This window comes from Ictidomys tridecemlineatus, unplaced genomic scaffold (genome assembly GCF_052094955.1).
Source record: "Ictidomys tridecemlineatus isolate mIctTri1 unplaced genomic scaffold, mIctTri1.hap1 Scaffold_50, whole genome shotgun sequence".
In the NCBI taxonomy this organism is placed as follows: Eukaryota; Metazoa; Chordata; class Mammalia; order Rodentia; family Sciuridae; genus Ictidomys; species Ictidomys tridecemlineatus.
In genome coordinates, this window is record NW_027523264.1 from 1,476,787 (window position 1) to 1,585,778 (window position 108,992).

The following is a 108,992-nucleotide window of genomic DNA, read 5'->3' on the forward strand; positions in this document are numbered from 1 at the left end:
TAAATTGTAGTTGGAAGTGTTTATTAAAATGAGCCTATTGCAAATAATAATATAGTAATTTATAAGCAATTTAACAAAATTCAACATTATTGCACCCATTCTTTTTTCCATCAAGTGCAGAATTATATTGCAGCTGGAAATGTTTGAAGTGAATTAACCAAAAGAAATCAAGAAAGTATGAAATGGCAGATTCTAGTGTTGCATTGGAATTTAGAGAAGGGGCTAGCAGGCCCTTTTTGATTCTTCCTCGTAGAAGGGCTGGAACAAGGGCTTATGCATTGACAGGTCATGTTCAGGGGGAACAGTTCCTGTAGGTCTGGATGAGATGGGTCTCTGGAAAGTCATTTAATGCCAGACAGCAGCATCCTTTCATAAGCATACCTGACTAATATGTCCAGCAGCTCCTTGTAGCCGACACAGTCTGTAAATCACAGTTGGCAAACAGGACCGACTTTGTAGGAAGAAAGATGTCAGTTACAAGGTCCAAATTCAAATGCAGTCATGCGGTGACTTTGGAGAGAGTAAGGAAACTTGACTTTTCATCTCTAAACTTTGAAGAATGCTGGCTGATATTAAGATAAACCTTTGCTGACCACTAATGAGCTAATAGTGTTCCTTTTTCTTTTCTTTCCCCCCCCTGGTTTTGGGGATTGAACCCAGGGGCACTTCACCACTGAGCCACATCCCCAGTCTTTTATTTTTTTTTTCAGATAGAATCTCACTAAGTTGTTTAGGGTCTCGTTAAGTTGCTGAGGCTGGCCTCAAACTTGTGATCCTCCTGCCTCTGTCTCTGAGCTACTGGGATTACAAATGTGTACCACCACACCACATCTGATGCTTTTTTATTTTTTAAGCACAGAGGATAATAGTAATAGTAATAATGCTAAAGTAACACTGTTGTTTTCACAATGCCACTACCATAAAAACTTGTAGGAGTTTTCCTCATGCTTTATTAGCTTGTGAATTCAGTATGAATCTGCTGATAAAGGTGTCAGTGATGAAAAGGTGGGATTAAAAACCTCCAATGCAGCATCCAGAACATCAATGACCTAAATCACTGTTTCTAGTCAACTTTACAGCCTGAAATAATTTATAAGAATTAAGAATTAAGCCTGGCTTGATGGCACATGCCTGTAATCCCAGAAGGTCAGGAGGCTGAGGCAGGAGGATGGCAATTTAGCAAGGCCCTAAGCAACTTAGTGAGACTCTGTCTCAAAATAAAAAAAAAATAAAAAAAATAGGCTGAGGATGTGGCTCAATGATTAAGCATCCCTGGGTTCAATCCCTGGTACGATAGATAGATAGATAGATAGATAGATAGATAGATAGATAGATAGATAGATAGATAGATAGATAAGATAGGAAAATTATGGTGGGTAGGTAAGAAGAAAGAAATTGCCACAGCAGAGTGACAATGCTGTTCTGGCTTAAAGCCCACGTTTGTGGTGTGCAATGGCGGAACTAACTGTAACTTTAGGAAGTACAAGGAAACAACAGGTGGCAATTCTTACTTCTTTCGCCATGTCTTCAAAAGAATGCATCAGCCTGAATAGTCTGAGTTTGTTGGCAGAGGGAAGAAAGGCTTAGAGAGATACCATCCAATTTTTAATTAAGAATAATGTTCAATTGTTTTCTAGTCTATTTTTACTCTTTGGGCCTTTTGTCATGCTTCCTATTTTTAGAAGTTGAGTCGACCTGTTTATCTAGACTATTTTAGTTGTGGCCCAACCTTGAAATCTCTTTCCAGAATTTTGACCTCACCATCACAAAGAGGAGACATCACTTTGAGAGATTTTCAGGATTTCCAAAAGGAAATTCTTTCACTCATAAGATAGGACACACAGGATGAAGGCTGGGCGGACACACATGTGCTAACCAACCAGGGAATCTTCTGAGACATACCTTCATTCTAAGTTACATCTGCTATGTTGTTTTGATTGTCTTCTGAGAGTTTCCCAAGTTGTTTCTCAGACTAATAATTATCAAATGGTTGCCTTTTTTTGCAACCAGTTATTTAAAATGCTGTACTATGCTTCATTCTGTGTGACTAATTCTTAGACTAACTATAGATAAATTTTATATACACATTTATTTGTATATTTACCCATAATGTCTCTTGCCTGTAATATCTGTGAAACAGAGTTGTCCACAAGTACAGGTTTTTTACCTGTGCAAGCTCTAAAAACAAATAAATATGAACCTATTCTTATTTATATTCTAATCCCTATTAAGAAAAGGTAGGTATGTGTTCAAAGCAATCTGTACAGTTTTCTGGATAACTCAATATATCTTTCATAAACTCCTTTTTTTTAAAAAAATAAATGGCTCTCTATTTGGTGTGGAATTTTATAATTAAAGACAACATAATTAACCTTTAATAATTCAGTGCTTAATTTTTTTCTTGCACATTTAACAAACAAGTAAAACTATTTGTATTGTTCCCTTCCAAAATTGCAGGGAGACAAGCTCAGTGACCATTATTTTTTTAAATGTATTTTTCTTTTTTAGTTGTAGATGGACACAATACCTTTATTTTATTTATTTTTATGTAGTGTTTAGGATAGAGCCCAGTGCCTCACACTTGCTAAGCGAGTGCTCTACTACTGAGCCACCCCAGCCCTCAGTGACCATTCTTGACTAGCACACCAAAGATCATTCTGACTCCCAGGTACAGTCCACTAACAGTTGTTTTTTGTTTTGTTTTGTTTTTGTTTTAATTAGTTATATATGACAGAATACACTTTGATATATCATATATAATAGAGTATAATTTCTCATTCTTCTGATTGTATGTAATGTAGAATCACACCGGTCATATAGTTATATATGTGCATAGGGTAATAATGTCTGATTCATTCTACTACCCTTCCTACCCTCAAACCCCCTCCCCTCCTTTCACTCCCCTCTACCTAATCTAAAGTAACTTTATTCTTCCCTAGGCCCCCCATGACCATTGTGAATTAGCATCTGCATATCAGAGAAAACACTTGCCTTTTGGGTTTTTTTTTTTTTGGAATTGGTTTATTTTTTCCCAACGTGATAGTCTACAGCTCCATCCATTTACCTGCAAATGCCATAATTTCATTCTTCTTTAAGGCTAAGTAATATTCCATTGTGTATATATACCACATATTTTTTATCCATTCATCTGTTGAAGGGCACCTAGGTTGGTTTCATAGTTTAGATATTGTGAATTAAGCTCCTATAAACAGTGAAGTAAGTGGCTGCATTGCTGTAGTATGCTGATTTTAGGTCCTTTGGGTATAAACAGAAAAGTGGATAGCTGGGTCAATGGTGGTTCCATTCCAAGTTTTCTAAGGAATCTCCATCCTGCTTTCCATAGTGGCTGCAACAATTTGCAGTCCCACCAGCATTGTATGAGTGTACCTTTTCCCTCAAATTCTTGCCAACATTTATTGTTGTTTGTATGCTTGGTAATTGCCATTATAACTGGGATGAGATGAAATCTTAGATAGTTCCATCATAGCCTTTGAGGGACAAGTGTTTGCCTTGACTTTAATGTTAGAGAAAAGTTGAAAACAATTCTGGAGAAGTCAGTCGCTTTTCTTAGGTATCTTATTTCCTTTTCTTCCTTAGTGGTTGAGAAAGTCTAAAAGGTCTTAGAATGCCAGTACCAAAATCCTGAGGAGCCTCTGATATATTCCTTGCAGACAACAAAAATTTTAGTCTTGTAGTTTTTAGCCTTGATTCTACCCCATCCTCAACTCATTTTTATCCTACTGAACTGTTCTTTGAGAAGATAAGCTTTGAAAAGCTTATAAATCATTAGCATAGTTTTATCAGGTGTGTTTTGAAAACCAGAAATTATTTTGTTTTGTGAGAATGGCTGCTACCCATCATATGGCAGAAAACCACTAGTTACAAGTTAACCATTTTCACTGTTTTACATTTCTGTCATACTATGTTCTCATCATTGAAATAATTTATAATATATTTGATAATAACTAATTTTGATGAAAACAGTGGCAGATACTATTCTACCATTTAACCATCTGTTGTTATCTCTCTGCCAGATGAAGCTTCACCCCACGACACATGCCATTTTTATTTGGGGGCATAGATAAAAACTTTGCTTTGTGTCAACAAAGCAAAGTTGCTAAAGGTTCTTCATTGTTAGGGAACTCTAGAATACAACGTTAGAAAGCCATTCTCTGTATATATATTTTTGCTCAGTATGAAATTACTTTTCAGTCTTGTAACCTTTTGTTTTAGTAGTCATTTACAATTATTCCATAATATTGAAAAAGGAAATGGGTTTTGAGGAGTTACAGGAAGAAAGGACTATCTGGAGATCTATTAAATACTTTGGATCTGTTCAGAAAGTTAATGTGGAGATTTACAACTTCACCCTTCATCTTATGTTTTTAGGCAGAAAAGTCAAACAGAATTGAAATGGAGACAGCTCTTCATATCACCATTACAGTGGTGACTACTCCTGCTGTAACTCTATGCTGGTCTGTGGTATTACTTCCACTTTGGAGCCGTGTCCTTCTAATAAAAAGTGTCAGGGAAGAATGCAAAGTTTGAGTCCGGATATCTACCCAGAATTTTGTATAGTAATGTGACCATAACTCTAGATTTTTAAAATATGTCAAATAAAATGGCATGTGCTGACATGATTGTAGTTTGAGAAACTGTCACAACTTATATGAGCTTTTTTTTTTTTTTCAGTGTAGAGACTAACATCCTGGATTATACTGGGGGAAAAGAGTTCAATGTCTCTATTTTTCCTTGTTATTGGAATGTTTGCACTGTTTTGTGCAATCTTCTCTCTGTATTTTGAGTTAATAATACTCAAGGGAACAGATTAGAGGCTGCAAAACTGGTTGCCTATGGACCAGGTTCCAGTAGTAGATAAATCTTATTGATTTTCCTAAATTAGTTGCAAACATTTTGATATTGGATAATTTATATTAAAATCTTAAAAATTTCTCTTGGAAAATGGGCAGATCTGGCACTCTTGGGTCCAGCTTTTTGTTATACTTTGAGCTGGCAGAAACTGAATGGAGCTCCTTTGCTATAAGTGGGGTGCAAATTCTGCTTACGTACAGGGACACCCAGCCTGCTTTGTTTATTGACATTCAGGTGTGATCCCTGCTGGTAATGGACTTTTTTCAATATTAAGTTTATTCTACTTCTGATATTATGATACTATGAACCTTTCCATCTTAACATGCAGTCAGGTGGGTCACAGAACAGTTGATACTAAATCATTTATTCCCTGGGAAAATATAATATTATGGCCTTTAACATGATTTACATACCATTTGGTTTAAAATTACATGGAATTCTTACACAGGTGACTGTCCACTGGTACTACTGGAGAATTTGTTTTATTAGTATACCAAGTCTGGTCAAAGTTTAAAATTAGTATTAGTTCAAACTTGGTAGTTTTATATCAATATTCCAATATAATATATATTTTCTTTAAGAATTTTTTGTCTAAAATATAAATTATAGAACAACAAATTTTCAGAAGTTACCTGTCATATATAGAATAGACTAACAAGTAAATAATGTTTTAATGATAAGTTTTAATCCCTTGATAATATGTTTAAAATTAGAAACATCACAGACTTTGAAGGATAACCCTAGAGTCACTCCTTTGAGGAAAATGCCATAAATTTAAAAATTTATGCCAGATTTTTTCCCTTTATGCTAGCTGATTACTTAAGGCAGTTTAGTTTAGATACCTGTACAGGGCACAGCTCAAGTTCATGGATATTTAAAATCATGTTATAAAGTTGTTGTGTGGCTTTCTTTAAAATCAAATGATTTCTTTTACAAATAGTATTCAGCACGTGTTTAGAAACAATTATTTTTTAACACACTGCACGTGTTTCCTGGGTTTTTATAGGTGGATTAATGGAAACATCTTCCCTTATAAAAATTATAAAAATTATTAAATATTATAACAAAATTGCCTTATTGAGGCATCAATAAAAAAACAAGGGCATGGATTGTTTGGAATTGTCTCCAATAGTTGTACTGACAAATCTTCAGAGGGAGAACTCATTTCAGTGCATATTGTTTGATTATTTTTTTCTGAGTCCTCCTTATTATAAAACTGATTTGAAGCCAGGTGCGGTGGTGCCGGCTTGTAATCCCAGCAGCTCCAGAGACTGAAGCAGGAGAGTTGCAAGTTCAAAGCCAGCCTCAGCAAAAGTGAGGTGCTAAGGAACTCAGTGAGACCCTGTCTCTACATAAAATACAAAATAGGGCTGGGGATGTGGCTCAGTAGTCAGGTGCCCTTGAGTTTAATCCATGGTATTCCCTCTCCAAAAAAAAATAAATAAATAAATAAAAAGAATTGAAACCTGATTTCTCTGAGTGCAACAAAGAATTTGAAAGGGTGGTCCAAAGTGTTCAAAAAAAAGATGATATAAAAAATATATATAATTTTGATTATATTTCCATTTATGCAAAAGAGTTATGTACATCTACAGATTTTTTTCCTACTGTGTTTTTAACTACCAATAATGTAGGAATTGCAAGCTAGCTTTTATTAGAATTAAAAAACTCTTTTGACAATGCCATAAAGAGTTTCCAGACAAATATCATGTTCTATTTTAAGAGAGTGGCAAGGAGGAAGATAATAGGGTTAGGAGAAATTCACTTTCTGCTCTATCAAACGTTCTCCCATAACTACAAAATTCTACAGCCAGACAATTGCCTAAACCTCCTCAGGGGTATCCAAATTTATGGTTCCAAATACTATTCAGGTACCTCCAATGACAAGGAGCTCACTCTCTTACAAGCAGACTTCTGATTCTAGGCAGTCCTAAATATTACAAACAATTCATTTACTGAGCAAATATTATTGCTCCTGCCTTTGAATCAGTGTCAACTTTTCTCTATTTCCTGTATGTTTAGTTTTAGTCCTGTATTCTGAACTAATTACTCTTCCATAGGACAATCCTTAAGTGAGTTTATAAAAATCCTGCAGCCCAAGGTTAGAATGAGCTCCAAGGTCCTGCTTGTCCAAACTATTATTGGCTATATCCCTCAACAACAGGTGACCTAGTGAAACTGAATACACTTCCGGTGGTAGGGGTTATGCACTGTGCTTTATACTCAGTGTTAACTCTATTTAAAGTACTTCTCATGCCAGGTGTGATGGTGCATGTCTGTTACCCCAGTGACTTAGGAGGCAGAGGCAGGAGGATTACAAGTTCCAGGTCAGCCTGGCCAACTTAGTGAAAACCTGTCTCAAAAAATAAAAAGGTCTTGAGAGGTAGCTCAGTGGAAGAGCACTCTAGATTCAATCTCCAGTACATACTTACCTACAAAAATAAAGAAATAAATACCTCTTATATCCCAATTCCTCTTCTCCTGATCCAACCACATCTCCTTTATGTATTAGTCATGTGCCAGTTTTGTTACTGCTTGTTCTCTGAACATGTTCCTGTTTGTGTCTTTGTGAAAGAGTAAATAAATGCCCAGAAATGAAGCCCATAATCCAGGTATGGTCCAGCCCAAGTAAAGTGAAATAGAAGCAACTGTTAAGTTTATGTTAATACAGCCTGGAATTAGATTAGCTTTTGGACTACATTGGCATAGGTTTATTATCACCTTAAATTTTAAAGGCTTTTACTATTATGAATGCCCAGCTCCTAGATTGTACATTTATGTGGTGTGGCTTGTTTATTTAATCCACATTCTTTTCCTTACTTCTTTCTATCCCCACAGTATTATAATATATTCATCATTTCATTCTGCAGACGTTCCTCTCTTTACTGCTCCTGCAGTCCAACAAGTATCATTTCCCTTCTTTCCCCCCATTTTCTGGAGTTCTGAGATAGAGAAACAGATATATAAGTATAGACAAAAATTATTCCCAGATCACAAGTCTGAGAATCTGATTGGTTGATACAAATGTTGAATGGATCAGGACCAAGGACATGAATTATGTGATCAATTAAGCCCTATTTTCTAGGTAGATTGTGCAGCCAGTTATAAATTCACTGATTTTAACAGATTTTAGTTCAGGTCTCTCAGGTTAGTATCCAAAGGCAGGCCGTACAAGAATCTGAGAGACCTCTTGCTGTAATTCAGTTACGTGTGTACCTCCATCTACTAGTTACCCTTTTTAAAAAGGGAAATAAATAAAACATTTTAAAACTGTACTGCTTCTGTAAATGTTCACCAACATTCTTTTTAGTCACCTGTTATAGCTTTGATTTACATCAACACAAATTTTACCAATCTGTCTATTTCTTATTCTGTTTCTTCTTCCACTTTCCACAAAAGTAGAAACTGTACAATTGGATCATGTTTTGAGGGGAAAAATGCTCATTATTTTGAAAGTAATTTCCTGAAGCCAAGACATATTTAGATCCCCAAGGTTTTTGGTTTTATAGTTTCTTTATTTTTCTTGGTATTGAATAGTTCTGATATTTATGGCAATTTTTAATGCAAATAGCTATTTTCTGTTTGACAGAGAAATAGAAAAGAAAATGAAATTGGTTCCTATTGCTTTCTTCTTTCAACTCATAACTTTTTACTGTAGGCCTATTTCTTCATCTTTGTGCTCTTTCTGATTCTATTTGAAAAAGAAATACTCTTCCTGATTCTCTTAGAATTTCACCTCATGCCCTGAGGGCTCCACGTACTCCTGACAGGGATCATGGTGTGCCATCCCCTCTGCTACATTAATCCTTCATTTGACTTTCACTTCCTCTTTCTTCCTCTCCTTTTATCCAGTTAGACAGTCATAATGAAGGAAACCCTACAAAGAATAAGAGAGTAGAAGGAAGTCCACTCTACTTCTTAATTATTAAGAGCTTATAATCCACAAATTGGATAATGATACTTTGTACAAAAATTGATTCAGGCATGTCCTTTGCACATATATTTTTTTTCTCAATCGCATTTGTTTTATGTCACTTTTCAACTTTCCTGGTGTTTCACAATTTCAAGAAACAGGACAATTGTACAATTGATGTTAATGAATCTTCACCTCATCTGGATGTAATGTTATGGAGCTTTGTTCCATCGCCGTGAAATGATACATTACTCTTTCTCTCTTTTCGTTTCATTATTGTTAAAAGCCCATGTCAACCAAGGAGAACGGTTGACAGTGCCTTATGAAAAAATAAGCAATGCAGTTTCAGTAATGACATGACAGGCTTTCATCTTGTAATTTTTTAGCCACATATGGGAATCATAAAAGTTGTAGCTGATGAGGTGATAGAACTGGTACCTTATCTAAGTATCCCAGATGCCACCTGGTTTTTAACACATAAACTTTGTTCCTTATGGGTACTGAAATTGGAGACCCCAGTCAAGAAAAAAAGGATCTATGAGGCACATCTGTATTTTGTAAATTGGGCTATTACTTTTATATCTTTTAAGACATCAGAGAAAGTTTTTCCTTGGTCTTAATTATGTATTTATTCAAACATAGAACACTGTCAGTCTTCTATTTGTTGTCAAATAAAGAAAATACATACATCATTTAACATTTACTAAATTGGAAGATCATGTTATGCTTTGAATTAGTTCATGAAATCATGGGAAGAAAAAAAAATCTAGCTTCTGTTGTATATGGATGAATTCCTTTGACAAATGGAATATTAAGTACCTTTAAATTGGGAATTGATCCCATTAAAAATTGCATATAAAGCTTATTTTGGGACCTCAATTTCAGTTGCTTTGGAAAACAATAAAATCTTTATTCTTGACTTTTTGACTGGCCTGTGATCTCATAAGTATTTGAAATTTGAAAGTATAAAAAGAAATTTGAGGGATAAAATATCAAATATCATCAGCAGTATTATTTCAAGTAAACCATATGTGCAAATATACATATCACTTTTAAAAATTAAATATAATAAACATTCTAGTACGTGATATACAGCTTAATATAAAAATGTACTGCATTTCCTCATCAACCACAACTAGGAAATTAAAACCAAAAAAGTAGGATTTCATATTACAATTTCTAATATCCATATAATTATAAACTTTAGATTTAGTTTCCCAGAAGTCAGGAAATTCTTTTGCGAGATTCCCGGAGAAACCATAATTCTCATGTAGATTACACAGCCCTTTTCATTGAGAGCTCAAATCATGGGCCTCCTTCCCAAAGGATGCATCACTGTGGAATCCAATTCTCCCTTTTAAAAAGGAATCACACCTTGTTCTGTGCTTCTTGTAGAGATACTATATAGTAATAATATTTTGAAACTTTTATGACTTAACAGTGCTCTGAATTATAGCCTGAGATTGATACGGTGAGAACTTGTAGGCTTTTCTTCTATGCTAAGGCACCAAAATAAAGTACTCGTCAGTGGGGTAAGTATTTCCGTTATGTGACACAGCCCTTCTACAGTAGTTCTGATTCTAACTCAACATTCAAAAGTATCATATCACTTATCTTTAACTGGTGGTCTTTGCCCAAATCTTACCCTCATATACATTTTGGTTTGGATTACAAAATGCATTAAACTAAACTGGAATTGGTAACTTGGATTTCTGGTTTCTCCTGAAGCAAGGGCAGACTTAGAAGCATTAGGTCTGCTTTCCCCTGTGGCAAAAATCAGTTGAGTGGTGATGGCTTCCTGGTAGCCCCAATTGTACTCTCTTCTTCAGCCAAGTCCCCCCACTTCCTTTGTGTTAAACCTGCTTCTTTATGTCATCTGCTTCATCTTTATTGTTGTTTTGTGTTTATTCCGTGTATACAAGAGATATCAAATCTAATTAATTACAGGGTTACTTAACCAATCACATGTTCTAACTCACAGTCTGTAAATGGAAACATGAAAATTTCAAGAGTATCTTCAAGCTGCAGCCTCTATTTTAGTTTTTGTAATTTAATCCTGGGAAACACTAAAAATTGGAATGTAGACTAAAGGGGAATTTCACAGAACAGAACCAGATTGGCCAGATTGGCAAGTGAAGAAAGTACCTGGAGTAGTACCACCATGAGTAACAGTACTCTCTGGTGACTCTACTAAGTACTCCATTATCTTTGTTTCTAAGATCACTTTTGGAAAGTTCTGGTATCCCAAGGGGTATCAGGCATTTACTGTGGGCTGAATTTTATTTATGGGTAGTGGTAAACTTCACAGGTTGAATAAGAAGTACAAAGATAGCTGTCTGCCCAGTGTAGCTAAGGCCCATGGGACTCTCAACAGCTTTTTTATGAAGTGGCTGCCAGGCATCTGTCTGCTCTCTTGGAACAAGAAAAGAGGCTACCATACACAGTGCATGCCCAAGGAATTTTAGAGTCAACTCAATCTAATCACATATACAAAAGAAGTTTAGCCAATACTCATTAAGTCAGAACACTAAATTGAGTTTCTAGGGAAGGTTAGACACATTGGATTTTTCTCTCAGCATGAAAAATGCTAAAAAATTGAACTTTTCTCACAGGCCACTGGACAAATTTCCCTTCAGTATCAGGTGCCCCATCCCCTATTTGCTTGACCCTCTTCTTTCGTGAACCATGCTGTGCCTCCTCTGCCAGATGTAAACTCTTTTTTTTCAGAGAATGGATAGGGCACATTCAAGCTGAGGTGAATCTTTGGCTTGGCAACCACAGCTGCAGAACTCTCTAGATTTAATAGAAATGTGGGTAAATCGAGTACAATGTTGCTCGCTATAATCCCAGCTACTCGTGAGGCTGAGTCAGGATTGCAAGTCTAAACCCAGCTTGGGCAATTTAGGGAGACCCTGTCTCAAAAAATACATAAACAAGTAAAGATTGAAGATACCTACTACATCAATACCCCTGGATTCAACCCCAAATACTACAAAAGAAAAGAATAAAGTGTGAGTGCAAAATATTATTGTTTTGTTCACTATTGTGATTTTCTGCTACCTTATAAGGAGGATTTCTTGAGAATTAAAAATTATTAGTAGGAGGTCTACAATTCATCAATTTGCATTTCAAATGCATAGTGAATGAAATTCAGATACAGCTGAGTTAGAGCTTAGTTTTACATTTTTAAAGGATATTTAAACAAATTATGCAGTATTTGGTAAGTTGATTTTCTAAAAAGACTTTAAGAGAATTTTTTATTAATAAAAGTTCAAAATTTTTACAATTTTTTTTCATTTACTTGCAATACCTATGAGTTTATTTTTTATGAAATATGTGGGTTTTTTTCATGAAAGCAAGTAATTAAAGATATATACCAGATGTAAAAGATATATACTAGATAATAATTGATCAGCCTAGTTTTAATTCATACATAAACATTTAAAAATTTTTTTTAATTGCTACAAACTTGCACAAATTATATAATTCATATCATCTATTTAGGCTGTGCATTTCCCAGATTAGCCTAAATAGTCTGGGGAATTTTATAGTCAAATTTATCATTTGAAATCAAATTCATTGCCTTAAGTGTAAAGTGTCCTACTTTTCTATAATTGTTCATTCTGGTAAATGGATTTGTCATGAATTTTGAACTAGACTCACCATCCCTTCTTGAAACCCTCAGCATAAGATGTGCTTCAGAACTTCAGGGATTAGGGAGTGTCTGTGGCTCATGTGCTACATATTGTCTGACACCCTTAGGAAGGCCTGAGATACCCCATAATCAAAACATCAAATTCTATAGTGCAACATATGCATAGTTACACTAAGCAAGATTATTAGGAACCATAAATAGCCTCACATCTGCTCAACTAAGTGTTTGGCATCACACAAGTTTGCTGAAACTTTAGAAAAAACTTTAAACTTGTGAAAAAAATATGTTATCTCCTGGGACTTTGGATTTGGGGAATCATGGACTATATCTTGGTTTTAATCTGTTCTTCCTAACTTTGCCAGTGTTGTTTTCTTTAAACCCACATATAGTAGGGTATCTTCACTGGGAAAAAAATCTTGTGGTAGCCCCCTTTAAACATTTTTTAAGACTTCCAACATCTATATAGTATAAACTTTTCCATACTTTCCTGTAAGAAATGTATGCTTTAGTCCCAACCAAATTCACCTTCCTGGCATTCGTATATGCCTTCACCTCTTTGTTCAGACTGGGATGGCTTCTTCCAGTGGATCCTAGTCTGCACTCCACTTCATATACCAACTTATGCATCCTTCCTCACCCACCTCAAATTTTATCTTTAGGGTGCCTTACTCCTTCCCCAGACAGAATGTGCTTAGGTACCACTGTGTTTTCTAATCTGTTTCCTCATGCCTCACCTGAAGCAGTAAGTGGAGGGCAACTAAGAGCTTGGTCAATGGAGGTGGGGAGGTAAAGGAAATAGAAAATGCAAGAGGAAAAGAATCACGAATAATAACGACATGGAAAGAAATCCTGGGCACATCTGAAATTGCTTGTTCAATGGCTACCTCTTTGGGTTGTGCTCTAAGCTCCATTATACCTGAATAAACCTATCTTTTTCACCTCTCTAAGCTCAATGTTCAAAACATTCCCTTACTTATAGTAGGATATTACTAAACTTTTCTTGATTAAGTGAATGAGTGGAAATGAAGTTCAGAGACCATACTCTGGAGCAATGGCTAGTATGTTCGTCTTGGTCCAGATACTTAGAGTTAGGCAGACAAAACTCTTAACCTCTTTCTACCTCAAATTCCTCATCAATGTGATGAGTAGAAGAATTAATATTTATAAAGCTCTCCAAATCTTACCTGGAATAAGTATCATATGCATACTAGCCATAGTTATTATCATCATCCTCATCATTATTGTTATTATTTGTAATTTTATTATTAGTTTGAAAACCTAAGATAGAACTATTCTCTGGATGTGCATTTAGAAAGACTACCTCTGATCCAATAATAACAAAGTTTATATTAATAAAATTTGTAGAAATTTTATTTTCTCTTTTCATGGAGTTCATCTTTTATTGGTCTTTCTTAGCTGTATGTCATTAGAGACTCCTTTTCAACAACCTTGGAATCCCTTAAAAGGTCATATATACATAAAGCCTTTTAACCTGCAAGTATAGTTTGGGCAATTTTTTCACTTTGTATTTGCATTTGGAATTTATCTGCCACACTTGTGATTGTGTGCCAGTATTTTGTAGTTTGTCTTTACTTACTTAACATTTTAGTAGGTATAGCATTTACTAACATTTGTCAATATACAGATTGCATTGTTCTTTCTCTTTTAAATACTTTGTGAAATTCAGATTTATCAAAAAGGTAATTACTGAAATGTCTAGGATTAACATTTATGCTTGAACATAATAGAATGGGACTTAAAGTATCAATAAAGAAAACTAATTTTGTGAACCAGATGAAATTTTATATTCAATAGTAGAAGCCTAACTCTTTCCAAAATTAATACTTCCATAAGTCAGTCTTTGTCACTGATAAGCTGATTTTCACAGTCTCCAATTCTCATGTTATTTGGTTGTTCATAGGATTCTTTTGGCCACTTAGCTTTGTATAGTTGATTTTTCTTTTCAGACAGAGAGATGATACCATTTATTGCAATATGGAATGATTTAGCAGCACATTTCTTTCTCCTAATGTCGTCTTTCTTTATTTAGTCTCCTAACAGTTCCTGCTGTTAAAGTTATTCTTTTACCTAAAAAATTTTTGCATTCTATTATAATATTTCCCCATCTGGTATCTCTTAGCTAGAAATCATTTTATCAGTTTCTAGGAATATTTATCTTTATTTATGCAGCACACATGCCCACTTAATGGTTATGTTGTAATATATGATATATTTTCAGCAAACAGGGTCATGATAGTGTACGTTATGGAGAAATTCAGAGATTTCCACTTCTCAATATAACAGATAACACATATTGTTTTATTCTAATATGAGTTGCTGTTGAGTTTTGTTGGCCTTTGTAATTAATTTATTCTCTATACCCCTGCAATCTCAGGTGCACTTTCTTATACTTATCAAAGAGTATTCATTTCAATGACATTGGCCATCCATAGCCTAGTCGCACTATTGGATATTTATATGCATGTATAGAACATAATTAATTATGTACTAAACAAGAATGTATGTCTCTCATTTTCAGTTATTTGCCTATCTAGAATTTTTGTGAAGGGAGTTAACCTTTCTCCTGCTTCCATAACAACCTACCTACTTCCTATGGATTCTCTTTGTAGTTGCCTCTTTCTCTACTCATGCCATAAATTCAAGTCTTTCTGAGAAGTCTGTCTTAGGTCTGTTCTCTTTGCAGCCCCCTTAGATGACTTCATATGGCAGTTTGACTCCTGATTCTCAACTCTCTTCTTTTATGTGCAAATCCAACTGTCACCCTTGACTGGTCTTGGCTCAAATTCAGCAGATTTCCTAACTGAATACATCGCCTGTCTCAAAAATCCACTCTGTTTTAGAATTTTCTCTACAACCTTTCTTGCTCAGACTAGAAACCTAGGACCATTTTGAGAGACCTGCTCTCAAAATTCTCCCATATATTTTTAAAAAGTTACAATTCCTGCAGATTCTGTTTCTTTAATAACTATTGATTCATCCCTCCTCTAGTTCTGGGATACAGTTATCACTACTTTTGGAGCATCTTCCTGAAGTCTGTCTTCAGTTTTACTTTCGCTTTACCAACCTCCTGCAGCTCATTCACCTGGCTTAGGAAGTCCCCTATGGCTCCCCAGAGGCGGTGTTAGGTGCACATTTTGTTTTCTTTGTAACTACTCCATTTCGTCAAGCACAGTCATCAAAATACTTACCATCCAATGTGGATTCTGCTTGTTTATTTCCTCCCTAGCTGTTAACTGTGAGCTTGAGATCCTGCTTGCATTTCAATCCCTAATGCCTCGCATAGTGAATGCTGCACAGAAGGCACTTTGCAAATACTTCTTCAATATTGTTGAGTGTTAGTCAATTTTTAAGCTTTCTAACATTTAAACTCTAAAACAAGTAGAAAGAAATTATCATAAACACATAAATTGTGCAAAGACAAAATCTGGAATTAGAAGTCTGGGATTACCTTTCTGGCTCTATCGTTGCCTTGTGGAATACTTTTGACAGAACACAAAATTTTCTCACCATAATGCAATCATATAACACTCATCATTATTGAGTATACCATAAAAGTGACAATCACATCTTTAATTTAAGACCTCCAAATAGTTAGAAGCATTTCTTATAGATGATATATTTGTTCAACCTCTCTTTGGGGTACACATTCCTCTTTCCTTCTAGAGGGTAATGAAGGGGGACAAAGCCCCTCCTGTGTTGATGACAAAATATTGGTCCAGAGATGGTTACTGCTACATAGAATGTCATAAAGATTCATGAACATGTCTTGAATTTTTATGTTCCCATTAGAGAATGTGAGTTGTATAAGGTATTATGTATTATGCTCTTGTACATCTAGTTTCTTAAAAATTAAAAATATTTTGGGGATGAAAATATGTACAAATTATTTCAGTATTTCAGCTTATTCCTGGATGCTTCATATTTTTCTGGAGACATGTTTTTCCCCCACACCCACTCAAGCCATCTGTGTACCAGGCAAGCTTTCTGAGATGTAAAACCAAGTGAAATATGTCCGTTCCATTTATTTAGAAAAGACTATGACTAATGATACTGTGGGAAAAAAATGGCATAGTTAATGAAAAGTGTATTTCCTGTATGAATAGCTAGGAAGCCTGGCAGTTATGACCACAAGGTAAGTAGGTCCTTAAGATTCAGCACCAGAGCTTTTCAAACCAGTGCCTGTGGGAAGCAGAGAATTGGTGTCTACCCAGCATCTAGAGATAACTTCTTTGAAATGGAATTTATCACCACCATTAAATGGTAAAAATACTTTAAAATCCACACAGTATTGCATTATTCCCCCCAGAATATACTATTGTTTGTTTCACACTAAAAAGATGTTTAAATGATCACCATTAATTAAAAATGACTTTCTAAAAAATATACCATATTTATTCTTGTCTTTAAATACCAGGGCACTGGCTCACCTGGAGGTTACTTTTATCATGTTTGAAAAGCCCAGGGTCTTAGAATATTGCATCCCAGAACAAGGTTTTTATGTTGGAATTTAAGAAACTCTTCTTCTGCTCTCTTTTTACTTTGCTACCTAATTGCTAGCATGTTCACAGTTAAGATGATTGGGGAATAGAAGATCAGCTTCCTCAAGTAGAGATTTCCTGTTAGAGAAAAAGGAGCTATCTGAAGTGAGAATTACCTGTCCCCTTTCCTCTTTAGATCTCCAAAACTAGAACTCAAACCAAGAAGTTCTAAAACTTAGTAATATTTTGTTGAGCATTTTGAAAATATGATCACACTGAAAGCTGGTCATGCTCAAATATAAGTACAAGAGGTGACTTATTTATACATTCAAATTTCAAAACATTTTTAAGCCTGCCATGTGTGCTGTTAAAAGGTTTTTAATTTAAAATTATTCTGTTAGATAATCCTGTTTCAAGTGACATTATGATTTAACACCACTAATCAAGATTCTGATCCCTCATAGACTTCTTGTTTGTATCTGTTTTTGTTCTTTGTTACATAAATATGAGGTTTATATATAAAATTTTGACTGTGTAATATCGGGCTAATGAGTCACAGATGGAAAGATGCTGCTGGCACATTACCATCTAATAACATTTTAAACTCGTGTTCCATAGTAAAACAAAAGCAAATTGTACACATCTGTTTTCCAACTTGTAGCATTTCTGAGTTTGTGCAGAGACTATGTTTAAAGGACTTTTACTTGGAGAGAATAAAAGAGGACACAGGTCATCTCAAAACCAGCCAGCCACTTAATAGCCTTATCAGGATGGATTTGGCAACAGGGATGAGGTTTCCTCTGCTTTGCTTCCTGAGAAGTCATAGTGCTAAAGAATGAAACCAAAGATATTAGGGCTGAAGAAATGTCTTCATACTACAAACCTGATTTTATTGGGTCTCTTAAAAAGAAAAACATATCCCTAACATGGGCAAAATAGGAAAATGTCCATAAAAGTAATCAAATTATAAACGTAGAAACTTTCTGGTCGTTCCTAAAAGTATCCTCAAACTAGAATTGGGTGGGAAGAAGGAAATCTCACTGAAGCTTGAGGCCATGTGTCACTGTGGTGCTTGTTTATTTGTATGAGAAACATGTTCTGTTGTTTTTTATATTTTTAAATTGGAATAAAAGACTCCAGTTTCGCATGTTGTCAGAAAAGAAATGGAGCAAAGGCAAAATTTCTCTCTTCAACTTAACCAACGGATAATGCCTTTGTGGAAGAATTGGTACATATTATTGAAGTCAGTCCGTGTCTCTGTAAAACATCTCTCCCTCATTCTCCTTGGTGAAGGAATTTCAAGCCACTTTTCTGCTTTAAGGGGTTGTGTGAACTGTCAAGTTCTTTTGGAAAAGTTACGTGACAGAAGTGATTACTGCAGAGTGTGACCATAAATCCCCCTGACATGAAATGCACATGTTATAAGAGACAGATTTCCATCTCCCACCTCTGTGAAAATTTCTAAAACAGGAGGCCTGAGATTCATCATATGATTGGAGAGAGAAACTTTGATATGTGGGTGGCAAGACTGTATTTTATGTGATGCCCTATGTTTATTCTTAGGAATACCCCTGTTCTGACAGCAAAATTCTGTTCACTGTTCTTGTCCAAAAGAAGAATTAATACATGTATTGTATGTCTGAAGTTGTAAACAGAGTATCAATAGAGGAGATTTACAGTGTTGTTTTCATAACAGTGTCTATAGTTATTTCCATTTTGTACTAACATTTCATGAGGAATATTCCAGAAATGTTAAGAACAGGAAACTACACAGGCGTAGAGGCAGATCCCATTGTGCCTGCCCCAAGAGGCCCTTAGAGTTCTCAGTCCCACACACCATGCTTTAAGGAATGGCTGGTCACTTGGGAACTGATGTGTCTAATTCTGTTGATGGTGTTCGTAAGACCTGAGCCAAGGAGTTAGTTAGACATTAGGTACGTGCTTGTTTTGTTTGTCCACTGGTGAAATGTCTGTGTGACGTACAGTGTCATGTTGTTTTGGTGCTGTGCTGTGTCCATAGGGCCCACCAGGCTTCCCCACAGTTTCTGCCCTGCACAATAATCAGATCCTCACCGTCAAGGTTTGTGGTTGATACTTATGTCTGCTCAGAACTGCAATCAGCATAAGAGTCAGCAAGAACCATTTGATTGGCCTGCCCAGCCCAGGTGCTCCCTCTCATCCTAACTGCAAGTGACTAGTGTTGGGCATCTGGAAGGTCACCTGCCTCAGTGAGGTCAGGTGTATATTAAGGGGCTGTATCCTGAGCAAACTCAGAGAAGGATGTTTTATCAAACAGATCAGTGTAGAGAGAAGGGCATCATTAGCTAGGACCATGCCACACCTGCCTGGTTTGAGTTGCATGTATCCTAATGCTCTATGATATTTCCGAGCTACTTAAGTAATTCTAAGTACTTTAGACTTTGAGCATCAAAGAAATTTCTATCAGGTTCCTGCTGCCTTACGCTGGTTGACAAGTCTGATGAAAATGGAACTGGTGCTTCATCTGTAGACTTTCTGCTCAGAATTCAGCTCTCCCCCCAATGCAGCTCACCTCCATCTCAGAATGGGCTACACTAAAAAAGACCCAACATTAATACAAAAAGGATTCACTTCTAACTAAAAATATGGCCTCACCATTCCCACTTCAGGGTTATATGTTTTTTAAGATGAGCCAGAAGGTCTGGTGGCAGACACAAGTGCCAGTTCTGTTTTGTTCCATGGTCATTAAATATCTAATGTGTATATCTTTATTTCTTTCTTGGGGCCTTCTGATGCCTATTCTTCAACTCTCTCATCTCTGAACTTCAAACTTTGACCTCACCTGACTGATCAGCTGGTGTTTCCTAAAATCAATCATGGGTTTCTCTCTGCTGATCAGCAGCTCATTAAAGGCCTCCTGATTAAGGTAGTGCTGCTTCTCGCTGGAGTCTCATTTCTTCTTTACATTCATATATTGCTCTGTGTTTTGCTTTACCATTTATCTCTTGTGGTTGGGGCATGATTGGAGGGTGGCCTTTACCCTAGAACAAAATTATGTTTAGTGAGCTCCATTTGAATTGTATATACAAGTACCAAAATAAAAAGACATAGCCTGCCTAATTTTTGATTAATTAAAAAAAATAACAACTTAAATTGTAACCAGTAAGAGACGCAGTTTCTAAAGTTCTCTACCTTTGGTAATTTATAAAGTATTACATAGTATACAAGAACCTCATATGCTTAATTTTGTAGATTATGAAAAAATATTTGTCAAACTATAAATGAAGCCATGTATAGTGAATATAACTGATATAGCGTTGCCATAGATAGAGTTATATAAGCTCTGAATATAGTGATTGTGTATATACTCTTAGAGTTGGGCTGCTGGTTTCTGAGCTACTTTGATTTTAATATTATCTACTCCGCTCATCCAGTGTGATATTTATTTGCTCCCTGCTGGCAGGTAAATTGCCTACAGGCTCCGTGTTTCTGGTTCTTTTCATTGTGTAAATGTGGATGATACAAATTGTTTAAAAGTGTACAAAGTGTTGAAAAGAAGGCTTGGGTGTTCAAATTTGATGGTTATTGTTGGTCTGTTCCCTTCTCCTTTCCAGGGTGACCAAGGTCAGGCAGGGCCTCCAGGACCCCCAGGCCCTCCAGGCCCACGAGGGCCACCTGGGGACACCGGGAAAGATGGCCCCCATGGAATGCCAGGCGTACCTGTGAGTTGCCTTCTGGATCAGTGTTCTCACAGGTTTTGTTTTGTGTTAAGGGCTGAGAACTACAAAGGAGCAGGGTGGGGCTATGGGACCAGGGAGTGAAGTGTGGGGAGGGGTTTGAGGAAAGTGGGATGACACGAGGGTTCCCGGGGTTTGAAGGGCCCTCCCAGCCACAGTCCACTTTACTACCCAATCCACCTGCAATCCATGAACACCACAGAGACTTGGAGACAGCAGCTAAACTGGTTTTCAGGTAAGCCTCAAGATGTTCATGACCAGAGATGCCCCATCTTACAAGTATCCTGCCTACCATAGGGTACGTCAACCCATGCCTTGGCTTAGGCGGGAGCTTAGTTGAAAAACTGTAAGTGCTGGATTAATAACATTTCCCAAAAGGCTCAATTGCATACACAATAAAGTCCCATACAATGTATGGAAAATAAAGGATGTAAATTAATACTTAATCTCTTATAAATAAATTGATAAAAAATAATGCCAAAAAGAATAGCACGATTTATGGTTCAAACATCAGTGTTTAATGTTCTTAATACCCTAGTTCTCCTTTGTATGTAAAGTTTATTAATAGAAATCATTTAAAAGTGATTTCAATACTTAGTAAGATTAAGCAAGTTTCAATAATGTCAAAGTACAGGCTAGATCAATGATATGGTTTGATAGAGGCAACCCAGCCATGTAAGGAAATATATGGAAAACATTAAAAATGTGAAATTAATATTATGGCTTTAGAACTAGAAATTAAGATTTATTGCCAAATTAAATTTTATTTAATGCATTGCTTTAACTTCAACCATCATTAATTCAAGAGGACCAAAATTTAAAATCAATCTCTAAACATTTTGTGGTTTAATTCCTGCACTAAGAGCAACTGTGTGTGTATATATATATATATATATATTTATATATTGTGTAAAATATATATATATGTAAAATATATATATATTTTACACAAACACACACATGTTCAGATTCTCAAAAAGAAGAAACCATATTATCAATTTTATGTCATCATAAGAGGTCATGATGATCCAGACTAAATTTTTAATTTCAAAGATGTCCATAAAATTATTTTGAAAAAAATATCAGTTCTTTTAAGTCTGCTATGTTTAGATTCCTCTATTTAATCTGAAAAATGTACTTGACATTCATGTGCCCAGAAAGTATTGGGGAAAAGAAAGAAAAATGATTGAAATTGTTTTTTAATGTTTACATATTACTAAAATTATCACTTTTTTTGGAAGGGTGAACCAGGAAAACCAGGAGAACAAGGCTTGATGGCAAGTATCTCGATTTATTTTATTCTACGTAAAAATAATGGAAATCCAGGTTATTTAAATCTATGGCCAAGTTTATATGACAAATACATCCGTTAAATGAGCAGAAAGTGAAAATTTATAAAAGTTAAAAGCTATATGGTCTATCTGCTGCATGCTAAGGGTCTCAACACATCTACAGAAATGATGCTGGAGAAAAAGAAGATTGCAGGTGAAGAAAGTGGTAGAAAAATGCTGCAGAAGATCAAGGGAGAAGGCAATTGAAGCAGCTCTGTTGTAAGGGAGATAAATTCAAGAGTATGCTGTTTAGTTTAAATAGAAACATGTTTTCAAAGGGATCAGGTGTAACGGTGAATTAGGGTAGCAAACCTTGACAGTACTTCAAGGGGTGTTTCTGTTGCTGAAAAGCTCTACACAGAGAGAAACATTTTAAGACATTTTTTTAAATCTCTCATTTTAAGACAGGTCATGCAATGATCTCACATGGACTTGTATAGACATGTGGAACCCAGTTCCTCATGAGTTGTTTATTCTTTGCCAGTAGAAAAGTCAGGTCAGCATGCTGATCCTTGAAGAGTGAAATGCCTTCAGCCACCTCTCCCTGACTCTGTCTTTCAAGCTGCTTTTCTAGCCCACTTTACATGGGGAAATGTGGTTGATGCTCTAGTTACTCCAATGTCAAAGGACAATGGGTACCCATTCCAGATGCAGAATGGGTAGACATAAAAACCACACCAGGAGCTGGCAGGTGATCATAATAAGCTTGATAGGGTCCAAGCTATATGATGGGTGGCTCATAGTGTACAGTTAATCAGAGTATAAAATTTATTTTAAGGGGGCTGGGGATGTGGCTCAAGCGGTAGCGCGCTCGCCTAGCATGCGTGCTGCCCGGGTTCGATCCTCAGCAGCACCACATACCAACAAAGATGTTGTGTTCACCAAGAACTAAGAAAAACTAAATAAATGTTAAAAAAAATTCTCTCTCTCTCTCTCTGTCCCCCTCTGTCTCTCACTCTCTCTTTAAAAAAAAAATATTTTAAAAAATCCTTATCTAGGCCCTCGTAAAACTAATGCACTGGAGAACAACAGTGTGTGGGGAATGGAAGCCATCATGGGAATGTGGAAGGTCAAAGGCTTCCCCCTCAGAGCTTTCAACAGCACTCTCCCCAGGGAGCAGCACACCCACTCAGCTGCCTTTGTGAGCAAGAGCTCTGATGAAATGAAAGCACCCTAGGATCAAATCGCACCCACTGCCTGGAAATTCCATTCTTGACCTAAAATATCAAGATAGATATTTGATACAGATTATTTTTGGTGCCATTATGTATTTTTTTAAAAAGCAAATAAAATGAAAGAAAAAGAAATGAAAATCACATCTGTCACCAGTGATAACTACATAGAAGTGTAGCATTAACACCTGTGTTATGGAATCAGAGAGTGTGAAAGATTTTTGCAAGACTATATGATATAAAATTTGGAATTGCTTTAAACAATTGAATCTATGATTTTTTATTCTGGTAAAATGGTCAAAACATATTTCTCCCTTCCATTCTTATGACACAACCTCAAGACTTCGGATTGTTTCCAGCCTACCCAGAAATTATCATTGGCATTGACTGGCTTTCCTGATGCCCAGCCCTGCATCACAATATGCAATATCCTAGAATAAAATGGATATTTCTTAAAAACAATATTCTTATCTTTCTTGAATTATATATGCTCTCAAGGATATACTACTATATGACTAACAACATAATCTCATTTTTCTACAGTTCCTTGTTTCTTGGATTTTTGGTGCTAGGGATTAAACCCAGGTTCCTGTATGCTGAACATGAATCCTACCACTGAAATACACTCAATTCTCAGACAGATATCATTAAATATAAATGTTTAACCCAGCCGTAAATGAACTGTGTTAATATCTTAGTGTACTCAGATTTCCTATTTCAGATAAAAACTTTCTCATTGCAGATACTACTGGTTATTTTTTTTTATAAACTTTTTCTTCTCTTTAAATTTTTCAGATTCAGTTCATGTTATTATTTTTTAAATGACTCTAAGAAACTGAAGTCAAAATATCCCAAGGAAAGGTGTATGCAGTAATCTTCTAAAGTGCATTTAAAAATTACTGCATTTAAAGATAGAAAATCCTTTTTCTTAAGTGAAAGTTTCTATAATAGGAAAAGTAGACACATCATAGTGTCCATCTCAATATGTTTTCAAAAGTACATGAAACTATGTACAAACCAGATCAATTACTAGAATATCATCGTAAGTCCTGCTCTACCTCCCAGTCCCCATCCCAAAGGTAACCACCGTTCTGATTTCTGTCACCATAGATTAGTCTTGTCTGCATTTGAATTATATATTAATTGCATCATACAGTATGTACACAGTTGTGTCTGGCTTCTTTCATTCAACATTATGTTTGTGAGATCATCCACCTCTTTTAATAGCCTTCACAGCTGGTTAAAAAGGGAGGAGGAGGAACCTTTCTGCCTTGACTACCCCGTTAAAACTCCATCACTCAGAGCAGTAGATGAATGAACGTCTGCCTGACCTTGGGCAAGTTACTTAACCTCTCAATTTCTCATCTGTAAAGAAAGGATAATATTCTTTCTGCCTGCTATAAAAGACAAATGCAATAAATTAGAGGAAAGCACTTTAAAATATATAATGAAGAACTATGTGAGCATGTTATTATTATTATCACTCAGTTGTTCTCTCTAGAGTAAATTACAGGTGAACATGCATGGATTTATATAACATATGTATCCCTGTAAAGTTTCATATGAATCAGATTTTCAAAAATCACCATATTTTAAATGTGCTGGGAAATTTTACTATTTAAAGCTACCCTATTCAAAGTCTTTTTGTAAAGTAGTATAACCCCCTTATTCCACTTCCCAGCAAATTTAATTTTTATAGTTTATATTTGTTTAACATAAAATGGTTCTCTGATTTAAAATCTCTCATTTTTTTTTTAAAAAAATCACAATTCTCCTTGTTAACTTGAATAGTACCTGTATATTTTAATTCATCTCATAGAGAAGAGAATACTAGAAATATAATTGTAATTTTCATGAGGAGAAAAATTCCTTCAGAAATTTCCTTTCCAATATTTTGAAGTCTGGGTGTGTATACATATATGTGTGTGCACATGTGTTTTAACTAGCAGTCTGATATGGTGAAAAGTATATCTTACCTGTAATTCTGGACTTGGAACCACTTAGAGATATAGTATGGTCTATTATCTTTTTTACTGATCTATAAAGTGTAGGCAATAATTCCTAATCTATTTATCTCACTAGATTATGGTAAGAAGCAAGTGAAATACTTATATGAAATGTTTTATGAACTACAGAAAATCCATTAAAAAGAAGTATTAATGCTAAAACAAAGGTCCAGTGATAGAACTCAGCCTGCAGAAAGACTGCTACATGAAATGTAAGGGCTGAGAACGACTCAATAGCCATCAACTTAGTTATAGCATATCACAAAGTGTAATTGATAGAGCAGTTTTTTTTTGTAGTTTTTTTTTGTCCTGTTTATTCTTGGTGGTGATGGTGGTGGTTGTGTTTTGGCCATCTTCTCCCATATATCACATCTTTAATTTTTTATAACATTTCTCACCCATGAGTTAAAACAAGACAGCATGGTAAATACCACTGCTCTCATCTTGCCCTCATTATGTAAAACCTGCTACACTTGTTGCTTTGTGTCCTAGAGGAATACTTGCTTCCATGAGGGTCTTAAGAGGCACTGGAGGATATTTATAAATTTAAAATATCTCCAATGATAAAATGAGGAAGCTAGAAATAGCCTAAAATTGGGTCTTACAAAACTGTTTATGAGTGTGGCAGGTAGGGAATTAGTTTTCATAATCCAGGATATATAGTTTATATTGCAAAAATAATCATCTGAAGATTAACGGCATCTATGATACAATAAAAAAGAAAATCTGCAGCTCAAGCAGTTTCACATTTATTTAATCCTGCTGTGCATCTACTCTGTAAATGTGACCTTTGGGTTTTCTGAGAAGTTCAGGATGAGATTTTAAAAAACAGAATCTTGAGCTTAAATAAATTTGACTCCATCTAAATAAGAACAGACTCACACTATCTTATAAAACCAGACACAAGAATAAAACCAACAGCTGTCCAGAGTTGAAAGTGCTCAAATGTGTTATAGCAAGAGTGATCTTTATCTTCCAGTTCTTCTGGAATGTCAATAATGGTTAAAATCGTATTTTTGAAGGTATTCTTCCTTTAGATATTCTTACTGTTTCTTTATTTGACAAATGCAGAAGTTCTCAGAAACATGAAATATAAATGGCATTTTTAAAAATATACCCTCTAGGGCTAGGGTTGTGGCTCAGTGGTAGAGCACTTGCCTAGCATGTATGAGGCACTGGGTTCAATCCTCAGCACCACATTAATATATATATATATATATATATATATATATATATTATTTTTTTTCATATTATATGTATTATATATATTATATACATATATTTTATAAATATTATATATGTATATATTTATACACAGTCACACACACCAACCAGTCCCAGTTTGCTGAATATTGTTTTTTAGTTCAAAATATCTATATCCAAGGCTTCATAGATTATATCATTTTCTGAAACTCTTTATTCTTTCCATCTCCCCTTCCACAAATATATGTAATCTACAAAACATATCTGTCATCTCTTTTTGAACTATAAAAATACTCAAATTGTTACTTATTGGACCTTGATGGTATCTGTGAATTCAGAACTCAGAAAAAAAATTGTTAATTAAAGTGAAATTTGGATTTGTGTCTGAAGAACTTATATTCTTTAGTTTCTTTTAGTTTTACCTGTAAACACATTTAATACATTGTTGCCCAAGTGACAACATGCTTTTTAAAAATGTTAGTTAATAGCATAAGCATAAATAATTATTTCTGTTTGATTTAAAACAAAAGTCAAATAACCAACACTTGCTTTAAATATTCAGTTATATACATCACTGTGCACAGATTTGATAAAATTCATCATTTTACTCAGTTGAACTTTGATCTGCCTGCTGTCTTGATCAGCAGATGTCAGACATTGGAGACAACAGTAGACTCTTTCTGATTTGGATCTGGCAGAGAAAGCACAATCTGAAACCATCAAAGCACAAATAACAAAAATGAAGAAAATCATCTTTGCATAGGCATTAGCCTAGATTTTAACAATGAAATGCGGTTTGGCAAAACGGGGTGTTCAGTTGTGCACCCTGCCTGCTGGGATGTCTTAGGAACCGTCCTAATACTTTATTTATCCTCACTTAATCTGATTGTCCATGAAGTGCATATAAATGCCACACTGACAGTGCCCTTCCCGCCTCCGTGGTGCTTTTGTCCCAAGCCTGCAATGCTTTGTTTCCCAAATGAACCGAGAGAAAGTAGATAAGTGATGGCTCCTCATTCCTGTGCCAGCCCAGAGTCTCTCGCAGTTGCATGGCACAAGGGAGCTCTGTGTCCATTTCTGTGGGCCATAGATATTTCCAGAGGTGCCCAAGGTCATGATAGTGAAGGAACAGAGGGGAACATTTGCTTTCTTTTGAGGATGGTTCTGTCTTCTAGAAACAAAATCTCAGCTTTGGGGAAGGATGTTCAACCATCATTTAGAAGCATAATCAAATGGCAGAAGTTAAAAAAAAGCCCAAAAGTCAAAGTAAATAACACTGTATTCTTTCCTCATTGTATCTTTATACTTAATGATCTCTGGGCTGTAAATTTGCTCTATGGTCAACTGTCTTTGCACTGTTCTGTATTAGAACCTATGTTTTATTGAACAAATTAAGAAATTTAGACCTTCGATTTCTCATCTAAAGAAAGTGGTGAGACTAAGTGACATGAGTATCCTCCCAGTTCTAAAGTCCTGTTATCCTTCTGTGTTTTATTATAAACTACAGATATATGTCCTGTGTGTGTGTGTGTGTGTGTGTGTGTATGTGTGTCCTGCAGACAGTTAAGTGCAACAGTTATGTTAAATTTCAAAGGAATAAAAATTTTTTAATCCGTTTCTTCAAAAACTGTAATCAATTTCTCCAGTTATCATTTCTTTTAACTTTAGATTCCAACCTATTGTAGAAATACTGAAGCAAAATATGTGACTTTTTGAGTGAGCATATAATAACATTATCTAAAGTCTTTGCATTATATTTGCAAATTTAGGACAAATATACACATTTTAGGGCAAGGACAAATGGAAGTCCTCCCACAAAAATGTGTAAATATCACAAAGTTACAAACCAAGCTAATAAACTGTTAAGTGATATATGTTCTATCTTTTAACCTGTACAAACATATTTTCATAATGACATGGAAAATTCATGGAATGACATGGAAAGTTTGCCCTCCTTAAAATTCAAAGCCAGAGTGTGATGACTTGGGAAGAGCTGTGTGACAAGCTCCTAGTCTCTGGCCTGCTTCCTTTCTCTCCTACCCCTTTCACAACTATAAGACTCAGACTCTTGGATGCTCACAGGACCAAATTTCATGCACACCCCTCAAAATACCCACCTCTTTGCCCCCTCTTTCAATTAATTGTTGTGCACACCAAAGGTGTGGCTCACCTTCAGAATAATGGACCTAGGAAAGAGGCAACTCACTGTGTTTGAAGTCATTGGAGCAGAAAATTCCAGGGTCTTTAATACCCAAAGCATCATTTAAGGTTGAGGTGGTAAGGAATACAGGTGGGAATGCCCCCACCAACTCACAGATTCCTAACCTCACGAGAAACACAACCAGAGAAGAACTCTCTAAATCACAGTTCCCAAAATAGGAGCTTTCTTAATTGGGTCTAAGGGGAGTTCAAGAGTCCCTTATCTGAATGGAGCTTTAAAAAACTAGATCTGCTGTCATCACCTCCTTTGAGAAAACTTCACATGTACACATGTACATGCATCCTTTTCCAAACGAAGTAAGAAATTGTCATCTTCCCTCATGCCCAGCATCTCACAACATTTGTCACATCTTATTGTAGGTGTGGGTACTTCGAATGTTGGGTAAACTGAATGTATAACAAACCAATAAATCATATACTAATATAAATGAATCAGATTCTTATTTTTCTCCCAAATGATGTCATTTCACCCCAGAGGTGGGGCTAAGCAGGATAAATATAACAGAATTACTATAAATTGTCTTTTTTCTTCTGCACCTTCTTACAGTTTTTTAAGTGTCATAGATTGGAATATATTTGGAATATATACATGGGCTCATGAATATGGATAGTGAAACCAAAAGACTGATTTTCATGAGGACAGTGGAAAAGTAATTGCACTAATTTCTAGTCACACTAGGTAGCTAGTTTCAAATGGGGCACAGCAGCAGATTTAGAGGAGATCTTAGAAATCACCTAAAACATAGCACATAAGTAACTTGGCTGGGGTCACAAGGTGAATAGTGGCAGAAGTATGCTAGAATCCAGCTGATTGCAGTTTTATGTGTTTTAGTCTAAATCCACACTGTCCAATATAGTATCTACTAGTGTATGTAACAGTTTTAATTTCAACTAATTTATATTAAGATTAAAATTTCACTTTCTAAAAATTGCAAGTAACCACATTTCAAGTGTTCAATAGCCTTGAGGCGAGTGGCTTCCCTATTAGGTTGAGCAGTATAGACTGTTTCCATAATTGCAAAACTTTCTATTAGACAACACTGATCTATCTAGATAGAAAATAGATCTTAGTAACATATGACTATTTATTATAGTCTTAAATTTAAGACCTTCTGTGGATCATGGAATATTTAAATTCTAGGAACCAGTGTTTCTCAACGTTGCTGATTTAAAATAGGAAAAGCACTTAATACTTTACCCAATAGAAATATTTTTTGCTGAGTGTAGTATGGGGTGATAGGCCTTTATGAACCATAAATCTCTTTCCTTTATGATATGCAAGGGAAGTGTGTGTAATTGTGGAGGGCAGAGGAGCCTGTTAATTTTTCTTTCTTTTTGGGTCATTTCCATTTGGGGGTTCAGCACTAAGAAACAATTTATTAAATATGTAGAAGGAATGAGTGAGCTAATTTCAACTGTGGATATCTGGTGAAAGGTCATATAGAGTCTCTTGTTTTGGAACCTGATCAGAACATACATTCTCAAATATTTAGATCTGTCTTTCATCGGCTAGTGGTATTTAATACTGAATATTTAGTCTTGGATTCTGGTTTTGTCAAGCAGTGAGAAAAATGTATTACCTCTTTAATTTCCTGAGTTTTAAGAGACCTCCCTTAAAAAGGCCATAGCCTCATGATTTTGAGAAATACCAATAAATGAATCATCCCTGTTTAGTATTTTTTCCCCCAGGAGAATGAGCCCGTCAGATACAGAGTCAGAAAAAAATTTGCTACTTTTGAAAAATAATTAGTCCATTAGAAATTTTTTCATCAAGTGTTCATGAATAGATGTAGTGCCATGGAACACCATCTTACTAATGAGCTCCAGGTTTTAGGCAAATTTTTTTCAAAGAAATTATGGAGCCACCTTATTGAAATAAAAGTCTCAGATTCTTAAACAGAAACAATTGCCTCAAAACCAGGAGCTCTTTCCAGTGTCATACCAGGTAGAAGGATGACAGTTTGGTAAAATAATTGTGGACATCTAAAACAGGATTTTATAATTTTTACATTCATTCATGCATTGTTTTAGTTTTGCCAACAACAATTTTGTTGAGTGCTAACCTACATTCTGAAGATGTAAAATCTACTAGCCTTGGGTGAACTGAAGAAGGCTCACAAGGTGTGTGAGCTATGACCATGATCCCTGGAAGAATGAGTAACAACTTCAAATGAAGACTAACAGGGGGAGGATATGGGCTACTTGGGAAAATATAAATGATAAGTATAAATGGAGATATGGTCCATGAGGAATTGATCCAAGAGGTGTAGCTACCCCATCTCAGCACTGCCTTCACTCTTGTTTATGCTGTGTTCCTCCACAGACTGTTCAATTAAATCATTGGCCTTCACAATGAAAACATTTCAGCACAGTCTCTTATATTCTAAACATTCCCAATAGTTTCTGGTTTGGCATCTCCACACACTTAAGCTATGAAATCCAATCTTGTAAAACATCTCTTGAATTCCACTCCAGACAGACATATAATAGTGGCTAGAGTTTATGTTTCTTAACCTTCCCACATCAAACATCTAAGTAGAATATAGAATTTTATGTAAGTACATCTTAAATGGTTGCTTCTTAAATCAGACAAGTTTCCATTATTTGTTTCAAATTTCCTCTTAACTTTTTATAAACCAAGTTTATGTATTTTGTGATCTTATGAGGCATTTGACCAGGTTAATATCTTCAAAAAGTTGTGATTAAAATCTGTTACACAAAATCCTTAAGAAAATCTGGTACTGATGTTTTATGGCTCTGTAAGTTAGATTATACATGTTATCATTATTCCCAATGGAACCAGACTTTTAAAAAGCATTTTCTTCATTATGTCTCACTGTTATTACATCATGGAAAAATTCTTAACTCAAAAAGGAATTAATTTTAAATGGCTTAATAGTGTAGGCTATTTAAATTCTCCCCAGTACCAATGGACCACCTCTTTTTTGTTCCCTGTGTTTTTTATTACAGAAGCTAATTGTATATTCTTATATACAGCAATGACCAACAGCTTTCAGAGCTTTAGATTTTACTGTTAGCCATCAGGGACAGAACAGGAACTGTGTCTGCCCCCTACATCATTTCCTAATAGCAGGCAACCAGAACTTGCCTTAAAACATCTCCCAAGAGCCTTCCTAAAGCACATCATTTAGAAACTTTGCATCCTGTTTAAGTAATTAATATCTCAATCAAATCTATGCTAACTTCACTAGTGTCAGAAAAAATCATTATTTTTTTCCATTCCATGACCTATCAAGCAAAAGACTTTTAAAAAATATATGTGAACTGGAAAGTACAGCCGATGCATAATGGTTGTAGAATCATCAATTTCTTAACAGCCTGCTTTGAAGATTAACTTGGATTGCTAATTCCAGATACTGTTTGCATAATGACTCTCAGAGGTTCATTAGAGACCATAGACTGATGTACACAACACTCTCAGTGTTTATGATGCCATGCAATGAGAATGATCTTTGCTTTACTGTTTGATTGTAGAAGCCAGAATTGAGTTTTTCCACCCACTCTTACACTGAGAAGTAAATCTGGAGGCTATTGTAATAAACCACTAGCATTAGAATAATTGAGGTAAACAAAAGAGTAAGAAGCCTTGCCATTCATATCTTGAGACACTATTGTCTTTATAAGAAAAAATATTGAAAAATAAAAAGAAAAAAAGAAAAAATCTTGACTGACTTTATTCCTTATTCTATCATTTTTATCTCCCTCCAAGTAAATCCTATTGTGCTCAGAAGCCCCTACAAGGCCATGCAAATACAATCTCCCTTCCCTCTCCATATCTAATTTACTCGTAATCTCCAGGATGTTCATTGAACCCACTTCTCATGTTCCCAGCTCTTGGCCCTTGCATTTGCTGTCCCCTTGCCTGGAGCATCCTTCCCCTTCTACATTCATGTGGCCTGCCTTACCTCTCTCAGAGCTGTCTGTTCAGGAGTCACTTTGTCACTGTGATCTTCACCAACCCTCCATTTAAAATACTTCCCATTCCCTTCCCTGTCTTTAGCACTTAACCCCCTGATTCAATTTGTTTTCATCTATCATTGTCTTTCTCCCTTCACTAGAACATGAAGTCCAGGAAGGCACGAGTTTTGTCTTATTAGTCAACATTGGCTTTCCAGTGCCTAGAGCCTTGCCTGGCAGTCAGTAGGTACTCACAAACTGTAAAGTGAATGAATAAATGAATGAGCACAATAGGATTCACTGAGCAATTAATATATGCCACTTACTATGCATAATAAAAGATGTTTGTGGTAAAGAAAGAAGTAACCAAACAATTACAATAATGTTGTTAAATTCTATGAAAAGGCCCTAACATAGGGATGCTTTGGAGAACAAAAGAAGGGAACTGAACCCCACAGGCAAGGACATTGGGCTCTGATTTATAGATTGATGCAGGAGAGAGTATCAGATAGAAGCCCCTTATTGCAACAGGCAGCCAGAGGTGTTGGAAGCATGGCTTATGGGATGATGTACAAGTATTACCAAAGCTTCAACTCTGAGAAGCCATCAAAGGATGTTTAAGCAGAAGTATGGAACCATTAGCATTCTAGAAAGCTCACTCAGACAGCAGTGTGCAGAAAGACTGAAGGAAGCTAAAAGCAGAGTGGCCATTAGATGGCTGTCACATTAGCTAGGTGAAAGAGAGATGAGGGCTCCAACAAGAGTACAGCAGTGCAGCTGGAGAAGAGGACTGGACCAGAGAGAGAGTCTTATGTATCCAAGGGGCTCAGAGCAGGAGTAAAGAATCACTCTCAGGCCAGAGTTAACTGATATTGGGGAAGATGATCACCAACATGGGGACTATCATATTTCTTTAACTTACTTGCTCACCATGTGCTGAAAATTGTACATAATCTTTCAGAAATGGAATCTAGCAAGGGAAGGGGAAACAGGAAGGAAAATTAAGTGCACTGTATAATTCCTTACTAGTTTACAAGTTTCTATCTGAACTTTGTTTGGCCCGTTTCTCTGTGGCCTTTTATGGAAGATTGTGGAAACTCTGGTGTAAAGGTCTACATGGTGTTGGTAATTCACACTTAGAATTTTTCAGTATCTCATTTGATTTTCATCTTTTGAGTAGAATTATGTTCATAATTATGTGCATAATTCTTCAATGCAAAGTTTAAGCATTTTATATCAACCTGAAACTATAGTGAGATGAGTATATTTTAAGATTCAAATTATAGTGGGAATTTTTGGAGTTAAAGAAATATAGCTTAATATGTTAAGATTCTATGTGTTGCATAATTTCTAAACTTGAAATGTAGAAACTATCTAGAAAAATAAAAATTTTATTTTGAGTATTTCCACCTTATTTGGTTGTGTGCAAAGTATATGCAAATTTCAAATTTGCCTGTCAAGAAAATGTCTAAGAAAGGAGCACTTCATTGATTAATAAAAATGGACCAAGAAGATTATAGTCCTACTTTGGAAAACTACTTAATCCAAACTTGTTGAATTATGGGAATAATAATAATGGACTTATTTTAGAAATCTTAAACCACTAAAATTTTAATTTTAAGAATAATAAGAAGCATTAGTTTCATTAGTAAATAATGAATTGATGACTTACTTCATTCAGCTATTGTGCAGGCTGAAATATAAATAAGTTCAGAAAGATTAGGTCAATTAATGAATGACTCTATGGTATTTGTCCATTGCTTTATTTGTACCAGAAGCCACAAGACTAATCAAACGTAGACATCTTAACCAACTGGCAATATACTCTAATTTCAAAATAAATGTTAAGCAGGGAAATCTTATTTTGTAAGTTTAAATTTAATTATCACAACATTAGAGGTCCATAGTAGTAGTATTCATCCAAGGATACTAAAAATGCATGTAAAATCTTGCTCATTAAAATAACTGGGGTGTGTATGTTTGTGTGTATACTTACAAATGTATATCTTTGCCTTACATCCAACTCTATTTCCAGTTTCCTCTTGGAAATGGATTATATTCTCCTTGGCTTGATAGCATTTTTTCTACTAGTGAGTTCAAAACTGTATACACAGTTTTGATAGCTGAGAATGTATTCTTGGCAGCAGAATTATGACTATAAGACATGTATTCACAATTCAAAATTAATGTTAAATATTAAAAACTGTTTTTATTTTCCTAGTTTACCAAAAATAACACTAGTTTCCTAAAAGTGAATGGAACAATTATGCTTTTTTTACAATTATCCATTAATACTGCATTAAAATATAGAACTAATATAATTTTATGGATTTCAGAGCTATGATCAGTTTTTCTAAATCTCTGATTTGATGTGACCATAAGCATAAACCAAAATAGAAAATACCAGATATGCTGGCCTCTAGTTAAAATATTTGATGTAAAATTTGCTCTTATTTTCATTTTAAATAGTCCGTTCCAGGGTTATATATCCATGTAATAAAATATCGAGTTTTAGGGAATAATATTTTTTCAAGTGGCAAAGTTAGGTTTACAATGGGAAAGAAACCTTTGTGAATTGAACCTACACATTCTCAGTCTAAACATTGCATTAATGTGCTCCTTGTTATATGATTTCCTTTCTAACATCAACATTTTAAGACATGAAATGCTCTAGAGACACTTGAGAAAATGGAATCCTAGACAATGATAAGACCCACGGCTTGTCTTCATTCTCAGATCTCCTATCACCACAACCTCTAAACTCTGTCTTTTACTCAGCATTAACATTTACTTTCCAAACAATTTACCCAAGTGAGGAAATGATTACACATGTTTATGTGCTAAGGAGAAGGAACTGGTGGAGAAGGGGAGGCTCTGATACGGGTGTAGGGGTAATTGATGGAAACAGATCCCTGAGGACAGAGGCCAAGGATGTATTCCAGAGCCTACCAAATGAATTGGCCTTGCATGGGAGGCGGGAATCTTCTTTCTCTGATACCGGAGAAGGGTCCATGTGGATTGGGGTTGATGAGTGACATGATGTCAAGGAAATTTACACCTGAATTCTCTTATTTTCTCTGCAAACCTGAAACAGAGAATTTTAAATAGAAGAATTAGAATGGGTAGGGAGAGTGACCACGGGTATGTAGATAGCAAGCTCATTAAAATTTTGGTGGGTTGGTTGAGGATATCAATAGGAATATATAAAAATGGTAGTAAATGGTGAACTTTCAATAACCTAAAGCTGATTATAGGAGGAAATTATTAATCTTACTTGTAGGATTACAAAAGATCCATGAGGAACAGTTTCACTAATGTTCCTGAACATTGTGTATTTTTAATTTTAAATAATGATGCATGACTAGTTCTTCCTCTAATGACCACCCTAGTGTTTTATTTAATGTAACTGAGTATGAATATAAGATCCTAATTAATGGAAATGTCACACATTGAAAATAAGATTGCCATTAATTAAAGTGTATTGAGCAAAAGAGCTTTTACATTAAATGATAATGTCTATAAATTCACTAAACCATACAAAAAAGTAAATATATTATTGAAAGGACTGGAAGTATTTAATATTTTAATTTTAAAATAGTCACAAAAAGTCAGAAATGTAGCTATATCTCCTTGTGTTCCTTTCCACTCTCCCAAAGCCATGCCTTGCTCTAAATAAAGCCAACAGAATCCCAACACTGACTTTGCGATTTTTAAACTGCTAAATCTCAAAACTGTCACATTTACATTTTCTGTGTAAATGTTCTCATTCATCTCACTAAACATTTTATCCCTCAACTCCCATTATAGACTAAGCAACAGTTGGCAGCATCTTTTTTTCACTTTTCAGGTACAAACTGCGTACCACAGTTGACCTTGGCCTCCCCTAGTTTGTAAACAAGTTTTTGTGCAGGTCAATTGACCACATTTCCTCTGAGAAAGAATAGAACAAAGTATGTTTCTTTGTAAGCTATTTAATTATTTTCTTTGCAAATCTGCTTACTGAAGTTTTGCAGATGCAGAATTCACATAATGTCCATTAGTTGGGGAAATGCATTGCATTTTAACAGCTTCTAGCAACAATACCTGCAGCCCTCTAAATGAGATTGATATGATAGATCTGCAAGTATTTGAAGAAACAGAGTCACTGGAACAGCAAATGTTCTTTTTTTTCTTTCCCTGGAGAAACAATCAGAGCCCTATTGCATATGCTGAATGTTCTTCAAAAAAGAATAAAATGGGAAAAAATACCCATCTGTACTTCCAACTGAAAATTTTCCTTGAGCATCACTGCATTTCAGTAGAGCAAAGAGAACCTACAGAATAGGACAGATTTAATTAGTCATCTAAGCTTGAATGGCTATAGTGTTATGTTGATTAAATTATATTTCTTTTTCAGGGTCCTCTGAGGCCTACAGGACAAAAAGTAGAGTATACAACAATGCTGTGGAAGTAATTATATTACCATTGCCTAATGGCCTGCAAGAGACATGGACAGAATTAGCTACTGTAAAGCCATGCTGAAGCAGTCTGGTTTGTACATTCTGTTTTCTAAAAATAATTCATACAGAGTAGCATTAGATTTCTAATCAACTCTATTGTAGAAAATTCTGAAAATCCACAGCAGACCATTGTTAAGCTGTCTGCTGAAAGTGTCAGTTATTAAATTTTTAATTCAAATACTGTTTAAACAATGTGACAAAATTTAAAATGCAAAAGATCGAATGACATTGCAAATTGAATGCATGGTCTTGCTCTAATATGTAATAGCCAAAGAGCCACAGAACTGCCCAGGACGAAAAATGTGTTTGTTGCTGCATTTCAGGGGTCCACTAAGTATCCCCCTTTGCCAGGGTAACTGAAAAAGTGACTTCCTGATTGTCATTTCAGTGTCATCCACAGTCATCCAAATTGACCATAACATTCTCCTGGGGGAAAATCTAGGGTTTCTAAAATTACACCAGTACCACAGAGGTAAATATGTCACTAGCAGGAAGAAGGCTCTTTGCAAACAAAATAGAAGGAAGTCTCCCATTCCCCACTAACCTCCCCTCCTGCAGAGGGGAAAAAGGGATAGTTAACCTGCAGAAAACTAAAGAAAACCATTTTATTATAACAGGTGGAAAAGTGATTATTCTTTATCTTTGGAATCCATCAAAGATAGAGACTTTTTATCCCTCAAGCACTGTGCATGTGGCATCTGTTGAAACATAATCCTACAAACCAAGTAAAAGCCAATGAGTGGTGAGACAACTTGAGTATAGGAACACTTTGTCTCTCTCAATAATGTCTCTGTTAAGCATGGTGTGAAATTGTAAAGCTACCCTAATCCACATTCAACCAGGATAAAATTACTGCTTCAGCCTTCTGGAAGTACTTTAATGACCCACCCCATATAATCATTGAATGAACCAAGGAATTTACCATCTAAATTTGTTTTGCATATAATAACTTTTCTGAGGGGGAAAGGGTAGGCTGATTTTTAGAACAGGTTTTGGTGGGTCATTACTATTAAAAAAAATTCCCATTATTATTAAAGAAATTTAATATACATCTACAAAGAAGAAAATTTGTTTTCTAATTCTAGACAAAGAATAAGCACATTGTATTTTAAAATGATTTCTCCAGAGCCTAAAAGGGAGGTGTAAGGGAGGGAAATGACATCACTGTTTGCTAATGCTTCTGTGTCCACTTAAATGACTTAGATTTTCTTGAGTCAAATTAGCTTTCCTACTCTCAGTGCACCCCATCTATGCCCAACCATCCATACTCACCCAAGTATGAATGTGTGCACTTGCATGCACACACATCTTAAAATGTTTTGTGCAGAAGTTATTTTTTTTCCTGATCAGTGTATAACATTTATGATATTTTTTGAGTCCACTCAAAATTTGGGTGGCATAAACATACTACCTGAGTTCAACGGGAAAATACTCCAAATACAAAAATCTTGAGTTTACAACATGGGTCCTTTATTTAGGAGTAGAACAAACAGTTGTTATTTTAATATATTTTTGTGTTATTTACACTCTTGAAATTCAAGAATTACTGCTAGTGTAATGCTTTTTCCAGATGGAACAAAGGCTATTTATTTCTTAACAACAAAATTTAAAGCCATATAACTTTCTGATGGATATGGATCTCAATTTATGACATGAAATTCTTTAAAATCATATTAGGGTTAAGTGGATATTTGGAAACAAGTTTAAATTTTAACTTGAGTTTTTGAGAAAGCTTGAAGACTACCTATGTTATATATTTTCAGACAGTAAATACAATCTGAAAAAAACATAATCTTATAATTTTTTGCACATAACTTCTGTGCTGTTTTACCAAGGTAAAGTTATGACTGACATAACTAACACAATATAAATTTAGAATTGAAATATTGTGTGATTATAAAACTTAATTTAATCATGAATCTTCTTAGGGTTCCATTGGCGCACCTGGAATCCCAGGAATGAATGGACAAAAGGTGAGTTCCCTTGAATATATAATTTCTTTTATAAGTTTGAGAGCATTCAAATCACAAAATTATTCTAGTGAATGAGTTAACAATAAGTTTTTGGGCTTATAAAAGGACTACATATACTTCTGAAGTATGGGGAAAGTATGGTACAAATGATCAAATCTGTGTCATTTTAAAAAATGCACTAGTTAGAAACTGAAAAATTTCCATTGTAAGTATTTTGAATGCCAGTTTGATCAGTTATATGTATGATACAGCTGTATCTTTTTCATAAATATAAATGGCTTAGGGAAATGCCAAATTTAACATTTTTCTTGAAGAACAAAATATGCTTTAGTTTATTCTAGTCATGGTTAAACTAGGTACTGTTTCTGGGTTAACAAAAGTTATTTTTACAGAGGGAACCTATAAAACCTTCTGAATCCAGAAGCAAGCTTTTTAAATTGTTGAACAGAATTAGGGTTAAATACACTTGCCATTCTCATATTAACACTTTTGTGGTACTGTTAATAGTGAGGGAGAATAATAAAGTAAAACCAGAACTTCACAACTCCACATACCCATATTTCCATGCCTCAGTGTATTTATTCCTTCCACATATTTACTGGTGGTCAGAGCATCTAGCATTATCCCATGGATAAGTCTGATATTCTGTGCTCCCCAGCAGTCCTGACTGGCTCTGCAATCTGGAAGCTCTACAGAGACCAGGAAAGCCACTGTGAGAGCTGACAAAGCCCATGGCTGGGCTCGTCTACCAGAAGGCAGGATGCAGAGTTAAGGACTTTCCTGTCCCCCTCAGAGATCTGAGACTGGGCTTTAGAAATCCTGTGACTCATCTGCTTGTATTTCCAGAATATTTTAAATCCATGGGCCCTGGAGCAAACTCTGAAAGTATAAGGAGGCCAGCCTTTGCAGAGAGACTAAGATGCCTCATAATCCTTTCCATCTTTTCTCCATCTTGGCTTCTCTATCAGAACCTGCAAAGTGGCTAAAAGCATGATTGTGCTACTTAGAGGTGATGTGAATTTGACTAAGTCCTTAAAGTTTCTGGCCTCAGTTTCTCTTCTGGAAGAGAGAAACAGTAGCAGTTCCTTCCCAATAAGGTCAATGTAAGGAATAGACATGAAGCCCTTACATTACTGTTTGCTATTACTAGTAAAATTTCCCTTCATTTTATTTTAGTGAAATTCTGGAAATTTGATGAATCTGTGTTTAGTAAAGACTCTCCTTCGGAATTACTCGCCTCTCGAGTGAAATTAATGTTCTTGACCAAGGCTTATGACACCCTTAGGCCATAAACCAAGCATGCAGCACTCATTCACGGCTAGCTAACTATGCCGCAGCTCCATTTTCTACTTCGTAAAATGCACATCCCTTTGCTTTACAAATTCTGGTAAGGACAGAAGATTAACTTTCTGGGTGGAGCATTGCAGGTCATGGAGGGAAACAAACACAATTTGTAAGTTTGTCCTTTTTAGGATCAATTTGAAAAATTATATAACTCGAAATGTTTTTTAACATTGGTGAAACCCAAAACTTGTGTGCCTAAGGTTAATGTTTTGCTTTGTCTTCTTTGTTTCTTTTTCTTTTCCAACAATCATGAAAATTTATAGAAACCTTTAACCTGAAACAAAACAACTTTAAAGCTGTCACATGGACTCTTTTGAAGGCGGCATATTCTTTATTTTTGCAAGGAAATATGCAATTTCCTTAGCAAGAGAAGGGAATGTGACATTTTCTTGTCCTAGTCACCAAGTTTAAATTATATTTCAAGGAACGAGACAGTTAATATTTGCAGTTTTATGTTTTGTTATACATCCTTGTGGCATTCGCAATGTGTTTTCTCTAAAACCTAGAGAAACCAAATGTTTTCACACTTTTATGAAGGTCTCAGCAAAATGTAGTTTGAGTTTGTTTTTTCTGCTTCATCAATCTAGACAGAAAACTCTGTATATGGAACTTCTGTTCATCCTACTTATTATTTAACAATGGAATAGCTGTTATGTTGTCTTTAGGAAAAGAAGGTGCAAACATGAGTCTCCTTCACTGAGATGGCTGGTCATTTAGACAGTGAAGACAAGGTTGGCAGTTCTATAATAATTCTATAGCTTGGACTCACAGAAGGAATCTTGAACTTCTAAAAGTGCTTTTCTAAAAGAGAGAGCTTATAATGACATAATAATTTTTAAAAAGCACTCCATGTCCTTAAACTGTCTTGAGAGAACATTTTCTTCCACATTATAGATTCACTTTTTCTGAAGAAATAATTTTGATGCCCAGAAAATCATTTTCAAACAATCCTTAAAAGAGGGTTATCATTTCTAAGCCATGAAATATGGCAAACAACAACCAGGAAATTAAAAAAAATGTTTTCTCTTGTGTTTGAAAAACAAAGGAAAAGTAAATTATTCTAATATAATATTTTGTTTTCTACAAGGCATTTTTTTATTTGTCATTCAGATTGACAAAATTGGTAATTAGCCTTGGTCACTAATTTGATGGTGATTTTTTTTACACTTATTTTCCTCTATTAGTCACCTTACTTGCTAATCAGAATGTTAGTTCTTTGTAATGGTTTTCTAATTCTTTAGATTGTGCTAGGGAAAAAAAGACTTGCAGTAACCCAGCACTAAATTCTAATCTAGTTCCTTCTAGCATCCCAACCTACACTAGTTACTAAGCATCCTTCGGTGAAAATCAGGAGGCTGGTGAGGTGTAGAGGAAAGAACATGGCCTCCCAGTCAAAGACAGGGTGCTTGTGTTTAAAAAAGTCCTTGCCTAGGCAAGATACAGACCTGTTTTAGTCTCCAGTATAAAATGTAGAGATGGACCTTGGTTTGCTAGACTAAGTGTCTAAAGTGAACCTTATATAAGAGATGCTCAGTAAATTTTGAAAAGCATTGATAGTAGAACCATCATGCTTTAAAAATCTCTGCAGCCAGGTATGGTGGCCCTGTCTATAACACAGCTACTCAGGAGGCTGAGGCAGGAGGATCACAAATTTGAGGCCAGGCTGGGCAACTTAATGAGACCCTGTCTCAAAATAAAATTTTAGAAAGTGGGTAGGGATGTAGTTCAGTGGCACAGTGCCCCTGGGTTCAGTCCCCAGTACAATGAGGAGGGGGTGGGGCAGAGGGGAGAAAGGTAAAGCTACATTCCCAGCCCATTTTATTATTTTTTTATAATTCTCACAGTTAAAGGTATATCAACATTTTATTTATGTTCACATACACAAATGTACACGTGGCAAGATGTGTTTATGTGTATGCGTATGTCAGAATATTATTTTTTATTAGCTACACATGACATTACAATGATCTTGGCAATTCATACATTTGAATCAATTGGGGTATAATTTCTCATTTTTCTGTCAGAATATTTTAAATCCTTCAGATAACACGGAGAAGCATGGACTGTTTAAATGATGTTATGATAAACCATTTTTTTAATTAATTTTTTATTTTAAATGACAATAGAATGCATTACAGTTCTTATTACACATATAGAGCACAATTTTTCATATCTCTATAAAGTATATTCATACCATGTTGTGTCTTCATCATGTACTTTGGACAATAATATCTATCACATTCCACCAACATTTCTAACCCCATGCCCTCTCCTTTACCCTCCCACCCCTCTGCCCTATCTAAAGTTTGTCTATTCCTCCCATGATCCACCTCCCTACCCCACTATGAATCAGCCTCCTTATATCAGAGAAAACATTCAGCATTTGTTTTAGGGGGGATTAGCTAACTTCATTTAGCATTATCTTCTCCAACTCCATTCATTTACCTGCAAATACCATGATTTTATTCTCTTTTACTGCGAGCAATATTCCATTGTGTATATATGTCACATTTTTTAAATCCATTCATCTACTGAAGGGCATCTAGTTTGGTTCCACAGTTTAGCTAGTGTGAATTGTGCTGCTGTAAACATTGATGTGACTGTGTCCCTGTAGTATGCTGTTTTTAATTCCTTTGGGTATATACCAAGGAGGGGGATAGCTGGGTCAAATGGTGGTTCTATTCCCTGTTTTCCAAGGAATCTCCATACTGCTTTCCATATTGGCTAGACCAATTTGCAGTCCCCCCATCAATGTATGAGTGTGCCTTTGTGCCCAAATTCTTGCCAACATTTATTGTTGTTTGTCTTTAATAGCTACCATTCTGACTGGAGTGAAATGAAATCTTATAGTGGTTTTGATTTGCATTTCTCTAATTGCTAGTGATGATGAACAGTTTTTAATATATTTTTATATCGATTGGTTGTATATCATCTTGTGAGAAATGTCTGTTCATGTCCTTCACCCATTTATTGATTGGGTTATTTGTTTTTTTTTTTTTTTTTTTTGGTGTTTAGCTTTTTGAGTTCTTTATATACCCTAGAGATTAGTGCTCTATCTGATGTGTGAGTGGTAAAAATTTGCTCCCAGGATGTAGGCTCTCTTTTCACCTCAGAGATTGTTTCTTTTGCTGAGAAGAAACTTTTTAGTTGGAGTCCATCCCATTTATTAATCCTTGATTTTAATTCTTGCATCAAAGGAGTCTTATTAAGGAAGTTGAGGCCTAATCCCACGTGATGGAGATTAGGGCCTACTTTTTCTTCTGTTAGACACAAGGTCTCCTAGTTCCTTGATCCATTTTGAGTTGAGTTTTATGCATGGTGAGAAATAGGGGTTTAATTTCATTTTGTTGCGTATCGATTTCCAGTTTTCCCAGCACCATTTGTTGAAGAGGCTCTTTTCTCCAATGCATGTTTTTTGGTGACTTTATCTAATATAAGATCATTGTAATTATGTGGGTTAGTCTTTGTGTCCTCTATTCTGTACCATTGCTCTACCAGTCTGTTTTGGTGCCAATACCATGCTTTTTTGTTACTATTCCTCTGTAGTATAGTTTAAGGTCTAGTATAGTGATGCCCCCTGCTTCACCCTTCTTGCTGGGGATTGCTTTAGCTATTCTGGGTCTCTTATTTTTCCAGATGAATTTCATGACTGATTTTTCTATTTCTATGAGGAATGTCATTGGGATTTTGATCAAAATTGCATTAAATCTATATAGTACTTTTGGAAGTATGGTCATTTTGATAATATTAATTTTGCCTATTCAAGAGCTAGGGATAGATCTTCTTTCCCTTCTAAGGACTTCTTTTATTCCTTTCTTTAGGGCTCTGTAATTTTCATTATATAGATCCATCACCTATTTTAAGTTGATTCCCCAGTATTTTTTTTTTTTTGGCTATTGTAAATGGGATAGTTTTTCTTTTATCCCTTTCTGAGGATTTGTCACTGATAGACAAAAATGCCTTTGATTTATGGATGTTGATCTTATATCCTGCTACTTTGCTGAATTTATTTACTAGTTCTAGAAATTTTCTGGTAGAACTTTTAGGGTCTTCTAGGTATAGAATCATATCATCAGCAAATAGTGCCAAATTGAGGGGTTTTTTTGCCTCTGTGTATCCCTTTAATTTCTTTCATCTGTCTAATTGCTCTGGTCAGTGTTTCAAGAACTATGCTACATAGAAGTGGTGAAAGAGGGCATCCTTATCTTGTTCCAGTTTTTACCTTCAATTTTTCTCCATTTAGAATGAAATTGGCCTGGGAATTAGCATAGGTAGCCTTTATGATGTTGATATATGTTCCTATTATCCCTAATTTTTCTAGTTTTTTGAACATGAAGGGGTGCTACATTTTGTCAGATGCTTTTTTCTATGTCTGTTGAGATGATTATATGATTCTTATCTTTAAGTCTATTAATGTGATGAATTACATCTATTGATTTTCATGTGTTTAACCAACCTTGCATCCCTAGGATGAATCCCACTTGATCATGGTGCACAATCTTTTTGATATGTTTTTATATTCAATTTGCCAGAATTTTATTGAGAATTTTTGCATTTATGTTCATTAGAGGTACTGGTCTGAAGTTTTCGGGTTTTTTGATGTGTCTTTGCCTGGTTTTGGAATCAGGGTGATATTGGCCTCATAGAATGAGTTTGAAAGTGCTGCCTCTTTTTTTATTTCCTGAAATAAATTGAAGAGTATTGGTATTAGTTCTTCTTTAAAAGTCTTGTAGGACTCGGCTGTGTATCCATCTGATACTGGGCTTTTCTTGGTTGGTAGACTTCTGATGGTATCTTCTATTTCGTCACTTGTTTAAATTATGTATATCATCCTGATTCAAATTGTTTTACTCTAGAAATTTGTTGATGCCTTCAATATTTTCTACTTTATTGGAGTACAAGTTTTCAAAATAATTTCTAATTATCTTCTGTATTTCTGTAGTGTCTGTCGTGATATTTTCTTTTTCATCACATATGTTAGTAATTTGAATTTCCTCTCTTCTTCTCTTCATTAGCATGGCTAAGAGGCTATCAATTTTATTTATTTTTTCAAAGAACCAACTTTTTGTTCTGTCAGTTTTTTCAATTGTTTCTTTTGTTTCAATTTCATTGATTTCAGCTCTGATTTTAATTATTTCTTGTCTTATTTTTGTGTTGATTTGTTCTTCTTTTTTTAGGGCTTTGAGATGTAAGTCATTTATTTGTTGACTTTTTCTTCTTTTAAGGAATTAACTCCATGCAATAAACTTTCCTCTTTGAACTGCTTTAATACTGCCCGAGAGATTTCGATATGTTGTATCTGTGTTCTGAGTCACCTCTAAAAATTTTTTAATCTCCCCCTTGATGTCTTCTGTAACCCATTGTCCATTCAGTAGCATATTATTTAGTCTCCAGGTGTTGGAGTGTATTTTATTTCTTATTTTATCATTGATTTTTAATTTCATTTCATTATGATCTGATAGAATTAAGGGTAGTATCTCTACTTTTTTATATTTGCTAAAAGTTTCTTTGTGGCATAGTATATGGTTTATTTTAGAGAAGGATCCATGTGCTGCTGAGAAGAAAGTGTATTCTCTCATTGGAGGTTGAAATATTCTATATATGTCAGTTAAGTCTAAGTTATTGATTGTATTATTGAGTTCTATAGTTTCTTTGTTCAGCTTTTGTTTGGAAGATCTATATAGTGATAAAAGAGGTGTGTTAAAGTCACCCAAAATTATTGGGTTCTAGTCTATTTGACTCTTAAACTTGAGAAGAGTTTATTTGATGAACATAGATGCTCCATTGTTTGGGGAGTATATATTTATAATTGTTAAGTCTTATTGATGTATGTTTCCCTTGAGCAGTATGTAGTGTCCTTCTTTCTCCTTTTTTATTGACTTTAGCTTGAAGTCTACTTTATTTGATGTGAAGATGGAAATCCTTGCTTGCCTCTACCGTCTATGTGAGTGGTTTGATTTTTCCCAACCCTTCACCTTCATTCTTTGGATGTCTTTTCCTATGAGATAAGTCTCTTGGAGGCAGCATATTGTTGGGTCTTTTTTTGGGGGGGGGTGGGGGATCCATTCTGCTTGTCTATGTCTATTGATTGGTGAGTTTAGGTCATTAACATTCAAGGTTGTTAATTGAGACATGATTTGTATTCCCAGCTATTTTTGTTTATTTTTGGTATTTAATGTGTGTTGGTTTCTCCTCTGATGAGATTTTCCTTAGTTTAATACCTCCTTCTGCTGATTTTCATTATTGTTTTTCATTTACTCTCTGTGGAATATTTTGCTGAGGATGTTGTATGGTGCAGGCTTCCTAGTTGTAAATTCTTTTAACTTTTCTTTATCATGGAAAGTTTTTATTTCATCATCAAATCTAAAGCTTAGTTTTTCTAGATATAAGAATCTTGGTTGGCATCCATTTTCTTTCAGAGCTTGGTATATGTTGTTGCATGATCTCTTGGCTTTGAGGGTCTGGGTTGAAAAATCTGCTGAAATACAAATTGGCCTCCCCCATATATGTTCTGATTCCTCTTTCTTGCGTCTTTAAGATTCTATCCTTATTCTGTATGCTAGGCATTTTCATTATAATGTGCCTTGGTGTAGATCTTTGGTAATTTTGTACATTTGGTGTCCTGTTTTTGGTTTTCCAATTCATTCTTCATGCTTGGGGAATTTTTTGATATTATCTCATTGAAGAGATTGTGCATTCCTTTGGTTTGAAACTCTGTGCCTTCCTCTATCCCAGTAACTCTTAGATTTGGTCTTTTGATGCTGTCCCATAATTCTTGGATGTTCTGTTCATGGTTTCTTACTATGTTCACGTGTGATCAACTTTATTTTCCAGATTGTATACTTTGTCTTCATTATCTGACATTCCGTCTTCCAAGTGATCTAGTCTGTTGGTTATGCTTTCTATTGAGTTTTTTTCTTTGATTTATTGTATCCTTCATATCAATGATTTTTTACTATTTTTTTCAGAGTCTCCAGCTCCCTCTTGAAGTAATCTTTTGCTACCTGTATTTGCTCTCTTATCTCTTTGTTGGAGTGATCATTTTTGCTTGTATTTGCTCATTTAGGTCATTCTTTAATTCACAGATCATTTTAATTATGAACCATCTGAACTCCTTCTCTGACATTTCATCAACTTCACTGTCTGTAGGTTCAGTTATTATTGTATCCTGTTTGTTTGGGAGCACTTTCCTCTCTTGTTTTTTCATGTTGTCCATGTGTCTTCCTTTCTTGTGGCATGGATCTGAGATAATACAGTTTCTTCCCTATATTCTTGTAATACTTGTGCAGATTGTCAGTACCTCACCTTGATATTAGGCTTCCAGACTCTGCTGGTGTTCCTCAATGTATGCTACTGCAACTAAAGGTGGTGGCTGCAATAGCCAAGGTAACTCTAGATAATAGTTAAAGTGCCCCAAGATGGAAACAATGGCTTACAGAGATGGGGCTGAAAGGATGAGCCTCATACTCTCTTTGGGATGCCTGCTCTAAGATTCAGCTGCTTCTAGGCCCTGTTTGTTGTCAAAAAGTTAGTGGCTACTGCATAGGGAAGGCTATGGTAGTGACTGCAGAGTCCCAAGATGGAAGTGGGTTAGGCTTAGGCTCCCAGGTAGGGAGTGTAGTGAACTCAGATCTATCCTGGACCTGGGTCCTGCACAAGTGGTTGTGGACGGACCTGGGCTGGGCCTAGGCTCCCGTGCTGGTCAGAAGAGGTGGTCCTGTGATAGAACCACTTTCAAACTGAAGAATCCTTTGGCGGAATTTAAAGAATTTTCTACAATTTTTTTGGTATATTTATATATCAATTCTTTATAAAAAATCTAATCTCTGAATGGGTGTTATTTACAACCTTTAATTTTTCGACTCTTTTCTCATCTTAATCATTTTTTCATCTTAATCATCATAATGACAATTTATTTCAATAGCAATCAGTGGCCAGCCTTGGTGCACGTGCCATGCAAGAAAAGAGGTAGAGACAGATAAACAGCCCATAAAAAGTCGAGCCCATGCTCCTCTGAGTTCATATCCTCATCTCCTTTTAAAGAGAAAAAATAATGAAGATAACATCAAAGATCTTCAGGATTAAAAATGTATATATTTTTTGCCTAAGCACACTAGAATTTTTTGAGGCCTGGGTCATAAGGGATATTTTTTTTCCAAAGCAAAATGATAAGTATTTCATAATCCTGTTTCAGAATTTATTATTGTCTTTAAAACTTCAAAATTCATTTAAATTAAAAATTGATATTAGTGTGTCACCTATGACTCTATCCTAGCTAGCTATGTGATTTTTAAGGAGCATTAAATTTTAATTAGCTTGTAGTTGTGGTATTTGGAATTCCTTCCATCTCTTACACATGAGTATCACAGTTCTTCCCTGACATTAATCTTCACAGCATACTTCTAATGGCACTTTTATTGTAAGTATATTTAGAGAGCTGATAAATTGAGCCTCTAAGACTTCCAAAGGTCAAACCATTGATTCAAGGTGCACAGTGAGATATACAGTGAACCCGATATCTTTTATTCCTGGTTCATTTGCTGTAACCACTAAACATATGGTTTTTTTCCTTTGCTACCTTGACTCCATCATTTTAAGAGTCTGAATTAAATTCCTGAAGGTTTTCAATGTGTTGTGGTCTGTTTGTCTTCTGGCTAGTTCACCTAAAATTTTCCTGTAGCACAATTTACACATATTACCCCGTATATTTATGACTTTCTGATGCTAAATCTTAAGAAAAGATATTAAGAGCAAAATAAGTGACTGATTTCTGATTACAGATTAGTTAATGGTTCAGGGAAAGAATCTTACAATAATTCAGTTCTTCTATGGGTTAGAGGTGGGAATTAGATTATATTTATTAAATTTCCTGCTGCCTAAAATCAGCAATTATTTAGATTAAAATTCTGAGAATATGGGACTGCTCTTCTGCTAGTAGCTATAGTCATAGGACACCTCCTTTTTTCTTAAAGAACACCATCATTTTCCTTTTACAGAGCATTTTATAAAGTCAAATCACTTTAACCCTGAGTGTGGACCGGGTATTCTAAGGCTCGCCCTGCTCTCGAAGTGACTTTGCACTCCATTTCACTTGTTTCAATGGAATAAAAGATAGTTCTGTTCTTTAAGTAATAAATTTTAAGTTCCTTTAGAAGGGAATAAAAAGTTAATTGAAAGAAGCTTTTTAATGCTGGCTGGAAATAAATCGATTATGGTCATATATTCTTCAAACCACTTCCCCCTTGGTTCACTTCAGCATATTTCAATGAAACTCAGAACTAGTTATCATTATAGTAAATGAAAATATTGGGAGAGAGGAGAATAAAAATCAAAGGAATTGGGGTTGGGAAAAAGGAGTGTAAGAAGTGAAGCTTTTCACAAGCCATTGCAGGACAAAGAAGCCACCAAGTGGAAGTATTTGAATGAATCACATCATGAAGTTTATTTATTTGCCATTTTAATTTAAAAGCCACTATATTTTAATAGAAGAGCATACAGAAATATTCACTTATTAGTTCTTAGTAAATTACATCTGTAATTTGGAAAAGCTTGTGCCCCTAGATTCCCTTACATATGTCCATTGGTTCACATATTGATGCTTCAGTCATTCATTCAACAGTGATTTATTCAAACTTTACAAAGTGCCAGGCACCGACTGAGTACCAAAGTTAAAGCTGTGTCCACTGTCATGGAATTTCCAGGCTAAGGGGAATAAGAACATTTATTAAACAATATGCTGAAAGTATGTTAAGTTGCAATGCTGTTAAGTAGTATGCAAGAGGAGCATAGGGCAGTCTGGCCTCTGAAAGACAAAGAGAGCTTCCTGGAATAGATGACTTTAAGTGAGAATTAAAATCTGACAAATGTTGTCAAGGGAAAGAATAACCATGACTATGTTGTAATACACACAAATTACAGAGAACCTTGGTCTTAGAATTCTGTTCTAAAACACCATAATACTAATCACTATGGGGTTTTAAAATTTATCATGGATAACCAATACTCCAAATTTTATACCACTAAACTGTTAAATAATATAAGCCACAAAACCAGTTTTTGTATCATTAGATCTAATTTCTAATATCAATTTAGAATTTGAAATTTTATTAAAAATAAAACTGCATTGAGATAGTTTATTTTTATAATCATAACATAGTAACATCTACCAGGTTTCATTTATTTGACCTCTGGTCACAGTGCCAAGGGGCCAACCATTATCTAACTGTAAAACAGCATGGATGCTAAACATGGTGGTTCTCACGTGTAACCCCAGCAATTTAGGAGGCTGATGTAGGATGTTCATAAGTTTGAGACCAGCTTGGCAAATTAGCAAAATCCTGTCTCTAAATAAAAAATAAAAAGGACTAGCATGTAGTCCAGTGGTAAAACTACTCTGGGTGCAATCCCCAGTGCCCCAAAGAAAACAAATAAAACAACACAGCATTGTTGAGGTTAATTTATAAGAAATTAATTTTTTTTCAGGATTATTTTCTGTTCCTTGCTAGTGAAGAGAACAGAAGTTGTATAAAATAATTACTAGTGGGACACAGTTACACACCTATTATCCCAGAGGATCAGGAGCCTAGAGCAGAAGGATGACAAGTTCAAAGCCAGCCTCAGCAACTTAGGGACACCTAAATAAAAAATAAAAAGGAATGCAGGGGTGGCAAGGGGAGGTATGTGGCTTAGTGGTTAAGCACCCCCGGGGTTCAATCCCTTGTACCAAAAAATAAAATAATTACTAAAATTCACTCAGCACTTACTAGCTGCCAGATTCTATTCTAAGGATTCTGTGCACACTAACTCACACAGTTCATAGCAATCCTATGGAGTAAATGCTGTGATTATTTCCATTTTATTAATGAGAAAATAGAGCTACAAAAGCACAAATTTTCTCCCCAGAGTCACCCAGGTGTTATGACTGAATAGCCTTCAAAGCCAGAAATTCTGCTTGTAATGCATAATAGTAGTTAAGAATGTAGATTTGTAAAATCACATTGATTGGTACAACTATAATATTTTTATTTTACATTATTGACACAACTATTATGTTACATAATTGATATATTATGTTATTTAATAGTTTTAGACATTTGTGATTCTTAAATATTGGTAGTTTTTAACAAAGCATGATGAAAGTCTGGTTACTAGGTTTAATGTGAATGTGAAAATCTGAGCACTGCATACCCAATGCCTGATTAGCATTGCTCCTAGGTATTTGTATGACCTTGGACAAATTGCCTTCTCTAAACCTTAGTTTCCTCATTTGTCAAATAGAGATTATAATATTTACCTCAGAGTTTAATCAGAAAAAATAATGGAAGTAAGTATAATTGTAAATATAATAAATATAATTTTCTATTAAAAGATGAAAACTTTCCTCTCTGCATTAGAGGCCTTAATACCTCCACTACACAAATCTCCTGGGTACCCAAGTGAGTATTAGTAAAGTATGATCTCATTCTACTCTCCACTGACCTTTAGAATTTTTCCAGTTGAACAAAGCCGGTTAAAACTTCCATTATAAATTAAGCACATTCTCTTTGTAAAAGAAAAAAACATATATCATTCAAACTATTCATGGCAGGGATGAGGGGCCAGGTAGGGAGTTCATCAGTGGGATCCATGTGTACCACTACCTGGCCATCAAATGTTACAAGTGTGCTCAAAACAAATAGTTCCTGTTATTTATGTTAATTTCATCCAGATAAACTCAATTGGTCTATCTTCTGAGACCCCTAAATTCTTAGCTATCTCCCTGAATTTCATTTCCATTCTTCGACTTCTCTGTCTATATTAGCAATATAGAAAATTAAAATTAAATATTAGCCAGAAGACCTCTTTATTACATAGCTTATACTTCTTTACTAAATAGCTTTAATATATAGCTTATAATTGATACAACAATGTTTTCTTATTTTACATTTTTAGACATTTGTAATTCTTAAACATGGATTTTTTTAAAAGAGCATAATGAAGATTTGGTTACTAAATTTTATTTAGATATTACTTTGATCAATTTAAGACCCATTTCAGCAAATTACCTGATATAGCATGTTTGCATTAAGTTTCTGGTTGATCTGTCTGTCTACTTTTCTACTCATTAAGATCGTATTACCAATGTGGACAGAGATTCTAATTTGGGGAAGGGAGTTTGCTGATTATATAAACAAGACCAAACTTCCCTACAGGAATGGCAGTTCTCTGATGAATAACCAACTCTGTCTGTCTTTTCTTTCACCATGTTACAAAGCCTCCTTTACCTCCAGGAAAGGAAAAACAGAGAATCGGGCATGGGGCGGGCAAGTTGGAGCTAAAAACTGCTGGCTGCTCCTCACAGAGAGAAGTTGAATTGCCAGTATGGTCTGAGAGGGAGGATGGGGGAGAAAGGAGAAGCTAGGGACATGAAGACAAACTGTGTGCTCGGTGATGTGATGTCATCCCAAGAGCGCCACATAGTCAGTCTTGAATTCACAAGGAGCTGGGGCAGGATGAGCCCTTTGAGGCAATGGGTAAAGAACTGACTGACCCACCTGAATCCATCTGGGGCAAACCAGAGTTGACTCAGTTCATGAAGACAAGAACTTGAGCCGTGGTAATGGGAAAGCAGGTCTCGGGCATCTGAGGCCTGTGAAAGTGGGTCTGAAGCCAAATTTATTCAGATTTCTGAGGAATAAGGAACCACTCTTCCCTTCACAGAGTATGCAGGGTTTAGGTAACCAGGTAACGTCTTTAATCCAACAACAACAAATAATGTTAACTGTTATTATACATCTTACTCCATTAGGGCTAACATTGAATCAGAGCCCTGCATACTTTACAGAAGACACATGGAGCCCATAGAAGTGCAAACCATGGGCCCTGCACCACTGGAAGCAGAAATATTGGGATGCTTCCTAGAGCTACTTTGCTATTTCATGCTAAAATTAAGCAGAAAGGAAACATGATGAAATTGAATGAGTTTTTTTTTAGACAGAAGCTGCTCAGAAGAATGAGACAACCTGAGTTCTAATGTCATCCCTATCTCTTTGCTGCTTTTGTTCCTGGAAGACTTACTTGCCCCGTCTGAATGTGTTTGTCTATTAAAAGTCATTGAACCTGATCCCCTTCTACTAAACTATTTCATTGTAATCTAAGTGTTTTGTCTTAGGGAAAAGCAGATGATAGAGTGAGTTCATGAGGTAAGTGGTAATGCTTGGGGACTTTAGGTGACATGATAAAGCGTCAGCTACTGCTTGACCTTCATCTCAGGGAAGAAGCAGAGGGAATGAGGGATAAAACCACATCTATATAAATGTTGTTAGGCCAAATGAATGGAGTCTTTTGAGGGGGATATACTGGGGACTTAGCCCGGGGACAATCCACCACTGAGCTATATTTCTAGTCCTTTTTGTTTGTGTATTTGTTTTAGGTACCGGGAATTGAACTCAGGGCCACTCGACCACTGAACCACATCCCCAGCCCTATTTTGTATTTTATTTAGAGACAGGGACTCAGTGAGTTTCCTAGCACCTTGCTTTTACTGGGGCTGGCTTTGAACTTGCGATCCTCCTGCCTCAACCTTCCAAGCTGCTGGTATTTCAGGCATGTGTCCCCGTGCCCTGCTTTTTGTTTTGTTTTGTTTTTCTACTTTGAGATAGGGTATCACTATTTTGAGATAGGTATATGCTTAGGTGTTGGAGTCTTTAATCCTCTAAGGTAACCACTCTTCCCCTCGCAGAGTCTGCAGGGCTTAGGGTCTTTCTTGGAAGCTACAGAAGTTCTCATTCCTGGCTGTCCTTCACACACAACCCCAGCCCTGCTTCTCCCCTTTGTCACTCTTACCTTCTGTCTTCAGTCCTCACATCACAGGTTGACCTGGACTTGGAGGGGACAACTGCTGGTTAACATCTCTCCTACCTTTTCCTGGGTCCCCTCTCTGCCCACCAAAGACAGCTTTGCTGGAGCTGAGACCAAAAGCCATTTCTGGCCATGAGATTTATTTTCCAGTCTCCCAGTAGGGCAGCCTGGCCATCTTAGTGTCTCAACCAGCCTACATTGCGCTCACATCCTCGAATGTACTTAACTCATTTGTGAAGAAATTAGTGTGAAAGTGTAGAGAAGAAGTATAATCAAGGATGAACAGTGCACAAATAAAATTTCAATGATTACTTATGCATGCATGTGCGCATCCACACTCACACACATACACACACACACACACACACACACACACACACACACAAAACACGATGAATAGTGCACTTGGCCAGCCCACACAGACTTAATAAAGGGTAGTGGAGCTGCTACACAGGGTCATTAGTGTAAACTGAATCTCCCTTCTGTCAAAGTTCTTAAGCTGAGGTGCATGTATCCTTGGGAGTTTACAGAAGTGTGCAGGGGTACAAAATCACAGAGGATCTAGGGCAGTAATAACACTTAGAATTTAGGCATAGGATTCCTATTTTATATTTTATTTGTCTGCTACATTTAGGTAGAGTTTGAGGTTAAGTATTTTGACCACTTTATACCTCCTATCTTCACCCAAGTTCATGTTTGCACCCATCTGCCATTAGAGAACTAGAATGGAAAACTAAACTCAAATAAAATATATATAGTGTGTGTATAGTTATAAGGAGAGAGAGAATGTGGATAAATATGAATGGAGAGCTAGACACCATTTTTCTGACTCTGCCCTGAAAAATATTTCTGGATGTTGCTGGTTGGTGCCTCATTGCATTCAAAGAACAATCCTGTATTGGTTGATATTTATCTAATTGTTGCCAAAGGCTCTGAGGCTCTGAAACCTATAAAGCATGTCTCCTCCTCACCGATGGCTGCTGCAGAAGAAAAATGGCTGTAGGCTGGTCTTGCTCACTGGTGAAGCCAGGGAGACCCTTCTGTGTGCTGAGTCACTGTCAGGAAGAAAGGCCCAGTGCACCCAGAGTTTCAGGGAGGTATCAGTGACCAACACTGGATATTTTTAGTCTTTATTTCATTCTACATACTCACCCCACGATCACCAGCTCCAGGGGGAGAGCATCCTAACCTCTGATGCCGCATTGTGTTCTATGTCACCCTTTTCATCTAGTGCCAAGCCTGTGCTTGGCATGAATAACATGAAGTTATTTTCATCTTCTGTTTGGATGATTTTTTCTGAAAATGCACTGCTGAATAGAAATCATTCTATTTTTAAATTACATTATGCTAAAAATGTAAAGCTCAATTCATTTTAAATTTCCAATGACAGAATGGAAAGCTATTGTGATTGAAGTGATGGTGAGTGATATTACTGCTGAATGACTTGTTTCCCTTTAGCACTCAGTCTGTGTGAGAAAACCACATTTCTTTCTGTCATTAAGTGCTCTTTTCAAGTGGACCTTGAGTAGTAGTACCTGAAATAATTGCAAAAGCCTTAAGCGATGTTTTATGTTTTGTTAGAGTTCCAAAGAGTATTTGGTGTACATAAATGTATATAAAATAAAAACAGCCAACTATCTTTCTTAAAAGTCACTCCAACTTACTTTCAGCTTAAATTTGGAAAAGGTCATTTTGGAGTAATGTACTGGGAGTGGCCTTAAAATTTAAACTATGCTAGAGAAAACCCCATCAATCTACCTGTCGTTAAGATGTTACCTGCTTTGTTACCATCGATTAAATGTCCTCGGTGTTTATAAATGTGGAAGGCATTCAGAAGTAGATGGATAGGTTGTCCAACAAACATGAGACTAGCTGTACACACACACACTGCTACACACACACACACACACACACATACACACACACACAAAGCCTAGTTCCTGTTTTTGTATCTTTCTGATATGTGTATGTTTCTGTTATATCTACATGTTTTACTATTATATAATAGTATAATATCATTAGAACTTTATTTGAAGGGGACTCATGATAATTTTGTCTTCATATATTGGAACAAATTAATACACTACAGGACATAGTTCATTCCTCATTAAGACTATGCTTTGATTTCTATTTATTATGCCTCTTCATTAGCTGAAAGAAAACTTTGCTCAAGAAAAGAAAAACAAAACAAAACAAGAACAAATAACCACAAACTCAATTAGATGTCTCCTTCAGTTATTATGTATATATCTTTTTTTCTCACTCAAAAATAAGCTTTGAGTATAGGCACCTGTCATGTCTCATCTTTTATAGTCCATGAAACTCTGAGACCACAGTAGAACATACAGTGAATTTTCTCTAGCTCTTAGATAAATGAATTCATGCCTTTCAGGATAGCATAGCTTAGCTTTGGTCCTTAGAGTTGAACAGGACTTCAGCTAGAACATTTCTTTCACACTTCCTAGGAGACATAGAATGCTCTAAGGCCCCCTCATATGACTTGGGATGTATTTTTCTTGATGCTCTTTATTAAAGGTAAAATGCTATGGGTCACTTTTTCTTCTTATCATCTCCCTTTGATTCATTCAAGTAACAGTATTCTTCAGTGTCCAGATTTAAAGTCCTATGAATCTATTTATAGTATAAACTCAGGAGAAAATATTTAACTTGAAAGTGAAAAAGAAATGTCAAATTGAACAGCAGTGTTCTCTTATTTAGGCTTATTAAGCAGCCACAAAGAGAATTAAAATTGTGATATCCAATGTTAATGAAGTTATGAAAAACTAATACAGAATGGATGCCTATCAAAGCAAATAAAACTCAGAATGCTCTTAGAAGGCAATTTAGAAACATGCAGTTAGGGCCATAATGTTTCCAGTGACTAAAACATAAATCCAGGGCATTTATCATAATTAAAAATTTGACAGAAAAATATGAGCATGTTTACAAAGGTATTTACTTTAGTTTGACAATAAAAATTTGGATAGAATATTCAACCTGAGTATTCAACAATGTGGGACTGATGAAACAAATGATCACACTTGGCTTTGATAGAGGATAATCAACCTATTCACAAGACAATAATGAATATCATGTGAAAACACATGTGTGATGAACAAAAATCATAACATTAAACTATGTAATATACTTTCAATTGGTTGGAAATATGTAAGTTAAAAAAAAGACTACAGAAACAGGACAAAATGAAAATAGTCATAAAGGTGATGAGATTATTGGTGCAATTTTTTATTTCATCTTAGGTTAAAGGTTATTTTAGAAATATGTAAAATCAAAGAGAAAAGGGGATCAAATTTTAGTCCCTTGATGTTCATATATTAAGGAGAATGTTAGGCAGATAACATTCTCCTTAATATATGAATATTATAAGCAACATTTCTCATCCTTGCTTGAAATCTCAGCATGAATTTTGTCTGGTTCCAAGGGGCTTAACCCTTTTTTTAAAGTAACTCTGGCTACCATGGTTATTCTTTGAAAGTCTAAACAAAGTTTTCATTGTTCTCTGGCAGCATCTCTTATTTGCATTAAAACATGAGTTATGATATTAGTGCATCCTGTTGTGGATTCTTTGAAGAAAGCAGACTCAATAGCTCTTTTTCTAGTTCCACAGTAAATGATAGTCCTCTTTCAGGGTGTATTCTGTTTCCAAGTTCTTATCCTTTTGTTGCATACAAATGGCATATCAAAATTTTCCCATAATGGCCATCATTATTCTAAGTCAACAATTTTGTCCTTTTACCAAGGAAAGTGCAAGAGTTGCCATCACAGTGTGATTTTAGAGAGGAAGTCGAATTTCTTCCAGAAGGTTAAGACCTCAGCATTTATAATAATCCAGCACAATAGTAAGATATTTTTCACTCTTCCTGAAAGAGACCACAAGCTTCACATGGCTTAGATTAATCTGGTAGGAATGCCTGAATTATCTTTAGGTAAATTATATTTAATTTAGGTTTGTGTACATTCTAGAAAGTCATTTGTAAATGGGACATATAAACCAAATACAATGAAGATAGAAATATTCATTATCCTCTCTCTCTCAGTTTCTAGATACTTTCATTCATCAGTGTTAAAAGCCCCACCTTTTAAGCCAGATCATGAGTTCAAATCCTGATTGTATTTATGTAAATCTGGACAAATTACTTTTTAATTCCTTAGTTTCTTCACGTATAAAATAGACAGCAATAGTACTACATAGAAGCTTCTGAGAACTAATTGAATTAATGAATGTAAAGATCTTGGCACATTAAAAAATGTTACTTTATTATTAATGTACATATTTTTGAGGCTGAGAACACAAATATAAAAATCACCCAATTCCTGCCCTTTAGATGATTTATAAAGTGTTCTTTAAAATCACTTAACTCTGTAACTTAAACCTAAAACTGCTCTAAAAATCAATCTGTCAAAAAAAAATTCAACTAAAAAACAACATTATCACCCTCAGTGGAAGGAAGTTGTCCACTAGTTGGAGCACACAGGAAAGGGCTTTGCAGGTGTTTTAAAATGAGATTCTCATGGATCTAAGTTGGAACCAACTAGCAGCAGAAATGCACAAGGTCGGTGGGTTTCTTTTGATTCTGGGTACTTTATGGGACTCTCTTTTTCTCTTTTTTGGAAAATCATTGCTGGTTGAAAATCCAGAAAGACTAGTAGACATCATCACCTTTCTTAGATGGATAATTTTTCTAGATTAATAGCCATCATCTCCCTCCCACTCCACCCCCCACCAGAAGTCTCCCTTTCAGTATGAGAATGAGAGCCCTTAAGTCCAAATATGTTATTCGAATTATTTTTACAATGATATTGGAAAAATAAATCAAAGCCATTTTTTACTTTTAACTTTTGTATCAAATGTGTCTAAATACATTAAGTGGGTATTCAAAGATGTGTCTTCTTCAAGATTTAGATTTACAAATGTTCATTTGATTAAATCTAATATGAAAATATTATGATTTAATCTTTATTTTTCTGAGTTAATCTCTTAAAAATTCTCCATCTTAAGTGTCTTATATTTTCAAGGATCTTTTATTCATTCAACCAGTACTTATATGATATATAGGCTGTACCTAGTACCATGCTAGATATTAACTCCATGGGTCGGTCCCTTCATCTTTCTTACTGATAAAAATAATAAATTAATTAATCCTGTTATATACCTTGCTCTCTATCACATAAAATTTTGGATTGTATAAGCTAACTTGTGATTACAGTAATAGTCATTTTCCTCTTTTTCTACAGCATTATTGAATGGTTATCTCCTCTAACTACCTCATGTGCTGATTTTGTCTGTTTTACTTAGTGATGATATCTGTTTTTCATTTTGAGGGTGAGCCTCGGTTGCCTGGAACAGTAGGACAGAATGGAATCCCAGGGCCAAAGGTTAGTACAAATAAAGCCAAAAAGAATCATTCAACTCATGGATTTCCATCAGATTGTAGCTATCACAATTTTTTTATATCCTTTTGATGGCACTCGGGTGGAATTTTTTTGTCAATAGTATAATATGCTACAGTATAGAACTTTGTGACTAATAAATAAATTATATTTGTGATTTTTATTACTGTTAAGTTAAAAAGGCAGAAAAACAAATAGGATATGATTGTCTAAAATCTTAATTCTGGGATAATTAACATAAGAAAACCCCATTTCAATAAGACTGTTGTCATTTTACCATTTTATAAGCATATAAAAACATGAGTCCCCTACATACTGCCTAACATATACATATTTACAAACCTTCCTAAAGATAATGTTCACATGCCTCTGTGGCTTTTCCTCAAGATCTAGCCACCTTAAGCCTCTCCTAACACAACAAGTTAATCAGATGAAGAGCAGAATTAAGATGTGGCATGTTTAAAATTTAAAAATGAATGTAGCTCTGAATTACTAAATAGGGAAAAAATGTAATGAAGATCTTTTTTTTTGGATCACATGTTTTCTTTGTTTCTTAAAGAACAAATGAATCTGTTAAATATAAAAAGATTGGTGACAATTTAGTTTAAACCAAACAGGTAGACAAATCCCAAATCCTTTGATGAGTGAACATCCATTGAAGTACAAAACTAATGCCTAATCCCATCAGCTGTGCTGGTGCGTATCCCTACCCAAAGATGCCTGTCAGCTTATTTTACAGATCACATTGCTATTGACAGGCGCCTCAGACAGATCTAAAATGTATAGACCTGTCCTTTGTCCTGCAGGGGAGGAAAGAAAATGTGCCCTCTGGGACTATAGTCGTTTTCCTGTCTTTTTCCCTCTCTTGCTCCATGTTAAAAAGCCAAAGGATGAGAGTTAATGCTTAATGCATATTCACTGTGCTATTCTTGTGTTGCCTAGCGACCCGACATCAGGACGGATGTTTAGAAGTAAAGGTGGCCAGAGATTCAGAGACCCAAAGGGTCAGGTTGAGTTCCGGAGAATGAAAAGGGTCTTGCCTTCAAACTGACTTCTAGAGTAGGTTATATTTTCATTTAAAAAAAAACTCACAATAATTGCCTTATACCATTTTTTAAAAAGCAGTCTCATCTCATGACAACCCTCAATCTTTTCAGCTGGAAATATTATCATAATGTGTGTGATGGACTTTAGAACTTTCCCACCCCGTCTCCTGTCCTTTCCTGGGTAAAGTGAAAATGAAATTCTTTTCAGAGCATTGTAGTTTTTGTGTCTTTGGGGTCATCATTTCAGTTAAGATGTCTCTTCAAAACTCACTGAAATTCTGCCCCTTTCTTATGTCTTCCTTGAAAGAATTCGTACCTCCTAAAATATACCTCACCTGGAACACGGTAGTTATCAACAGTTAGAGGGAGTATGTGACATTGTGAAGGGGTCTGAGTTCAGCATCTCAGGTTTATGATCCTATTAGGGAAAGACAACACTGGAACTCCAGTCCCAGGAAATAATCCTCACACCTGGAGATGCTTTGTGTGAAGGGTTTTGTGGAAGGACATGCCAGAGTTTGGACAGAATAAAAAACAGCAGATTAAGAAGTCTCTCCAGATACTGAACCCTCTTCTGCTCCTCAGTGGCCCAGCCTGTGCCTGGATCATCTTTAAACACTGCACATGTCTTTATTCCTGTAAAAGCCAATAATTAAGAGTACATATGGTATTGATATACATACCCAGTTCTGCAGGAAACTCATCATACCTTTCTTTTCCTATAGAAACTATATATAACAAAAAAGAAAGTACCATACATAATTCACCTAATGTGTTCAATATCTGGTTTGTTCAATGTTACTTAATTAGGTGTTTTGACACTTAATATTACTCAATCTTTGTTCTTTTGCTCAGGGAGAGCCTGGAGAACAAGGAGAAAAGGTATGATTCTACCTGTGTTTATCTTTTTTCCTTCCAAGAAGTACCCAGATGAACTGGATGAATGGATGGAGGGATGATAGATGGATGGACATACAGACAGATACGATAGTCGTGGGTGGGGGACAGTTAATAACTATATTCATTTGTCTGTTTTTAAACTGTTAATTAGGGAAAGAAGAAAATAGTGTTATTCTTGTGTACAGCAAAAATTTGAGTAAAATATTTAAAGAAATGGAGAAAAGGGAAACAAATTGAAACTCCTATTACAGACTTTAAATGGCTTTCAGAACTCCCTAGGCCTACAAAATCACTCTTATGCTCACTTGCTAATGCCAGGCCAGTACTCTTCTAAGCATCTACATCTCTCTCTACGGCTTCTTGGGTCATGAGGTTAAAGGGATACAGATAGTTTACCTGCAACAATTATCTGAATGTTATCCCACAAACAATTCTTATAAAACCAGAAAGAGAAACAAAAGGAGAAGCAGGATGCTGCATGTTCAATTTCTGTTAGCCTCCTTTCCTTACTACCTTTGGGCCCACCCTGATGACTTCAACTCTCAGTGAATATGGTGGTGCTTATTTTCCTGGTTGTCATGCTATTTATTAGTGCTTGAGAATGTGCTGAGTGGGAAAAAACCAACACTTTACATTATACTCTTCCTAAGTGTTAGGATATTTCTGATAAGTTAGTATTGTAACCCCTAAGCTCAAAATAAATTCATCTAAAGTTAAAAAATACACACACACACACACACACACACACACACATTTTTAATGCAACTGTATGTTTAAGCATTGTAAAGAAAAAAGGGAAAACATATTAAAATGGAAGAACAACAAAATAGAGGTGTGTAAAAGCAATTTCATGAAGGGACAGCTCAGTCACACCCTTATCTTAACAACCACTCAAACCTAGTGAGGTTTGTTTTTTTTAATAAAAGGATTTTCTACAATTTTTTTAAAAGCATACAAATAAACTGCCTGTCAAAGTCTCCTAGTAATAGATTACATTTATTTGGAATCAAATAGTTCATGGTAATTAACTTGAAATTGATTAGTCCTCAGGTGATTGTTCTGTGTTGAAATTCAGGAGGGAGAGGGAATAATGGCAGCATCATTCTGGAGTCTCATCAGATGGTGTCACCAGCTCGCACAGTCCACTGTAGAGTATCTGTCACCATAAATTTAATGCTTATTTGAAACAATAAAAGAAAATATGAAGGGAAAAATGGAATCTCCCTCTTCTACTTCCTCTGTCCTGAGAAACCATCCTCTTATTTTGAGGAACTCTTTAAATGATGAAAAGGTGAACCTCTTACAAAGCTGGAGAGGAGGGGATTCTACCCCGTGGAACACATGAGCAATTGTGCATTATTATCATAGCAGCTCCCACTAATGGCCCAGGATATGCCAGATATGCCCTAGTTGCTCTATACACAGGATATCACTTATTTATTAAAGTTGCACAAAGTGTTCTTATCCTCACATTACACAAGAGACTCTGGATGCAAAGAGAATTTCATCTGCCCAGTAATGCCAAATTACTGGCTCCAAATTAATGACATTTCACCTTGTACATGCTATGCTGTAAAGCTTAGATTCAAGAATTCAGAATTTAAGGAGGCAAAGCATACAGCGTAAATGAATTTTTCCCCCAGTGGCATTGCATTGTGGATGGAAAGGAGATACCACGAAATAAGCATTAGAAGACTTAAAAATATCAAAGCATAAATTCCTCAAACTCATTTTATTGTGATTTATAAAAATAGTTTTCTAATAGAATATGTAAACTTTCATTTCACAAGTGCAACTCTTTTGTGTTTGTACAAAAGATCTAGAGTATGATGTAGTGCCAAATAAATAAATGCTCAGTCCACAAGCTTTGAAAGCCCCGTCATGCATTTTGAGGCCCTGGAGAGCTAAAATGGGTTTGAAGAGAGGGTAGAATTTATACTAACAAAAGGAAAAAAGATGACGAGAGTCCAGCGGGCAAGTGTGGCACAGAGAAGAATACTGAGGTGGCAGGACATGGGTAGCATGACTTACTAAGAGAACTGTCAGGGAAAAAACCTTCATTAAAGAGGAGCTTTTAGCACAGGAGAAAAGAAGCAGACGGAAGAGGCTTAAATGTCCAAATATGCTATTAAAAGGCAGACAGATAAATTAGTGCTTCCTTGTTAATCTTAAGAGTTTAAAATTGTTCAGCCATTTCATTGTAATAAAATTAATTGTATTGAAATCAGGCAGCTGGTCAGGTAAAAGTACATTACCTCTGTAGAACATTTGCAACAGATTTCTTTCTATGGTGTGTTTGAATGAGAACTGCTCTTTGTTTTGTGGCACCAATATGTCTTACATGTCTCACTTTTTTTCCCTCCTCAGGGAGATACCGGAGAAAGTGGCCCCAAAGGTGACACAGGAAGAAGGTACAGTTTTATGAGATATGAAAGGGCATTCGTAGGAGCAAAATTGTTATTTTGTGTGTATGAAAATGGAAGGTTTTTTAAGATCAGAGATAGTTCTCCAAGATTAGAAGACATTTAAATATTTGATTAAAAGACATTTAAATACATGATTTGTAAAAAGTGATTAATTTGAATCCTTTCCACAAATTTAAATATTCTGAAAGCAAAACAATGTATCCCGAATGCTAGAAAATGCATAGCTAAGTTCCAATAATGTGGCCTTCAAGGAAGAAAAACACTTGTCCTGAATGCTCCCTTTATACACAGGGATATAACATAGAATTCCTAAGGTGACTTAGTTTGTCCCAATTTAAGGAGAGAACATGTCAGGTGATTGGTATGAAATTTTAAAGTTTGATTATAAATGAATATCCTCTGATTAGATCCTTTAAATCAATCTTGAAAATTTGCCTCGACGTGAAACCCACTAAATCTGTGTATTTTATCTCTCTGTTGTCTCTCTCCTCTACTTGCCTTTTAAACCATGATCTGCAGGCATAGTGCAGTGGTCCGTGGCCTGTTTTCTTGCCTCCCTTTTTTTTTTCCCTCCACTCCATCATTGTAGCATTTGCTTGGATTCATCCTTTGACATCTGACATCAGAAAATTTTGACATTGATATTTCACTTCACCTTGACCATGTTAAAATCAAGAAAATCTTTCAAGAAGTCAAATCTAAAATAGAATCAGGTAGATTTTTAGCATAAATCAGGCTAAATAAATTGAGTGATTAAAAGCATTATTTACTTAGACTTATAGTTGAGAATGAAACATTCAACTTTAGAAGTTATTATAGTACAGATGGGTAATGGTTAGTCATAAAAACATATTCATAAAACAAAAAACAATTATCTTTCTTTTCATAAATATTAATGTAAATATGGCATGGAGTGGGATTGAATCTATGTCACCACAATTGTGTTTGTATTTGAGGAACAGTCTAGAGGTTAGAGAGGACTTTTAGTTTCCTACAAGAAACTACAGGTTAGGGTCTCTTAGCCCCTGCACACTATTGACATTCTGAGCCAGGTAATTCTCTATTGTAGGAGTTGGCTGATGTTCAGTCACTCTTGGCTTCTACCTGCTAGATGCCAGTGGCACCCCTGAGTTGCAACAAAGACACATGTCCACACATTTCCAGATGTTCCCTGCAGTACAAATTCACCCTACATCAGTTCTACTGATGTAGACCCATTCTATTGATCTGCCAAATTTTAAATACCATGATGCCATCAGATGACATGAAACTTTTTGATGCATTTGAGACCAAGGTTAGAAGCCGACTACTCTCAAAATCAAAATTTGAAACCCTAAATGTATAAAATTAGGTAATGTTATGTTTAATTTTCTTGCTTCTTCTTAAAAGCAGAGGTCAGCCAACTTCTTCAGTAAAGGGCCAGAAAATAAATATTTTAAGTCTTTGTGGGCCATATGGTCTCTGTCATAAGCTCTTCAGCTCTGCTGTAGCGTGAACACAGCCACGGACAACATGTCAACAATGAGTGTGGCTGTGTTCCAATAAAACTTTATTCCTGGACACAGAACTTTTATTATTATATAATTTTCATGTGTCATGAAATATTGTTTTTTTTAACCCATTTAAAAATGTGAAAACTGTTCTTGGCTCAAGGGCCTTACAGGTGGCCAACTGGATTTGGCCACTGTTGCCAACCTCTGCCTGAAAGAAAGGAAATATTCTACACAGAGCAATTTCTTCAAGTGAAAAAGTGTATACCAAGTCTGAACTCTGCCTATATGGATTTATACAGAGGATTTTATGCTTTAGAAGATGTATTTTTAAAGCTGCATTTTTGGAACGTAGGTCAATATTTGTTTCTTTAATCACACGTTTTGAAATTTAATTTTACAATAGGGTGGCAACTTTTTTATTTGAAAAGACCAAGTTATCTCAAAGGAATACTGTTCTTACTTTATATATTAATGCAAATCATTTACCATACTGACTCACACATCATAAACTTTCAATAAATATTAGCTTTTCTTACCACATGGAACTAGAAATCAACAAGATTGGTCATTTTTCTTTTTTTTAATATAAAAAAAAGTTTTACTAGTCAGCTGAAATTAAGTACAAGAAATGCCTCAGTTAGAATGGAAATAATTTCTATAAACTTTCAATGGGTCTAAACAGGATTGTAAATAGGAATCTGTAACACGTATAATATGTAATCTGACCTGTAGCATTCATCCCAAGAATGCTGTAACTGGAATACAATTTTTGATGTGTTTTTTAAACATTTCCTGCTTCTGTCATATAATTTGTTTCCAGCGTGTTGGAAACACTCTGTTTGTGGCCTTTGTGTTCACTATGTAAAACTCATTCATCATTTACCAAGTTTGAGATGTAAAATTTTAAAAATACTCCTTTTCTGCTATTGATGTAGTAAATTACGTCATTAACTGATTCACTTTAATAGGATATTTTTTTCTTTTTGATTCAACTCAGTGCCTTTGGATGGTAAAGCAATCTAAGCCTTTCCAGACTGGTCATCTGGAAATGTTGTGGAACTATAATATAAAAGCCACTGGGCTGGGTTTTCTCTGTGGCCAGCAACTAGGGTATACTCCAGGTTTAGGAGCAACTTGACAAAGACTGGTTTTAATCATGTGTGGAGTTACTATGGGAAGGTTTACTGTGGTGGTGTTCAACTCTTTTGAGTGTTAATTCCACAACCAAATGTACAAAATGATTTCTTATCTATTTTCACCCACTTGAAAGTAGATGTCTGTGCAGCCCAGTGAACAGTTTGACCATGTCACACAATTCTTCACCCTTTTATTTGCTGGTAAAGATCTCCACATGCATTTTCTTGGCACTGACTATCTGTTTTTTCATTCTCCGGTTCCTACTATGAACACATTGTATTCTTATTTTACATTCACTTCCCATCTTTGATTTGCATCCTCTGAGCCTTTGCAGAAGCAACGTCATTTTGGAGCTACCAACCAAATTATTGTCTCTTCCTGAAATCCCACCTGAAGTTCTATCTCTGTGGATATTCCCACAACAATCAGTTCTGGTTTTGTTTTGTTTTGTTTTGTTTTGTTTCTAATTTAGCTCATGTTATTCTTTGCCACTGTTGCCAACATTTGCTCTCTGACCTCCTCCCCCCAAATCCTCAACTCCATTTTTTCATTTTCTAATCTTAGTCATTCTTCAATCCAGTGAAAACTGAATTTAGAAATCATTTCACTGGGGCAGCCTTTCATCCTCCTCTGGATTGGTTAGGTCATCTACTCTTTGCTCCAGCAGAGCTCCTTGGAATTTATTTCACAATCCTTTTTGTGGTTTACTAAAATTTCCAATTTTTTATTGGACATACAGCTCATGTAAAAAGAAAAAACAAAACAAAAACAGCTAGACTGTTTTATTCCCATCATCAGTACAAGGTTTTAGCATATAGTTAGAAGGTAATAAATATTGAATTTATCCCTTTAGTAAATGAAGAATCTAAGTATTTTTTTACTCTTGAACTGTTTCATATTCTCATTGAATGAATAAAATTGTTCGTGTATTGTGCATTTGCTTATCACATTTTCTGTATGTACACAGTAAAATGGAATCTCCCTAACAAGGCAGTTTTTTCCTGTCCTGGATTTTTTTCTGTTTCTTTCTTTCTTTTTTTTTTTTTTAGTTGTATATGGACTCAATGCCTTTATTTGTTTTTATGTGGTGCTAGGATAAAACCCAGTGCCTCACATTCGCAAGACAAGTCCTCAACCCCTGAGCTACAACTCCAGCCCCTCCTGTCCTGGATTTTAAAATAGAATAAGAAAATGTTTTTCAATAAATAATTTTTTAATCATATATACAGTATAACAAGGTCAGGGATTGCAATCACATTGTTCTGTTTTGTCTCCTCGGCTCCCTAAATCCCTGATTCCAGAACATCCCTGATCCATATTTGGTGCTCAATTAAGTTTCTATGGAATAAGTGAATGAATGATATCAATAAATCATCACATTCATTTTGTATCTCTACATATGCTTTATTAGCACATCTATTACAATTAGTTACCCAGCATATTTGAAATAATCACAAACAAAGCATATTTATATCTGATATCTTCCCAATATTTCCCCATCTGTGACTTATCCTATAAAAATTTTTCTCTGTGAATCAGTCAACTTATGAAGCTAGGAGTATACTTAAGACATAGTTGGGGGCAGAGGCACACACCTGTAATCCCAGGGGCTTGGGAGGCTGTGACAGGAGGATTGCAAGTTCAAAGCCAGCCTCAGCAAAAGGGAGGCACTAAGCAACTCAGTGAGACCCTCCTGTCTCTACATAAAATACAAAATAGGACTTAGGATGTGTTTCAGTGGTCAAGTGCCCCTGAGTTCAATCCCAGGTACCCCACCCCCACAAAAAAATGACATAGTTGGAGGGTTTTTTCCTACTTTAATCCCATATTTATTTTCACTTTGGGAGAGGAGGATTATAAACACATATTATTTCCATGACTTGCAGCATTATCCTTTAAAATGTTGAACTTACGAATGTCTTCCAGCAGTTGCCTTGCCATTTAAAAGTTATAAAAAATCCAGGAGATTTAACAGTTCTAAATCTTTAAAAAGAGAAAAAAAATATATCACTTTTAGTTGTCCATCAAATGAAACTTCTCAGATTTCCCAAGGAAACCTGCCCTTCAGAAAGTTGCCCTTTTCTCTCCAGCCACTTTCTTTGAGAACTAAATCTAGTCTTTTTTGTCATATAGTGGATTATCTAACCACTTTTCATTAAAACACTGGTTAAAAAAAACTACAATTAAAACAAGCAACTTCCTATTATTTACAAATTTACTCTATGACCTGTTGTTGAAATGAAATGAGCCAATAATTCCTTTCTTATTCTAACAAAAAGAACATGGCAGTAGAATTGAGGAAGCCCCAAATTCACTTCCTGTCTACTTGCTTCAGCATTCTCACCTACCAAACGGAAATAATAATATTTTCCCATGCCAATAATATTTGCCTATAGTTTTTTAAGGCAAAAACAAGATGAGAGAAGGAACTTTGTGAAGCCAAAATTGCTTTTATGCATTCAAAGGTCTTATTACACAAAATGTTGCAAACCTACTTTGTTAGTGTTGATGGCTTTCAGACTCTGTTCTGTAGAAATAGAAATAAGTTTTGTTTTATTAGCCACATTTATTTCACTTCCCCTTTGGAACTCAATTGGATGTTAATGCTTGGGAAGAAAAGGAGTATCATTGTACAGAAAGACAGGATTCAGAGTCTTCGCCTTCTTCTTTTTTTTTTTTAACTCAAACAACCCTAAAGAGAGAAGTAGAAGAAGATCTTAGAAGATGGAAAAGTATACCCTGTTCATGGATAGTCAGAACTAACATTATCAAAATGGCGATATTACCAAAAGTTCTCTATAGGTTTAATGCAATGCCAATCAAAATCCTAACGGCATTTCTTGTAGAAATAGATAAAGGAATCATGAAATTCATATGGAAAAATAAAAGACCCAGATTAGCAAAAGCAATTCTAAGCAGGAAGTGTGAATCAGGCGGTATAGCGATTTCAGATTTCAAACTATATTACAAAGCAATAGTGACAAAAACAGCATGGTACTGGTACAAAAACAGGCGGGTGGGCCAATGGTATAGAATAGAGGACACAGAGACTAATCCACAAAGTTACAACTAACTATCTTATATTTGATAAAGGGGCTAAAAGCATGCAATGGAGGAAGGATAGCATCTTCAACAAATGGTGTTGGGAAAACTGGAAATCCATATGCAACAAAATGAAACTGAATCTCTTTCTCTCGCCATGCACAAAAGTTAACTCAAAATGGATCAAGGAGCTTGATATCAAATCAGAGACTCTGCGTCTGATAGAAGAAAAAGTTGGCTCCGATCTACATATTGTGGGGTTGGGCTCCAAATTCCTTAATAGGACACCCATAGCACAAGAGTTAATAACAAGAATCAACAAATGGGACTTACTTAAACTAAAAAGTGTTTTCTCAGCAAGAGAAACAATAAGAGAGGTAAATAGGGAGCCTACATCCTGGGAACAAATTTTTACTCCTCAAACTTCAGATAGAGCCCTAATATCCAGAGTATACAAAGAACTCAAAAAATTAGACAATAAGATAACAAATAACCCAATCAACAAATGGGCCAAGGACCTGAACAGACACTTCTCAGAGGAGGATATACAATCAATCAACAAGTACATGAAAAAATGCTCACAATCTCTAGATATCTTTGCCTTCTTTGTTTAGCCACATTTTAATTTTTTCCTTAGGTAATAGCAATTACAGATGTCCAAGAAACTCATATATATTCTTTCCTCAACAAGCTAATTTACTGTTTTATTCTCCTTCCTAAGTTTTCCTTTTTTCCTTCCTAGAAGTTTTTTTTCTTCATTTTGATCCTTGACTGCTGATCTGTTTAAAAAAAAAATCTTTTTAAGATTTATTCATCATTTCCCCCAAATATGTATTGAGCACATCCTATGGCCAGGTACTGAATAAAAGCACAGAATCTGCTCATATGCAGCTGGCTGTCTAAAGGAAGGGTAGACACTGAATACACAAAAACCATAAGCAGGCAGCTACAAAGTAAGCTGGGCTGACGTGAACAGAGAGTGACCCTACACAGTCAAATGTGTGTGTGAGGGGCGTCCGCCTAGGCTGGTCAGTGAAGGGTTCTTTGAGGCAAAGCCATTTAAGCCCAGATCTGAAGAAAGAGACGGTGCCACATAGAAAGAAGGGCGAGGAAATGAGGGAGGGGGACAATTGCCCCATGCCCAGAGGCCTGAGGCCTATCTCCATCTCTAAAAGAGATTGATGAGCAGCTTCTGGAATCTATAACAAGCAAACAGACCCCTAGAGCTGCACGAGCATTTATATAGACAAGTCAGCTGTGGACATCCTGAGATGTGCTTCCTCCTGTGGCTCTCTCTTTTCTTGACAATCTCAGACAACTAAGTTTTCTCCTTATCTTTGTCCTCCTAGCATGTTCATGGAAAAGAGGGTTAAAAGAAGTTTGAACATGTAGGCCCTTGGCTGACCTCGTCCCCAGTTATCCTATATACTCTTCTCTGATGAACCCCTCTGCTTATTTATAATTCAGCAGCTTTAGAAGCAAATGTAGGGCCCCTGTATGAAGTCTGGATTGAACATGGTGCCTTTTAAAACACCGGATTCTTTCTCGAGACTTTGTCTCAGAGCTTTACTTGTGTCCCCATCACCCACAAGTCATCCATCATCCTGTAACTTCCCAGTTACTGAGTTACAGTGAAATAAGTGGAAAGCTGAGAAAAGCATGCTGGGTTGCGACTGTGACAGAGCTTCATGAGGAAAACAAAAGGATCTGCTGATCTGCTGCAAGGCTTTTCCAGCTTGACATCATTAACCCTTTGACTTCATCTGCTGAACCTTGACTTTCCAAAAACTAAAGGGCCAGAGAGCTCTCTGTAAATGATGGCCACTGACATTAATAAACTAGAGAAATAGAGAAAACAGAACATTCCAGATCCCTAAATTGTAATTTTATTGCTCCAGAATGGGTTTTTTTAGCACTGTATCAAGGGAGGAAGAGGTTCACATTTCTATCATTGTACTTGCTTCAAGGAATATAATCCTGATAGAGTTTGCATTCAAGGTCAAGCCGTGTTTGTAGAAAGTGCATTGTTTATCTTAGACATCATTGCTATCTTAATTGCTGATTTCCTAGGACAAAGTCTCATTAAGCATGTTAGGTCTTTCGGTCATGGAATCCCTTTGAGTGTTCATGTCAATAACAGCTCTCTGGGTGTGTGCAGTGTTTCCTCTTTCCATAACTTGTGGTATAACCTCTCATGGGTTTCATTTTAGGGTGACCCTGGATCATCTGCTGTAGGAATTAAGGTAACTATAGGCATGCAAGTGTTTGTGCCACAGGGATCACAGTTTTGATTTTCTAAGCCTCTACTTTCTCTCCCCTTTTACCAACATTGACGGTTATTGTTCTGTTCCTGTTTACCTCGATAATCAGCTTCCAAACACAACAGAGATATTTGTGGGAAATACAATGAAGTTTAAATAAGTGGGCTTGACTTCTCTTCCCTTTCTGAATGGTTTTATGAAATGTGGATTTACATTAAATCAGTATACTTGTGATAAAGACTTGTGATCAAGAAGGAGCTTGGGCCATCTCTGTGAAAGTGCCCAGAGGTCTAAAGTTTTTAGAATATTCTTGTAAGACTCTCTTTTCACCTTTGGTTTCCTTTGTCCAGGGAGAACCTAGAGAATCTGGTCGTCCAGGGCAAAAGGTAATATCTCTATCTCCAGTGTGTTCTTTGTATAATTATGATTAATTACATAACATGAAAATGATTATTGCAAAATGATGTAGTGTTCATGCTTTGCATACAGAGTGTTATTGGTTGGTGTGCGTTTTATTTTATTTTTCTATTTTTTTGTGTGTGTTGCTGAGAATTGACCCCAGAGTGAGCCTTTTGCATGCTAAGCAAGTGCTCTACCACTGAGCTACATGCTAAGCCTCATTTTGCATTTTAAACAGTCTTGATGCTAATCATTGCAAAACGTGAAAACAAATCTGTCCTTGTAAAAGGATGTTTTATGAACTAAAATCTACATATACTCAGCTGTCTGAAACTAACAAAGATCTGTTGGGTTGGACTCCACAACTTATCTTGCATGTTTAAAGGTAATCTGCATGTGTCTTTCTTTCATGAGAAGAAATGAGTGTTTACTAAACTGACTTAACAGAGAGTGCTGGACAGATCTTTAAAATTGATACTCCTTTTCTGTTCATTGCCAGTACTTTTCTTCTGAAATTTTTTATGCAACTCTACCTATGTCTTTCATATTGTGTTAGCAAAATAATTTTTTTAAAAACTAAAATTTAATTAGAGACACTAGCCACATAAATGTAACTAACTATAGCTTGGATTATCATTTGTGTTTCACTTGAGCAACACATTAAAGAAGACACAGTGACTATGTTTAGATTCATATTCTCCTTTGAGTCTGAGGCAGGAAACAAGTGTTAGCAGTTTATCGTCTGAGCATCTGGATATCAGTGCCCAGTGTACTTGGATTTCAGATAACAAATGGATGTAGCTAACAAGAAAATGTGAATTCCACATTAAGCAAAATCTCTTAAGATCATTTCTCTGCCTTTGTCCATCAGTAGCTGATGTGGTAGCAAAAAAAAAAAAAAGAAAAAATATATATAATTTACCTAATTAGTAGAAAGGGAAAGAAAGAATAAATTCCATTATAGTAGTTTGGAACTTTAAGGCATGGCAAATCATGGTTTTGCTATGTCTCAAACATTCTTAAAGTCATTGAGAGAGCTTTATTTTTAAAAAGAACTTAGGATGGAAGTAATTTATGAAAAGATCTCTCATATTCTTTTAACATTTCTCTAATTTAAAGACATATTTTTCTTTTGAAACTAAGAATCTCAGAGTAATGATTCATCAGGCCCAGTTCCAGGTAAAGTTGAGGCTTTTCCAAAGAGCCCAAAGGAACTCTGCAAATTTTACTGTTTAATTCCTATTCTTCTGATCTTTATTTTAAAAATTTGGAGTTAGTGATACAGTCAGAGATCCATGGTCTGCTTTTTTTTGAAAAGGCAATTAATCTTTTCAGATGATCTAATTTTAGGTCCCTTAGTCTTTACAAATTAAAGTCTATGTTTCAGTTGTTCTACAAATCTGTGATTTGCTCAAAGAAATGTCTGCAAGATTCTTGTGTCTCTAAAATACAAGCCAAAAGAAACTCTGCTATTATATTGTATAGGGTTCACTTTTTTTCAGAGTGGAAGAACCAAATTGATCTTCAATTTCTTCATAAAACATTGCCTTATCATGATTAATTAGAAATCAAATTTAGACTGATTCTGGAAGCTTTTAGGTTTACACATAGAAACATTGGATTTCCTTTGCATTTTATTAAAAAATCAGTTTGGGGTTACATTGGAAAAGGGTAGATTCATTTAAAATCTTACAACCCTTCTTAGATAATATGTGTCCTGAAATGACCAAATTCTACCCTTTGATACAATCTCACTTTCCCAATATGACTTCTGTATCTGATATCAGCAATTGGCAATGCTTATCCCAAGGTTGATTTAAAAGTAAATATTTACATGCTTGGTGCTCAGGTTAAAATGAGTACAGAGTCAGTTCTAGAGATCTTCCATGGCATTTTTCTCACATTGCAAAACTGTGAGTTCAATGGCACTAATGCCCCTAAATTATAAGGCATTCCCAGAAAAGTAAAAATTGTCATGACACAGCATAAGCCCAGCAGGAAGCCTACTGTGTGACATCTAGATCCATATTCATAATGGAGGAATTATTTCATTGGATTTTTTTTCTTTGATAGCTTCAACAGTGGAATGTGTGATTGGCATGTGAGTTGGAGTGTGCATAGGCTTGTAGAGTGAGTTTGTAGATTTGTAAAATAGGCATTGCATTTCATCACAGAGCTCTTTCCTACCTAATGTCTCTACAGCTTTTTAAAGCATATGCTTTTATTGTAAAATCAAGTCACTTGATTTCCCATCAGAAGGGATCTCACCCCAGAATTCTCCCTAGAAGCCTAGGGCCCTGTCACAGGGAAGAGTAGGGAAACAGAGTCCCCCCATTGTGAGGGTCTCTCAATGGAGAGTAAAAGGGAAAACAAGAATAGAATCAAAAGGACAAGATTTATGTGTAAAGACTAATCTTTTGAACAAGTATTTTGAGAATAAAATAACAAATTAATTCTTAATTCTGACCCACCAGCTACATGTCTAAGAACTCAGAGAAAGAAGCCTCTGAGCCGAGGCATAGACAAGATGGAGAAGTTTGCTATCCCTTAGTTGGAAGATGAGCTTTCATAGTTTAAAGATGTAGAATTATACAGGAAGAAATGTATTCCTAAAAATGTCAAGAGATAGTCCACAAAGGATAATGTTAAATATATTCTTTCATATGTGAGCTAGTTACACAAAGTAAATATAAATTTGGAAAGGTCAGTTTATAAAAAATTAGACTGTGGAGTATAAGATTCAAAAATATATTTTACTAAAAAGAATATTTTCTACCTACCACACATACATACATACATTTAATATGATGTAGAGAAAGGCTGAATGCTCAAGTCTCAATGTATTTAATCTACATTAAGAGATATATTTCATGATGTTTTATACATCTTTCTTATTATTAGAAAATAAGAGTATGTGTTTGTTTATTATATATGTTCATTTACTATACTTTTAATGGAGTATAATTCTTATTGAAAAATTGTGTTATTACCTATATATATTACCACCACTGTTTCAGGTACAATGTATCCAAAATGAATTTTGGGGAGATTTTTCTAAAACAATGCATAGTTTTACTGGTTATACATTCTGCTGCAATTAAATATTATCAACTATCTTATGCTTTGTTTTTTTAAAGTAAAAGAGTTTTCAGCAGAATGTGTATACAAGCTTTTCCTAGTGGAGCCTCTTAAATTTAATGGTGGAAGGGAAAGAGAAAAGAAAATCAAATGTATAATGTAACTCTGTCAAGTTTAATCTATCAGACAAGTAGTCTTTGGAATAACAATTTCCTAATAATCATTTTCTCTTTTCTGGCTTAATCTCATTTTAGTCTTATTCATAATGCAAACTTTTATTTATGTAGTTTTGGACTGAATAGTTTTTTTTTTTTTTGAATTCCTGAAAAACCTTAAACCCAAACCATAAAGAAAATTATTGTCTTTTTTTTTGGTCTAAATCCCACAGTTTAATAAACAGTATCTGAAATCCTTTCATAATAAGTCTAGAGAAAATTATGGCTCTTCATAACTTGAAAGTATTAATATTCAAAATGGAAAATCTGGTTGTGCTTGTTAGAGTTATCTTGAAATGAGTATTCTTAAAGGAATGAGATACTAATTCTCCCACTTTATTAATGTTCCTCTGTAATTTTGAATGATTTTTGTCCCACTGACTGGCTGTTATGTAATGGATTCTTTTATCTTCAGATGTTATTTCCACAAATCATAGTTATCATTCCCAACTCAGGGCAGACTTTTTATTTGTTCCTGTCGTTCCTTTATGCTTCTTTACTGGAATTCAGGAGATTTTCTAAGCAATGTAATCTCTTGCCACTATACTTTGTGCTTACAATAATGTAGACAATTCTGTGAAAATGAGAAGGTTTAGCCTGACTCCAGTATGCTCACGCAATATGTACCACTTAATCTCAGACCTGTATTCAGGAACAGCTGCATGGTACCATTAGCCCTAAGCTGCTAAGCAAACCCCAACTCAACAATTGTCAGAACTACAGACCAGAGTTAAGTACAATCTCAACCATTTATTTATCCTCTCATCGTTCAGGAATGGAAAGGAAATATTACAATACTTTTAAGTGAGCAATACTTTTAATGTATATTACTGTGATGTGACCATCTGTTCATACAGCCAACTCTTGATTATCTGAGGTGAGAGTCCTGGAATAGGAGGCATTATTTAAGTGCATGCATAATCGCCATTTCTGCAAACAGCTCCAGCAAACCGTTTACCAAAGAGTGAAACATATAGCTGTTCCTCTTCCTTTTACTCCTCATTCTTACCTTCTGATAGAGATGCTAAATAGCAGTAAATTACATGAAGAGGGGAAAATCCTGAAAAATCTGCAAAGGGATCACCCAATTCTTGAATCAAGAGTTGACTGAACTACACCATCTCATTAGACTTCTTGAACCTAAACAGGTTTTTTTTAAATACATATTTATATATGCCAAAAGTATGCAGCTGGGAACGTTTGCCATGTTTTTCTCCATATACTGTGACTGAGCAAATATCATTCTATAATGCTGTATGATTTTCCTGTGTAGGCTGAACCAGGGCTTCCTGGGCTTCCTGGACTTCCAGGGATAAACGTAAATACTGCACTGATAGTCTTGATTTCATAGAACTGTAATTATCAGAGTCCCCCAAATAGGGGGAAAATGAACACTAAAAAGTATAATGCTGTTATTTACTCCACAACCATCTCAACCAATTAAGTTTTTTAAATTAAGAATTGAGCACGGGGATTTAAAGTTTGCCATTGCTCTCTGAACTATGTTTTTCACTATTTAACCTATCATTCCCCTTACATAATTGTAAATGCCACTTTACTTCAAAACATAAATTCTGTAAAGTCTAGAATGCCTCTTTACCTTCACATTTTAAGTTCATTCTTAAGATCCTATCAGATTTTGACCAGAATTGAAGTCTTAACATCCCTATAAATCAAACATTTAGGCAGCTGTTTTTATGATTCACTCACTATAATAATCCCTCTAAAATGTTTGGACTCCTACTTCCTGTCAATAATTCTCTGTGCAAAGTACAAATCAAATTGTTTAAAAGTTTTCATGTAGCAATTGACAAGATGTAAAGCTCTGCTCCCTTAGTTGTAGTGACTCCTTTAAAATCAGCTTATTAAAAAAAATCTATTTTAGAACTATTTGATAGGGGAGCATGATGCCAGCATGTTTTTCCTTACATGGTTCTGTTCCAAAGGTTTAGCATGCATTAGTCCAAACCAAAATTATTATTTCTACTTTCAGTGTGAGGGTTCTGTATACTGTTTTATGAACATTCTGCTTAGAGTTTATAAAATAAAAAAAATATTATTTTAGATTAGATGGAATTTTTGAACTCCAAGAGATCATGTGGCATAATATGTAATATTTTATGAGTCTAGTGTCTCTTCTAGTTGGCACTCAAATTTTGGTTTTGGTTTCTTTTTTGATGTGTCCAGATTAGTATCCAGAAAGTTCAGATGTCCTTTTCATATATGTAAAGGTATATTAAAGAAGTCTTTGATTTCTTCAGTGAAGTGAATTTAACTTTTTGGGTAAACTGTTGTCAGAGGATTTTTTGGTATTTAGCAAAAATAAGTTCATAAATTAATATGCAATTTCATATTGCAGAGTTAATTTATGGTAGTTCTTTACAGCCTTCCATTCATTAATAATGACAGATTTTTATAAATGATTATAAGATCATAAATTTTTGGATAGATTTAAGAAACTGATAGTTGATATTAATTAAAAAGAACCTGGTAGCATTATAAATCATTATAAAGGCATTAAAAGGAGGAGCATTTGGAAGAGGCAGGCAGAGCCCCTTCAGCAAGTGCTCTGGGTTAGCAGGGCTGTGCTGCTAGCATGGCTCGTCTGACAGGAGCCTTGGTGCATTGAAATCCAGTTGTCCCTTCTTCTGAGCTTGCAACACATTCTGGGTAAAAGAAAGAACATGAGAATAAAGGATTCTTTTTTTCCCTCCAAGGTAAAATATATATACATATTTATTGTATACAATTACCCATGTTAATATATTATATATAAATGTGTATATACATATACATTTATACACACATATGTATGTATGTATATGATCTTTATTACTACTATTTGATATAACTATTTTAATGTTATATTTCTATCATGAACCATATTCCAATGGACCTTTGGCATTTTCCTAGTCATTTGAAGACTAGTATGAATGTTTTGAACTTTTTCAGATTGGGATGGTAGTTGGTGATTTGCTACCTCCAGTAAATTGCATTTACAAGGTCACAGGAAATTGCTAGCCATACTAATTCTGATATTTTCTTTGTTTTTCTATCCCTTGCTAGTAACTATAGTAAGAAGCTATTACTCAACAAAAACTCTTTTTATTATTCACTAGAGATTTTTTTAAATGTATTTATCAAGTACCATTTGGGTGACTATTCCGTGTTTGATTTAAATCCCAGGTTCTGTTTCTGTTTTAATAATTTTGTCTTCTCCCTCTAATTCAAATGAGAGGTATGCTTGCCTTAAAATGTAGTAAGTGCCAAGTGTAAATAAGTAATTTTGAAAAGTAGACACTTTAAGAACACATTAAGGTCATTAGTATTTACTAGATATTAATAAATGTTGAATTTAAAAAGTATAATCTTATGATACAGTTTCATTAACTTGGGCTGTTCTTTATTCTTTTAATTTACCTTACCCCTAATTAGAACAGTTAACCATGATTTCATAGTTTAAAAGAGTAAGAGGATTTCAAAGATGAAACCATTATGTATGGATATAGAATGTGTGGTAGCAGGAACATTAGTCATAATCTTGCTAGACTTGTGTGTTTATTTATGCTTTGGAAATACTTCCTGTTGCTATTCATCTCCTTATCTGCTTGTACTACAGAGGGCATGTAAATGCCATCCGTTATTTCTAAGACATTGAGGAAACCAGCCATGACATACCAGAGAAGCTTTGATTCACCACCTGTTGCTCTCGGGGAATGTTTGGAAACTTAATGAGCATCCACATGCCTTCCACAGCTCTCAGGAAATGAGCAAAGTACCTAAATACAGACAGCAGACTCATCCATCTATCACCTCAAGGTCCCACTCAGAGGAAAGTGCTAACATCATAGGCATACAGTGTAAAAGTCACTAAGAGCAGGCGTAACTTAATTTCCAACTTCTCTTAAGCTTCCTGTACAAGTATTTGAAAGTCTTCTTACCATGTGGAAGACATTTGGAATTCCTATTTCATGCATTCATGGTTCATATAGTGTCAAGATGTTCAGCTGGGAAAATTAAATTAAGTACAATGTACCATGCACACATCTATCTTCTGGAATAAGACTTGAGCTCAGAAAATTAGTTGTATGAAAAAGTCTTCAAATATTTTAAAGGGTAAAATTTAGTATCACTAGCTTTTCAAATATCAAAGGATAAGATTCTAAATACCAAAGTTTTTGTTTCATTCCCTACACATATTTTTTTTTTCATGTAAATACATGGCTCACCCCTTCATATGGTTACATTTCTCCAGTACTTAAGTAGTATAGACCAGCAACTTCAGAACAAACAACCAGTGTGCAGATCCTGGTTCTCCCCCTTACCAGTGTATGATCTGGGGAAAGTTCTGTAATCTCTCTAAGCTTTACATTTCCTTTTAAGATGCAAATCATCATTGATGACAATACAGAAAACTGTGAGAATTAAATGAATTAATATATGTACAGCTCTGAAAGTATCACCAAGCACATAGTGAATGCAATATAAATGTTGGCTATTGTTATTTTTCTTGGGGAAATGGGGAACAATGACTGTGTATCTATCTGTTCTATATGATATTTTATCGTGTGAATAATATTAACCTATAGAATATACAGCCATTTATATTCTATGCTAATAGATGTAAACTGAAAACTCCTTTGCAGTGATAGGTTAACATGACCTTCAGAGCAGTAAGACACACAATTTCTACTAACACATGATGTCATACCACTACCCTTTCCTATTAGTGAAGTGTATTCTAGAAATAAGGAACAAAAGGGCACATGACTCAAGGGATAAGACATGACACTATCAAAGTTCCCCTCTGACACTGTTCACAGGTAGAGCAAATGTAAAACTTGACACATACTGTAATGATGAAAATACTTCAGTGATGCTCAACCCAAGGTATTGTTCACAAATACTGATTTTCTATGCTTACTTTTTTTCTTTCAGCATATACTACCAGTTTATCTCACCCAGGAAGTCAATTATGGGGGAAAATTATATATATATACATATACATATACATATACATATACATATACATATATATGGCAAGGGAGATATAATACATTTTTTAAAATGACATCAAATCAGAAAAACAAATCATTTAGTGGCAATGAAATTTTTACAGTGTATCAGCCCTCTAAGCTTGATGGTTTTACTCTGGCTTCCACATCAGTGACAATTTGACATTTAGATCAAGACCTTGAGGACTGGGGGCGGGGGGGGGTCTGAGACAGTCACTAACTCTTTATACCATGTCATATGAAATCAACTTTGACATGAAAGCATATGAAATCTAACTTTGACAGGTGGCAGAAACATTCACTTTGGCATTCTTAAGTATAGTGCTCAGTAATCTAAACAGAAATGTATTTTCTAAATCCACTGAAGGCAAGGATCCTTCCTTTAAAACATTAAAAAATAGCAGAGGAAAATTTTGAAAGTTCTATAGGATATGGAGTGAATTCCTAGAAGAGAAAAAAAAGAAAAAGAATACTAGTTAAAATAATAACATTGAGTTATTGCTACTTACAATTACTTTCTGCTTGCACAAAGTTCATCTGAGAAGTTGAGTAATTTAGAGTCCAATTAGGAAACTCATTCAACCAGAAATCAGAGATTTTTAGCAGCATAATGAAACCTTCACTAAACACACTGAATGTGCTTTCATGATGTAATCCTGTTTTAAGAAACAAAAAGTTATATTTTCTGGGTTTAAAATAAATATGCTATTATAGTTCATTTCTGACAAAGCCACCAGGATGTTTTAATTTATACTCAAATTTGATCCTTAAGGGAAATAAATATTTTAAGGACAGATTCTACTTCCTCATTTTTTTTCTCAATAATTTTATAAATCAATCATTACTCCAACTGGATGCCTAGAGGTTCTTATTACAACAAATGTTATTGCTGTAATCCTCACAAGCAGGTATCATGCTGACTTGAATTCTAATTAGCCTTTAAGCAAGAAGACTATTGTTTGGTTAATGCATTCAGTGTCAAGACACATTAATCAAAATTATTGGTGATGCTTTTAGCACCCAGGCAACTCAGTACATATATGTCAAGCCCCGTTGGACTATTTTTTGGGCAATGAAAATAAAGTTGGATCTGCTTGGAAATAATAAATATCATGGAAAATATGACTTGATTTAAGCTGGTATATTACAGAATTTTTCAGACAGGTTAAAAAATAATATTTTTTGATGGATATGGTAAATTCTTCTTGTAGCTTTCTATGTGTACATATTATCAACTAATAAAAGAAAAGGGAGACAGAAACAGAGATATACCCTAATGAAATACCCTAACTCACAATGAAACTATTTTTTGGTATGGACATAGAATGATTTTTAAAATACGGTACATATTAGTTACTGTGACTTACATTCACTGAGTTTAATACTACAAGGTGAAAGTAGTGGCTGCCCAGTTGGTTAGCTGTAGTTGATAAGACCAGTGTGAAACCAATAGGCCTTCCATGATTGGTCACATGAAGAGGCATCTCTAATTTCACTAATGTTTTAGGTTGTTGTTTTGTTTTGTTTTGTTTTTTAGACTTGGTTTGGTATTTTTACACATCTTGGCTATTAAAATTAGACTTGATTCAAATTAACACCCTGTGTCAAATCATCCTATTTCTTGCTGCTACTCCCAACAGTTGACTATCAGGCCTCTGTTGTGCATCAGCCTAAGTTAAGAGCATTTCCTCTGCTCTACCTTAACACCAGTTTAGATGCCAAAATCATAGCTACCTCATTATTCATCTTTTCTACCTGCTCAGCCCAAGGAAGTATGCTAATCTTGGTACTGAGACCTATTTTTTTAAGTGATTGATAGATAAAAACTCATGAAATAACTCGAGAAGAAATTAGGTGCAATATCCAGAACAAGACAGAAAGTTAGACCAAATTTTCTTTTATTTGGAATTTCCTGCCATATTAGTCCCATTGCACTAAAACCAGCAGAACTGAGATTTCTGATTCTCTGAGAGTCACTTAGTTATCTGTTAACATGTGGCTGAAGTAGCAGAACAGAGTATCATCTGTTCATTGTGGCTTAGGAATTAAAATTTTAGTTGTGTTAATGGTTCTGATAAATAATGTATATCTTTTATTCCCAGTTTGGTTAAATCAGTTCTCTGCTTACTTAGAGTTAGATAATATATTGTTTATATTTTTGTTTGCTCCAAGAATAAATTCAACTGGACTTTTCCTGGACCATAAAACAGCAACATAAAAAGGAAGCAGATTAAATCTGGATTCCATGGTTATGGTAATGGAGAGAGGAACAGAAATCCTTAAGATGGAGAAGTTCCTTTCCACTTCTTCTCCCCCCTCTTCTCCTCTTTCACCTCCCTTCCCTATATTCCTCCACTGCTCCTTCTCCTCTTCCTTCTCCCCTCTTTTTTCTGTTCTCTCCCCTTTTAGTTGGATGTGAAGTTTGCAAGCAAAGACTTTGAATTCGGTTTCCTTCACTCTTCCATTCCCCTCCACACGCAGTCAGCATCACCAGTGTAAGAATAGACCTCGTCCTCTTGTTAATCTCACTAGTAGCAAAAGTAAAAACCTCCAATGCTGCCTAATGTGAGAGGATGAGTTTATAGAAAGATGGAAAAAAGTGCAACAAATATGATGTCTGTAATCATATTTCTATTTATAAACACATATACCTCTCTGTGTGAAGCTAGAGGGAAATAGATTAAAGAGGCTCTGAAAAAATTGGTACCCTGCTTATTCTGATGCTGTTTATTGTAACCCTGGTATGCATAACAGGCCAGATGTTTAAAACCTCTGCCTTTCCCCCATTTATCTTGAACATTTTTGTTATTTTCTTTTTAAAAAGAAAAAGCACTAAGAGTTCATTAACTTAAAAAATTAATAATTTCAGAAAATATCATATTCAGTTGTTTTATTTTAATGGTCGAGCTGTTGTGCTTACTGTTTGCTGTTTAAGTCTATACTTCCCTAATTAAGATTGCCAGCCCCTGTCCTCTTCAGAGGATCTTCACTTTAAGGTCCTATGTTATTCCTAAAATGATTAAGTGAAATTAGAAATTGGATTTTCTAATTCAGCAATTGCCTAGTTTGAAAAACCCTCTAATTTATATTTTTCTTCATTAAAAGTAATGTCAGAGTTTAATTCCATTATAGTTCGGATTTCCTCTGTTGTATTCTCCCCACTTTGTCTACTCAGATGAATACACGTGAATAAGTTTCAATTTAGCATTCTTCTATTTTGTATTCATTCAATGAGATTAAATATGCAAAACAGCTTTTAGAATCATTATATATTCCAGTATAAATTGTTATTTTTCTTGTTTGTTGCTCTGCAGACATGTATGTAATATTGTTCTGGTATATTCTGATTTTTCTCTAAATATGATTATTCCAAAGTGCTATGACTTTGAATCATTTCAGCTTCTTATTTTTTCCCATGACCTTCTCCTTTGTCTATCCTGCAAATTAGGAATTGTGACTAGAGCAGAAGAGTCATTTGCTTAATTTTTATATCACAAGAAAGTATTTACATAATTTTAGATTGTCATTGTCCTTCTCTAGAGAGTTTAGGAAATTCTAGAACATTTACACTATACATCACTCCTCCACAAAGGAACAAGATTTGTTTGAAAGGATTACATTTATTTAGGGAAATTCAATGGGTATGATTCTTATCCTCCTGTATTAAAAGAAAGACAACTCACTCTTAGTAAACCTGTCTCTTCTACCTTACATGGTTCTGATATGTTTTAAACTTCTTTTGGTTTTGCAATCTTAAATGCCTTGGCAGGTGGGTTCTGTCTCATAAAATGGTATGTTCACATGAGAAAATTTAGGATTACTTCTTGAAAGAAATTGAAGAGGTATTGAGCATGTTCCTAGTATGGTTGAAGGTGTTAAGAGATTACTTTTAGGTGATGTACCAGTTAGGATACATAAATGTTGGAATATTAGCTAATATTAATGATAACTAACATATTTGAGCCCATAAAGAAAAAAAAAATAGGTATATGATGTGCACTTTATTCTGGGGAGGATGCTGTGTTGTGCTCACATTATCCTACAGTAAGTCTTGACTAAGCACCCTTTGGTGAAGCCAGAATCTTCCATTTCTTGGCTTCAAAGACTCCAGTTTGCAAACGTCAGACTTCATCTCTACGCTCCACTTCTGCACCTACAGTTCTCAAACACTCAGTCTGAGAACCCCTGTACTCTGCTAAAGAGCTTTTGTTTAGGTAGGTTTTATTTATTGAATTTCTGTTAGAAAATTTTATTATATTAAATAACATTTTATTAAATATAGCAGAATTTTTCAAAATGAGACTGAAAAATGTTTCTTAAGGAGAATAATGTTGGTATGCTTTTTTTTGAGGGGGACTGTCTGGCTTCATGGAATCTCACATCTGCTTCTAAAGTCAGTCTGTTCAGTTAGCTGTTCTGGCTGATGTATATGAAGAAAAAACAGCCTCATAGTGATATGTAATTGGACACAAGAAGGTTATTTCAATAGCCTATTAGATTACTGTTGATATTCTTTGCTACTTCCAAACTTCATAGTGACAGTTTCTTAAACATTAAGTGCAGTATAAAATATAAAACCATATCATGAAATTTTCATAATTTGCATTCATAAGGGAATGAAAATAGAAAAGCAAATGATGTCTTTGTACTATTATGAAAATAGTTTGACCTTTAGGATTCCCTGAAAAGGTCCAGAGCATACTTTGAGAACCTCTGCTATAAGTTTAGGGAGATAAGAAATAGTCCAAATATCTCAAGATCACAAGTAGACATACTCATGCCATGTTTACATTAATAACTGGTTTTGAAGCCTGAGAGAGAAAAAGATACCAATAATTAGCTCCTTCCTGTCCCCCCAAGACACAGAGAAAATGGAGGGTATGTCCTTAAAGTGACTTAAAGCTCTGGAAATAACTGGACTTAAAACTGAGATCCTAAAAGTATGCTATTTGACTCCTTGAATAAAGTAATATAAGAATATGAATCTCAGAATATATCAATATGGAATGATCAGATAAAAATGGTCATAATCAAAGCCTATAAAATTAGCAAATATTAATAGTGATAAAATCGTCAGTACTATCAAATGCATTCTAATTTTATATCTTGAAATAAAAATTTACTCCTGAACATTCTATTTATAGGAATTTTTTATATTCTAAGAAAAATTTAATATATGTTCTGTTTCCAAAAATGATGAAAAAACACTTGTCTCAGAACACTGAGGTCACAAAGCCTTACTTATTTGTGAATTATGTAACTGCATGCTTCACCTTTTTATAAACTAAACACTAACCTAAATGAGAAATATGTTTCCACAGCATTTACTTTTCTTCTTCTTTTCTATTAGTATGTGTTAAGGGGGCTACAACTATTTGATATGCTAAACAGATCATTTTATTTCTCCTTGAAGATATGTAAGGTTCCCTTCTAATCTGAAATTTTCAACCTATTAGAGTGTATAATTTTCAACCTATTAGATTGTATCACATGTTCATGACAGTAAGTCTTTATTAATGAATTTATTGTGGACTTCAGTGAGCATTTTTTTAGAAAACGAGGGAATATTTATTTGTATATATCATTTTATTAGAAATATTTTACTTTTAAATGCATGTATTGTTTTTTGTTTGTGAAATAAGCTAAACTCTCTTAATAGAAGTATAATGGTAATCATTTATTTTTTTCTGAATAGAGTTTATATTTTTATTTTGAACTATGAAGAGATCCACCCAAAATGATTTGTTCTAGTTCTCCATTCCATTAGATGGAAGACAATGGGATACGTAGAGTAGTTGTAAAAGGTTTGTAGGCAATAAACCTAAAACATTAGTGTTCCACCTAATTTTCTTAGATTAGTACCAGGAGCACCTAGGTCAGAATAAATCTGTTTGAGCTGTGTATCAACATGCATTTTGTGGCATGATAGCCTTTGTTCCCCACCCAGTACCCCACATTTTGCACAGTAGATTTTAAAATTTACTTGTTTGAAATATATTACATAACATTTTAACATGTCTTCTAGAACATCCTCTCAGTACTTTTATGCTTAGCTCCAAGTATCATAAGATCAAGGTTGAAATATTGCTGCATTAGGAAAACATCAAGTGTATCAAACAACATGAACAACTATTCCAGAACAAATCCAAGGGGCAGGGAGTAAATATGGGAACAAAGCCATTATAGGTTTGCTTGAAATTTTTGGTATAGGTTTTAGGTAGTTGGACCTTGAGCTTTCATAGTTAAAAAGAAAATAAAACTTAATATTTATTCAAGACAATGTGAATACTGGTTCAGGTTTTTGTTATTGTTCTTCTTCTAATTTTTGACACCAAATATGTGGTGTCTTTTCCAACACCAGTTTTCCAGCTTTCTGACATGAACAATTTGATCCTATTTTGACACTACTCTAATTAGTACCAGACCCCACACATCTAAGGACTCAGTCCCACAAGAGTGACCTCATTTCCCTTTGCCAGTAACAGGTATGAAATTCCCAGGTTACTGGCACTTACATCTGACTTACTGCAAACTTACAGGTTCTCACAATACCCCATTCAGTTTTGCTAATTTGCTAGAATGACTCACAGAACTGGGGAAAATGCTATACTTACTATTTCAGTTTATTATAAAGGGTAAAAGGAATAGCCAGGTGAATAGTACAGAAGCAAGATCTAGAAGAGTCCTGAGCTCAAAAAGCCTCTTCCCTGTGGAGTTGGAATGGTCTACCCTCCTGGCATTAAATGTGTTCACCAGCTTGGAAGCTCTTAGGTCCCTGCTGTTTGGGGGTTTTAATGAGCTTCCATTAAATGGGCATGATCTATGAAGTCACTGGCCTTTGGTGATTGAACTCAATCTCCAGACATCTGCCCCTGATGGAGATCAGGAGGTACAGCAGTATGTTCCAACCCTCTAATCACAGGGTTGGTTCCTCTGGCAGTCAAATCTCCATCTTGAAGCTAATTAGGGGCCCAACAAGAGTCATCTCATTTGCATAAAATCAGGTATAGTTGGAAGAGACTGTTAAGAGTAACAAATGTCCCTTGCCTCTATCATTAAGAATATCCACAGAATATTCTTAAATATTCACAGAATATTTAAGAGATCTGTGCCTAGAGTTGGGGACCAGGACTAAATGTAGGTCCAATTACACCACAACTGGAGTTTCTACAGATGATGGAAATAATGATTCTGTCGCTATGACAAGGAAGATTTTTATCTTTCGTGCTCTCCATTCCTGAGTCTCTTCCCTAGCTATATATATCATGACAGTTGTATATTGCTGCCTACCTTCTTACCCTAAAATTTAGTACTTTAAAACAATGTATATTAATTATCTCACAGTTTCTGAGGGACTATAATTCAAGCACAGAACGGCTAGATGTCTTTGGCTCACTGTGAAGTTGCAGTGAAGTAGTCAGCAAGACTGTGTCTTACAGAATATTCTACAAGGCTGGGGCATCCTCGACCAAATTCGCATGTGTGGTTGTTGGCTGGTGTCATTCTATAGTGTGGGCCTCTCTAAAGGGCTGCTCACAATAAGGTAGCTTCCTTCCCCAAAGCAAGAGATCCAAGTGAGAAAAAACAAGAGAGGTTCCCCAAGTGGAAGCCACCTCTGTCTTTTTACAGCTTATACTATCCCATCACTTCTTCATGTTCATAGCTGTGAGTCAGTAAATCTGGTCATACTCAAGGGGAGGGAATTACACAAGGGCAGATACACAGGAGTAGGATCAATGAAGCCCATCTTAGAGGACACCTACCACATCCACCGAATCACAACAGGTCTTAATTTGGTAAGTGATTAAAAAAAAAAACATTGGAAAAGAGATGAGGGAAAATAAAAGGTGAAACAATTGATCTAATTTTCCAGAATATTTCTCAAAGAGTTTTCATTAGATTAAAACCAGTTCTGATTAATTTTATAGACAGTAACTTTATCTCAGCAAAATTGTGGTATACTTTCAAGGATACCAAAGGGAGGAAATGAATTTAGCTTTATTTACTGTCAAATTAACAATGATCTTGTATGCCCATCTTTTCAAAGGGAGAACCAGGTTTCATTGGTCCTCAGGGGGAACCAGGCTTACCAGTATTACCAGGAACAAAAGTAAGTGGAGTCTTTTCTTCTGCTGCTTTTTTTTTAAATTTTTGTCATACTTGTTGAAAGAGGTGACCAGATATTTCTGTCTTAAGAAATAAAGCAGTCTAATGTGCCATTAATGGCACTTCTAGAGAGATCACCATTACTAAATAGAGCAAAGGAAAGTTAATTCTAGAAACCCTTAAGCAAGACAACAGACTTGTGGAATGTATTGTTAACTTGTCCTCCAGATCCCTCCTAAATTGTTATGATGCTATTAACCTTCTGGCCTTATGGAACAGTAGAGGAACTGTGAAGAGGAGGGAGATAACTCATTAACTCCTGCTGCTTATCACCCACTTTAGGATACACTTGTAAATCAAACATTATTACTATTACCATCACTCCCTAGATTTCAGAGGCAAGTACAGATGTCATATAGATTTCTAAGTGCTTTTTTCCCAAAAGGCTCCACCCTGAATGATAACTGCAGAAATATTCTGTAATGAAAACCATCTCATGCTCCTTGACATGGCATCCATAGACAGGACTCTAAAAATCAAAAGGTTTATATGGTGCTGCAGAGACAATCAGACCCAGGATTCTCTTTATCTACCCAGTAAGACATGAAAAAAAGTTCAGCTCTGATGATAGAACTGGACTCATGACAGACCCATGAATCAAAAGGGAGGTGGGAAATGACATCAAACTACATTCTTTTATTTTTATACCACTTTTATATAGTCTTTGCCTCAATGCATATTGTGTTCCCCAGAAGTAAGCCAGGGATGATTTCCAAGAGTTAAAGAAATATGTTCATGGTCTGTTCTGACAGGACTAGTCCTCATTTCCGCTGGTCAAGTAAAAATAACTCTAATCCTCATACATGGAAACTATATGTGGCCAAAGGGGGTCTGAAACTCAGTGGAATTATGCAAAATTGTTATTTTCTTAAGAAATTTTTTTGCCACATAATGAGCTGTAAGGCTTATTAGTGAAGTATGAGGAATGCCTGTTTTAGCCTGAACAGATTCACACAAGAAAAGCCTTTCTGAAGAAAAAGAGAGAAAGCAAGAGAATAATAAGCATTCCCTTTTGATCTAAGAACTGCTGTGTGTTAGGGGAGGAAAGGAAGCAGCCTTGAAGATGAGCAGGACACACACAGAGGAGGGCTGGTCACTGTAGGAGAAAACCAGAATGGACTGCATCTGTAAGTGCTGGTGCACTTTGTTTATATACATGAGAAAATTAAAGAAACCCAGGCAGTAGAGAGTGGAGTCGATCTCTAAGTATCTGTTCTTTACTTAACTGATCATAAATTACTCTACAGTTTCAAATTTTAAAAAAAAAGATCCAGACATGAAGAACCTAGCATGATTCTATAGACCATATACTTCATGACAGATACTACTCTGAACCCCAAGTAAAAGAATGTGCTGTCCTTGTTTGGGTTCACAAGCAGAGCTGTGGATAGGAAATTTCTTTCATTAGAAATATTTTGAAGTTAATTGACAACTGAAATGCCTGTCTTGAGCTCAATATCAAGGGTAAGAGTCATGATTATGTTAAAATCTCAATCCAACAGTACTCTTTTCTACTCTTACAGCCAGTCTGGATTCAGACTTAAAAAATAAAATAAGATCGCATTTTTTACTCCAAACACCAGCAAAGAGAAATCATAGTGACTATTTTAGAATACTCTGAGTAAGATCGTGTATTTATTAAGTCAGTGAAGTTTTTCCAGAATTTTTTGTTTGTTTGTTTTTTTGGTATTGAGAAAGAGGAGTCAATGCAACAAAAACATACTCTCCCCTCCTAAAGCTTGCATCCACTGTGGGTGAGGAAGGGGGCAGAAGTAGAAAAAGAAATAAACAAACAAATAGTATTTCAGGCAATGATGGGAAACTAGTTAGGGGCATTGTGATTTAAAAAAGAAAAAAAAGAAAAAAAAAGTGATTCCATGTAAAGATATGTAGGCTTCACTACCATAGGAAACTGCAAATGCATTGATTTTTTTTAGGTTTTTATTTTTCCCTAAGATAATCTTATAGTTAATTTTTAAAAGAGTTATTCTGTAATTTTTAAAGTAAAATATTGAGAAATATCAAATACTGCCATTTAAAAAAATAAAAATTCCATATGCTAAGAGAAGTCCTTCAGTCTCACTCTATTACAGAGGGATCAAAAAAAGAAAAACAGAAGGAAGTCCCTTGGCTTCTGGACCATCTTTGGTATCTTCTGTGTCCAGGCAAGCCCCTGTGGCCTTTTTCTCAGCCTCCCATCTTCACACCCTCCTCTGTTGCTGCTCAGACACCTACTGAGTCTTGCATTCCTGCCTCACATCACCTGCAAAACCACAAAGGCTTCCCAAAGTGGGCATGGTGCAGAAAAGGATTTCTGAATTTGAAGCCCTGTCAATCCTTCTTTCTTATCCTTTCCAAAATGAATCAGTTTCTTCAGTGAGGAAGGCAACTCTTCCATAACACACCATCCACTCTCTGAATTCCAAGTCTGATTATTGAAATTCTACCCATCTTGTAGGAAACAAAACAGTCTCTAGCAAACATAAAATGGCACCATCTTTGGCAAGACTTAAAAACATTCATATTTTTAACCCAGGATTTCCCCAACTAGTAATTTATCTTATGAAAATGATTAGAGAATATATAAAAATTGGTATACAATTATGCAAAAATTGAAGATTGAGCGTAATCAGTTTTAAATTTCAGCTCTTCTTCTTTAACAGCTTTATTACTTTGGGCAACAGCTCTCATTTTTTGTTTCTTTGTCTGTTGAATGTGAATATCTGTCTTGTTTGTCTTGAGAATTAAACAGGTTAATGCATGTAAAGTATTTTGTGCAGTTCCTGCCCTCATCAGTGGTTATAGAGTAAGCCCTATTGACCCTTTAGGATGTGATTTGAGTCTTACCTCCAGAGAGCCAGCCAACTAAGGTTCAGTGATGTTTCCTCTTCTGTCACATAGAGCCTTGTATTACTCCTTAATTATTAATGGGTTTGTTCTTGTGGATCTTGTCTAATTAGGTCACTGTCTCCTAGAGGACAATAAGCATCTTTAGACTTCACAGAGCTACTAATATTTGAAAAAGCTAAAATTCTTCTGTCTTACACCATTCTGAAATTTTGAGATCATGGTAACTGAGGCCTGAAGAATTTAACAACCTTGTCCCAGAACACCAAGTTGGCAAATGACAGAGAATTAAAATCTTGCATGTTACAAAGCCTGAGAAATAACCACTATGTCATGCTTCTTGACAATAATACTTAAAAAGTGACTGCAGAATGAGAATTAATGTCAATTCCTGTCTTGAGATAGATGATAGCTTTTATCAATTCCCTTTAAAGGGCTTTCTATTTAACAACATAGACATCTGACAGGCATTTGCCTAGCCATTTGATTATGTAATGGAAATGCTGCATAATTGTATGTTAGTTTGGAGTTCTCCCGAGAGACAGAACCAAGATAGATGGAGGGATAGGAATTTATTAGGGGAATGGACTACTGTAATAAGGAGGCTAAGAAGTCCCACAATAGGCCATCAGCAGGCAGGAGGGAGTCCAGAAAGGCCAATTCTTGTGACCCAGTCCAAGTCCAAGTGCTTTAGAACCAGGGCAGCTGACTGTTTGATTCTTTAAGGCTCCAGGCCTGAGAACACAGAGAATACTGGTACATACCCTGGAGTCTGAAGGCTGAACTCTGGAGTTCTGATGTCCAAGGGCAAGAAAAGAAGGGTGTCCTTGGTCTAGGAGGGGTAGCGGGAGATTTTGCCTTTTTGTTTTGCCTAGCCCCCAGCCAAGTTGATGATGGCCATCCACATGGAAGGTAGATCTTTCCCCCTCTGTCCACTGACTTATATGCCAATCTCCTCTGGAAACCTTCTCAGACTCACCCAGAAATAATGCTTTACCAGATCTCTAGGTATTCCTTAATCCAGACACTTAAATTAACCAGCACGATTGTTTTTTATTATTAAATGAGATAATTCAGTTAGGAGATGAGAACAGTGCTGAGTACATAGTTAAGTAAATGGTGACTCTCTGCTCATTTTTATTTTATTCAATTTATTTAGTATCCACACTGACCCATCTGGGCGTGTCATTTACCTGTCTTCTATTTTGTTACAGGGTGAACGTGGGGAGGCAGGGCCTCCTGGAAGAGGTGAGCGAGGGGATCCTGGAGCCCCTGGACCAAAGGTCAGTTATGCTTACATTGAAAGAGAATACTCTTTGATTTAGGAATGCCTGCCACTTGCCTGTAGAACATTTTGTAGAAAATTCCTCAACAGGTATTAAAACAGCTAAAATTAGAAATAACTTATTGAAATGTATACTGATTGCTTGTTTTCAAAAGGGATTTTATAATTCAACTTTCCCTGTTTACTCTGTTCAGTTCAGTGAACAAATTTAATGACACATTCAAGTGTAAAGGGAGAATACTGTCATATTAACCTGTTATCCCTTGATGTGTATTAAAACCTACTGAGAAAAATCTCTGTTGGTAAGTGCTGTGTTCATTTCCATGGTAACTTGATGGAGTGTAAAACCTTGAAAATATTAGAGCTAAGGATTTGTTTACCTGTTCAATCTTGATTCATCTAAACTTCCTGCAAACTAATGTGGCCACACTTTATTTTAATAACCTATCTGAGAGCTATGGGAAACGATTTACTCTCTGATGAAAAGGAAATTTATGCAAACGAGCATTGTTGAGACTAATGAGAATTACTTACAGTACTCTTCCCATCCACTGATGGGGGAGGGCTGTTTTCAGAGTAATAATGGAATGAAGGCTGATGGAAAAACCAGGGAGCGAACTAATGATACGGTGATAATATGTGTGCTTAGTATTGTATTCACCAGCCATATACATATTGAAGCTGTTAAAATAAAGTGTTTCCCTGTTTCCTCGTTATTCTGAGTCACTGCTAATTTCCTTTTCCTGTTCTTATCTCCTCTGTCATTTTCTCTTTTCATCTTCATCTTTTCCTGTCATAGGGGAAACAAGGTGAATCAGGAACTAGAGGCCCAAAGGGGTCCAAGGTCAGTAACTGGGTAACATTTTAATGTAACTTGAGGCCTCATGATCTGTCCTTTTTGCCTTTTCCATGGAGAATCATGTTTTAGATTAAAATATTTCACACACAGAGATTGCAATAATTTTGTCCCTATGATAATATCAAAAAATTATTTTATCTTTTTGTTTTTGTATGTTCTTGTGCTGTAGGTCTTTCTTTGATAAGTTATATTTTCTTTTATTTTTAGCACTTCTTTGGGGGGAAAAGTACTTAATCATATAATCTTACTTTTCACTTCCTGCCTATATTTATGATAAATATTCAAGTTATAATTTGCCTTTAAATAAGGTGACTTCCTTCATTGCATTAAAATTTGCCCACCAATTAAATTGCTTTTCTTTGTCATGTTCATTATCTTGTCTGCAAGAACATATGTGCTGTTGGCAGAGTCATTAACAGTTAATTAAAGTACCACTGGCTGATAACATGGAAAAATGGGTACAAAATGAAGAAAGCAGAGATTAAAGATTATTAATTCTCCATTCACACAAATTACATTATTATGAATGATGTTATTAGCATTATGTGGATGGGTAAATTTATAATCCTTTTCCTTTCTTACCTTTCTTACCCATTTCATAGAGATAGGTAGAAAGACAAAAATGTTTTGAATTCCATGTAGGAAAAGGTCTCTAAATTTAAGCTGTTTTCAAGAACCTTCAAATCCATACAGTTTGAAATGTTTTTTCCAAAGTTACAGTTTGGACTAATTTTGAGGGCTTAGACTATTCATAGTGTCTTCCCAAGTGGAGTTCTGACATCATAAATAAAATTTCAGAGATTTTTATATTGGATTGAAGGGGGACGGGGAGAAAGCACTGCCCTGCCCCTGACCTTCATCCCTGCCAACCTGTTCCCACTGGCTTCTGTCCACTTCAGCACCAAGGGTTAAAATGCCTATACCTACAGATGAACTTTGCCTTAGATCTCCACCATCAAAAGGAGGTGTAGTCTGTGACCCTACCTTGATAATTCTCCCTATAATGAGCTCTCTGTTCCTCTCTGTCACAATTATCTATATGTTTCTTCTCTGAAAACAGGCAACATAACTGTTTGACTTTTTTCCCCTTTGCCCCAAATCCCTCTAACTAAAAAGAATATAACTCAGTTAGTATGACTTTGGGTGCTTTAGAAACCACTTGCTTTGTTTATGTAGATTCCATCTAGCAGAGTTACTATATAAACTATACTACTGTTCCAAGACAATAATTATCTGAAAGGGAAGTTGTGATTACCTGTAAGGTGCATGTTTTTATTTTTAAAATATTTTAAATTGTAGATGCACACAATATCTTTATTTATTTATTTTATGTGGTGCTGAAGATTAGTTTGCCACTGAGCTACAACCCCAGCCCTGCAAGGTGCATCTTAAAAAAAAAAAGCATTTGCACTGGTGCATTGGTGGTGATTATTATTGTTTTCCACATCAGAAGTTTATATTTAAAGGGATGCACTATGGTATAAATACATCCTTAGACTTGAGAAATTTCTAACCATTGGTCCTACTACTAATTAACTTTTTTCTTTTTTAATTGGGAAGGGGTGACCGTGGTGACAAAGGAGACTCTGGAGCTCTGGGACCAAGGGTAAGTGAACCCTCTCATATCAACTTTTTTGTCCCCTACAAACTCAGACTTGATGTAGTATGTGTGTATGTGACCTTATGAGTGCCATCTGGACTAATAATGCCCAATAATAGCATTGGAGAAGGGCCACTCTAAATATTCCTGCTGCCTTCCATGCCCCCTTCTCTTTATTTTTGACTTTTGTTTCCAGGAGCAATGAGTGTGGACATTCTAGCACAAGCAGTGAGTGTGGGCATTCTAGCATGTTGCAATAAGCTTTATTGAGAAGGTGGAAAACACTTTCCCTCTGCCAAAGGAGTAATAGCAAGCCCACAGCTATACAGCTAATAGAATTTCCCATGTTTCAATTAACCTGATCATAAAGAGAGCAATAGCCCATTTGTTTAGAGTATTTTTTAAAACAGGCAGGGAATTAGGACATGACTAATGGAAATTATGTAGCAGATATAATGAGTCAAGTAGAAATCTCTTTTTGTTCCTTATTTGGCTTCGTTTTCATGGGATTCTATTCCAACTAGGAAAGCCAAGCATTTCCTATAGAACATTATTCTATCTTCTTAAGAAATGAGAAGGTATAATCTATCAGGTATAGATGAGTGGAAAGCAGATAGGAGTTTTTAAAATAAATGTGAATAAAGCTAATAAAATTTTGTAAATCACATCAGATTAGCCTGTATTTTATAATGTTCAGAAGATGATTTCAGAGTTTAAATCATAGGTCTTTCAAAAATCTTTTACCTACCACAGACAAGAAGTTAGAAGTGGTTTGCACTTGGGTCCTGGCAAGGAAGCAATGGTCAGAGAGAGTCACAAGATATTGCTTCTGTGTTTTTTTTTAATATTTATTTTTTAGTTTTAGTTGGATGAAATACCTTTATTTTATTTATATTTATGTGGTGCTGAGGATCGAACCCAGGCCCTTATATGTGCTAGGCAAGCATTCTACCACTGAGCCACAACCCCAGCCTTGCTTCTGCGTTTTCTATACTCCTGTACACCAGCCTAACTCCCATGGTGTTTCCTCAATTCATTTTTGTTATAGGGTCCACCTGGGCAAAAAGGAGATCAAGGAGCCACTGAAATCATAGACTACAATGGCAACCTCCATGAAGCCTTACAGGCAAGTGACTGCTCCCTGCCCTGAGACACAAGGAGAACAATGATGGATGCCATATAGCATACACCAGCATGAGCTCCCATACCCCTTTAATCTCAGAGCACTCCATTCCTTTAAGAACACCTGCTCCCTGTCATCTTGAGCCCATTTCTGTATCTGGCCTCAGTAATCTTCACTTCATAGGAATTTGAAATCTCTCTTTCTCTTTTTTTTTTCCTTCTACCTTCAGACATTTCTAAGCCTTATCAAGTATAAAATTTGTGTTAATTTGGTTGACTTTTACTTCTTTGCTTAAAGAGGGCGCTCTGTGGCTCTTATTTACTAAATGCATGACCTAGAACAAGTTATTTCATTTCCCTGTGCCTTGGTTTTCCCATCTATAAAATGAGCTGATATCTGCTTCATAGAGTTCCTGAACAGAGCAAATGACCTACATAGCCTATGCTTAAAACAGTGCTTAGCACCGCATAACCCCCCTGTAAGTATTTCTTACAACTGCTACCATTCAATTCTTTTCCTTCCATTAAGTCAAAAATAAACTAGATGGCTCCACCACCTTTGCTTCTTACTCCTCCTCTTCAGATTTAGACTCCTGCACTTGAGTCCGTCATTCTGTTGCAACTTCTCTTACAAAGATCAATGGTGACCTCTAGATAAAGCCCATCATATTTGTCATTCTTGACTTTTCTGTGACATTTGTACCAAACCACCTTCCTTTTAAAATTCTTTTTCTTCAGACTCTACTTCCATTTTCCTTCATGGTGCTGTTCTGTGTTGGTGTGTCCAATTTCTCTGTCCACACCCCAGTTTTTGATATTCTGAAGTATCTGATATTTTATTAATGACTCCCTCTGTGTTCCTCACATCAGGATTCCAATTCTGTCATTTTGGGATCTGATCTTGGTGTACTTGTAAGACCAGTTCCCTATAGGTGCACCATTGCCCATCGATTTCCACCAATGCCCATGATTGTGCTGGTTACTCTGCCCACCTACCAAATGATCCCCTTTCTTGACTAACCAGTTTCTGTTAATGACACCATGAGTCTTTGTATTTCTTGGAGTAGAAGCTTTAGAGCCATTTTTACACTAGTCTTAGTCCTTCATCCATTCTGTTTTCCATCTTCTCCATTCCCAAGGAGGTCCACATCCTGTTTACTGCATACCTAACACCATAACAAACCCTTGACCAATACATCTTCCTGCTAGTGCCTCCTTGCCCTTCTAATCCAAACTATTTCCCTCTATATGTAATCTGATTTTTTTCTTTTGTGGCTTTTAAAATTCTCTCCTTATTCTGTATGCTAGACATTTTCATTATAATGTGCCTTGGTGTGGATCTGTTGTGATTTTGTACATCTGGTGTCCTGTAAGTCTCTTATACTATTTGGTTTTCCAATTCATTCTTCGTGTTTGGAAAATTTTCTGCTATTATTTCATTGAATAGATTGTTCATCCCTTTGGTTTGGAACTCTATGCCTTTATCACAATAACTCTTAAATTTGGTCTTTTTATGTTATCCCATATTTCTTGAATGTTCTGCTCATGGCTTATTACCATCTTCACTGTGTGATATACATTCTTTTTGAGATTATATATTTTGTCTTCATTGTCTGAGGTCCTGTCTTCCAAGTGACTAATCTGTTGGTCATGTTTTCTATTGAGGTTTAGTGGTTAAATGAGTATGTGTACTTTTTATGTACAAGTTCCTTTTTTAGTTTGAAAGACAAACTAATTTTAAATATTTTTCTATTTTATACCTCTTTAAATCATTTTTTCAGCCTCACTAATGTGATCTAACTTTGGTAGATTTACACTTCTACGTGTCATTTTTTACTACCACTATTTTTAACCAGTAAAGTATTTATTATTAATGTGTACAAAATCTCTCTCTCTCTCTCTCTCTCTCTCTCTCTCTCTCTCTCTCTCTCTCTCTCTCTCTCTCCTCCTAAATGCAAAGAGAAGCATGTTTCTTGGCTGGAGAAACCTTGCTCAGACAGTGTATTCAGGCCACAATGTGACTGGTTTTCTCCAATATAAGTGGCTTACACATAAGAAGTGGCCTCAGTGTTATGGCTAAATTTTAGAACCAGTGGCCTCAGTGTTATGGTTAAGTTTTAGAACCAGAATTGTTCCCTTTTCCTCTTAAGCCAATAACTGCTTATGGATAGAAAGAGAATACACAAATTTCTAGTGTACCTACTATGTTTTCAAAATCTTAACTTATATATTAAAATATAGGGACACTTTTAAAACTTAATTTATCAGCAATGCTGTACATTTCTCTTAAACTAATTCCAAGGACAAGATAATTCCTACCTCCACCTATAAGACGTATCTGCCCTCATTGAGTGTGGTGGTGCACTCCTGTAATCCCAGTGGCTCGAGAGGCTGAGGCAGAAAGATTGTGATTTCAAAGCCAACCTCAGCAAAAGTGAAGTGCTAAGCAACTCAGTGAGACCCTGACTCTAAATAAAATACAATATATGGCTGGGGATGTGGCTCAGTGGTTGAGTGCCCCTGAGTTCAATTCCCAGTACCCGCCAAACCAAAAGGTATCTGCTCTCTTATTTTTCAACAAAATGTCCCAATGTAATTGATCATTTTCCACAATATTGTGGAAGAATTTTTAAAGCATTCTTTGCAAGAACAGGGTCTGGCTTTTAGCTACTCTTAGCCTAAAGTGGAAATATTTGTTTCAGTCTTCCCTCTACTACTAATGAGCAGGGTCATTTGGGGGAAATCATTGTATCTGTGCTTCATTGATCTTATCTGAAAAATGAGGATATCTTTGGAATAGATACTTTGCTAGGAGTCCATGAAATATAATATTGTCTCAGGTTGTTTTTAGAAGCTCCTGAACACTTTATTGATGTACCTAAAATCACTGTCCTTTTTTAAAAATCTGATACCTGCTCTTTATTCTTTTTTGTGCTATTTTTTTTTAAATTTTCATAAACAGTGCACTCCAGAGAAATGCAGGCTGAAACTGGACAATGTCTTCTGTTTCCCTTTGTCATGGATGTGAATATAAACTTCAGATTATTTTTTTTAATTTTTTGGTCTTTTTAGTTATACATGACAGTAGAATGTATTTTGATGTACTATACAAGCATGGAGTATAACTTCCAATTCTTGTGGTTGTACATGATATGGAATTATACTAGTCGTGTATTCTCATATGAACATAGGAAAGTTATGTTGGATTCATTCTACTGTCTTTTCTATTCCCAATTCCCCCTATTCCCTTCATTCTGCTTTGTCTAATCCAGTGAACTTCCATTCTTCCCTGCCCTGCTCCTAACATGAATTAGCATCCTTATACCAGAGAGAACAATTAGCCTTTGCTTTTGGGGGGATTGGCTTATTTCACTTAGCATGATAGTCTCCAGTTCCATTCATTTAACTGCAAATGCCATGATTTCATTCTTCTTTATGGCTAAATATTATTTCATTGTGTATATATAGTACATTTTCTTTATCCATTCATCTGTTGAAGGGCACCTAGGTTGGTTCCATAGCTTAGCTATTGTGAATTGAGCTGCTATAAACATTGATGTGGCTGTGTCACTTTAGTATGCTGATTTTAAATCCTTTGGATATAAACCAAGGAATGGGATAACTGGGTCAAATAGTGATTTCATTCCAAGTTTTCTGAGGAATCTTCATACTGCTTTTCAGAGTGGTTGCACCAATTTGTAGTCCCACCAGAAATGTATGAGTGTGCTTTTTTACTCACATCCTCACCAACACTTATGGTTACATGTATTCTTGATAACTGCCATTCTAACTGGAGTGAGATGAACTCTCAGTGCAGTTTTAATTTACATTTCTCTAACTGCTAGAGGTGTTGAACATTTTCCATATATTTGTTGGCCAATAGTATTTCTTCTTCTGTGAAGTGCCTATGCAGTGCCCTTGCCCATTTATTGATTGGGTTGTCTGTGGGGTTTTTGTTGCTGTTGTTGTTGTTGTTGCAAGTTTTTTGAGTTCTTTATATATCCTGGAGATTAATGCTCTATCTGAGGCATGTGGCAAAGATTTTCTCTGATTCTACAGGCTCTCTCTTCATGTTCTTGATTGTTTCCTTTGCTGTGGAGAAGATTTTCAGTTTGATTTTATCCCATTTATTGATTCTTGATTTTACTTCTTGCAGTTTAGGAGTCTTGTTGAGGAATTGGTTCCTACGCTGACTAATGGAGTTTGGGGCCTACTTTCTCTTCTAGTAGGCGCAGACACCTGCTTTTTGATATAAAAGGTTATGTGCTCTGTTTCTTTTTCTTAGCTCAAGTTCAGTGTGACTATAAGCATATGAATTCAATATTATCATGCTGAAGTTCAAACCTTAAGATTTATTATCCTTATGAGGTTGTTAGGGCAACCATGTGTTATGCTTGTAAATAGAATATAATTATTTTTTTTCACTTCAAAACTATTTATTGGTTTTCCAAACATAGTACTCTGGTGGATTAAGAGCCCCTAATAAAATCAATTCACTTAGACAGCTATTGGATTTAGAAGAGTTGGTAGACATTTATTCTTCTGATTTTTCTAACTAGTAATGGATGTTTATAGTTTTATAGATATAATTATTGCCTTCTACAAAATGTTTGCCAAAAATCTCTAGGATAATTAGATAAAGAGGACTATATTACAGTTATAATAATATCATGTGAGGAAATATAAAATTTTATATTGCTTCTATTGAAAAATATTCTATAAAATATCAGAATATGAAAAATTATCAAAAATAGTATAAACTTCTGTGGGTCCAGAACCCAATTTAAGAGAGATAACATTACCCAATATAGTTGAAACCCTATACATACAGTATGCTTGAGATATTTGGTGTTCTGTATTTGATGTTTATAATTCTCATGTTTATAATTCTCATTTATAGTCAAATGAAAAGCTTTCAACCCCTATAACAAAGTACTTCTGTATCATTTTAACTGGAACTGAAATTGTGGAGTGAAATAAAAACCTGAGAGATTTCATTATTTTTTCTTTTGACACAAGACAAAATCAAAAAGAGCCTATTTCTATTTTATTTTCCCCTTCTCTGCCCAGGACTACTCCAAATTTCTTTTTAGGGTGTTTTACTCTGTCCCTCTTCCTAGTACTGAACCTGTTCAGTACAGTTATTATTTTGTGCATTACTCTCTCATACCCTGTTAGAAAGACTATTAAATTGCATTGGTCTATGAAAAGAAAATTGTTATTTATATATAAACATTGATCTAAGTTCTTTATTTTTATTTAAGGTAGTTGAATTTTCACCATTTGCAATAAAACCTGTTTCCTGATTCAGGTTTTAACAAATTCTCATCACCTTCTAAAATAACCTTGTTCTTTAGTGTAAATCATGAGATATTTTAAGTTAGCATCATTATCATTATGAGAAATGAAAAAAATAGGGAGTTCATGGAAGCGTCTCAGGAAATAAGCCACAATGCAGCCTGCTAGGCTTCCCCCATCTGCAGTTGCTCTAAGCCTCGCCTCCCTTGTTCTTCATGTGTCTCTGAAGAAAGTCATATCTTTCTCCACCACTGCCACAAATTCTGTTTTTTTTTTTGTTTTTTGTTTTTGGGGTTTTTTACATTATTACTGGAGTTTGAGAGAGACCCCTGCTAGGTTTATGTAGCTTTAACTTAGAGGATTCAGATATAAGACATCCAAAGCAAGCAACCATCTTTATGACTTTTCTGTGGGTGTACATGCTGGTACTTCCAAAAGGTGATCAATGTAAGGTGCTTGTGAAGTTAGCTGAGTTTGCTGTGGTGTGTTCTTCTAAAGCTGGATGGAACCTTGGGCAGTTTTTAGGTCTTACAAGGAAATCATGTACATCCCATCTGTTAGTTCAATTACCATTAATAATGTCCTTTGTTACTTGTTCATTGTAAAACATGTTGTTATCCTTAATTTTTTTTAAAATGGACATATTAGCCTTGTGTTTATTTAGATTGAAAAGTGAATTCATACATGGCCCCATGTTGGAAAATCTGAGTTCACATTATAAACGTGCTTCCCTTTGTAAGTTTTTGGGACTCTGCTTTCCAGTTAAAAATATTGGAAGGCAATGATAAAGAAATTATTTCTGTTCTGTAATTTTCTAATAGCCTTGTTTAAATGACTCATCTTTATTGCTGCAGCCGGACTGCAGCACTATACAAGTGAAGAAGCTTTCTATAAATGTAAATCCAATTCTTGTTCTAGGTAAATCCCTTAAGTATAAAGTATGTTGGCTGGATACTGTGGCACATGCCTGAAATTCCAGAAACTTCAGACGATTGAGGCAGGAGGATCACAAGTTCTAGATCATCCTCAACAACTTAGTGAGACCCTAAGCAATATAGTGAGATGCTGTCTCAAAAAAATTAAAGGGGCTAACGATGAGCTCTTTGGTAGATAAAGCGCCTGTGGTTTTAATCCCCAGTACCAAAGGAGAAAAAAAAAGGAAAGAAAGAAAGTATGTGTTACCTTACATTACACAGGTATGCTGTTATTAAATTCTGGACCCTTATTTATAAGGATATATATATACCCTACAGAAGACTGTCATATGACCGTCTTCAGAAGCTATTGAATGGCTTCACCTTGCTCGATCTCCTCCAAAATCTTTACTTTTTTTTAATCAGTTTGTGTCCATTTTGTCTGTTGTCTTAGAATTGCTTAGTGTTTTTTTCCTACTGGTTTCTCTGAAGTTTTAATAACCATGATTACTTTTATCCTAGAATAAAAATTTTAACCAGGTGTACACATGTATAAACATTGTTTTCTAAGGAATGATAGTACCATGTCATGAAAGACTTAAGTGATTGAAGTAAGATGTTACTTTTTAATTTTTTTTACAACAATAAAAACATCAACAGCTTGAGTCAGAGATTGGAACAGAGTAATGGAAAACAAAGAGATGGTGTTAATCTGATATCCACAAGTTTACATGTAATCAGATAGTTTCTCTATGACCAATGCCCTTAATGGAAAATGTTCTCCCCTCTCTGGTTTCATTAAAGTGGCTAATAGACCCTGCTGAACTTTTAGTACAAGATGTAAACTAGAAAATAGTTATACAAGAACATGATTCATAGATTAGGAATCATGTTTTTTGTTAAGGTGCTCTAGCACATTAAGAAATTAGATTAACTCACTATTAATTTCTTTACTTATGGCACATATAACAAAAACGTTAATTCTAGCTCAGCAAATGAGCTACAGACTAAAGGACAAAAGAAATGCAATTGGATATTTCAGTTTTCCTCCTAGAGAGAACACTTTGATCAATAGTAAATTTCTAATTTCACAACTATGCTGACAGGCCTGTAGTGTATAGAATTTTGACTCTTTTTTCATTTCTAGAGCTGAAACCCAGGTAGGGCCATGCACATTCTAGGCAAGCTCTGTACCACTGAGCTATATCCCTGGCCGGTTTTTTAGAGACAGGGTCTTCCTAATTTGCCCAGGTTGGCATCAAACTTGCAATTCTCCTGCTTCATCCTCTCCATTAGCTGGGATTACAGGCATATGCCACCACATCCAGTTACCCATGGATTTTTTAAAAATACAATTATAAAGATTTTTTTTAAAAAAATCTTAACAATTATACTCTATTGAAAATAGGATGTGTTCTAAGAATCTTGTCAGTTCCTTATAAGACATTAGATCTGTCAAAACGTTCAAAGTTGATATTTTGTCTTCAGAAATGTATTATTGTACAGGCGCCTTGGCACAGACCTGTAATCCCAGCAGCTCCAGAGGCTGAGACAGGAGAATCTTGAGTTCAAACACAGCCTCAGCAACAGCAAGGTGCTAAGCAACTCAGCGAGACCCTGTCTCTAAATAAAATACAAAAATGGGCTGAGGATGTGGCTCAGTGTTCAAGTGCCTCTGAATTCAATCCTTGGCAAGTCATTCCCCCCGCCAAATAAAATCAGTCCCTATGAAATAAGTAGACTTCATTTCACTAATGGATCATGATATGTAAGTGGGGGAAAATGTGACTAGTGTCAGTGAGTGACTTTTGATATGGAGCACACAGGTAGTTTTTCTTTTAATTTATTTTTTTCTAATTTGTTATATATGATGGCAGAATGCAATTCATTTTATATTACACATATAGAGCACAATTTTTCAAGTCTCTGATTGTACACAAATTATTTTCACACCATTCGTATCTTCACAAATGAACTTAGGGTAATGATGTCTAACTCATTCCAGAGTCTTTCCTACCCCCATACCCACTTCCGTCCTCTTCTTTCCCTTTGCCCTATCTAAAGTTCCTCCATTCCTCCCATGCTCCCCACCCATCACCACTATGAGTCAGTATCCTATACCAAAGAAAATACTTGGCCTTTGGTTTTTAGGGATTGGCTTACTTCACTTAACATTATATTCTCCAACTACATTTATTTGCCATGATTTTATTCCCTTTTATTGCTGAGTCATATTCCATTGTGCATATATACCAAAATTTCCCTACACATTCAACTACTGAAGGTCATCTGGGTTGGCTCCACAATTTAGCTATTGTGAATTGTGCTTAGATAGTTTGAAGAGCTTGCTAAAGCTATGGAATGATGAGGGGATGATGAGGGGATTCCATTAGATTCTTTAATAGATTGATAACATCCCTTTGAAATAATAAAAGTTAAATGGTATAAAGCTATTTACAGTCAGAACACTATATAATACCTACTTATTATATTATCAACTTTATTTGTATTATCTCATTTAATCTTTACAACAGTGTTTTTAGATTGGTCAAATTATACCCCAGTATTATAGTTAAGGGAATTAATGTTCAGTGGGAGGAAATGCTTTTTTTTATTCACCAACATTATAACAATAAATAAAATCTTAATACAGAAAGTTTCACTCCAAAACTAATTTTAAGCTTGCAAAATCCAGTAAGATAATTTATTTCTTTTCTTTGTTCCAACAAAAATATTTCTTCATGACCTTCTCTGTGCCATGCACCATGAACACAAAAGTAACTGACTGCTCTGATAGCATTCATTGTAAAGAGAAGGATAAACAGAAGTCAGGGTTAAAGGGCATTCCAAAACTAACAGAAGAGGCAGAAAAACATAATCAGTTACACATTGACTATGAAAATAAGGTAATTCCTTTCTTCAGAATTTTTATTACAGAAAAAATCTGTAAGTTTATCAATAGAAGAAAAAAATATGCTGGATTTGATGTCTTCCAACTCTACTCTAGGTATCTGCCACAGTTTTCCTACTGTGAAATTTTTGGTTTGGAGTGGTACACTATCATAGGGTCACCTGGTAGGTCTCTGGCCTCATGTACATTCTTTTGAAAGTCAACATTTTAACTCTAGAGTTGCTGTTTGTAGTAAGGAGATTAATAATTGCTCTTGGTTGTAGCCTATATGGAAATCTACACAGTCAGCTGCTGCTGTAGTCATGTCCTGGTTATATGAAAAGGACTCAGGTGATGAAGGGCTGTGATTCATTGCTACTAAACAATTTCAGTAAAGTTCAAGGTCTTTAGGTCTAAGTGTAACTCATAAAACTTACCTCTTACCTGTCAGCTTCTCTGACAATGTAAATAAAAATTTAGAATTACAGCAAATACAGAACTCTGCACAGAATCACCTTATTATAAAAGGCAATTACTTATTATAGTAGGCAACAGAACTCAACCTACAAGATAAAAGCTTACTTTCCTTTTGTAATTTCACACAAATTTTGATAGAAACACCTTTGCAGCAGAATGGTGCCTAACACATTTTTTATTATTATTATTATTATTATTATTATTATTATTATTATTATTATTGTTATATGAATACAATGAATGTAGGTAAAGAAACTAAGAGTAACTGATTCAAGTTAGTGTTATCTGCTAAAATGTTTGATATGATATGAAAGTACTTAGATTTTAAGATAATGTCAAACTAATTATAAAAGCAAAGTTAATATGGGAAGTTACAACTGATTTCAACTATTCTAAATGTTCTTCTTGAGTTTTCTTTACAGTCAGTTAAAAGCCATATGGGAAATTATGTCTACTTGATTTCTAGTCCTTTCATAACCTTTGTCTAATTTTGAGCCCAAATTTATATACCATACTTTGCTTTTTGGAAATGTAGTTACTGCTGAAAATTAATTAATTAATCTTTAGAGAACAAAACGTGTCACCATTCAAAAATTTCCAATAAACTCTGAAAAGAATTCCAAAAGAAGGGCCTTGCAACATGACTACAAAGTGTTGGGTGCCTGAGGCAGATTCCTGGAGCCAGCCTATCACCCCCCCCCCATAGGGTTCATATACAACTCAATCAATCCAGCACCACAACTATTATATACAGCTTAACTCAAATCATCATCTCAATGGTTCGCTGGCAGCACCTTTCAACCATTCCCTCTGGCAATATGCCAGGCATCATTCTGACTTTGGCTGTGGCTCTCAATAGGTTCCAAAAAAATTGTGCTGTTTTAAGTCAATACCTTTGTGCTAATTTGTTACATGGGGATTGAAAACTGACAGTTACTGGCATTCTTCTTTAAACGTGGGGAAAATTGAATCCAATGGGGGAATTCCTCTATGTTAAGTCCCCGGCCCGGGAAGATCCCACCTGGATTATCTCTGCCCTCTGGGAGCTTCACTGTGTCTTCTTGCTTCTGCATAGCAGGGAGCTTGTGTTAGTAGCCGCCTGGTTTGCCCAGCCCCCTCCTGCCAGAGATCTTGATAGTTCTGAGCATCTCCCCTGTCCTGAGGTCTGTCCCTGTTCGTTCTATGGGCCACTCTCCTGCTGATGAGACAGCCCAGTTCCTTGTGGGCCCCTGTGGATGCTTCATGAGACAGAACATGTGCTCACATCTTGCTGAGGTCATTCGTTTTCCATTTTCAGCTTCTTCTGTGGTGGCTGAAGTATAATTCCAAGAAGCTCCCTGGTGGCTCTCTGAAAGGACTGAGAAGACCTACAGGCATAACTTGAACCCCTGGTGTTGAGTGCTGGGACCTTTCCATCTTCCTGAGATTGCAGTAAAGGGCTGTACTGCTGCACCCCTTCAGCTCTTTGTGCTAACCTCCAGAGCAGCTATCTCTTATTTTTAGCACCTTTTGCCATCTGTACAGGATGAGGATTTCCCACATTGACAGCTCTTTCCTCAGTTTCTCCCTCTCTCTCCCCACCCTGAAATTTTACTATAAATATAAAGAAGAAAACAGTTTTCACTTCAACACTTTGCTTAGACATCTCCTCAAACCAACTTGTAAACTCACCAATGACAGGTCCTACCTCCTAAAGGACTGCAGGGAACCATTTTCCTAAGCTTCCGGCCACGGTGGAACAAGGGTCTCCCTTCCTGCTGTTCCAATAACATGAGGCTTTCTTTCTTCTGAGCACTCCCTTGCAGTCCTTTTAGGGTCCATAGTTATAGCAGTCTTTAAAGCAATCAAGGCTTTTAAAATTATTATTATTCTCCTCAAAATTCCAGCAGGCTTAGTTTACCAGCAGATTCCAAAACACTTTGCACATACTTGAGGTTTTGTTATGGTAGCATGGCTGGTATCAGAATTTATATCAGTGTTCTGTTGCTTCCATACCTATTATCACAAACTTAGAAACTAAAAAAGGACCCACTCCTTACCTCCCAGTTTCTGTGCACCAGACGTCTAGCAGGACTCAACTGGGTTCCCAGCTCAAGGAGTTACAGCAGGAACAACTGAGGTCCCACTGGCCTGTTTTCCTCAGGAACATCAGGTCCTCTTCTAGGCCCATTCTTGGGACTGGCAGAATACAGTTCCTTGCAGTTTCAGACTAAGTTTCCCGTGTCCTCCTGGGTATTTGGGCAGCAGTCACTCTTGGCTCCTTGCAGCCATTCTCCAATCCCTACTTATGGTCCTCTCCATCTTCAAAGGCCAGCAACAGTGGGGCAAAATACAGTTGAACAAAGATTTTCCCAGACAGTCACCCCCAAGTTGGGTTTAGTTCTATAATCTTGCTTCAACTGGAACTTTATTTCATTTACTTTCGTGTGTGATAAATGAGCTCCTGATATAACCCCCTACCATGAACTTTACCATGATGGTCCCTGCTCCCATCTGAGCATACTTTGATTATGCTATTTCTCTCTACAGGTTCCCGTGTGGCATCCAATGGTAGCACCTTGGTTCTCCTGTACTTCAGAAACTGTGCCAGGTTTCTTTTATGTAACTTGTGTACATATCTAAAAGTCCTGCTTTTTTCTTATCCATTACAAATTACAGACTGAAGTGCTAGGCACTTATGTAATTGGAATTTCTAAATTCTTCCAGAAGCAAATAATGAATGCACATAAAAATAAAAGTAATAAAATATTCTTCATTGATTTCACTTTAAAGTTAGCCCAATTAAATTAACAACAGGGATTATAAAATCAGTTCACTACAAAATATTTCTATCAAATAAGAAATGTATCTTGAGAAGATTTAACTGATGCCAATTATTAATTTACAGTAATTATTAAATTATTTTTGCAAAATGCTCATATGCTTCAACATATTTTTAAAGCACATTAAT

The 108,992-nt window shown here is 35.5% G+C and overlaps 2 long non-coding RNA genes across 3 annotated transcripts; both read left to right on the top strand.

Annotated features, from left to right (window-relative positions):
• Positions 1 to 16,360: 16,360 nt before the first annotated feature.
• On the top strand, positions 16,361 to 22,913 carry LOC144373818 (uncharacterized). The gene is made up of 3 exons (XR_013433365.1): positions 16,361 to 19,844; positions 20,533 to 20,640; positions 21,897 to 22,913. It is a non-coding gene; the product is annotated as an uncharacterized LOC144373818 (long non-coding RNA).
• Positions 22,914 to 36,906: 13,993 nt separating this feature from the next.
• On the top strand, positions 36,907 to 96,468 carry LOC144373817 (uncharacterized). Of its 2 annotated transcripts, XR_013433363.1 has the most exons (12): positions 36,907 to 37,035; positions 38,933 to 38,977; positions 59,504 to 59,557; positions 61,474 to 61,500; positions 63,886 to 63,929; positions 71,827 to 71,859; positions 72,228 to 72,263; positions 88,632 to 88,694; positions 92,812 to 92,880; positions 93,682 to 93,726; positions 95,302 to 95,347; positions 96,390 to 96,468. It is a non-coding gene; the product is annotated as an uncharacterized LOC144373817 (long non-coding RNA). The 2 variants fall into 2 exon arrangements; XR_013433364.1 differs by lacking the exon at positions 93,682 to 93,726.
• The last annotated feature ends 12,524 nt before the right edge of the window (positions 96,469 to 108,992 follow it).